This window comes from Lissotriton helveticus, chromosome 6 (assembly GCF_964261635.1).
Source record: "Lissotriton helveticus chromosome 6, aLisHel1.1, whole genome shotgun sequence".
NCBI lineage: Eukaryota > Metazoa > Chordata > Amphibia > Caudata > Salamandridae > Lissotriton > Lissotriton helveticus.
This window is the reverse complement of record NC_136067.1, coordinates 1,948,626,167-1,948,770,345: the sequence shown is the minus strand read 5'-3', so window position 1 is coordinate 1,948,770,345 and position 144,179 is coordinate 1,948,626,167. Positions and strand designations below refer to the sequence as shown.

General features: G+C 44.0%; 1 protein-coding gene across 1 annotated transcript; it reads left to right on the top strand.

Annotated features, from left to right (window-relative positions):
- The first annotated feature begins 26,449 nt into the window (after positions 1 to 26,449).
- LOC144762943 (cysteine-rich secretory protein 3-like) lies at positions 26,450 to 142,540 on the top strand. Its single transcript, XM_078648243.1, has 8 exons — positions 26,450 to 26,555; positions 31,189 to 31,250; positions 33,831 to 33,944; positions 72,951 to 73,041; positions 94,833 to 94,978; positions 123,681 to 123,766; positions 137,122 to 137,210; positions 142,114 to 142,540. Exons 1-8 carry the CDS (start codon positions 26,450 to 26,452, stop codon positions 142,122 to 142,124), a joined length of 705 nt encoding a protein of 234 aa, XP_078504369.1. The 3' UTR covers positions 142,125 to 142,540.
- Positions 142,541 to 144,179: the final 1,639 nt, after the last annotated feature.

The window sequence follows — 144,179 nt, the reverse complement described above, 5'->3', positions numbered from 1 at the left end:
CCTGTAATGCCACTTTACGAATACCTACAAGGCTGTCAACGACTGGCCGTACCTTTCTTCATCAGACTGGTGTGATGCTCTAAGGGTTCCACCTCCAAATAGCCCATTGGTCTGAGTACAAACAACAGACACAAAAGGGTGATCAGGCGAGGGAAGGAGAGGATGGGAACTGCTGGGAGGGAGACCTGAAACAGAGGCAATTAAGCATTAGGACAACATTCTCATGTCACAGACACTTCAAAAACCTCATTAGCTACACTGTACCAGTCACACCTGTGAAGTGTACTGTCTGGTGACAAATAATGATGATTAATCATGCCATCACATCAGATTCGATGCTGTGACACAGACACATAAAAACTGGGACAGTCTGTCATCCATTAGAGTCATGTGTAACGCTCACAAGTGAGCACCCATGCAAAAAGATCTATGTAGTATAAACACATTCCCAGGCACAGATGAGGTAGACCTCAGTAACAAATGGAAACATATGGAAATCAAACTACCGCTAACTCTAAAGTCTGTATGTGATATTGGTTAGCCATAAGGGCCCTGTAAGCTAACTTGAGCAAATCCACTACAGCTGTTAGTATCACATATGACGAGGAAGTTAATGATCGACATGCAATGAAGGCACTCTGTAGCCAGTCTTTTGGTGTGGCAAGTATGCATCACAATGCTAAACATGATATGCATGTACAACAAATATTAAGTGCAAGTGATGTCCATCCAAGCTACATAATCAGACCCTACCATAGCACAGTCATGGTGCCGGCGACCAGAGATTCATGTGAATGACCGCACTCCACTGGTGCTACACAGAAATTCACATATGCATCTTTCACACTTTTTACTTTGTCATGCTAAACATACATGGCATCATGTGCATCTAAACATCACGGCTACTCACTGTGAAGGCTGGCGTAGCAGTATTCTCAACCTGCACTGAGGTAACGACATGACAGTGACATGATATACTGCTGCAAGGGGCAATGCATCCATGTTAACTGATTCACGGGACAGTTGTCTTAAGATGTGGAACATACACTGGGCAACACCAACACCACATGGTTTCATGGTAATCACACTGGACTGGCCCACAAGCTGGAGGTGAGGATCCAGTCACATTCTAATGCACACAGTGAGGCTGCAATCCCCCACAGAGTCCGTGGTTGTGACCTCTGACACAATGTCATGCCATGGTATGTGCAATGTTGCTGTGGCAATGTCTACACACATTGATGCATTCACCAGAGTATCAAAGTACAACAGATGACAGAAGGGGTGACTATCCTGTCATGGGAGTGGCCATACATGTCATGAGGTACATAATGGAGTAGCATGTATGCAAGATGACACCACATGCACATGAACATGTACCACACATTTCTACACATACCAATGCTAAACAGCCTCATATGAGTCCTTACCCAAATTGACTCCTCCACATGTTCAAGCATGCTCCGTTGATGTGGCTGACGTTGCAATCATAATGAGCAGTAGCAGGATGACCACGATGTACCCCAACGGACAACAGGCAGGGCGAGCTGTGGATGAGAGTGGCACACAAGGGGTCACGGTCGGTATAATGTCATTTTGTCAATGTCTGTTGAATAGCCAGATGTAGTATGACACCTGTACATTCCGAGTGCACTCATAGCACGTATGTGTGTAGCATTCCAACTGAACATGTGACACAGCACAACACACATCCAATTGATCTTGCTTACAGTCTGTTGCATACATAGCATGCTACCCATGCTACTCTATAGTCCATCTTTTACTGAAAAGATGAAAGGACTCACCATCATGAAAAGAAGTTGCGGATGAGGTGACCGCGGATATCATCTTCACCCTCCTCATCACTGGCATCCTGGCCAAGGCCTTCATCCTCAACGGGCGGATGTTCCAGCTCATCAGGATCCAGGTAGAGTGGCACAGCCTTCTCCACTGCCATGTTGTGTAGCATGCAGCACACGGTGAAGATGTCACACACCTTGCGTGGGCTGTATTGGAGGGCTCCGCCTGTCTTGTCCAGGCACCTGAAGCGGCTCTTCAGGAGTCCAAAGGTCCGTTCGATCACCTGCCTGGTCTTCACATGTGCATTGTTGTAACGCTGGTCTGCAGCTGTCCTGGGGTTGCGTAGCGGAGTCATTAGCCACGGCATGTTTGGATATCCAGCGTCTCCTGCAATTTGACAACATGTACAAGAGTCAATCATATGATGCAGATCATGAAGTTGTGACATACTGACATACAGAGCTCACAGTGTATACTCACCAACTAGACATGCCCGGTGGTTGTGCAGCTGCAGCATCATCTGTGGTACCCTGCTACGCCTCATGATGAAAGCATCGTGGCACGATCCTGGATAACGTGCACATGTCGTGTTTTGGCAGCTCCTGAGTTAGCGTTTAGCACAGCTACACGGTCTTTTCTGTTAACTTGACCAAAACGAACGGGGGCCATTTTGAATCCCTCTGACTTCCGTTTCCTATGAACACGCTGCCTCGTGGTCAGTGTGCCCTTTCGTCCTTTCTCGATACCCATGGTCACTATTCTGCTCGGCAACAGGCTATTTTTAGTACTGGTCAAGCGCACATGCGCACTATGCATCAACTGGTCACTCTTTAGGAATGTTCACACTAACTGACCAGTGCCGTTGAACTCCTCCCACGTGCTGGCTGTGTTCCAAAAATGACCTTATATGTACCTAAAATGTGTAACTTGTAACCGCCTATCTTTTTATTGCTATTAAACTATATAAAAGAGGTCGCGCACCGATGTTCGGTGTGCTACTTCTTACATTGCCGAAGGGTGCTGTAGGAATGTATCACCACCCCATGGGGTCTTAATAAACTTGTCTTTTACCTTTTCCAGTGTCCGTGCCAACTTCTATACTAAGGCGTTCGAGAGTTTAGCAGAGTATGTAGGCCTGATTTGAACCCAACACCACAAATTGGCGACCACGAAGGGACTCATCGGCGACTCGGATGCCCGAAGGAGAGGTCGTGACGAAGGTCAGGAAACTCGCCATGGACGCGTACGCTGCCACTGAGTGACCCGAGTCTTGGCACCCACGGTGTGTTTTCCCTTCCTTCCGATCTGACCTTCCAGGTGGCGCCGGTCCTCGACTGAGATTCTGATCTTGGATTGTCGTGATGGGCCGTTTTGGCTGATTTGACCACAGAACTTGGCAGTTGGACTTTGGACGTTTGAAAATATTTGGTAAGCTTTTGAGCGGTGAGGTAGTCTACTGACACTTACTGTGGCTTTTTGAAACTTTGAATTTGAATTTGAAATTTGTTAGCTGACGTTTTGAATCTTTGAATTTGAATTTGAATATGTGAAGTGCACCTCACATAGGCAGGCATGTAGGGATATTTCTCTGATTTATTTGATTTGAACGGTACACCGCGTTAGGTGACATTTTTGTAGTATCACATTTTCGTGGTACTTTTTGGAACATGCCTGTTTTTAGCACACTCCGTAGGATGTGCTGTTCTGAAAATGGTACCAATTATCGATTAAGTGAAAAGCAGCCGGCTCCCCCAGAGGGGACTCCAAATCGTGAAATGTATGTCAAATTCGGTATTCCACCTATAATGTATAGTACATTATGGCATAAGTATACTAAGACTGATCGTGAATTACAGTGGCCGCTATATGGGTCGTTTGACCTTCGAAAGGTACAGTATGTAGAGCAGTGTTTGTTTCAGCGAAGGTCTAGACAAGATATGTTTGATTGTGTGCGTATGTGGGAGAAAGAGGTGTGTGAACGAGCGAAGCGTGAGGAAGCCTTAGCGGAGAAAGTGCAGCGGAAGGCTGCACATGACAAAGCTTTACAGCTACAGGAGAAGGAATTACAGGAAAAGAAAGTGAGGGAGAGACGAGAACGCAATTTACAGGTTAATGGTCAATTCCCTATCAGGCGTCCTCTTTATCCAGTCCTTACTAATGAAACAGATGATTTTTCATTACTAGATCGTTGTCCGCCTCCGTACGTCGTACCTACGGCTCCGAACGAGGACTCGGACGAGGATAGTGATCGAACACAGCGTACCAGGTTACATGCGGAACGAGCTGCGGAATTACGTTCATTTGCACGAAAACTAAATATTAATACTGTTACTGTTTCTGACGTTACTGAACAAATGGAACAGTGGCCTGATAAGGAACGACTGTATTTTTTAGATCATTTTGGAGATGAAGTTGTTGAGCGGTATAGAAAATATTCTCTCGAGTTAGAACCAAAGGAGATATCCAAGGGTCGTGAGAATTTTCGTAAAGGTCTTTTTGTTCTTTCAGATGCGGACGACTTCTTCAAGCGTTTGATTGAACTGCGTAATGAGGCGACACGACTACGGGAGTTGGAAAAGTCGAAGAATTCGTCTACGTCCGGAGCGACGGGGATATCCAAAGAATGCCCTATCTTTGGAACAGATAAGATCGCTGCGATTAATGTTAGACCTATGCGAGAAGCTGCGCCTTTATATGTCCCTCATAAAGGGGATGGCACAGATGATGATAAAAGATCCAAAGACGCGAAAGGGTATTTTGTATATAATTGGGTTTATACGCCTTGGAATAGAGCAGATGTCATGGCGCTTAAGAATGCTTTACCTGATCCCCGTAAAAACCCTGCGGCTTTTTATGAAAATGTTGAAAGTGCAATTTCTTCATGTATCATGACGTTAGTTGATATTGATCTATTTTTCGGGTTGATATTGCCCCCTGATATGTGGAGAGCGATTCGTAGGTTTGATGACCTCACGACTCTCGGGGCCACTTGGACAGATCTTGTTCAGGCTGATTTAGATAGAGAACCAGCATGTAAGCCGTGTCAATTAATATTAGACCTTCCAGGGGCCATACTAACAAAACTAAAGACTCTTGCTCCCGCTAAAAAGATTGATTGGACTATATTAGCCTCTTGTAAGCAGAAAGCGGATGAATCAGTTTCCGATTTTTTCTCTCGCTTCGAGGAAGCGTTCCATGATTACAGTGGTCAATTATTGACAGAAGATACTGGCAGGCATTTATTCGTTGATAAGTATGTGGCTAATCTCCTACCGGAGATTGCGAAACGATTGAAAGCGAGTGAAAGTTCATGGACCACAGCAACCCCTGCTTCTTTATTGACTATGGCTCAATATTATGAAAGACAGGAATTAGAGGCAAAAGAAAGTAGTGAAAAGAAAGCAAAGGATTTGAAGACGAAGGTAATGTTAGCCCAGGTTCAGGCTACGAGAGGAAATAACAGAGGAGGGCGAGGATCATACAGTAATGCTCCTCCCCCTCGTTCTGACATTTCTGTGAATCAATGTGCATACTGCAAACAGTTTGGGCATTGGATTGCAGACTGTCCGGTGTTTCGAGAGCAGCGTAATTTGAGGGGACGAGGAAGTGGAAGGTCTAGGAATTATTATGGAGGGTCAAGAGGAGGTTATGGCACGAATGATCGTGGAGGATATGGAGCCAGGGGTCGTGGTCAGTCTGATTATAATACGTTTGATAACCGCAATCAATATCAGATAAATGAGGGTGGTCCTGCTGAACCACGGGATGAGCATTATGCATAGGATTGCGTAGGATGGGGTGTGGAATCGGTTGAGGTACCAGTTGATCAAAGGGGTCCATACATAGAAGCACATGTTCTGGGTTCCACTGATCAATTTCTGGTCGATACAGGAGCTACTCGTAGCGCTTTGTCCAAATACTTGGTTCCAAGGGCTCCCCTGTCTGGCGAGGTAATTACAGCAATAGGGTTCAATGGAACACCTACTTCTAGCCCATTGTCTCAACCAGTTGCATTTCATGTTAATAAATTTGCTGCCCCATGTCCCTTTTTGTTGTCTCCAAATACACCAGATAATATTATTGGACTCGATATGTTAAAACACTTTCGAGCTACTATTCGCTGTGCCCCAGAAGGAGTGCGAGTTGTGTTGAATGAGAATTACCCAGACTTTGAGCGAGTGTGTTTTCTCCATGAATCTGAAGTATTGGCCTCCTTACCAAACACGTTGTGGGCCACTTCTGACACGGATGTGGGGCAGATGTTAATCCCTCCAGTACGTATTACTGTAAAGGAGGGAGTATCTCTACCACGTGTCCCACAATATAAGATTTCCAGAGAAGGAGAACTTGCTTTGATGCACATTGTGAACGATTTGATTTTGGCAGGAGTAGTTGAGGAAGTCCCCTACAATGTTTGCAATAGCCCAATTTTACCGATTCTTAAAAGAGATACAGATGCTAAGGTTTACCGTTTCATTATTGATTTGAGGGAAATAAACAAGATAGTAGTGCCTCAGTACCCGGTGGTGTCTGACATCACCACGTTGCTTACGTTGGTTCCATCGACGGCAACTACTTTTACAGTCATCGATTTGAAGAATGCCTTCTTTTCGATCCCTGTACATCCTGACAGTCGATATCTATTCGGCTTTACATTAAATAATAAATCGTACAGATTCTGTCGAATTCCTCAAGGCTATACTGAAAGTCCTAGCATTTATAGTCAGGCATTAAAAAGACAGCTTGATTCCTTTGACTTACAAGAGGGAGTGGTTCTCATTCAATATGTAGACGATATCTTACTTGCTGCAGACACGCCAGAACAATGTGAGAAGAGTACCTTTTCTTTGCTTTCCTTCCTGGCCAAACATAATCATAAAGTTTCGAAGAAAAAGCTACAATATTGTAGACCAAAGGTGACCTACCTCGGTCATCTTTTGTCTAAGGAGGGCCGTGCATTGACACCAGATCGAATTCAAGCAATCCTAGATACTCCAGTCCCTCGCACTCAGAAGGATGTTCGCGCCTTTATAGGTTTGACGTCTTTTTGTAGGCAATGGATATTGGGTTTTTCACATATCGTTAAACCATTGTTGGCATTGTTGTCTAAAGATACACCGATTCCCATTGAATGGACGGATGAATGTCAGAATGCTTTTGAGCAATTGAGACAAGCTCTTTGCTCTGCACCAGTGTTGGGTACACCTGATTACACGAAGATCTTTACATTATATGTACACGAGAAGGATGGGTGCGCATTGTCAATGTTAGTGCAGACACACGGAGACAAACAGAGGCCTTGTGCATACTTCTCGGCGGTACTCGACCCTGTGGCTCGAGGATTGCCTGGATGTTTTCGAGCAGTTGCAGCAACAGCAGTTGCGATACGACAAAGTGAGGGAATAGTTTTGTCACACAAAGTGTTGGTGCTAGTTCCCCATGCGGTAGATGCGTTACTGAATCAAACAAAAACGCAGCATCTAACCAGTGCCCGTTTGACAGGATATGAGCTAACATTGTTGGCGCCGCACATCACACTAAAGCGATGTGCGACACTAAATCCTGCTACTTTACTGCCGGATCCTGTTGCTGAGACCCAGAAGGAAGAACAACATGATTGTGTTTTTCTGACTGAGGAACAGACAAAGGGTCGTATCGATTTACAGGATACGCCATTTCCAGATGTAGATGGGGAACTGTGGGTTGATGGATCGTGTGTGAGGTTACCAGATGGTACGACTTCCGCAGCTTATGCGATCACGACACTTAAGACCGTGGTAGAAGCAGCACGAATACCCCAGAAATCGGCCCAAGCAGCTGAATTGATAGCCTTAACGAAAGCATGTGAGTTAAGTGCTGAGCTATGTGTGAACATTTACACGGATAGTCGTTACGCTTTTGGAGTAGTGCATGATTTTGGCCTACTTTGGAAGGAACGAGGATTCCTGACTTCACACGGAGTACACATCATGCATGGAGAGTTGGTACGCGATCTCCTGAATGCACTGTTATGCCCAAAGAAAGTTGCAATAGTCAAGTGTAGTGCACACAAAAAGGTGACGGACAAAATAGGGCAAGGCAATGCTTTCGCAGACCGCATTGCGAGAGAGACCGCTATGCTGCAAAATAATTTCCCCATGTATGTGGTGAAGTCACAAGCTGAGCGGTGGCATGATGCTAGAGAAGAAATACTAGATATACAGAAGTCAGCATCTGAGGCAGAACGTATGAAATGGGCCACTGAGGAAGTATTGGATGATGAGGGTTGCTGGCGTAGTAAAGATATGGAGAGATGGAAACTACCCATGGCCTATTTACAAACAATGGTGCAAATGACACACGGGCTGGCACACATTGGAGCTCTCGCAATTACTAAATTGCTTACACGAGTTTGGGAAAATGCTGACATTGCTAGCACGGCTAAGAGAGTAGTGCAGACCTGTCTGATATGTTTGCAGCACAATCCTGGACAAGGGACTCATACTCCTAAAGGAGGGTTTGTTCCACCTACTGCACCATTGGAAGTACTACAAATGGATTACATCCAGCTGGAACGCTGTAATAATCTCAAGTATGTTCTAGTGGTGGTGTGTGCCTTCAGCAAATGGATTGAGGCTTACCCTACGAAAGACAATACAGCATTGACAACAGCTAAGGTGTTACTCAAGGAGTACTTCCCGCGCTACGGTGTTTGTAAACTTATGTGGAGTGATAATGGCCCTCATTTCATTGGAAAAGTAGTGGAATACGTCCTGAAAGGATTGGGAATCAAGCAACGATTCCATGCTGTCTTTCATCCGCAATCAGCAGGTTTAGTAGAACGATACAATGCAACTCTGAAGCTGAAGCTAGCAAAGATAGTGGCATCTACATCTCTGAAATGGCCGGACGCTTTGCCTCTGGCATTGCTGTCCATTCGGTCAGTGCCACATTCTCGATCTGGCCTCACACCCTACGAAGTGGTGTTTGGAAGGCCTATGAATATTTGGGGAGTTCCAAAACCTCGTTTGATACATGATATGCCTTGTATAATGATGAACGATTATCTGGCACGATTAACAAATGATTTGCTTTCTATCCATCAACAGGTTCGAGAGGCGCTCCCTGATAACTCCACTGGTGAGGCTCACGATCTCCGCCCTGGGGACCACGTGATGGTCAAAGTATTTGAACGATCCAGCAGTTTGGAACCGAGATGGCATGGCCCTGAGCAAGTGCTGCTGGCTACGCGAACTGCTGTAAGAGTCACTTACAAGAAGCGGTGGATACATTCAACGCACTGCCGACGTGTCTCTCCGGATCTGGTGAGCCCTGTGGTGCTATCCGACTACAGAAAGATTTTGGATACAGAAAAGAGCCCAGCTGTCACGCCTGATGAATTGGAGGGAGCCTTCCCGGACCACGTTGTTTCTGATAAAGTGAAGTACAATCTACGCCCCAGGAAATAAGATTCCTTTTGTGTTTTTGAAACTGGTTGGTAACCGCTCTGAGGTTTGTGAAACGGAAGCCGGGAATATCAAGGGGGGGGGATCAGTTCTGCCCAGTGTAGCGACACCCGTCTTGAATCCCGGAGAACAAATCAACGGCAGCCTCGGTTCAGAACCATCGTTTTTATTTTTCCCGCTTAGTGTTGTTTTCTTGAAGAGTATTGTTTTGTGAACTATGGCATCTCCTTCGACACGAAGAGGGAGAATTCTTGGTGTTGTTTTGTTTGTCTTGACCGTAGTGGTGATCGCAGTATTAGCTTGGACTATAGAACTGTTGTTTCCTGTACGAGAACATTTGCTGCCCACCACTCCAAGTCCATCTGAACATTTTCATTTCACTCTGCCTTTTCACGAAGAAAGACATAGGCAGACTTATTTGAATAACAGCTTTATTAAGATTTTGCATCATACTCATAACATGACCAACACGTCCAATTGTTGGGTATGTGGAATGTTGCCCGGACATCAGAAGAAGGGAGGAACACCACTCATTCCTCTCCCGTTTTCTCATAATGGTTCTTGTCATGCTTGGTACACTCTTCTTTTTACTCTGCGATGGCCAACGAAAGGTGGACTACTTTTTCGGTTGAATAAAATATGTTATAACGACAAAGACGGCTATCCACACGCTGAAGGAACTAAGTTTGAATGGGAAGAGTACCGTCCGGACAATGTTTCTACACCTCGTGTATATACGAATCAAAGACTTATAAATGTGACGAGCTCGCATATGATAACAGTCATTGATACAAAAGCAGATTTGTGTATTAGAAATAAAGGTACAATCCCTGTAGGCCGCAGTGAATGTAATATTACACTTACCTTTGATACACCAAGTGGAATTGCATTTGTAGCTTCACATAACACATATTTCATTTGTGGAAATAAGGGATACCATCGTCTACCATTGGGATGGTTGGGAACGTGTTATATAGCTTTTGTATTACCACCTGTATTTATTGCTCCTCCCATGTACCACAATGATTACGTTCTGTACCATGATTTCATACTAAACAGGGTCAAACGAACAGTAGATCTTGATGAAATAGACCAGACTGATACCACTTTACAACAATATGTAGATTTCAATTTGGGGTTATTCTCATTCGTAGGAGCTGCACTGAATAGCAGGAAGATAAGGCGGCTTACGCGTGTGGTGGAAGCAGTCGCTAACGAAACTGCCTCCGCTTTAGGGAATATTACTGAGGAATTGCAAATTACCAGAATTGTGGCGCTCCAGAATCGAATGGTTCTAGATGTGATACTAGCTGATAGAGGTGGAGCATGCCGCGTCATCGGAAGTAGTTGTTGCGTGTACGTACCAGATAACTCACCTTCTGTATATGATTCGATTACAAAATTACATAAGATAGCTGCTGAGATCCACCCAGAAAATGGAACATGGACCTTTTCTGGTTGGTTCTGGACCCTGCTTAGTACTTGGGGTTGGAAATTATTAACGATTCTCTGTGTTTTTATTGGAGTACTATTTTTCCTTTGTCTATGTATTCAATGTAGCCCTACATTATGTTCTGTATGTATCACAGCCTGTATTCCGTCCAAACGAGCTATTGATAAGCAAGAGAAACTGATCAATGATGAAGTATTGAAAATAATGGCTATTAACATTGAGGATGAACATTCTGACTACGTCCACTATGAGGTAGCTTTTGCTAAACGCTAAAAGGGCCGTCTGTCGTGTTTTGGCAGCTCCTGAGTTAGCGTTTAGCACAGCTACACGGTCTTTTCTGTTAACTTGACCAAAACGAACGGGGGCCATTTTGAATCCCTCTGACTTCCGTTTCCTATGAACACGCTGCCTCGTGGTCAGTGTGCCCTTTCGTCCTTTCTCGATACCCATGGTCACTATTCTGCTCGGCAACAGGCTATTTTTAGTACTGGTCAAGCGCACATGCGCACTATGCATCAACTGGTCACTCTTTAGGAATGTTCACACTAACTGACCAGTGCCGTTGAACTCCTCCCACGTGCTGGCTGTGTTCCAAAAATGACCTTATATGTACCTAAAATGTGTAACTTGTAACCGCCTATCTTTTTATTGCTATTAAACTATATAAAAGAGGTCGCGCACCGATGTTCGGTGTGCTACTTCTTACATTGCCGAAGGGTGCTGTAGGAATGTATCACCACCCCATGGGGTCTTAATAAACTTGTCTTTTACCTTTTCCAGTGTCCGTGCCAACTTCTATACTAAGGCGTTCGAGAGTTTAGCAGAGTATGTAGGCCTGATTTGAACCCAACACCACACACAAACATGTGAGATAATCATGTTGGCAAGACACACCACCAGGGCATTTATCGAGTGGTAGTGTTTCCTGTTGCGATACGCTTGCTCCTGAGCCTGTGGTGGGACAAGAGTAACATGTGTACCACCAATTGCACCAATTACATGTGGCATACGGCCCAGGCCATAGAATTGCCCCTTGACATCTGTCAACTCTTCTGGAGTAGGGAATGTAATGAAATCATCAAGGTGGAGCAACATTGCTCCCAAAACATCACTCAATACCCAGCTAAACATGGTCTGAGACATCCCTCCCACATCAGCTATGGTAAATTGGAAGGTACCTGTGGCAAAGAAATGGAGGGCTGCCATCACCTTCACCTTGGGTGTCAGTGCACTTGGATACCTGTGGCGTGGTTGTAGGTGAGCCTCAAGCCTGCCCGTCAGGTCCTTGATCAACTGTCGGCCGAAGCGATATCGACGGATGCAGTTGCGCTCCCTCATGGCTTCCAAGTCAGGCAACGGCCTTTCCAGAGGGGGTGCCCTGCAAGACACAATTTTAAGGAAATGTCTACAACTGTCTGACTAAGACTATAACAATGTACATGGCACAAGCAACACCTCTTCAAATAATGTAGACAATTTGGAGTGTGGTGTGGGATACACACAGATGCCAGCTCCCACACACTCCTCCGTGGCGAAGGTAAATACCTGTAGTGTGTGGAATGGATGTGACATGCATACAAGCCTTCAGATGTACAGGTCTAAGTGACCATGACAATGTATCATGTCAGTGAGACACGTCATGTCAATGTCAGTAGGAGGTTGTCTGCACACCCAGAGGGCAGACTGCAATACACACACACACCACATGTGCAATCATTTGCACTGTTCAGCCTTAGTCATGTCGCGGTGTGTACTTTCAGTGACAATTACATGACCATCATCATACAGCATGATAATTACATTTGTCACTGACGGTCTGTAATGCCATCATACATGTGAACGGGTCATTTACACACGTGGCATGGTGTGTGTACATTAGTCACCCTGCCATCACAGCAAGGACACAACATAGATGCTCCTACAGCAGATGCACAGTACTTTCAAGGACTAGTTACTTACCTTTTGTAAACCAATATCTGTAAGGAACAGTAGGCAGTAGCAAAGTGTCACATTTCAATACATACATAGCTTAGGACTAATTAGCCTCCCTGGGTGTCATTGATCTGACCAGTGAGTGGTGGCTATCCAGGCCACACCGGAACAAAAGTAGTGTTGTTGATTGGCATCCGACAAGGGCGTGGCCACGTTTTGGCTGTACCTACAACGCATACACTGGCAGCTGTTACACAAACATATCCCACAGAGAGTGTGGGTAGCAGGCAAAGATGCATGTCAAGTAGCTAAACATCACTCCCAGAGTCAGGGAGGATGATGACATCTTTGCGTAGTGCCTGTACCTCTTGGATACCCTCTACAGCGTAGGTAACGTGAATGTGTTCTGTGGTTTTGAGGGCTGCATGCAGATGCTTCCTGGGATGGGGTGGTAGGACAGGGAACATGGTCAGTCCGGGTAGGGCAGTGGGGGTCTGACAACGTGCCTATGTACAGACAAACATGCTGCGTGGCTGTACATGCTTGCAAATATACATACAGTACTCTCATCAAGATAGGCCTGCAGAGGCTCAGCGTAGCGTTAGTGTAGTTGAAGGACCTGAGTGACAAGTTGGTCCTCACCGCAACAACAGGGAGATGAAGGGCCATGGTTACAACCGCCCACATAAACACTACACTGAACGTTGCCAAATCATCCAAATACATCTTTTGAGTTGAGACATCACCTGTGTCTGGCTAGGTGTCCACAACACTCGCATCCCCCAGTCCACCTGTCCTGTGGTGTTGGGACTGACACTCACGTGCCAGTGGGTCTTCTTGACCCTCCCAATACTCATTTGCGCCAATTGTAATGAGGTGTGGCCAGCTCATTGATGTTTACATTCCCATGCAGCATTAAGAGCGGTGTTCTGCCACACAGTTACCACGGCGGAGCCGTACAGTGTGTGTTATCGGGGCCAGCACCACCCCAGAATGGCGCCACGGCTGACACCTGGGGGAGATCTGGCAGTGAGGTTGTGAGTTGCACCAGCGGGGACCTGGATGAACATTCCGATCATGTCTGTCACAGCGGTTCTGGGACGTATGCACCGCCTGCGTCCGTCACTCAGCGAATGATGGCGTCAGGGGCATATCAACTGAGGCGCAACTGCCCCCTGACGGGTACGGTGGGCCAGAAGCTGATGCAGAGTCACTGGCCGGGGTGAGGGACATCATGGACATGAGGAAGTGCACTTACTCCTCCTGTGTCACATGCAGGGCTGGGACCGTAGGTCGTGGTGCTGGCTACGATGGCTGCTGTTCTGATGGAGCCGTGTGGTCGCCGTCACCCTAATCCCATGCAGCATTGCACTTGCATCATGGTTATTTGTCAATGCAATTACACATCTCTGACTTTTGTTGTTTACCTGACGAGTTTCGCCTGGGGAATGATGTACTAATGAGGGGCTCACATGTCTCCACACCCACACACATGCACTGGTCCTACATCCCAACCATGAGCTATTGTGCTGCTGTGCCAACTGCTGGAGTCTAAGTGGCTTGTGGGACATATCACACCTGGATTCATATGTCAGCTCCCCGCAATTGGAGCAGCTCTTGTTGTTGTGCCTGACGTGAAAACCGTGGAGACACAGACGGTGAGGGTCACTCACCAACATGAGGCCTTTTCATTCCTCACAGGCTTTGTAAGTGACATCCCTATTGGCACGGTCTTGAGTATGACAATAAAAGGTAAATGTTCTGAAGTGTTAGTACAATGATTTAGGGTACAAAATGTGTAAGCTTTAACTTAGACCGGACCTGCGTTGGTGTTGAGAAACAAACAGAGGACCTGACGTGTGGACGCAGAGGTGACATATGACTACTCAGATAACGTCATCAGGGCAGACACAACGCCAAGGATACTTGCAGAGCCAGAGGAATTACACACCAACACACAAGTGTACGGTATTACGGAAATTGCCATGTCCAGGATGACATGTGTGGATATTCTGAGGTGAGTAATACTTTACTGACCTCTTCATGGCATATGCTAACAGCATGCACAATGTAGCACAAGGCACACACATGACGTGGTCACACAGGGTCATGCTGTGCGGCTATGACACCTCTGTGACAGTGGGCATGTTCCTGTCATCATGTGGCAGTTGCCTGTACTGAATTGTGGCCCATTCGAGTGTTCATGTGCCACGCTACATGTTGCAGACGTTAATCGTGTTGAAATTGTTGAATGCATGTGATGCACATGTGCATCATGAATGATGACATGTTGTGCAAGCTATTTACACATCAACTGAGGCACAGGGTCACAATCCCTGTGCTTCTTCAATGTCTGCCAAACCTGGCACATACTGATGTATGTGTGCCATGCTGATGTATGCATCCACATGGTTGACATGAGTGTAGACTACATCCCTGCTGTGTGATTTCCTAGTGTGACTCTGCCAATGGTGACATGAAGGTGGACAGGGACGCAGCCTACACAATCCTTCACTTGACCATGTCTGACTCAATGTACCCCAATGGTACGTGCCTGTGTATGCATCGTTTCCCTATCGCCTTTAGGCTCTACGCGAGCTGAGCGTACCCCAATGGTACGGGCCTGTGTACGCATCGTTTCCCTATCGCCTTTAGGCTCTACGCGAGCTGAGCGTACCCCAATGGTACGGGCCTGTGTACGCATCGTTTCCCTATCGCCTTTAGGCTCTACGCGAGCTGAGCGTACCCCAATGGTACGGGCGTGTGTACGCATCGTTTCCCTATCGCCTTTAGGCTCTACGCGAGCTGAGCGTACCCCAATGGTACGGGCCTGTGTACGCATCGTTTCCCTATCGCCTTTAGGCTCTACGCGAGCTGAGCGTACCCCAATGGTACGGGCCTGTGTACGCATCGTTTCCCTATCGCCTTTAAGCTCTACGCGAGCTGAGCGTACCCCAATGGTACGGGCCTGTGTACGCATCGTTTCCCTATCGCCTTTAGGCTCTACGCGAGCTCAGCGTACCCCAATGGTACGGGCCTGTGTACGCATCGTTTCCCTATCGCCTTTAGGCTCTACGCGAGCTGAGCGTACCCCAATGGTACGGGCGTGTGTACGCATCGTTTCCCTATCGCCTTTAGGCTCTACGCGAGCTCAGCGTACCCCAATGGTACGGGCCTGTGTACGCATCGTTTCCCTATCGCCTTTAGGCTCTACGCGAGCTGAGCGTACCCCAATGGTACGGGCCTGTGTACGCATCATTTCCCTATCGCCTTTAGGCTCTACGCGAGCTGAGCGTACCCCAATGGTACGGGCCTGTGTACGCATCGTTTCCCTATCGCCTTTAGGCTCTACGCGAGCTGAGCGTACCCCAATGGTACGGGCCTGTGTACGCATCGTTTCCCTATCGCCTTTAGGCTCTACGCGAGCTCAGCGTACCCCAATGGTACGGGCCTGTGTACGCATCGTTTCCCTATCGCCTTTAGGCTCTACGCGAGCTGAGCGTACCCCAATGGTACGGGCCTGTGTACGCATCGTTACACCATTCAATGTGTAGCATTGGCAATGGCAATGTCACCGTACTTGTGTGTGGATTTTAAAAAATGCATAGGGAACAACTAGGGGAACAGTGTACTGTTCCAAATGCAACCAGGTTGTCATGGATACGGAGTTTTTTACACTCCTACAGGTGTCCTGGAAGATTCAGTTAGGAAAAAGTATACAATGTTGCGAAAGTTGTTGTTCAGCTCTGGCTCTATTTTCAAACCATGCATATGTGTGTCATGGGCTTAGGTGTGATGTGATTGGATGGAACATAGGATGCAAAATATGGTGGCCTATCACACACTACTCCTTGGACTCACAGACCCTCTGCAGCACAGATATAAGGCAGCATGTGGCTGTGGGAGGGCACTTGCCTGCACAACATTGGTGTGCTAACCACAGCTGCTGTCTCTGAATCCTCTGGCCCTGATTAGCTGAACATGGAGAGGGCACCTGCATTCACTGATGGTGAGAACAAGGCCCTTCTGGATGCCCTCCTGCCAAACTTCAGCAAGCTGTATGGGAGACCAGAGGATCAGGTGAGTGATGTGTGCAATACCTTGGAGTGTGCACCTGTTGTGTGTGTGACATCATAGCCACTGTGTAGTAATACTGGATAGATGCAATGTTGTTGTGAGTGAGTGCCAGGGTGCACAGTGTTGTTAGAAGAGAGTTATTTGTTGTAGTGTGGTGTGTGACAGCATGTCACGTGCTGCATTGCACCCAGATATAGCATATCTTGTTCAGTGAGTGTCATGCTCAAAGAGTGTTTTACAGCCCTCATGTAATCTGTAGATTTACTATGTCATGCTAAGCAGTTTTGTTAGCACACAGGCCACATACTCCTGGACAATGATGCTAATGTGTGTGCCATACGTTGCCCTATTGTCATCATGTATTTTGTGGACATATGGGTGTCTTGGGAACATGCACCAGGTATACTGATGTTCTGTAACTTTACATTTGTGACAGGTATCTGCCTATGAGAAGGGTGAAATCTGGGTGGACATCGCCAGGGCTGTCCGGAGAGAGGGGGGGCCTCGCAGGAGGCTTCGAAACATAAAGAAGAGGTGGCAGGACATCCGGTGCTGGAGCCGCCGCATCGCCCGAGTCCAGCTGAAGCTGGAAGCTCCACGCCGGCATGGCGGCAGCCGGCAACTCACCCCCAACATGCTCCGGGTCCTGGAAGTGGTGTTCCCAGACCTCCATAGGCAGTTGCAGGAGGGACAGCAGCACGAAGGGGGTAGGTACATGTCTGTTTGTAGTCATGTGTGTGAGAAATGGTACCTGAAGAGCTCTACGGCATGGTCACACTCCCATAGTTTGAGTGGTGTAGTCAGACAGGCAGTTCATGCATTGGAATTCGATTGTCCCTCTGTCAGCAGCTGCTTCTTTACATGCCTTGCCCTACTCCACAGTAGAGGTTTGCTTTGGCTAATGCTTGTTTTTGACATGTACTCCTATGGTGCAGTGTCTCAAGTTGCATCTTCCTTTGCACATCTTCATGTTGTAGCGGGGTATGTGACACCTGTTCGTACCTTAAATGTAGCACCACATGTGCACTATGTCTGCCCTTCTTCATATTGTGGCACTGTTCTTGAGTCTCAACAAGTGTTTTGTGCACAAGTCAGCCTCAGTGGCCTTTGTCCATGGTACACTTTCTAATTATCTTGTGTTAGCTGCAGGTGCACAATGTACATGTGCTATATTTTGGACTTCTGCATACTCACACTGGGCAGTGCGTGTGTGCATATTCTCTCCATCTGTGGCATGTTCTTTGTACATAGTATTGATGGTTTGCCACACAATGTGACTTTGGATGTACAAAGCGGTGATGGCAGTGTGAGGTGATGGAAGACTTGTTTCAGGTCCCAGGATTGCATCACATGGCAGTTTGCCCAGGACTTTTCTAATGTGGCACAGAGTCAAAGCGAATCAAACATGACCAGGTCTTGATTTGGGTGGCAGGGTTGGGTAATGAACTGTTATGCATCATCAGCTATCCTGTTGTCAGGCAGTGGATCATGATTGTGTCTCTCATACAAGTATTTTCCTTGCCTATACCTTGTCTCCTACCTTACATTGAGCTGTGTGTCTCTGACATTTCTCCACAAGTAGAATTGTCATTATGAAGAGTTATGTGTCATGTGACTCATGATGCATGCCATGTTGACGAAAGAGGCCATATGATTTGCAGCTGATATGTCTGATGTGTACAGGTGACTGATATGTTTTAATTCTTCTCCTTGCTCACAGCATCATCATCTGAATCTGGAGGAGACAGAGGCGCGGACCAGGCGGAGGGACACACCGACAGTGCCACCTGCTGGGAGGTGTCAGAGGGAGGCAGTGGCATAGAGTGGGAGGAGAGTCTACAGGCCGCACGACATGTGACTGACACATCGTACCATGCCGACGAATCCGAGACAGACTCTCAGGAGGGGGGGGAATATGCAGCAAAGGTCACTCATACATCTTTGGCTGCCCTCCCCTCCTCCAGTCCCATCTCCAACCTCCCACTCCTTGGTGTGCCTAGGGTCCGTGCTAGCCCCCGTGTCTCCTTTGTTCCCGGCACCGCAGCCCCTGCCCCTGTGTCCCCTGCTGCCCTCAGTGCTGAGACAGTGGACCTACTCCGGCAGATTGCAGTAGGTCAGGCATCCATGCTGTCTGTCCTCCATGGACATACACAACTGATGACACAGGTGGTGTCGTTCATAGAGGGCATGTCATCAGCCATGTCTGATCTGCGTCGGAGTGTGGCTGCCATTGAATCAACGCTGACGGCAGCTATGTACACCCAGCAGCATCTGTCCCCCCCCCATCCTTCGGAGCCATCCACCTCTGCCTCTCACATACCTACACAGCATACACGCACACGCCACAGGTCAGACACACCCAGCGCACACACACAGCATAAGAAGCTCAAAGCTCCACGCACACAGTCTCAAGGGCAAGTAGGCACACCCACAGGGAGAGGGGAGACACCTCACACACACATCCACACACCCAGTAGGACTGACTCACAGCCCTGTACCTCCACCCCCAATGTGTCCCCGGGTTCAGGTGGTAGTTTTTCCGCCCTGGCTGAGGTGTGCAGCCAGGTTTTTGAATCTACTTTCGGCGATGCCCCAACCAGTGTGGATGAATCCACTACACCTGCACCCACTCCACCTGTCCTTCCCTCTCCTGTCCATGCGGTGCCGGAGGATTCCACAGATGGTGCCCCCGTAGTCAGCACAGCTGATTAAACGCCATGTGCAGGCATGTTTGGGTGAGATGACACCCATGGAGGCACAAGCTATTGCTGAGACTCTATTGGACTGGCCATTGGCCTTTAATGAGCGAGGACTCTCATTTGCTTTTCTTTTGTGATTCCGCTGAATAAAGCTAATTTTTTCTTTTCAGATTTGTAGTTTGTGTGATGATGTCTGTGACTGCTGGGTGCCTGGGAGCTGGTGTGATGTTCACATTTAGGTCTACTAAAATGTGTCTATCTCCTGAGGGTAATGAGGTTGACAATGGTATGTTTATGATGTACGAGCTGGGCAGTGGTGGGCACTCTGATGCTGGGCACTCTGATGCTGGGCACTCTGATGCTGGGCAGTGGTGGGCACTCTGATGCTGGGCACTCTGATGCGGGGCAGTGGTGGGCACTCTGATGCTGGGCAGTGGTGGGCACTCTGATGCTGGGCACTCTGATGCTGGGCAGTGGTGGGCACTCTGATGCTGGGCACTCTGATGCGGGGCAGTGGTGGGCACTCTGATGCTGGGCACTCTGATGCTGGGCAGTGGTGGGCACTCTGATGCTGGGCAGTGGTGGGCACTCTGATGCTGGGCACTCTGATGCTGGGCACTCTGATGCTGGGCAGTGGTGGGCACTCTGATGCTGGGCAGTGGTGGGCACTCTGATGCTGGGCACTCTGATGCTGGGCAGTGGTGGGCACTCTGATGCTGGGCACTCTGATGCTGGGCAGTGGTGGGCACTCTGATGCTGGGCACTCTGATGCTGGGCACTCTGATGCTGGGCAGTGGTGGGCACTCTGATGCTGGGCAGTGGTGGGCACTCTGATGCTGGGCACTCTGATGCTGGGCACTCTGATGCTGGGCAGTGGTGGGCACTCTGATGCTGGGCAGTGGTGGGCACTCTGATGCTGGGCAGTGGTGGGCACTCTGATGCTGGGCACTCTGATGCTGGGCAGTGGTGGGCACTCTGATGCTGGGCAGTGGTGGGCACTCTGATGCTGGGCACTCTGATGCTGGGCACTCTGATGCTGGGCAGTGGTGGGCACTCTGATGCTGGGCACTCTTATGCTGGGCAGTGGTGGGCACTCTGATGCTGGGCACTCTGATGCTGGGCAGTGGTGGGCACTCTGATGCTGGGCACTCTGATGCTGGGCACTCTGATGCTGGGCAGTGGTGGGCACTCTGATGCTGGGCACTCTGATGCTGGGCAGTGGTGGGCACTCTGATGCTGGGCACTCTGATGCTGGGCACTCTGATGCTGGGCAGTGGTGGGCACTCTGATGCTGGGCACTCTGATGCGGGGCAGTGGTGGGCACTCTGATGCTGGGCAGTGGTGGGCACTCTGATGCTGGGCACTCTGATGCTGGGCAGTGGTGGGCACTCTGATGCTGGGCACTCTGATGCTGGGCAGTGGTGGGCACTCTGATGCTGGGCACTCTGATGCTGGGCACTCTGATGCTGGGCAGTGGTGGGCACTCTGATGCTGGGCACTCTGATGCTGGGCAGTGGTGGGCACTCTGATGCTGGGCACTCTGATGCTGGGCACTCTGATGCTGGGCAGTGGTGGGCACTCTGATGCTGGGCACTCTGATGCTGGGCAGTGGTGGGCACTCTGATGCTGGGCACTCTGATGCTGGGCAGTGGTGGGCACTCTGATGCTGGGCACTCTGATGCGGGGCAGTGGTGGGCACTCTGATGCTGGGCAGTGGTGGGCACTCTGATGCTGGGCACTCTGATGCGGGGCAGTGGTGGGCACTCTGATGCTGGGCACTCTGATGCTGGGCAGTGGTGGGCACTCTGATGCTGGGCACTCTGATGCTGGGCACTCTGATGCTGGGCACAGGTGGCCAGGGGGGGGGTCGTCTCAGACACACACTCTCATACTTACACATACAATAACTTGGCAGACGTATGTCCCACACGTCTATTGCACTGGTGTTGTGCGGTGAGCTGGATGAGTACATCGAGCTGGATGACGTACATGCGGCACGTATAACACTGGTGGGGTGCGGTGACGTACCGTACCCCGAGCTGGATGACGTACATGCGGCACGTATAACACTGGTGGGGTGCGGTGACGTACCGTACCCCGAAGTCGATGACGTAGGTGCGGTACGTCTCCGTATGACACTGGTGTTGTGCGGTGACGTACCGTACCCCGAGCTGGATGACGTACATGCGGCACGTATAACACTGGTGGGGTGCGGTGACGTACCGTACCCCGAAGTCGATGACGTAGGTGCGGTACGTCTCCGTATGACACTGGTGTTGTGCGGTGACGTACCGTACCCCGAGCTGGATGACGTACATGCGGCACGTATAACACTGGTGGGGTGCGGTGACGTACCGTACCCCAAAGTCAATGACGTAGGTGCGGTACATCTCCGTATGACACTGGTGTTGTGCGGTGACGTACCGTACCCCGAGCTGGATGACGTACATGCGGCACGTATGACACTGGTGGGGTGCGGTGACGTACCGTACCCCGAAGTCGATGACGTAGGTGCGGTACGTCTCCGTATGACACTGGTGTTGTGCGGTGACGTACCGTACACCGAGCTGGATGACGTACATGCGGCACGTATAACCCTGGTGGGGTGCGGTGACGTACCGTACCCCGTAGTCGATGACGTAGGTGCGGTACGTCTCCGTATGACACTGGTGTTGTGCGGGAGTGTGTGGTGCAACGTACCCAGACATGACAGTCGTGCAATGGAGATGTGCCCGTATGGCAACACGTACAGGTATGTTGGAGTTCGTTGTACTCACCTTCTGCGCCGTCGTCGGTTTCTATATACGAGGTGGTGGGCGTACAGGATAGGGATGACACGGACGATGGCGTTCATGTCTTGCTTGTCGTGTACCGGGTGCCGGGTTTGCCGGAGTGTGGGTTTACGGTAGTTTAGAGCTCTCGTAGCAAAAGAGCCGTACGGAGTGTGTTCGACACGGATCGTACTTCCTGGGTCGGAAGGCGCGGTCTATTTACGTACGGACGCTGCGTGGTGCGTCAGCCGACTGCAATTCGTATGGATTTTCGATTTGTATGGTGTTTTTTACGAGTCGTACGGAGCCACGCATTTATTTGTGATCGTACTTGCTGAATCGTACGGGGACGCCTACGGGTGCGATTCGTACGGGGGAAAACGCTCCGAACTGCAAATCGGAGCGCTTTTTACCGGATCGGAATCGACCCCCAGGTTGGCAAACCTAGACTGCGTTCCTTGATTCATATGCTTTCTGCAGAACCCCAGAAAGCAGTATTCAATTGTGTCTCCTTCTGCAACAGGCACCACTTTACTAAGGATTTATAGCACGGTTGCCCAAAAGGAGGTCACTTGTGACATGCCCATATCATGTTTAGTAAGTCAGCTGGTTGTGTGTGGCATCTTGGACAAATATCTGCTTTGCCTGAGAACATCTTGCTCAATCTGTGCAGGGTCAAATACACTCTGTGTATGAACATGTATTGAATGAGTTTAAACTTGACGCTACGGGATACTTTCTTAGAGTGTATTCGCTCCTATTCTTTGTCTGACAGTACACGTCCAATATCTCTGGTCCATTTGTCTCTAAGCTCCTGGAGTGGGATTGCCGCATGAGAACAGATAACTCTATACCACCACCTATTTTAGTGCCCCCATTACCCATGGGATGTAGCATGTGTACAAGATCATGTGTCTGGGGCTCTGTACCATCTGGTAGCCAGGTACTTCTCACATAACTGCTGATGCTAGCATGGAGGATATACAGAAAATTGGGAACCCCTTGCTCCCTAATAAATGTTCCATGGTCCATTAGCATGTTGTCTGCGTACAGCATCCCAATCGTGGTGACTCCCTCTTCTGACCATTTGGTCAGACATCTGGTGGTGACTATTCTGGACAGTGTAGGGATCCCCAACGTTGGGATGTTAGGAGCATAGGGAGGCAGACCATTAGCATAATAGACAGCTTTCTTCCAGTAGGGGATAATCAACTTTAACAGTGGTGGTGCTGTCAACAGGGGCCTTCCTCTTGGCAACAGCAATGGCAACAGCAAGTTGTGGAGCACACCTCGCTCGCATGCTCTTTGTGACATTCCTTTTTCCTGCAATTGGCGTCCTGTATGAGAGCCACTGGAGTTGGCTTGCATAGTAATATGCCTTGAAGTCTGGAACACCCAGGACCCCCGGGTCTGTGCCGAGCTGATGTTTCAAAAGTCCTGATGTTTCAAAAGTCCCACCCTCCTATACCCCTACCCCATATGAACTCCAATAGGAGCGTGTTTAGTGGTGTAAAGATGTGCGCTGGTATTAGTATCAGTAAATTAGTAAAGAAGTGAACCAGTCTAGGGAGCATAACCATTTTAGAAATAGCCACTCTCCCGCCACCGAAAGTGTGAGTGAGGTCCAGAAAGCTTTTTGGGTTTTTAGCACCTTGATAGCACGGCCCCGAATGCCGTCCAACAGGTCCTGTGGCTCTCTGTATATTTGTATGCCAAGATACTTAAATGTGGCGTGTGCAATGGGAAAGGTCCAGTGGCCAAAGTGAATGGGTTCCAACAGTGCGTGTCCTTAAAATAATAAGCATACAATTTTGACTCGTTTATGGGTAGGCCTCAGAGTGTTTGAAATTGCTGAAACACTGTGGGTAGGGTCTCATTGGCACCCTGAAGATTTTTAAGGTAAAGTATTATGTCATCCGTGTAAGTGGAGAGAATATGAGTGGTGACCCCCTTTTTAATATCACTGTCTACCGCAAACGCAATTATATTAATGGCCAGTGGTTCAAGCGCCAACACAAACAACAGGGGCGGTAGAGGGCGTCCCTGCCTCGGCCTCTAGCTACCGGATAGGGCTGTGAGTTTTGGGTCCCCGTACGGGCCCATGTCGTGGGATTCGTGTACAGCAATCTGACCCAATTCATATACTCACCTGGTATCCCGAACTGCGGAAGAGGCTCGCAGAATGTAGCGCCATCGCAGAGTATCAAATGCCTGTCTCAAGTCTAGTGAGAAACAGCCCACTGCGGCACCGTCTGCCAGCACACAGGTTAGTACCTGGTGTAAGTGTCTGGTATTAAGAGAGGTACTCCTGCCTACGAGCCAAAATGTTGCTTAGGTTCTTATAGTCAGTATTTAATAATGAAATGGGACGATATCCTGACATGTCTGTGGGGTCCCTCCCGGGCTTCGGGAGGGATGCAATCAATGCCTGCCATGTAGTGGGGGTAGGAAACCTGTCTCTAGTGCTGTGTGCTATAGTTTTTCTCGATGGGGGACCAATTGCATCGAAAATGCTTCATAAAACTCTACAGGTAGGCCATCAAGCCCTGGGGTTTTGTTACGTGGGAGGTCTTTGATTGTCGATCGAATTTTGGTTTTTGTTATGGGCGCTGACAGTATTTTTTTCTGTGATGTCCAGAAGCTTGGGGAACTCTAGGCCGTTGAGAAAGTTTACAAACTCCTCCTCCTGGAGCTCTGCTGGAGCCACATACAGTGCTTCATAATATTTCCTTAAGGCCGTATTAAGGTCTAATTGCATTTTAATGCTAGTTCCCTCTAACTTGTGGACTTCGTGTATGGGGGCAGTGGCTGTTGTATCCCGTATAATCCTCGCTAGTAGGTCACCCGCCCTATCCACATCTGCCTGTTGGTTTTTAGTGTAAGTGCTGTAATCAATGGTTCGCAACTGTTCTAAGAGTTCTGCATGTCTTATATGAGCTTCTTGCAGGGCAGCATTGTTTGTATCGTCCAATACTGCGGCCTGTTCGAGCCTACCCAATGGATCTTCTAGCTCCTGCAGCTCTCTATCTAATGTAACGTGGGCTCCCACTTTGGTACTAATGGCCACCCCACGGATGACCGTTTTGAAGGTCTCTTCTTCCACCTGTCTCGAGCTTGCTGTCTGTATTTTCTGTAAAGCAATTAGATATGGTGGTTGAGAGGGTGGTGCAAAATACTGGGTCTTTTAAAGTTAGCACCTCCAGCTTCCATGTCAGCGTCTTGTCGATCAGCACGTTCCTCAGCTCTGGCAGCCATGGGAACTCACTCCAGACTGAGGGTTTCTCTCCAAATTCGTCATCTGAATTAACTTGACAGACATCTGTTGATATGTTGATAACTTGGAGATGTATAGCTTCTTTATCATTGAATTCATTGAAATTACAGTGTTTGATGAGTGTATCAAGTCTCTAAACAAATTGTTGCACCAACTTTCTGTCATTCCTGGGTGAAAATATATCTTTGACGATCGACATTCACTATTGGATTGAATTTGAGATTTAGCGCTTCTTTGATTTGACAGTATGTGACTTCATCAGTTTGCAGCAGTTTCTTTATTACCTTTTTTACTCCTTCACCGGCAGGATTTGTGAGGTATTTAATTTTTTTGTTATTTGTTTCTTCCAGTGCATCAATGAAATCATTGAATACTTCTATCCAGGCAGTCCATCTGGCACCAATCTTGGCTGTATAGAATGGAAGTGGTGGGTTCATGACAGCAGCAGTGTTATAACCAGTTGTGTTACTTATTGACGAGAGTGGAGCCCACTCCAGCATTGTCAGCTGCCCACTTGGATCTGCACCTTCGTTGAGCTCTAACTGCGTGCTAACATTTGGGTCATTTCACCTGTTTTCTGTTTGTGTGGCTCCATCTTTCGCTTTGGCAGTGAGTAGCAGCTTTGTTTCTTGCACACGGTCTTCACCACTCCCACATCTTTGCACTGTATTTATTTTTGTGCGTTATTCTGCTTTTAACCACAGCGTTCTCCTGCGCCTGGCTGTTGCCACTCATTGCAAGTCAGCACTTGGTTGTCGCTGCCTTTAGTGTTTCCCTGTACCTTGTTGTTTTCACCTTTAGGGTTACTATTTAGTATGACTTATAGCTCAGTGTTGCATTGAGGCACAGTACTTTCTTCATGGCCTTACTAGCAGGTTTCTGGCCAGCCTTGAGTAAACCTCTCAGTGAGGCTTTCATTATCTTCTAAAGCATCACACTGAATGGAGTGACACTTTGATGCCACATACGGCAAACGTCAATCTTACTACGACGGAGACATGTGTGGCACGCATGATCAGTTTGCTGAACTACGGCAAACCGTCTGGAAGAGCCCTGTTGATCTTCGGGTTACAGTCACAAGTTGTAGCATCCTCCCCAGCCTGGGTACACAAAATGAATATGACACAAACGGAGCTTAGTTGTGCATGTCTTCATTGCTCTGTGTGTAACTGTGAACCCAGCATTCTAAACATTAACTATATCCACCAAACCCAAACCTTTATTTCACAGTTCCACTGAGTTCATCAGGAGCCAAAAGGGTCCCGTCATCACTAATTCACAAGACACTACCCCCAGCTGATTAAACAATTAAATAATATTAAGAGATTGTTAAATTGCATAGAAATAAAGAAGCAAAATGTACAAAATACATACGTAAACATTATGAATCTTCTGATTGATTTATAGGAGCAGTGAAAGTACATCAAACAGAATATAGTAGGGACAATCAGTGGCTTAAATTGTATTTAGAAACACTCCAACCATTGCATTATAATTAAAATGTTGTGTGACAAATGCTTATTTCTCTATTTTTTTGGGGTTGTTTTGTTTTGCAGTTCCAATCATCAAAACTGCTTTGACTGGAGTCCATGGCTGCCAGTGATAATTTAGGGAGGGGTCCCAGATTCCTAATGATACAGTGTGGGTGCCAGAGTATCAGTAATGATTAAGCGGCGGTCCTACTACCATAGGACTGTATGGCATAAGATGAGCATCTCCAATTATTAATTTATAAAGAAGGACAGTATCCTACAAAGTGAGCACTTGAAGTGCTAATGTACGACACAGTCTCCCCAAAAGTTTGAGGTTGTCTGATGTCTTAATAGTTGAAGAGCTGGTACAGAGCTATTTTACCAATTGGGACAGTGGTAAGTTGCAAAAACCTACATTACACATAACCACTGCAACAATATACCATAAAACAAATATGCACACACATTCTCATCACACACGATGACCTTTAGAAACCTGCTTTCATAATAAAGTGGTAAAAGGTGCTTACATCAAGAAGTAGAAGTGAGGGTGTAAGAATGTGTTCCTCCCTTCAGTCGGTCTATTATTTCATTTGGTTAATTCCTTTTTTAGTAATAGAACACAGTAGTCCAGGTGGAGTAGAGTGAAGTTAGATATTTTATTTCCATTTGATACTTTTTTTAAAAACCATTCCACTCTTTTTTCATCATGAAGTTATGACAATTTGTTAGGCAAAAGGAGAGAGTCGACACGTGATTCGCCCTATATGGCAGAATGAGCCAGGGCTTTCTCAAGGCTAGTTGTAATGTTCAGAAGTCATACAGTCTAATCATTCCAGATTTCTTCATAATGGTATGTGGCATTACTCATCATTCAAGATCCCAAAGTTAAGTCTCAGGGTAAATCCAAGTGACGGAGTGTTTCCGTGGATCTCTGGACCATTTCTTTTTTTCCTTGAAAACCAAGAAGTGCCTTGCCTTACCACAAAGAATGTCAAATACTGAAAGTGAAGCATGTTGTGCAAAACAGGCACAAAAGTATTATTTAAGAAATTTTTCTGCCACAGTTTTGGGATGACTGGTATCTTTAATAGCTAGAGACCTGGAACAGTGGTGTTTTAGCAGCTCAGACTGTGGCTGCATGTCACTGGAACTTTAAAAATGTCCTACTTGTGGCTGGAAGTGATGCAGTATTTGCTGAGATCTCTACAGTGATTACAGACCACATATAGCCAAGTTATATATTAAATATAAATAATAACAATACCAATGATAGTAATAACAATGCCTAAAATGCTAATACTAGTAATCCTACTACTACTACTAATACTTCTACTAATAATAATAATAACAACATTAATGAGAACTTTGAAAAACTACATGTTATAATAGGAGCAGAACTTAGGGTAATCCATGAAAGGCACTGAAGTCCCTGACCTTTTATAGATGTTTCAGTGATACTAAAAAGGAATGCGAATTATGCAGCAAGGAACAAAAATAACTTATGGGAAATATTTTTGAGAACTTGTTTATGAAATATAGTGATTTATACTCTAGAGTGATTGAGAGGTATCTTTGAATTAGTATTGATACATTTCATTTCAGACACTTGCATAGTTAGTCCAAGAGCACACATAGGGCCCTATTCACATGCAAAGACACAAAAGTAAGGACAGAGAGTCAGGTCTCTGCTTGAGTGTATTTTTCAAAGCGTTATCAATTTATAAATATTCACAGAAGTAGTACTCGAAAGTTGAGCTATGTGCATGTTTCTGGGTTTATACCGGAAAGGTCAATTGAATGCTACCTCCATGTAGAATTCTCAATTGAAGTGAAGTATGCACAGAAGGAATACAACCCTGTGGGCAAACTCACACTTTTTGTCATGCAGGGTAAACGCAAAATGGAGAATGCTTTTCCCTTTCACTTCCACTAAATGCCGTGGTAATTTCCGCTCCTTACCATCCTGGAAGGGGAATCATATCAGCCCTATGCTGGAGTAAATCTTTGACCATTTCCAAGGTGGAAAGTAGTCTGATTGAAGTTTGAGAATAAACACACATGTAAATATTTATGTGCATCCTACACTTTCAAGGTAAACTGAATTCTCCCAGATGAAATGGAGATAAAATGTGCTGCTTAGTGGCAAATTTGTCCTTTGTAAAGTGCCCATAATGCGAGACCTGGTATTGCATGGCTCGGTGACAGCAAACAATTCTTTAAATACTTTGCTCATGGAGTAAAAGAAATGCAAGCCAGAAATAAGTTGTAAAAGTTCCTGAAAGCCTCTTACAACAAATTACATTGTGGTCCCTATTACATACTGGCCAGTGCCTAGAACTTGGCATCGAAACAGAAGTATTGCAGGACTGTCACATGAACTTTGCACTTTGGTGTTACAAAAGCATCTTTGCAGCTGCTGTAACACTGCTTGCCGCTGGGGATACTGTGGGGATTCACTCACTGAATGGAGTTTCCTGTTTTACATGATGGCAAGCTTCATGCAAAACATGCATTTTCTGAGGCCCAAACCTCACCATGTGACATGTATCCAGAAAAGAGAAAATGACTTTGGGTTGGGCATAATGTGTCTCCGTACCAGTGGCTTTAGAATGGTGCTGTGAGGTGACATTTAGGATTCCACCTCCTGCCACTGTGCCCTAAGGATACTGTTGCTCTGATTTTTGAAGCTCTGTTCACAAACCAGAAGGTTCACATTGCAAGCAGGGCTGTGTTTTGCAATGCTGCTGATATAGTAATCAGGAGCACTAACGTGCATATGGGTAGAAGTTTGCAAAACCTTATGATTTGTGAAAATGAAATAGACAAGATGCATTTTGTGTCCTCTGAATGGCTGCAAATGCAGAACTGGAGTCTTGCGAGGGACAGCATACCTCTGTCCCTGACTTCACATTCTCTGTCTGTAAACCCATTGTTTTGTTGAAAAATAGCCTTTGCTCCTTCAAGGAACAGGAGCTGCTTTCAATAAAACAATTACTTCAGACAGGAAAGACATCTGGGGCCTATGTGGCTCCCAAATAGGAGGGAGATGCCTCCTTGACATTATTTGCAATTCAGAAAGAGTTGCAAAATCGTTTTAGCAGCTGGAAACACTGCCCCAGGAATAAGCAGGTGTTGTACAGTGCTTTGCTCTTCCTTGAGCCTGCACTCTAGATTCCTTCTTGTGTTCTGTATTCCCCTGTGCTGCAATAAAGCTTCTTCTTTTGATGACCTGCCTCCTGCCAATGTAGATGGTTGTAATGGCTACTTATTGTCCTCTGGTTCTCCTGCTGCTCCCATTCCACTGTCAGCTAGTCGGAGGGAGGTGGGTGGTGGTGATGCTTCCACTTCCTCGGGTACCTACCTCAATAGGTCTGTTCTTGATTTCAGTTCTACTACTCCTGATGCTCCTTCCTTACCTTGTACTCCTGCTCCTCCTTCCTCTTCCTTATCTGATGTCTGCTTGAGGAGCCCTCGCTCCCGACGCCCTCCTTTGTATTTGAATGACTATGTACATTAGCATTTCCTTTTCTGTTGCTCTTTGTCTCTTATTTTTATTGCAAGGAGAGGAGATATGTTGTACAGTGCTTTGCTCTTCCTTGAGCCTGCACTCTAGATTCCTTCTTGTGTTCTGTATTCTGGAGCGCTCTCCCTGCCTTCTTGGCAGTTGGAGCCCTGGTCGGACTTGGAGCTGACCTACTGTCTCTGTGCTGCAATAAAGCTCAATTTAAGCTTACCTGTGCCTGTGGACCTTACTTGCATATTACATCAGCAGGCTTAGAGCCTCCATCACAGATTCAGATTGTAATGCCCATAGGCGTGTCACCTTGATCTGCCCTGCAATATACCAGTCACCCAAGGGGGAAGTAAGACCTCGCCAGTTTGAATGCAGTCAAAGAATAAACCCACTCTTGCTTGGTTCTTCCAGACACAATACAGAGCCGGAATGCATGGAAGAGCTCCATCACACAGTCAGAGTGGGGCATTGGGAACACAACTTCCAATCAGCATTCTCAGGAGCATGCATGCTCACTTACGTAGTGTGCTCATATCGACACAACTAGGATGGGTTTTATGTCTTAAGGTGCGCAGGGAGGAGTTTGCACCTGGGGGGGGGAGGGGGGAGGGTGTTCTATGGGATTGCTAGGTATTCCAGTTCTAAGAATGGTGAAACTATGCACATTAATAGCCCAACAGAACAAACACTAAGCAAATGTAACTTGATGATTTCTAAATAGTAAACAATCTGTTGCTCTCCTTTTCAGAAATGAATACACTACTGCTAGCAGTGATCCTGGCTTTGGGACTGCATTGCTCTTCTGCACAGGTAAGAAAAATAAATATTGTATAAGGTGTGATCAAAGAAAAGGAAACACTTCAGGTACATAAACTCACTGAACTAATCACAAAGCTACAACTATGCATACCACTTCGTTGTTTGGGGATATATCTGGCATTTCAGACCTGGTATGTCAGATAAAACAACCCCAAATGATTGTTTTTGTTTTTCAGGAACAACTGGAAGCACTGATTTCACTGTATTTGTAATCTTTGGTACTATCTGTTTTCAAAACAGTTGTAGGCCTTTCTCTAAGCATCTTTCTGTGATCGATGCTGCTTCGATGATCTACTTTACCATTGAAAATCACTTAGAATGCCATTGTGGCCATCCACAAGGTCCCTGGACCTCCATGCCCTACTTCCACTCTCAAATTAAACAGTCAGAACCTAAATAAAGAATCCTCCAACTGATCATGGCAATGTACAACAAACATCTCTACACCGAAGGATTCCTTGGAACACAGTTTTAAATATTACGATACCAGGGCTTCTTTTTAAGGATCCTAGTCAATAGCCATTAAGGTATGGTCCCTACGATGTATCAGCTATTCAATTCCTTGAACCCTAACAGCTAGCCTTGTGCTAGATTTCAGTAGCAGCATGAAGTTTAACCCTGGAGTATCCTGCAGGCAGTACTTAATTTCATTTCAGCGGCAGTATTTCCCTGCCCCTCTTTATATTAAACCTGTTAAAGATATAGCCCGCCCCTTCCTGACTATTGTGCGTCCATCTCACTTTTTAGGCCAGTTGATGATGGAGCAGATGAGAGACCTCTTCCTCACAGGCACAATCAAGACTCAGCGGCTTGCGTCTATTTAAAAACAACCTGCAATAAATGAACAAGAACATATAATAACCTTAAAGTTGTTGCAGTCTCTACCTGCCATTGAAGGAGCACTCCAGCGTTATCAAGGGAGCGGGTCTTTAATGGCTGATAGAGCCTATTACGGAGAACTCTAAAATTATTAGAACATTCTGCCACTCGAGTGCAGAATCTTTTAATAAAGCCTTATAGCCCGCCGTAGCGGACTTTACCGGCTAATAAAGGCCATGTCCAGCGTTAAACAAGGGTGAGGGACTTTAATAGCCGGTATAGCCTAGCTACGAAGGGCTATCCGACTTTTAGAACATTCTGCCACTAGAGGACAGAATGTTATAACAAATACAACAAAGCCTTGAGGGAGTGCGAGGGGATAGAAATCCTCTCAGGCTCCCTGAAGCCTTTGTTCACAGCCCGGAGTACTCCATTGTTTTCAATGGAGATACCTACATTCCAATGTTTTAATTTGGCCTTAGAGCCTGCCGTAGTAATGGTATAGCCCTACGAAGGACTATAAGGCAATTAGAACATTCTGCCACTAGAGGGCAGAATGTTGTAACACAAAAAAACAAAAGCTTATGGGAGCGTGAGGGGATTGGAATCCCCTCTGGCTCCCTGAAGCCTTTGTTCACAGCTGGAGCTGTGAACAAATAAACATTGGAATGTTGGAGCTCCAGGCTTATACCAGCAATTATAAGCCCGGAGTACTCCATTGTTTTCATTCCAATGTTCTAATTTGTAAAACAAAGGCCTCACGGAGACTTAGGGATTTGAAATACCATCAGGCTCCATGAGGCCTTTGTTCACAGCAACATTGGAATGTTGATGCTCTGGGCTTCTACCAGCCATTAGAAGCCCGAGGCACTCCATTGTCTTCAAAGAAGCAATCAGCATTCCAATGTTCTAATGTAGGCAGGAACAAACAGGACGAATAGAGCAAAGGAAATAGATGGGGCAGGCAAGCATTCCCTGGAGACCCTGGGAGTAACTTAGGCAAACCAATACCTACTCACTCTCTGCTAAACACTCTAAAATGAAACCAGTACACACCTCTCTGTCCTTGGCATAAACACAATGTTTACAGTATCAGTACAATAAATTGCTAATGCAAACACTGCCTTATAAAACTCCTATTACCATTAACTGCATAGTCAAGAACAGCTTGACAGTTGCACTCATGCTTCTCAATGCAGCTAGTCATTTTCATTTGGAAACCTACAGAACATTGCCATATAGAGAAATAAACATACAAATAGCAAATAGCAAAATATATACATCGATAGACATCTTTCTCATGAGGGAGTATGGCCCATTATAAACTGGCTTGCAAACCACTGTTCATATTCTGTGGTACGTAAGGCCTTGCAAAAAATACTGCACATGATAAGGGATTTGTAGCACTGAGAGAGTGAATGCCCACAAAGCCACCATTGCCTTGTTTTGATTGGACCAGATTTTGAGCCTTGTGTCTTCCACTACCTGTGAGTGTACTTTAAAGGGGCCAACCCGTGAAAGATGTCATCATAGACATCATCAAACAAAGGAACATTCTGCAATGCCTATTGTTGATTTCCAGGGATGCAGGATTGTATAAGGGGAACGGTATTTCTTCTGTACACTTTATGTGGTTGACATAACCTCATCTCAGTACACTAAACTGTATGCATGCTGTTCTCACAGCATGTTTCAACAGTGCATGCTATTTGGAAGCATAAGGTCAATTATTTACATTGATTATATTTTCAGAGCTTTGTTCCTGGACTGGAAACTGATAATGCTGACATTCAAAATGCGATTTGCAACAAACACAATGAATTAAGGCGAATCGTCGACCCACCTGCCAGCGACATGCAAAAAATGGTGAGATACATTTTACATTCATATTTAAATTAACAAATAGGGATGGAATGTTAATTTCATGGATGTAAAGGAAAATATATTCACCTTCTCATCCAATTAAAGTGGTTCCCAGGAGTTAAACATATGTCGGGAGATAAGCCAAAATTCATCTTACCCTTGTGTCGGCAGACCCCACCCCAGTCACTGAATGCCCCAACATGCTCCTCTTATCTTTATTTGACCTAAAAAAGTCATAAAAGTACAGATTCAAAATGAAATAAAATCATCATTCAAATATATATCATTTGCCAGAAGGTATACAAAAAAGTTAAAAATTCATAAACCTTTTGAAGTAGAAACCTTCTCACCATATATTACAACTGAAACGAAAACTTAAGGCTTCAATATAGTTCATCCTGTTGTTAGTGGTCTGCTTCGCCATGAAACTTCCTGGTCTCCAAAGCACTTTGAATAACACTAATTGCAGCTAGACAGCACTTTTCTGTTAGAAGTTGCTGTAGTCTCTTGAGCTCTACCCTGCATTGTTTATTGTTCAATGATCTTTAAAGTCAGAAATAGATCCAAGCAGCAGAAAATAATGTGCAAAATAAAAAACGTGCAATGTCCTTTGCTTTGAAGGGTCATTGAATTGCCATAGAAGGCGGTTTCTAGAGGTGTAGACACTACAAGGAAACAAAACAAGATTGTGTATGGTGTTCAGTCTGAGAGTGTCCTATACAACATATGCTGAGGATTTTTTTACAAAATGAGAAAGGATTCTCGCCCCTTAAGTGTTAGTAATTTACTGTGAGAGAGCACAGATGTTTTGCACAGCCCCATGATAACATTTTCCCAATGTTTGAGATACAGCTGTTTAACCTTCTCTTTGGTTTAGGCCCCGTAGATTCCGGGTCTGAAAAGAGCCCTGGAAGTCCCAAGATATAAAAAGTTTCTTTATGCAACCCAACAAGGAGTTAAATACTGCCTTATTCAGGGACAAACATTCCATTAGCATAGCTTGTGAAAAGTGTGTTGCCTGAAAAGCTTATATGGAGATCCCAAATAAAAGCGATTGGATGTTAATGTAATCCCTCGGCTGAGGAAGCCCCTGCTCACTGTGGCAGACAAAAGTGGACCACCCACCAGGAACCGAGAGCAACTATTTCCAAAAATTGTTTTCCGCTCTCTCCTGGAGCTCCATCCCTGAGTACCCCAGAGCCCTGCTCCTTACAATACCACAGATACACATTTACTATTAGGAATCGGAAGCTTTCCTTTTATAGGCTTGTTCCTCACTTTGGAAGCAAATCTAAAAAAAAGCTGCTACCGATCTACAAAACTGTGTACCCAAGTGTTTTGAGCAACAAGATTTAAATCCATTCAAAGGACTAGTAGAAAAATGGTCCTTGTAATGTATTGTACCACCATAATTGTTTCTCTCTGAGTTCTAAAAGATTTATGGCGTGTTATGTACCTGAAGTTGTGTTATGACTCATTGAGGTACTGTAGCAATGATCCCATGAATTCAATGTGGCTGGACAGGAAAGAGACATCTGAGAACCCATGCTTCGATCTTCCCAATCTTTTATCAGAAATGTTGGTAGGCCTAGGTAAACATTGGACTCCCTTTACCAAAAAAGGAGAGTTCAGAACTACGCCATTGAATCTGCAACAGTCAATGATAGTGGAGGAGTGTGGCTCAATGGTTAGAGCGGCAGACCCTAATGCAGAGTTCTGGCCAGGGGAGCAGGGTTCAATTCCTGCCTCGGCGGGGTCTCGGGCTCAATTTCCTCGGACCTGTTAATTCTCGCCTCGGTGCCTATTCTAATCACGGGCCCCACGCTGCAACTCTGGGCAATAGCTTGCTTAGCCTCCACACCGGCGCTAAGGATGCCTGGCTTCACCCTGGGGGTGCCCAGCAGTGGACTCTTCACAGGGAAAGCCAGAAGGGGTTCCACAGCGGTATGAGTATCAGCGCCAGGAAGCTGAATAGGCGACACCGCAAGGTGACCGTCTGGTGACAGTGTGCTCTATAAATACCATGACATTTATATTTTACATTTACTGATTCACAGTAGCTGTTCTGAAATAATGTTGTGTATTCTATGTGGGCCAATGTAAAAGCAAATAGTTTACTGATACGTAATGCGACACTGTAGTTCAATTAAACTTTACAACTTTGTCTTTTTTCTTCATGTTGAAAATATATTTCCATGTGGAGTAACCTCTTTCCGTACTCCCATCCCATTTTTGGGTGTGTTCTGTTACATTTGTAAACAAGGAATTTGTGCCCCCTTAGTTAAATGTAGGTGTGCAGATGTGTTTGTGACATAGCCCCACAATTTGAATAGTCCATGTGTGACAACAGGAAATGTAGCCAGCAAGACAAGGACTCGATAGACAACAAGTAGCTGTTTGAAAGCAGAGGCTTCCCATGCATCATAGATGTATTTGAGTCGACTGTCTATCATTGGCCATGATTGGCAACACAAACAATAAAATAGCACTCTGTGGCTTTTGCAAAGTCTTTTTCTTGCAAGCCTTGTTAAGTTTTGTTAAGTTCTTCTGGAAACTTTTCAACTTTGAGAAGTTACAATATTTTATGATTTAGCAAGAATTGTATGAAAAACACACTTTTTCTACAACTGATGTTGCAGAAGGAGAAGCAGCACAGACAATTTCTGTATTCATTTGTCATTGTGTATAAGAAACTTTGCAAAAGTAAACCTACAGATAAAAATTATGCATACATTCTCCATAGCGACTATCATGAAAATTACCTAGCAAGGCACAGAAAATAATGGCACAGGCAAGCTTAAAATAGGAATGCTTCCAACACTTTTAAATTGGGAAAATGGAAGGTCTCAATGCTTTGGAAAAAAATAAAATTAGCAAAGCCAGTAATAAACCATATATTTTGGCTCTGCCAATCCAATGCTTGTTGGAAATGCATCTGTCAATTTAGCAAAGGATAAATGTGCTATAATTCTATTGCAATTTTTTGCCAAGATGACATCAGCATGATAAAGAACAGCGTTGCCACTAATATTTGTAAGGATTTGGTGCATCCTTAGTGTTTGTGCTGCCAGTATTATTAACCCATTACCACACACTCATTGACTCACTGTCACACTAACTACCTTCTCATTATTGCTCACTCAGGCCCTGCACTCAAGCTAACTCATACATTCACTCAGCGTTTCACCCAATATGCTCACTTGCAGTAAGACACGTGTGCACTCACTCACTCTCAATAACCTCCCACTCACAGAGGCTCACCCTAAAACCTTACTCATGCACTCACTCACATCAACACACATGCATGATTCAAATTTGAAATATATTTATTCATGCACAAATAGTTGAAATCTTTGCATGCTAATTCTAAACAAATTTTGGGTAAGACATTTTCACTCAATCTATAAAACTAACTCACAAGATTTAAAAATTGTGGAGTGAGATGCTGATGCCCATCTCCTATATTTAAAGAAATAATAATGCAAGAACTTTCTATGGGAGGCAACAAAAGCATGCCTCACCAAACCCAACATACCGTTTACGAAGCCGGAGACAAGGCCGGAAAACTCCTGGCCAGGCTTGACAAAAAACAAAAGGCGGACAGATGGGTGGCGGAACTCGGGTTCCCCACAGGTGGTTTGACTCAAGATCACGACTGTGTAGAAGAACTTATAACGGACCACTGCGAACAGGTTTATGCCTCCACAATCACACATACGTACGCTGATGCGGAGGAGTTCCTCCGCGATATCAAATTTCCTATATTGGAAGACGTGGAGGCCCAGACCCTGGAAGGTGACCTCTCCATTGAAGAAATTACGCTGGCAATCAACAAATTACAGTCCAGTAAAGCATTGGGCTCGAACGATATCCCCGTTGAGGGGTATAAGCATAATGCGACAACACTCACACCATACATGGCAGCAATGTACAAAGACTGTTTAGAAAAAGGGGAGCTGCGCCGTGATCAGAGGACTGCGACCATAGTGGCCATCCATAAACCCGAAAAACTGTTGCTCCTGTAGGCCTATATCGCTGATCAACACCGAGGCCAAGATATTGGCTAAAGCCTTGGCTAATAGACTCACGCCACACCTAGCAAAACTGGTATATCCAGATCAAACCAGGTTTATGCCCCGCAGAAATACAGCACTAAACCTTCCGCACCTACATAATGTGCTTGGACGTAGTCATACTATCCAGGAAGAGGCTGAGGTGCTATCTCCAGATGCTAGCATGGCCTTCGATACAGTCGAGTGTCCGTTCCTCTATGCTGTTCTCCGGAAAATGGGCTTCAGGCCAAAAGTTTGCTCCTCGGTCTGCTTACTGTACACTGACCTAGTGGCCCAAATAGTAGCCAATGGGCATAGATCAAGAGAGATTTCGTTGCGCCATGGCACGCGACAGGGATGCCCGCTATCACCCCTTCTCTTTGCTTTGGTTTTGGAGCCGTTGGTGGCCTGGGTTAATCAAGACTTAGTTATCCAGGGACTTAAATGGACTGAAGATCTGGAAGACCGCATTTCATTATATGCAAATTATATCCTCTTGTATATGGCCTCCCTGCGACGCTCACTTTCTTGTCTTCTAGATATTTGTAGCTCTTACGGCCGCTATTCAGGGTATACGATAAACTGGGCAAAATTGGTCCTGTACGTCCTAAAGGACCCCCCCACTGGCTGCGCAGCAAAAGTAGTGAACAATACTTTCAAGTATCTAGGGAGCCACATCAGTCGAGACCCAGAACTATTTATGACTTTGAATCACCAAGCCCCTCTAAAACGCCTTAAAAAAAACTAAACATTGGCACTCACTACCACTATCGCTGCTAGGGAAGGCTGCCCTTTTTAAAATGATGGCTCTCCCCCGGTTCCTTCACGCCCTTTCCAGTCCCGAAAACATACTTCTGAGCCATCGAGGCTGAAGTAACCAAACTCTTATTGGATCACAAGCCAGCCCGCATAGCTATTGTCAAACTGTATCGTTCCTGGTACGATGGTGGAATCGCACTCCCTAATATACAATGCTATTATTGGGCCTCCCAGTTAACAGTTGTGAATCAATGGAGTCATGTCCCTTACACAGACCCTGCCTATGCCATCGACAGACTACAGCTAGGACCGACTGGACTACACCGAGTACTCCATAATAGGACCCGCCCGCTGCTGGGTCCGACGCACCACACAATCCAAACGTGGAAATCAGTACATAGAAAACTAGGATGGCAAGACACGATCACACAAGCTACGCCCATTCAGGTTATGGACAAGCTGGGGAGACTAGAAAAAAGCAAGGCTTCCACAACTGGGACCTCATCGGGATCTCGAAGGTTGGAGATCTCTGGGCGAAGGGAAAAATTAAAAGAGCTCCAAACAAGATACAAGCTGGCACCAATCGAACATTTTTGTTATCAACAGATTAAACATGCCCTTGAGGCAGTACTCCCCCCGCTCACCATCCTGCCAGAAGCGTCCCCACTAGAGGACAGTTTACTGGCAGAATACTTAGATAAACGAGCAATTTCCCTAACATACAAAAAAATTATCAATAATATGTGAGACCTGATGGAAAAGCTCAGAAACAAATGGCAGGCTGAAGTGGGCGAAATGGATGACACAGAATGGCAGGAGGTGCTCTCTTCCCCCAGAGAGGTAGCGATGACATCTAAACTATGACTAATGCAACTTAAAATACTTCATAGAATTTATTACACCAGAGCTACCCTCTGCAAAATTGGTATAAACGACAGCCCACAATGTATGAGAGGTTGTGGGGGGCTTGGTACATTTTTTTTATATGATCTGGGATTGCCCCATGATGATGGGATACTGGGAAGCGGTCATGTCACTGATCATAAGGGTGAGTGGTTGCTCAGTACCAAGAGAGATCAAATGTTGTTTTCTTAATATATGGGATGCAACAGACCTAAACCTAGTACAGCAATCTTGGGCTACTCTGGGTATCACAATAGCAAAAAGAAACAATGCCCGCAATTGAGGCGGGGTAGCTACTCCTGCTCCAACAATATGGTGTAAAGACATGGACACTGGATGGTGACTGAAAAAACGGTGTACATACACAGGGGATGCCTCTAAAAATGGATAAAAAAATGGGGGAAATGGTATATCTCTTGAGGAGGTAATCGCAAATTGCTAACGATTATTTGGGAAGTGGACGCAATGGGGGGAGGCGATAATGTTGACAGTAATGATGTTTAAATTACACATTGAACGATTTGATTGTATGCACAATGTATATAAGATTGCAAATGTTACATGTACGTAAATGGATTGGTCATGTGGCTGTAACAAGTACAGTGAGTGTACCTTTATTTCTTCAAATAAAAACAATTTTAAAAAAAATTGTGGAGTGGTAAGTATGATGTATTTTAGTCTGTGATTTTAATATCTGAATAAACAGGGCCTTCGGTGAGTCCGTTCAGTATTTTTTCAGCATGTGTCAAAAATTGTGCAAGTATTCAAAATAGGATCATTGGGAAAACGAATAATGGCTTGCCTGCATTAAGCATGGGCGTAAAATCCGTTCCGCTCACAGATTTTGCGGATTTTCGGCAAATTCGCAATCCGCGAACTGTCGCGAATTTGCCGAAAATCCGCAAATCCGCACGCGGTGGATTTTTTGCTTGGTGATACAATATTGCGGCGCGCGGCGTGGCGCGCGGCGTTCGCTTTCCGTCATTCAGCGTTAGCCGAGTTGTTTTTCTCGATATTTTGCGAGTGCTGCGCCATTTTGGATCTTGCTGCGGAATCCCGCGGGAGTTTGGCGCCCGCGAATACGTAATCGCGGCTTGCCACCACCTTGCACAGCACGTATCGCGAGAGTTCGCAATTGCGAACATGTAGGTGCGGCGGGCAGGAACAATCTCGCACTCGCGAAATAGAGATTTTGCAATTCTGCACAAGAAATCCACCAGCAAACAGCATAAACCTTCAGAAAATGATGATTTTTATCAGAATCACTCCTCAGGTTGACATTTGCCTGCACTTTTTTTTGCAAGGAGTCCATTATTTGGGGGGGGGAGGAAGGAAGTGCCCCACAGTCTCCAGCTTCCTGTTCCTGTCCAGCAGGCTCCTCCCAGTGCTTTCTTCATGTGCTGGTCACTTTCATTTGGACCTTGACCTGGAAGGATTACTTTTTGTGGGTGCTGCTGGATATTTGGATTTGAGGCCTTTTAGACTTTCTTTGGATCACATTTGGATTAGAAATCAACTTCACAAGTAAGTTTGTTTGGGGCATTACAGTTGCTGCAACTACAATTTTGGAACTTTTTCAGAACATTAAATAAAATATATTGTGGGTAGCCACAGTATCCAGTAGGACCAGGGTTGGTTATGGGTGCATGATACAACTGTTTTGTTGAATTTAAACATCATTGAGGCCATGGATGGGCTGGGATTGTGCTGATTTTTGTGTTTTTTGTTGTTTTTTTGGGGCTTCTGGTGGGGCCTTTTGCCTAGGGGTAGTGAGTGGTGCATGGGCCTAGTCTTTCTGTGGGGTGTCTTCTTGAATTTAAACACCATTGAGGCCATGGATGGGCTGGGATTGTGCAGAATTTTGTGTGTTTTTTGTCGTTTCTTTGGGGCTGCTGGTGGGGCCTTTTGCCCAGGGGTAGTGAGTGGTGCATGGGCCTAGTCTTTCTGTGGGGTGTCTTCTTGAATTTAAACACCATTGAGGCCATGGATGGGCTGGGATTGTGCAGAATTTTGTGTGTTTTTTCGACTTTTTGGGGTGTATAACTGATGTTCCTCTGTCTTCCATTGCTTGTAGGTGCACAAGAGAACCACTAGTGCCAGGAAGAAGTCCTGCTGCGGTGTGTGCAGCACAACGTCACGTGTGGCCACAGACAACTCTGCAACTTGTGCAACTGCGGCCTGCTGTTCAGAGTGACATCTGAGGAAGATGGCCCCAAAAAAAGTTCCGCGTAGCTCCTCTAGCAAGAAAGATGCCAGAAAGGAGCAGAAGAAGCAAGTTATCAAGCAGACTGGTGTGCCGCCCGCCACATTTTTTGGGAATAAAAAAAAAGTACGCCTGCAGCAGCAGCAGGATCTGCTGGGGACCAAGCTGGGAGCAGCACCCCCGCTCCATTGGGCTCAGTGCCACCACCACCACGCCAACTTAGGTCCAAGCCCTTGAGTGCTGCAGAGGCCGCCAGTATAGTTGTTCAATCACCATCGACCAGTGATGTTGGCTCATCGCAAGAAAGTAGCAGCAATGTCCCTCAATCAACACAGGTTGTTGTAACTCATCTGACAAGTGTTGAACAACCACAGCCGCAACAACAATCACATGTGCAAGTACAAGCCCAAGTACATGTGGAAGGAGAGGCGGCGCAAGGAGAGGAGCAAGCAGAGGTGCATGGAGGGGCACAACAATTGGCCACAATAGTTGTTCCTCCAGAAGTAGGGGCACATCTGGAAATCGACAATCAAGCCGAGGTATCATTCGAGGAAGCCACTCCTCCTGATGATCATTCATTGTCTTCCACATCCCGAGCAAGGAAAAGATCAAGGGTGTTGGTGTCTACATCTTCTTCAAGCCCACCTCCTTCTGATGATATGGATCTTACTTGGGAACCAGCACCACTGCCGTCTGAGAGTTAGGTTGAGGAGGCACACCATGATCTGACAAAGGTAGCTAAGCGTAAAAGGAAGGTCGTCGAAACTCTCATAGTTATGGAGTGTGATGACGCTCAACAAGAAGTGGCGTATATTCCTGCTGCTGAAGACTCTCACAACGACGACGCAGTCATCATCACTAACGTCACTGAAGCCCCAGCGGGCATGCAGCAAACAGACATTTTGACCCTAGCCCGACAAGCTGCTGAGCGTGATGATGAAGTCGACGAGGAGGCAATGGGAACACCACAATCATTGATGTTAACTAGTACACCACAACCTACCGCTTCCATATTTCTTACTCGCCAGAAGGGACCTCCATCCACCTCGACCTCAATTAGTGGTGGTGAAAGTGCACAACGTAGTAAAGTTCAGCAATACACATCCTCCACTTCATCTGGCATTAGCAGCACGGCCACCACCAGTATCACCTCCTCCGGCCCCCACAGACATTTGAAGTCTGCAGTTTGGGACTTCTTTAGTGTTTGCCCAAAAAGGGAAAACATAGCCATTTGTAGCATTTGTAAGCTTGCAGTTAGTCGTGGTAAGCTTGGTACCAACTATGGGACTGGAGGCCAGAGAGGTCATCTTAAGAGACAGCACACTGTCTAATGGTTGGCGCACCTAAAGGAGATCAAGGAAGCCCGAATTGAAAGTCGAGAAAACATTGATGTTCCATCTGATGATGACGAGGAGGAAGAAGTGTCACAAACTTCACTTACACCCAGTACCCCTGTCAGCACACCCCCTGTGAGCCACACTAAGAGTGTGGGACACAGTGTAACTGGGTCGAAGAAGTCATCATCATCATCCCGTAAAATGGTCCAGGGCAACATTAAAACAATGTGGTTTTCAGACGCGCCATATGACCGCAACCACCCAATGGTGAGTCTGTATAACACTAAGCTGGCTAAAATGCTAGCGCTGGATCTTCTCCCTTTTTTTTTGTAGAAGGGGTTGGTTTTCTAAAATTAGTGGCAGCGCTCTGCCCTAAATGGAAGGTTCCTAGCCGGTACTATTTTGCCCGAGTTGCGGTTTCAGCACTACATGAAGATGTGCTGGAGGTGATTGGGGCAGCTTTGCAGATGAGTGCTGTTCACACTATACATCTGACAACAGACATGTGGACCAGTGGCGCAGGCACTGATTACATGTGCATCACTGCACACTGGGTCTCTTTTTCAGGGGTTAAAGCAAAGCTAAACGCAGGTGCTGACCTGGACCAAGTTTTTAAAGCTGCTCGGAAACATGCAACACTAGCCATGTTTGGCTTGGAGAAACGTCATACAGCACAAAACATTTTGAATGAGTTCAACACAAAGGTCTTTCACTGGCTGTCTCCAAAAAAACGCGGCATTGGTTATGTTTCCACGGATAATGGCGCCAATGTAGTTAAGGCCATGGAACTGGGTGACTATTTCAGAGTGCCGTGTTTGGCGCACTGTATAAACCTGGTTGTTAAAAAATTCTTGGATAAAGACAGTCCAGCATGCCAGTTAGTGGTCACCTGCCGAAAAATGTGCAACCATTTCAGCCATTCTTTTAAGGCCCGGAAGCATCTGAGGCGCCTGCTACATGAACGTGGAATGCCAGTGAAAGCACTCATCCAGGAGGTGCCAACACGTTGGAACTCCACCTTCTACATGCTTGAGCGTATGTATGAGCAGTTTACGGTAGTCGATCACTATTTCTTAACAATGGGTACAGCTGTGAAGGAGGACCTGAGGTTAAATGCGGCGGAATGGGAGCTAGTTAAAAGCCTGACAGACATGCTTCGTCCTTTTGAGGTCTTCACGCGTGCAGTCAGCAGGGAGGACTGTAATTTGGGAAAAGCTATCCCATTGTTGCGCATGCTGGAGCACAAACTGAAGGCGGTGTCTTCAAAGTTTCAAAAAGATGAAGAAAAGCAAGAAGCTTTTGTTTTGGCGGAGAAATTATTAGAGCGCCTACTTGGCGATGAACGTCTTCAAAAGATCCACTCAGAACAGCATTACATTTGTGCTACTATTCTGCATCCACGCTACAAAAAGGCGCTGGCAGGCTGTGCATTATTTCCTTTTAGTGATGAAGATGTTAGAAAGTACAAACGTTGGCTAGCCTTGTCATCCATCAGGTTTGAAAGAGAACGGAAGCAAATTGAAGGAAAAGGCAGTACATCAGCATCAGCAGGCCATCCCCAGTCAAAAGACTCCACTTCTGCACCTGTGCCTGTGGCAGAAGTGACCTCTCAGCCGTTAAAGACACCGGCAACCGCATCATCTGCACCAGACACAACAGAAATATCGGGTGATGAAGAGGATTGGCTAGCTGAGATTGGTTATGGTTCTCAAAAGGTCCGAGCAAAAATTCAGCAAAGTGGAGGAACCGTGGAGAACTTTGAGTCGATGGTGCAGGACTATCTGAATGACTCAACAGAGGTCTATGTTAATGCTGACCCATTGGCGTATTGGCATGGGAAAAAAGAATTGTGGCCAGAGAGCACCCGCCTGGCTATACATTACTTGTCTTGCCCACTCGCAAGCGTGTCTTCTGAATGTGTTTTCAGTGCTGCTGGTGGCATTGTAACTTGCAAACGGACCCGCCTCTCGCCCAAAAATGTAGAGATATTGACAATGATTAAGATGAATGAGCACCTCATACCACCAGATTTCAAAGTACCAGATCGCACGACGGAAGAAGACGAGGAGGACAGCAACTTAGATGAGGGAATTTCTTCTGTGTTAGGTGACACTGACCTACTCTTGTCTGAATTTGCAGAGTATGAGGACGAACTCTTCTTCCCTGACACGAGCCCTGAAAATGAGCCAATGAATTCAGAAATTTTCTTTTTCGTACTTATTCACTTTTATTCCTGTGTTTCTGTCTTTCTTTGTTTTGCACAAGTTAATATAATTAAAACTTCAATCACCTGTACTTTTGCTTTTTGGCTGTTTGGGGGTCTTCTACTTGTTTTCGCCAGGGTTGACGCTCTGGGGCCATTGCTGGGAAGGTCTAATACCGGATAAAACTGGTTTAAACAACATCCATGAGGAAAAAGGTTTTGCATTTTCGGTCTTTTCGCTCAATGTAGCGTTTTCGGGGCCTGTTTGGGGGGTTTCCTGGTGTTTGTGGGTGTTTTTCGGGGTCTGGGAGCACTACTGGGTATGGATAGTTTAGATAGCAAGAGGTTTGAAGGAAATCCATGGAGGCAGAGGGGGGGTTAGGGCCTAGCTGCAGAGCGCGCGCTGAGTGATTTTGCAAATTTTCAGAAAAGTGACTAAGTCCACATTTTTGTACTTTTGCTTTTTGGCTGTTTGGGGGTCTTCTACTTGTTTTCGCCTGGGTTGACGGCTCTGGGGCCATTGCTGGGAAGGTCTAATACCGGATAAAACTGGTTTAAACAACATCCATGAGGAAAAAGGTTTTGGCATTTTTTGTAACTTAGGGTTCGTTAGGGTTAGCCCTAGCAGCAGGATTGCATGTGTTTCGGGGTGTTCTTGATTTTTGCAACTGAGTTCTGGGGTTTTAGAGCACTCGTGGGAATGTGTAATTTTTGTTGCAAGTGATTATGAAGAAAATCCATGGTGGGAAAGGGGGGATCACTTACTCTGTGAGAGGCACTTAGTGTTGAAAACATTTAGCCATTTACACTTAAAGGAAGAAAATGACACAGACTTAAGTTTCAGGAAAACAAACTTACTGTTAAACCACCACCCACCAGACTCAAAAGCAGTAAAAAACTGGTATGCTCAGATAAAGTTTCAAAAAGTATATTTGTATAGCCCTAACAAAATAATCTCCCTCAAGACCCTCCCTAACCCCAACGATTGTCTTTCAAAAGTCCCAAAAAGAACCCAACTCCCAAATCCCACCCCCCAAAAGTCTCTAAAAAAGGGGCAAGGGACACTACGGCAGGATGCTGTTCACTGTAGCGGCCAGGGCATCATACTCCTTGCAGAGGGTGGCATGGTCAAAGCGAAGGCCCTCCACCAAGTTCTTATAGGTTAAGACCTCCTGCTCCAGGTAGGACATTCTGAGGGATAAGCGGCGCTGGCGTGCCTTGCAACTCCTGTGGGGGGCAGCTGATGTCTTTGCTGCTCGGCGGTGGCGGTTGGCTTTGGTAGCCCGGCTCCGTACCGCTGGAGCACTGCGCTGGCTGGCAGCCCGTGTGGGCCCGGAGGAGGATGCAGCTGTCGCAGTAGATGTACTAGTAGACTGCGTGTACTCCTCCTCCAGGGCCAGCAGCCGCCGATATTCTGCAACAGTGGCATCCAGCCTCCGTTGCCGGGCCATTCGAGCCTGCTCCTTCCTTGATGGTTTGTTGGATTGCCACGAACTGCCACGTCATGTCCTCCTTGGACCGGAATTAAGCATCTTAGGACCGGTTTCTGGCTATCAGCCGTCTTCAGCCAGGATAGCTTGACTCCAGTGGCTTAGTGAGCACGGGACCCACGTCTGGGCATACCCTTCCCACATAGGGTGAACAGCAAAACACACAAGATGATGAACGAAATGTTGCACAACGGCAACACATTCACCCCCAGTCACAGATCTGGGTGGATATACCGATGGATCTGTGACTGGGGGTGAACGTTTTGCCATTGTGCAACATTCCATCCATCATCTTGTGTGTTTTGCTGTTCACCCTATGTGGGAAGGGTATGCCCAGACGTGGGTCCCTTGCTCACTAAGCCACTGGAGTCAAGCTATCCTGGCTGAAGACGGCTGATAGCCAGAAACCGGTCCTAGGATGCTTGAATCTGGTCCAGGAAAGACATGGCTTGGCAGTTTGGGCTGGACTGTTCCCATGAGGCACAGGGTCAAGACTGATTTGCATATGGCCATGTCTGAACAGGGGTAGCTTGGTGAGCAAAATAACGATGGATTAAACCCAGATCTGTGACTGGGGGTGAATGTTTTGCCATTGTGCAACATTCCGTCCATCGGCTTGTGTGTTTTGCTGTTCATCCTATGTGGGAAGGGTATGCCCAGATGTGGGTCCCGTGCTCACTAAGCCACTGGAGTCAAGCTATCCTGGCTGAAGACGGCTGATAGCCAGAAACCGGTCCTAGGATGCTTAATTCCGGTCCAGGAAAGACATGGCTTGGCAGTTTGGGCTGGACTGTTCCCATGAGGCACAGGGTCAAGACTGATTTGCATATGGCCATGTCTGAACAGGGGTGGCTTGGTGAGCAAAATAACGATGGATTAAACCCAGATCTGTGACTGGGGGTGAATGTTTTGCCATTGTGCAACATTCTGTCCATCATCTTGTGTGTTTTGCTGTTCACCCTATGTAGGAAGGGTATGCCCAGACGTTGGTCCCTTGCTCACTAAGCCACTGGAGTCAAGCTATCCTGACTGAAGACGGCTGATAGTCAGAAACCGGTCCTAGGATGCTTGATTCCGGTCGGTTGGGTGTCTTCTTGAATTTAAACACCATTGAGGCCATGGATGGGCTGGGATTGTGCATAATTTTGTGTGTTTTTTGTCGTTTCTTTGGGGCTGCTGGTGGGGCCTTTTGCCCAGGGGTAGTGAGTGGTGCATGGGCCTAGTCTTTCTGTGGGGTGTCTTCTTGAATTTAAACACCATTGAGGCCATGGATGGGCTGGGATTGTGCAGAATTTTGTGTGTTTTTTCGACTTTTTGGGGTGTATAACTGATGTTCCTCTGTCTTCCATTGCTTGTAGGTGCACAAGAGAACCACTAGTGCCAGGAAGAAGTCCTGCTGCGGTGTGTGCAGCACAACGTCACGTGTGGCCACAGACAACTCTGCAACTTGTGCAACTGCGGCCTGCTGTTCAGAGTGACATCTGAGGAAGATGGCCCCAAAAAAAGTTCCGCGTAGCTCCTCTAGCAAGAAAGATGCCAGAAAGGAGCAGAAGAAGCAAGTTATCAAGCAGACTGGTGTGCCGCCCGCCACATTTTTTGGGAATAAAAAAAAAGTACGCCTGCAGCAGCAGCAGGATCTGCTGGGGACCAAGCTGGGAGCAGCACCCCCGCTCCATTGGGCTCAGTGCCACCACCACCACGCCAACTTAGGTCCAAGCCCTTGAGTGCTGCAGAGGCCGCCAGTATAGTTGTTCAATCACCATCGACCAGTGATGTTGGCTCATCGCAAGAAAGTAGCAGCAATGTCCCTCAATCAACACAGGTTGTTGTAACTCATCTGACGAGTGTTGAACAACCACAGCCGCAACAACAATCACATGTGCAAGTACAAGCCCAAGTACATGTGGAAGGAGAGGCGGCGCAAGGAGAGGAGCAAGCAGAGGTGCATGGAGGGGCACAACAATTGGCCACAATAGTTGTTCCTCCAGAAGTAGGGGCACATCTGGAAATCGACAATCAAGCCGAGGTATCATTCGAGGAAGCCACTCCTCCTGATGATCATTCATTGTCTTCCACATCCCGAGCAAGGAAAAGATCAAGGGTGTTGGTGTCTACATCTTCTTCAAGCCCACCTCCTTCTGATGATATGGATCTTACTTGGGAACCAGCACCACTGCCGTCTGAGAGTTAGGTTGAGGAGGCACACCATGATCTGACAAAGGTAACTAAGCGTAAAAGGAAGGTCGGCGAAACTCTCATAGTTATGGAGTGTGATGACGCTCAACAAGAAGTGGCGTATATTCCTGCTGCTGAAGACTCTCACAACGACGACGCAGTCATCATCACTAACGTCACTGAAGCCCCAGCGGGCATGCAGCAAACAGACATTTTGACCCTAGCCCGACAAGCTGCTGAGCGTGATGATGAAGTCGACGAGGAGGCAATGGGAACACCACAATCATTGATGTTAACTAGTACACCACAACCTACCGCTTCCATATTTCTTACTCGCCAGAAGGGACCTCCATCCACCTCAACCTCAATTAGTGGTGGTGAAAGTGCACAACGTAGTAAAGTTCAGCAATACACATCCTCCACTTCATCTGGCATTAGCAGCACGGCCACCACCAGTATCGCCTCCTCCGGCCCCCACAGACATTTGAAGTCCGCAGTTTGGGACTTCTTTAGTGTTTGCCCAAAAAGGGAAAACATAGCCATTTGTAGCATTTGTAAGCTTGCAGTTAGTCGTGGTAAGCTTGGTACCAACTATGGGACTGGAGGCCAGAGAGGTCATCTTAAGAGACAGCACACTGTCTAATGGTTGGCGCACCTAAAGGAGATCAAGGAAGCCCGAATTGAAAGTCGAGAAAACGTTGATGTTCCATCTGATGATGACGAGGAGGAAGAAGTGTCACACACTTCATTTACACCCAGTACCCCTGTCAGCACACCCCCTGTGAGCCACACTAAGAGTGTGGGACACAGTGTAACTGGGTCGAAGAAGTCATCATCATCATCCCGTAAAATGGTCCAGGGCAACATTAAAACAATGTGGTTTTCAGACGCGCCATATGACCGCAACCACCCAATGGTGAGTCTGTATAACACTAAGCTGGCTAAAATGCTAGCGCTGGATCTTCTCCCTTTTTTTTTGTAGAAGGGGTTGGTTTTCTAAAATTAGTGGCAGCGCTCTGCCCTAAATGGAAGGTTCCTAGCCGGTACTATTTTGCCCGAGTTGCGGTTCCAGCACTACATGAAGATGTGCTGGAGGTGATTGGGGCAGCTTTGCAGATGAGTGCTGTTCACACTATACATCTGACAACAGACATGTGGACCAGTGGCGCAGGCACTGATTACATGTGCATCACTGCACACTGGGTCTCTTTTTCAGGGGTTAAAGCAAAGCTAAACGCAGGTGCTGACCTGGACCAAGTTTTTAAAGCTGCTCGGAAACATGCAACACTAGCCATGTTTGGCTTGGAGAAACGTCATACAGCACAAAACATTTTGAATGAGTTCAACACAAAGGTCTTTCACTGGCTGTCTCCAAAAAAACGCGGCATTGGTTATGTTTCCACGGATAATGGCGCCAATGTAGTTAAGGCCATGGAACTGGGTGACTATTTCAGAGTGCCGTGTTTGGCGCACTGTATAAACCTGGTTGTTTCTTTGGATAAAGACAGTCCAGCATGCCAGTTAGTGGTCACCTGCCGAAAAATGTGCAACCATTTCAGCCATTCTTTTAAGGCCCGGAAGCATCTGAGGCGCCTGCTACATGAACGTGGAATGCCAGTGAATGCACTCATCCAGGAGGTGCCAACACGTTGGAACTCAACCTTCTACATGCTTGAGCGTATGTATGAGCAGTTTACGGTAGTCGATCACTATTTCTTAACAATGGGTACAGCTGTGAAGGAGGACCTGAGGTTAAATGCGGCGGAATGGGAGCTAGTTAAAAGCCTGACAGACATGCTTCGTCCTTTTGAGGTCTTCACGCGTGCAGTCAGCAGGGAGGACTGTAATTTGGGAAAAGCTATCCCATTGTTGCGCATGCTGGAGCACAAACTGAAGGCGGTGTCTTCAAAGTTTCAAAAAGATGAAGAAAAGCAAGAAGCTTTTGTTTTGGCTGAGAAATTATTAGAGCGCCTACTTGGCGATGAACGTCTTCAAAAGATCCACTCATAACAGCATTACATTTGTGCTACTATTCTGCATCCACGCTACAAAAAGGCGCTGGCAGGCTGTGCATTATTTCCTTTTAGTGATGAAGATGTTAGAAAGTACAAACGTTGGCTAGCCTTGTCATCCATCAGGTTTGAAAGAGAACGGAAGCAAATTGAAGGAAAAGGCAGTACATCAGCATCAGCAGGCCATCCCCAGTCAAAAGGCTCCACTTCTGCACCTGTGCCTGTGGCAGAAGTGACCTCTCAGCCGTTAAAGACACCGGCAACCGCATCATCTGCACCAGACACAACAGAAATATCGGGTGATGAAGAGGATTGGCTAGCTGAGATTGGTTATGGTTCTCAAAAGGTCCGAGCAAAAATTCAGCAAAGTGGAGGAACCGTGGAGAACTTTGAGTCGATGGTGCAGGACTATCTGAATGACTCAACAGAGGTCTATGTTAATGCTGACCCATTGGCGTATTGGCATGGGAAAAAAGAATTGTGGCCAGTGATCACCCGCCTGGCTATACATTACTTGTCTTGCCCACTCGCAAGCGTGTCTTCTGAACGTGTTTTCAGTGCTGCTGGTGGCATTGTAACTTGCAAACGGACCCGCCTCTCGCCCAAAAATGTAGAGATATTGACAATGATTAAGATGAATGAGCACCTCATACCACCAGATTTCAAAGTACCAGATCGCACGACGGAAGAAGACGAGGAGGACAGCAACTTAGATGAGGGAATTTCTTCTGTGTTAGGTGACACTGACCTACTCCTGTCTGAATTTGCAGAGTATGAGGACGAACTCTTCTTCCCTGACACGAGCCCTGAAAATGAGCCAATGAATTCAGAAATTTTCTTTTTCGTACTTATTCACTTTTATTCCTGTGTTTCTGTCTTTCTTTGTTTTGCACAAGTTAATATAAATAAAACTTCAATCACCTGTTCTTTTGCTTTTTGGCTGTTTGAGGGTCTTCTACTTGTTTTCGCCTGGGTTGACGGCTCTGGGGCCATTGCTGGGAAGGTCTAATACCGGATAAAACTGGTTTAAACAACATCCATGAGGAAAAAGGTTTTGCATTTTCGGTCTTTTCGCTCAATGTAGCGTTTTCGGGGCCTGTTTGGGGGGTTTCCTGGTGTTTGTGGGTGTTTTTCGGGGTCTGGGAGCACTACTGGGTATGGATAGTTTAGATAGCAAGAGGTTTGAAGGAAATCCATGGAGGCAGAGGGGAGTTAGGGCCTAGCTGCAGAGCGCGCGCTGAGTGATTTTGCAAATTTTCAGAAAAGTGACTAAGTCCACATTTTTGTACTTTTGCTTTTTGGCTGTTTGGGGGTCTTCTACTTGTTTTCGCCTGGGTTGACGGCTCTGGGGCCATTGCTGGGAAGGTCTAATACCGGATAAAACTGGTTTAAACAACATCCATGAGGAAAAAGGTTTTGCATTTTCTGACTTTTCGCTCAATGTAGCGTTTTCGGGGGCCTGTTTGGGGGGCTTCCTGGTGTTTGTGGGTGGGTTTCGGGGTCTGGGAGCACTACTGGGTATGGATAGTTTAGATAGAAAAAGGTTTGAAGGAAATCCATGGAGGCAGAGGGGAGTTAGGGCCTAGCTGCAGAGCGCGCGCTGAGTGATTTTGCAAATTTTCAGAAAAGTGACTAAGTCCACATTTTTGTACTTTTGCTTTTTGGCTGTTTGGGGGTCATCTACTTGTTTTTGCCTGGGTTGAAGGCTCTGGGGCCATTGCTGGGAAGGTCTAATACCGGATAAAACTGGTTTAAACAACATCAATGAGGAAAAAGGTTTTGGCACTTTTTGTAACTTAGGGTTCGTTAGGGTTAGCCCTAGCAGCAGGATTGCATGTGTTTCGGGGTGTTCTTGATTTTTGCAACTGAGTTCTGGGGTTTTAGAGCACTCGTGGGAATGTGTAATTTTTGTTGCAAGTGATTTGAAGAAAATCCATGGTGGGAAAGGGGGGATTACTCTGTGAGAGGCACTTAGTGTTGAAAACATTTAGCCATTTACACTTAAAGGAAGAAAATGACACAGACTTAAGTTTCAGGAAAACAAACTTACTGTTAAACCACCACCCACCAGACTCAAAAGCAGTAAAAAACAGGTATGCTCAGATAAAGTTTCAAAAAGTATATTTGTATAGCCCTAACAAAATAATCTCCCTCAAGACCCTCCCTAACCCCAACGATTGTCTTTCAAAAGTCCCAAAAAGAACCCAACTCCCAAATCCCACCCCCCAAAAGTCTCTAAAAAAGGGGCAAGGGACACTACGGCAGGATGCTGTTCACTGTAGCGGCCAGGGCATCATACTCCTTGCAGAGGGTGGCATGGTCAAAGCGAAGGCCCTCCACCAAGTTCTTATAAGTTAAGACCTCCTGCTCCAGGTAGGACATTCTGAGGGATAAGCGGCACTGGCGTGCCTTGCAACTCCTGTGGGGGGCAGCTGATGTCTTTGCTGCTCGGCGGTGGTGGTTGGCTTTGGTAGCCCGGCTCCGTACCGCTGGAGCACTGCGCTGGCTGGCAGCCCGTGTGGGCCCGGAGGAGGATGCAGCTGTCGCAGTAGATGTACTAGTAGACTGCGTGTACTCCTCCTCCAGGGCCAGCAGCCGCCGATATTCTGCAACAGTGGCATCCAGCCTCCGTTGCCGGGCCATTCGAGCCTGCTCCTTCCTTGATGGTTTTGGAAGGAGCAACTATATAAAGAAAGAAAGACATAGTCTGTAACCAATGCTCTTAAGATTAACACAAAATGATTGAGCAGAAAGTTGTGTCACAGTACAAGTAGCAACTTGAAAGCACAGTACATAACTATTTAGGCCAGTATCTATCTAACCTCCCACTTCTTCATCCATGGCTTGCTCTAACATTAGTGTGAGTTTAAGGAACAAATTCTACGAGCACTATGGACTTCCATTACAGTCGACTATGACAGTAGTACACCAGTCTTATTCTTCTTCTTCTCTCTTGTTTATGAAAATTGGTACGTTATCTTCTGCAAGCCGGCATAATGCCAGCACAGTGAACTTGCACCCGAGAAAAACAGACGCACACCATGATGAGTGAGACAGACTTGCGTTACTGTACCGGTAGAGTACATGCAGGTGGTGAAGCTCATATTTTTCCATTACAGGTGGCACTGAGAATACTCTGTTAAAAGGGCTACTGCTTAATTAATTTAACTTTCACCCTACAGTGCAAATGAGTACTAGAGAAGGAAAAAGAAGAAACTAAATAATCTGATTATCTATCACTTCACATGGGATGTATTTGATTACGTATGGGATGACTTTAGGTGCTTTGCTTTTTTGAGTGAACAGTGATACACCCACACATGAATGACTTACTACTACTAAACTAAAATTATTAAGAGAGGTAGGGAGGGTCCACCATAATAACCGGATATATGCTGTGCTTGCAGTTGCATACAAACTACTGCTACTATTCATGGTAGTATTTGGACAAAATTACAACTTCTTTTCCTTGCCTTTCCTACACTGGAACGGACGTGCGGGTGCTGTGTTACATGCTCTTCAAAGTAACACTTAGTTCAGGGGTCTCCAAACCGGTCCTGGAGGGCCGGATCCATGCCAGATTTTTTGGATATCCCCATTGAGATACCTGTAGTTATTTTAAAAATCTGGCATGTATCCGGCCCTCCAGGACCGGTTTGGAGACCCCTGACTTAGTTCATCCAGTGACCGTCTACTCTCTCTAGATACACATATGCTATCTAAGAGTCAGATAGTACCATGATCAGGGCATCCATCCATTCAAAGTATATGCACACCTACAGTTTCTGTTTCACCCACCAAGGCGGTTCTCCTTCCACCCATTCTTGCTTCATCATTCACCCAGCCATGCACCATACCATATTCTTCTCAGCCACCTTGGGGACCAAGCAAACACATATCATTCTTCTTTGCCAGTCATCATTAAATTTCTCGTCCTTCCAGACTTCCTTACACCCTTCTTTCGCTTTTCGTTTTTTTATATGCACACTAACAAAAGAATCTCTGTGACAAAAGCAGTAACCACACACATATGCACATAAAATACTGCTTTTCGTTCATCCCATCCATCAAGTTCAACTCAGATCTGATTGGGATTCTTCTCGCCAAAAACTTCACAGCTAAGTCGAAGTACATTTAGAGGAGGCTACTACCTGGTTGATACACCCGTGCAGAAAGCAGACTCTGCAGTCTTCAATCTCAATAAGTAAGGAATATATAGCTTATCTCTGCCCGCCACCACCGTGTGAACCCTCACAGGCACATTGGTGTCGTCCGGCACTTGCACCGCCTCCTCCCCAGAAATGTCCTCCGAGTCCTCATCCACCACCACCACCTCCGCGCTGGCCCCGCCACCAGATGTTCCACCTACAAAGTCCATTTAAGAATGTTAGACTACACCACTCACTACTATATATTATTTGGTCTAGGAATAAAGAAATGTGAAAAAAAAAACAGAAAACAATGTAATAATTTGTGACTGTCTAATCTAAAGTAAAAAGTTTCCTTTTTCCAGGGAAGGCTCAGTGCATAGAACTATTGCTGACTAGAATGGGAGTCCAATGGAATTGCCAAATGTGCAATCTTAGTTAGCTACACAGACAGACTAATGAGAATAATCTAGTAATACCACAGGGAGTCATAGTCGAGGCAGGATAAGAATTTAGATACAGTCTAGAAGAAGATCAAAGACGATTTATAAAAAATCGAATGAGGAACGCTAGGAAAAAATAGGTACTCTATATTAAAATGAAAACTTACTGGGGCCACTGCCCTCGCCTGGCCGATCCTGGCCTTCTACAGCAGCAGCAGCATCCTCCTCCTCCTCTGTCCTCTTGCCCCTGGGGGGAGCTGATGTACAACATGAAAGAAAGAAAGACACGAAAACATGGATGATATTTGTCAACCAAATCAAACATTTCAAAAGAACAATAACAAAATATTTTGGCGAAATAGCAAATAGACAACTATTCCACGGGATATATTGACCGATCTCATGTGGTCTACTACGTTATTAGTATTGCTTGATTTGCGGACCGTCGACTTGGAAAGTTCTTATGTAACTCACTAAACAAACTACTAAAAAGGTTCGCCTAGGCCTGGCAGGCAGCAGTCCGCAGCACGCGAAGTGACAGACAAAGTCCATCGTAATTGCAGATCAGTGAATACTCAAACTATCAATCCACCACCACTATTTCTTCTTATCGCCATGTGTACAAAGGAAGGACTGGACTTGAGTCTGTAGGGGCTGATTTAGAAGCCCCTTGCGGCTCTTTTGCTCCATTGTTGCGTGACTTTTGTGACGCAGCGGCAGAACAAAAGAGGCGCCATGGTGCGGCGTATATTAACAACATGACGCATATGGGAGATGCATCACGTTGTAAAGCCCTGCGCCATCAGGGGGCGTTCCGGCGCAAGGGAGGGCGTTCCTGCGCAGGAACACATCCTAAAAGTGGCTGAGGGAAATATACAAGATGTCAATCAGTCACTTTTAGGACAATGATGCGTGACTCAAACCCTGCGCCTGCTTGAAACAGACGTACGGCTTGATGCAGCATTGGGGAGATAGGGCACCTCAGAGCATTGCTGGAGCTGCGCCATCGTTGTCACACAACTCCAGCAATGCGCCATCTTTACGGCACAGATGCGTAAGGCTTCTGTGATGTTTTGGGCCCATGGTGCGCCACATTGTAAATACAGCGCACCATGGGTGGTGGTGGAATGGCGCACAATTACTGGCGCATCCCTGCTACTTTGCAGGGATGCGCCGGTAATTGAAAATCTGACCCTTAGTGTCTAGCATTACGCAGTTCTTTACACTACACTCATACATAATTTCTCAGGCCAATGAAATGAACAGAAAATAGAAAACAAATAAGCATAGTAGCAAGGCTACTGAGAAGGAGAGCAATGCACCTGAAATGCACAGAAGATTTTGAAATATAATTTACCTACAATGTAATCGGCAGCATTATTGCTCTTGGTAAAAAACAAAAATTTGCAATATAATAACACACAGAGCGGGAGAAAACAGAGTAGTGATGAAATAGCTAGAAATAGCTACTACTACTCACCAAGCCCGGGGATCTCTACGCCGAGCACGTCCAGCAAGTCGCGTTCCCGGTCCATGAGATCCGTCCAGCGGTGGGTGGCCTGGTTATAGGTGCGCCGGACCCCAGAGTGTTCAAACATGGCCCGGCACACCTTCTCCCACCGCTTCCGGCGCTCCCGGATCTCGTAGCCGGTAGCGATCTTGCCGCCTCCCATGATGGTCTTGGGGAGGCGGCGCTGGACGTGAAAGACTAGTGCGGCCACCTCCTCCGCACTAAAAATCTCCCGAGCTATAACTGTCTCCCCCCTCAAACGCCCGCACGGGAGCCGGGCACGGGGTGCGGGACCCTTCCCCTTCGCGGGCTTCTTCCCGGCTCCCTTTGCCATGGTCTGGCAGAAAGGAAGCAAAATAATAAAGAAGAAATAGAACAGGGAAGAAGAAAAGAAAATCGTTAAAAAAAGTAGTTTAAAATTAACAAAAAGTAGCAGAAAACACAAAAATATAGAGCTAGAAAAATAGAGGGATAGATAATAAGTAAAATAGATAAAAAAAAACTTCAAACAAGCAAAGGATGGCAGAGATTCAGAGAGGATACAGAGAGCATGCCCAGAACCATAGCAATGAATGAGAAACAAGATGGCCGCGCCCGTTCACGACCGCGTGGGTAAGTTCGCGCGAGATTTTCCTCGCGATCACACGTGAAATTGTACTAGCGAGCCGCACACTTTGCGAGATTACACATAGCGCCCGGAAACGGAATTACATCACGCAAACAAGATGGCCGCGCCCATGTACGACCGCTAGGGTAACTTCGCAAACGTTGCGCTACAAGCGGCTTGCGAACACGCAAAAAATCACGCAAACAAACACACCGCAAAAAAAAAAAAATCATGTATTCGCACGAATTCGCGGCTTCCGAAATCGATCTCGTACGGATTGGCGCCCCGCAAATCGCGCAAAATTGCAGAAAAACGATTTTTGCAAACCTGAAAGCACTCAGCAGGTGCAAAAGTTCAATCTTAACATTAGTAACCATTCACTCTAGTGCTTCCTGAGGGGCCCCTCCAGAGTTCAGTTGCCTATTTGCAACTATTCGATGACCCTGCTCTGACCCTCACAGCAGGCTCATAGAATAGCTACAAGTAGGCCATAAAGGTCCTGTGAAAAAAAATTGCACTGCAACAGAAAGCAAATTACAGATAAGGAAGGAAGCAGGTGCCAGCCAGACTGGAAGTTTAAAAATCAGTGACACATTAATCAACCCAAATTAATTCATGGCAGTTGAAGCAGGGCAGGTGTGCTTGCTTTTTTTCACCCCCATATTCTACAGTGATAAACCAACCAGAGGGTGGCAGTGATGTACCAGAGGGTGGCATGGGTGTACCAGAGGGTGGCAGTGGTGAAACAGAGGGTGCTGTGAACCTGTGATGATGAACCAGACGTAGAAACAACATAGTCGAGGCCGTTGCGAGCCGACAAGTAAGTTCGCAATTGCGAACTGGTACACAAACCTCGCGAACTGGCAGAAACCCTTGCGAACACAAAAAAACCACAAAAATCCGCAAATTCGCAAGAGTTCGCGGATTTTGCGGATTGCGAATCCATAAATATGCAATTTCGCGTACGCCAGATTCGCAAAATCCGCCCATACTTAGCCTGCATGTCCTGATATTCCATTGTATAAAGGGCTATTACAGCAGTGTTATTTCATTAGAGAGGACAGGACAAATGCATGACCAAATGAGCATACTCGTTGTAGCTGAGCTTAAACCATCTCACATATGACCTGCCCTGAAATTACACCCAGCTGGCAAGTTTTCAGAGTGCTCCTTGTTTGCAGTGTGCTTAGGTTTGACTTGTCCTTGCTTTTTATATGATGTCTTGAGTGGCACAAAAATGCCCCAGCAATGGAATTGCCTTCCGTATTAAAATCAAATGCCACATCAGTATAATCAATAAATCCACAAAAAACAAGAAACAAGCTTATGCTAAACAAATGTAAAGAAGAACTGACCACAAAAACAGAGGGAGTTGCCTCAGCTGATAGCCTGCCTGGGAGGCACTGTGCCAGTAGCAATCACCCACAGTCAGTGATGTTACAAAGCATGATGGAGCCTCCCTGCAGAAAGTGGTAAGGGCACCCTGAGACTCCCATATCTCACAGTTATACATGACATTTGGTTAAAACGAGTTCCTCTGAAGGGTTGTGGTCCCCTTCACCGCACAGGGTGCAGGAACCAGCATTACACCCCTGGCCACAGTGCAGCCTTTCTCATTGCCAAGAACGTGCTGAAAACCCAGTTCTTTTGGTGGAGGAGGTGTTATTTTGCTTCAGGCTCATGTAACACTTTTCTCCTTTTTACTCCCCCCAGCCATCTACTGAAACCACCCACCCTAGGCTTATTAAGTTCTACTTACTTGATTCAGGTGCTTGCAGTATTCAGTGTCATTAGGATCACCCCTCACTCCTGGTCCTAGCTCACATATGGACCTATCCCATCTGATTCATGGTTCTGAAGGGACTCCAATTTGTAATAAAACTCATGAACTCTCAATCGATCCCCTTTCGGGATCAAATCTTCATTGGAGCAAGATTTCTGACAGATCGTGGAATAGTGACTCTGCCAGACAGGAGAAAAGTGAAGATTACGGATGAGATCTCACCGCTGTTGACAATGGACTACCCAAAGGTGGCAGCTTGGGTACAAATTCATGGGGACATAGCTACAAGAGAGTTATTAGTCTGGTGGGCAAGATTCCATCTAAACAAATGAATCAGACACAACCTTTAGCATCAGTCTGAATGGCTCCTCTTCATTGATTTTGTTGAAAAGCAAAAGAGACCAAGTCTTTGACCATTGATGCCCCATTAAAACCATGGCCAGACTCCTCTATGCCTTCCCCCTGTTTCCTTTGTTTCTCCGATACCTTGTCAGAATGAGGGGAGAGGGTGCTCAGGTGATATTGATTGCTTCAATTTGGCTTGCTCTTCTTGGTTTCATCTACAAATAGCAATGAAGATACAACAAGAATGGCTTTTACTGATTGTACTGTCCCCTTTAGTTTTCCCTCTTCTCCAGACTGAAGTATTAAAAAGGCTCCGGCTGATGGTCTAAGCGAATAAAATGGCAAGGCCCAACATAAAGAGGATGTCTGATTCAGTAGCTTGTTTTGTTCAGGCTTCAAGGAGACCTTCAACTTTGTGCTTCGATTCTAAGCACAAGTCAACTTTTAGGAAGCGGTGCTCTGCTACACAGCTACTTCCACAGTCTATGGGTGTAGCGCAGATTCTGAACATTCTTCAGGGTGGTGTCTCATTGGGGCAAAGAGTTTCAATCTTAAAAATACAGTTGGAAGCAGTAATAGCCTTCACATCTTCCCAGGGTAATCTGGAGGAAGACCAGGGGCTGATGTAGAGGCTGTTGAAGGTTTTTTTTAACATCTGTCTCTGAGTATTAATTCTCTTTCTAACTTGCAAGCTCTCAAATATTCCACAGCCCGAGAGGGCCTCCTTTTGTGCCCCTTCAGTCTATCAACATCAGAATCCCAACTCTAAAGGTGCTCTTTTGAGTTAGGCTAACTCTCTTATAAACCTTCTCCTTTAGGATATTTGGGAACAATATTTTGCTTTGTACCGGATAGTCAGTGATCCCTAAAATTAACTCTCCTTTCCATCTTTAACAGAAGTTTATTCTCCTGGTTTTTTATCCCAATCCAGAAACACTGAAGGATATTAGCCTTCACTGCCTGGACATAAAAAGAGCAGTTCTTGCCTATCTAAAAATTGTAGGAGCGTTTAGACTATCTTCATCATTTGTTTATCAATTTTGGCCCAGCCAAAAGGCAGTTGCCACCTTCTGTTCAAACTTTGAGCTGGTATATTCGTCCTTTAAGTTCCTTAGCTTACAAGCAATCAGGTGTTCCATTACCACTAGGAGTCCAGAATAGATCAACCTGGGTATGTAAGCATATCTGGCCAGTGAGGAGGGGACATCCTTGACTGACATTTTCAGAGCAGCCACTTGGGCTCTTTCTGCAACTTTTATTGAGCATTAGAGGATAATGAAATCTCCAGAGACGGAGGGGGAATATGATTGAAAGTTCTTTTTTCTGTGACATGAACATGAAAATTATTATCTGAATGAAGGTTAGTTTCTTTAAGCAGAGGTGTACGTTTGTCCTGGTATGAATTACCTTAGGTATGCCTCACAAAGTCATTAATCTAAGCAAGGGGGATAAGGAGTAATGCCTCGATTACTTACTGGCAATTGCAATACAAGTCAAGTCAAAATCTTTATTCAATTGTAAACATTACAATCATAAAAGAACAGTTCATCAACAAACAATTAAAAACAGTCCGGATAATTCATTTATAAAGTACAAGTTTCTTCAGACAATGTAAAAGACAGAAGCAACAGGCAGCATAAACAATTTAAAAGTATATAAATAATTTCTATACAATAAAAAATTTAAAAATGCCGAAGGCATTAGCAGCATATTTGTCCCTCCATACTTTTCCTGAAGGTGATTGCTAGTTTCAGGAAACTACAGACAAATAAAGTGCAATCGCATTTCAATAATTGAAGGTAATAAAGTGCTGGTTTTATCTGTGCAAAATTCAGTTTTTTAGGGCAAGGCTTTAAGTATAGCTGCCGGGGTGTTATATAATAAGGACAGAAAAATAAAAAGTGTGCCAGGTCTTGCGGAGACTTTCCGTCGCAGCCGCAAGCTGGCAACACCTCACCCCGATGAGCCCCACTTGGTACTGCCAGTAGGAGATGAAACAGGTCAAAACGGAACCTTGTTAACAGATAACGTTCATAGCCGGTCATAGGCCATGATAGATATGGTTCCGTTTGTAGACAGGTTTTAAGTAAAACATGTTTCCTTACACTGTCCTTCTGCAACTCAACCTCCTCCCTGACAGTATATCTGGTTGTCATCATAGCATTTTTTACAAAAATAACATCAGATTTGGTAATGAGATTTGGGGTTAAAAACAGATCTGGCCGGCCGATTGCAATCAGGCAATCATTTATATACTTCAGCCATGGAACTTTAAACCTTCCATCCAATGTTAAGGCTTCTTTTAGTATTTCGTGAGTGAGGGGTATGTCCTTGTTGAGCCAGCAATTCAGCCAGCACAATACGGGGTTCATTGCTATTCTGTCACTTAAATAGGGTACACCCAACTCCTCATGTATCGAGAAGTTTCCAGTTCCCCTTGGCAGTCTCAGTATTTTCTTCAGGAAGTTATTTTCTGTGACCTCCAGGTCCTTCATCTTGTTATAACCCCAGAGCTCACTTCCGTAACAGGCAACGGCGACACTTTTTGCCTGATATAGTTTAAGCAAAGCTGCCATCGGGCTATTGCCAATTTTTCACAAATCCAAGTATGGCCATATTACCACGTGCTACCTCACCCTTCTTTTTGCAGACAGCAGGGCCCCAAGATAGCTTGTGATCAAGGAGGACCCCAAGGTATGAAAAAGTATTAGTGGTAGGAATTTTTTCCCCATTTATACAAAAAAGATTAGATTTTCGAGAACCCTGGCCTGTTTTCAAAACATAGGACTTAGAGTTATTTATGCTTAGGCCTCTTGACTCCATGAAGTCAAAGAAAGAATTCAAAAGTTTCTGGAGACCATTTGCTGTCCTAGAAATAAGGACAGCATCGTCTGCATAAAGCAGCACAGGGACTCCCTTGCGGCCTACAAGGGGGTAATCGGCTCCTGTTTTTAGCAAATACTCCTCCAACTCGTTAATGTACAAGTTGAAGAGGAATGGAGCCAGTATACACCCCTGTCGAACACCCCTATTTATTCTAAATTCCTCCGTTACTTTCAAATCTTGGGTGTAACGAACATTGGCTCTTGTGTCGGTGTGTAGGTCAACCAGAAGATTAATTAAATTCTTTTCTACGCCCATCTTTAGCAGGGTAGCCCATAATTTTCCTCTATCCACACAATCAAAGGCGGACGATAAGTCCATAAAGGCCATATAGACAGTTCCTTGCTTGGCCAGGGTATATTTACTTAAGATCAAATATAGGTTCAGACATTGTGTAATTGTCGAATGACCAGGTCTGAAGCCATATTGAATAGGGGATAAAATATTTTTATCAGTTGCCCATGTGGTTAACCTATTCAAGATTATACCACCTACCACTTTAGCTACAGAATTAATTAAAGAAATTGGCCTGTAGCATAACGGGCTGCTCCGATCGCCCTTTTTAAATACTGGGACTATGGTCGATAACCCCCACGCCCCTTGGCACCCCAAGATCACAGCTGCATTTACTACAGCAGTGAGAACTGGGGCCCAAAAGGAGATACTGGATTTAAAAAGGTCCGGTGGCAAGCCATCCGGGCCAGGAGCCTTATTACTAGTTAGTCCTTGGATGCCCCTTTCTACCTCACTTACTGAAAAGCACAGAGAATTCTTAGTTGGAATTAAAAAAGCATTTTCTGCCCGTTGCTCGTTACTCTTAAAAATTGTACTAAAGTGGGTGACCCAGTCCTCCGCTGAGATGTTAGTGCCAAGAGCTATATCACTAGAATTATCAAACAAAGGTTTGTTGATAATTTGCCAGAATTTATTACTGTTCCCCAGCCCTGATTGGTCAAGGAGAGACTCCATGGTACTAGCCTTAATTTCTTTTTTCCGGATAGCTAGTGATTTCTTATAAATCAAGCGCATATTTTTAATTTGACCATAATCTCTAGGTTTGGTTTTTAACGCCTTTTTCAGGTCTCTACTTGCCTTAGAACAGTTATGGTCAAACCATTTAGGAGTATTTCTGAATTCACCCTTCACTGGTGCTGTCAACATAGATCCTACTATTGACGCTATGGCTTCAAAATCTGCCAAGATTTTCTCAGGAGGTGTAGATGATGAAATGCATACTGCTAATTCCACTCCACATAGCTTATTTATTTCAGTGTACAAATCTACTTGATTTACCATTGACCACTTCAATCTGCGTTTACCATTTATGCAGCGTAACGTTCCCCGATCTTCGCGGGTCATTCGCTGCTCAAATAGGACCCCACCCAAACTAATAGTTATCGGGTTATGATCACTGTAAATGCTCGTATGAATAACAAATCTCGAGGCCCAATTTACAAGGTCTGCAGATAATAATATGTGGTCTATAAAGGACCCCTGACCTGAGCCTTTAAATGTAGGGACGTCGAACACCTTGGACTCTGGAACCATAGACATGGCTACAGTTAGATTATTTTCATTCACCATGTCATTTAAATTGACTCCACGCCTAGTGTGGACAAAATGGAATCCTTCCACACTATTACACCCCAAGGATCCCATAGAAGAGACACCTGGGTTACCACATGGGTGTACATTAAAATCACCTACGATCATTACCTTCCGTGACAATGTACTTGCCCCCTTTCTCATTATCTCATTTCAGGTCAAGATGTTACATTCACCATTGCTGTTAATAGCGTTATAAAAGTTGATCAGGGTTAAAACATGTTTGCCTCTCTTCAATTCAAGCATTTGAATGTTCCGATTAGCATTATAACAAGTACTTATTTTGCAACAGAGTCCAAGATTAATGAAAATAGCCAGGCCCCCCTTTGCTCTTCCCCTAGTGGAAGGAGCTGCAGGTATAACAAAGCTTTGATAGCCCTCAATGAAGGCGTTTTTATCTTCCAACCATTTCTCTTGGAGGCATATAATTGTGTGTTTCTTAACAAGAGCTAGCCAGGCAGAATCACCTATTTTGTCAGCCAAACCTGCTATGTTCCAGGAGAGTAAACTCACGTTACAGTCACCTGGCGCTGTCTCTGGAACTGCATCTCTGATGGTTAGGTCTGGTATCAGGTTGAGTTGTTCCGTATATATGACCCCCATAGTTTCGTCGCTAGAGGTGTTTAATTCTGTACAAGTTGGAAGAGGGTTGTGGGCCTCAGACAAATCAGATAATATACTGTTGTTCTTTGAGTTATCTCTGGTTGTCCCTATCTGACTAATGTTGCCTGGTTTGAACATCAAGGAGGGAACTGTTGTGACTTGTTTATGTGTAGCCCTATTGTTCCTTTGAACATGATGACTTTGTGTGAGATCAACATTCGTTGGTATGACTGAGCCAGCATGGAGTCAATCGACCCCCTCCAAGCCGCTCTGATCATAAAAGGCGTCAAACCTATTTGTAATGGGTACATTATAGTAGGTACTAAGGTGTGTTGGATGTGGGTGATCTTGTTGGTAGTACGACCCATGAGGTACATCCCAGTTCTCTTGGTAAATTCCTTGATTGCTAACCTGTCTGGACTCCCAGGATATGTTCCTCCTAGACTGTCTTTGTTCTCCAGTAATATAGTGACCATGATTTCTTGGGGTTACTCCATTATGATGTACATTGAAATTATCTGCAGTTCTTTCCTGTTCTGCGGTAAAACGTGTATGCACTGTATTTAAGGAATGGTCGTTTGGTGGGTAAAAATAACTTAGATCCATAGTGCGGATCAGGCTGCTGATCGAACTATCCTTCCAGCCAGTTATATACCTTGCCACTGGACCATCCTTAAATTTAACTACAACACAGTCACCCTCTGTAGATTTAAATCTATGGCCCACCCAGTCGACCCTTCGGACATTTGTTATTGTACCTCTAATATGAGGAGGGATCGGTCTATGAGTCGTTAACCAGTGACTTACTTTATTTTTCAAGTCCCCGTAGCTCTCTGACTTACCCATTTCAAGACGCGGTACCCCAATCATTACTATGGTGTACCGATGGGATTCAGGGGGGAGATGAATATGAGTGACTTTTTCCGGGTGTAGCATTTTAGATGTTTGTACTGTACATGTATTCAATGTTACGCTTTTTGTGGTAGTTGGCCTTTGAGGCTCAGCCTGGCCATCCGGAAGATCAGGGGATGAACCTTCTGCGGCCCATTCACTCTCGTCGTTGCCAGATATAAAATTCTCAGAGGAGGTGGGCAGGGTCAGTGCTACAGTTATATCAGTATTTGTTTGTGTACATAATATTGGGATATTTTGAGCTGCAGCAATTACCGGAAGAGAAGACGTCAAATTGGAACTGTCACTTTGGGTGTTATCCTTAACTTGTGTAGTCATGGTCTTCGGTTGCATAGAATTACTTTTAGGTGGTATAGAACTATCCCTAGATGCTAGTGCAGTAAGAATGTTTAATATACTTGTGATATCCTTTCTTTGCAATTTTTCAAGCTTCTCTAGGGTGTGCTCTATACTGGTGATTTTATCACTCAAAGGTTGCAAGAGAGATATAATTAAGTGTTCCAGTTCAGTTGGGTATGTTTTATCTGATGGACTAACTCTTTCAGACTTGGTCTGACCCATCTGCTCTATGTGAGTTTTAGTGTATTCTGGCTGTGGGTCATTTTGTGTTGTAACACTCTGGACGATGGATTTAGTAGAGGAATTAGAATGTCCAGCAAGTGGTTTAGCCAACCTAAAGTTTAGCCAGACATCCTTTGCCGAAGGCTTGTGAAGGCCTAATGGTCTATATGTTTTCCTCACTATAGATTTAGTTTTTATGTGTTTCCTATGCCGACGCTTTGTTTTGATGGGGGATAGTGTTTTATCTACTGCTGTTACATTTACAATAGGCGAACTTTCGATATGAACGCCCCTTGGTAGGTTTGGTGAAATGGTTCCAGGTTGGGGCGAACATATATTCCCCCCCGAATTAATAATAAGCAAAGGGCTTCCTTCAAGGCTGTTTGCTAGTATAGGTGAATTCAGTTGTACAGTTTTCCTGTTGCTTTTTTGGGCACTGGGCAGCCCTGTAAATGATTGCATCAAAAGAGATTCCTCTGGATTAATAGAGGAATCCGCAGTATTATTGTTCGCAGTAGTATGCAGTGAAAGGTTAGGAAAACACAAATTCGGAGTCAATGAGAGACGCCTCTCCGTATTTTGAATAGCGTCAGCAACTACACCAATGGTCTTTTGTAACATTAAGTCCATAGCTGTCATTGTTGGTAAAGGTGTGGTTGGCAGGGTCTTATTCCATAGTCTGGATGTTTTATTCCTGACGGAAACGTGGCTGACTGCAGGTTCCGACCCTGACATTGTCAACGCTCTCCCCTCGGGATACCTCATGTTCCATCTTGATAGGCCGGATGGGAGAGGGGGTGGAGTGGCTATTGTTTACAGAGACATATTTGTATGCAAAGCAGTAGACTGTGGCATCAACAACGCTGAAAGTTGTCAGTTCACCCTTTGCATCTCCTCCACTGTCTCTGTCTCTGGCCTCCTTGTGTATCGGCCTCCTGCTACTCTAGGGAATTTCGTGGACTCCTTCATGGAGGCTGTAATCCCACTGGCTGCTGCCTCGTCCAATTTTTTCACCCTTGGGGACTTCAATTTTCATTTTGACGACCCCAATGACGTAGTGGCAAGGGAGCTTTTAAGCTCGCTTGGTGCATTGGACCTACATCTTGTTAATATGGGAGCTACCCATAACAGAGGTCATCAGCTTGATGCAGTTTTTGCTAACTCAGTGAACCTGCAGGCTCTCCAGATGTTGGCTCTCCCCTGGACTGATCACCACCTTGTTCCGTTTAGCTGGCTGCGGGGGAACCACAGAGACCCCGCTCCTAGACAACATACTGTGGAACGACTCTGGTCGAAGCTCCCGGTGGACAGTTGGGCGGAACAGCTATCTAGAACCTGTCCTCACCTCACAGATGACCCTAACACTGCTGACCAGCTCTTGGGCGAATGGCTCACCAACTCTCTGGACTCACTGATCCCAAATAAAAGGAGGCTTGTCAGGGAGAGAAGAACTGGCTCTGCCCCCTGGTATACCCCCGAACTTGGGTGTATCAGAAACTCTTGTAAAAGGCTTGAACGTGCCTGGAGGAGAGAGCGGACGGAAGAAAGCCGGGCCAATTATAAAAGGGAGCTAAGGAAATATAAAAGCGCACTGAAGGACGCTAAAAAGATTTTCTATAGCGATCGGATCGAGAGAGCTAGCAATTCTTCAGGAGAATCTTTTAAAATCTTCAAGGAACTTCTGAAAGCCCCGGTCCCTCCAGTGTTGCATGATAATCCCAAAGAAAAATGTGAGGAACTGGCCAGCTTCTTCCACTCTAAAATAGAGAAAATATTATCCTCCTTACCTACTATCCCTCAAATCGATGAACCGGTTACTAGCCCTACAAGTCGACTGATTGAGCTAGCATCCTTTGGCCCTTTCTCGGAAGAGGAGGTCATAAAAGTCCTGTTAGAGATGAAGAGTGGCTCCCCGAGTGACCCAGTCCCCATAAAACATCTCAAACTCGTGGCTAACACCTTGTCAACTCCTCTGACTGACCTCTTGAACCTTTCACTCACGCAGGGTATAGTGCCCCAGAGATGGAAAAAGGCTGTGGTGAAGGCCTTATTAAAAAAGCCAGGAATGGACTCATCAAACTTGTCCAACTTTAGGCCAATTTCACTTCTGCCTGGATTTTCGAAAATTGCAGAGAAGCTGGTTAACCGTCAGCTCTCCCACCATCTTGAGTCTAACCACCTGCTAGGAGACTCCCAGACCGGCTTCCGTCCCGGCCATGGAACAGACACTGCCTTGCTGGCAGTAGTGGAGGAGGCAAGGAGCACTCTGGATACAGGAGGGTCAGTGGCAGTGATCCTCCTGGACTTGAGTGCTGCCTTTGACACTGTGAGTCATCAAGTGCTCCTCCAACGTCTGTCAGAGGTAGGTGTCTCAGGGACGGCCCTGAAATGGTTGGGATCCTTTCTCTCTGACCGTTTCTACCAAGTCTGGGAAGGGTCAGAGCAATCTGCCCTAATCCCTCTGCAATGTGGAGTCCCGCAGGGCTCATCGCTGAGCCCTACTCTATTTAATATATACATGACTCCACTTGAAAGAGTGGTCGCCCCCTCGGGGGTGAAGATCATCAGTTACGCTGATGATACTCAGCTGGTGGTTGGCCTCACTCAGCTGGCGGAACAACCCGACGTTTTACACGATTGCCTCGCCAATGTTTATCGTTGGATGTCTATCTCTGCCTTAAAGCTCAATGGAGGTAAAACCGAGCTGATGCTCCTGGGCAATCCCAGTCCCTCCATCATTGCAACCTGTTGGCCTCGGTCTCTTGGCGACCCACCATCCCCCAAGAAGGAGATCAAGTCCTTGGGAGTATGGTTGGAAGAAGATCTGTCCTTTAGGACTCATGCCAGGAAGACCGCAGGAGTTTGCTTTGGCTTACTGAAATCAGCCCGAAAGGTGCTACCTTTGCTTCCTGATCCAGCAAGGAAGCTGTTGATACGTGGCCTAATTCTATCGAGGCTCGATTATGGGAATGCGCTGTTTCTTGGTGCCCCCGAAGCGACCTTCAAATCCCTCCAACAGGTGCAAAACGCAGCTGCGAGAATCCTTATGGATGTTCCCAGACGGCAGTCTGCTGCTCCTGCCCTCAGAGCGCTTCACTGGCTCCCCGTGAAGGAGCGGGTGAAATTTAAGGCGCTATGTACAGCCCATAAGATTTTACATGGCAAAGGCCCCCCTATCCTTGCTAATATGGCCCGTCCCTATAAACCTCCACGTCTGCTGCGCTCGGACCAAAAACACCTTTTGCAGTCAGCGAGAGTAAGAAAAGCTCGTTCTGGGGGCAGGCGTTTCTCGGTACAGGTGGCGTCTCTTTGGAACTCTCTGCCCCTCAGGATTCGCTCAGAGCCCAAGATCCTACCATTTAGGAAACTCCTTAAGACCCACTTGTTTCCACAGTAGTGATTAGCTGAGTTTCCCCTTCTGGTCTGTTGCGCCGGGACGCCCCTGGGTAAGCTGAGCGCATTATAAATTTCATATTATTATTATTATTATTATTATTATTCCTGGTGGATGATCTTGTGGCCACAGGAGTCTTTCTTACTTTTGTCATTGTGTAAGGGATATCCGGAATGTCAGAGAAAAATAAATGTTTACAAATAGTCACTTGTGCTGCAATTATATCTTCATATAAGAAATCAAATAAAACGGATTCACCTTAGTCTTTATCACAAGATGCTGGCGATGTTAGGGGGTGGCCCGTCCCGTCTCCTTCTGTCCCCTGAGGGCCACAGAGGGCCCGCCCTTTGCCCGGGCACTCCCGCGACGCGGGGGTGACGCGGTCTTTAAGCGCCGCCTGGCGTGATGTCAGCGTCGTTCTACCGCCGCAAGGCAGGGCGGGAAATGTAGTCTCGTGTCCCCCTCCACTCGGCTGCCGCTTCTGGATGTCGGTTGCGGCGGCGGGAGGAAGACTGAGACCTGCAGGCACCAGGGTCCGCGGGGGACTGCGGGGAACAGCGTTGGCGAGATGGACTCTCGCAGGGTCAGGGATCCTTAAAGCATTGATGCCAGAGTTTCCTTCAGGGTTTGTGCAGTGTCACCCGCTCCACCGGGGTGACGCGGTCTTTAAGCGCCGCCTGGCGCGATGTTAGCGTCGTTCTACCGCCGCAAAGCAGGGCGGGAAATGTAGTCTCGTGTCCCCCTCCACTCGGCTGCCGCTTCTGGATGTCGGTTGCGGCGGCGGGAGGGAGACTGAGACCTGCAGGCACCAGGGTCCGCGGGGGACTGCGGGGAAGAGCGTTGGCGAGATGGTCTCTCGCAGGGTCAGGGATCCTTAGAGCATTGATGCCAGAGTTTCCTTCAGGGTTTGTGCAATAATCTGAGTCCATCTTTAGGTTTGATTCATTATTTCCTCCCTCCTACCCTGCTGAACCAGTTCAGTCAATTGTACTTTCTTGGGCTTGATACAGTGACATTTTAACTCTGCATGCTGAATGCTTTTATTCTATATATCTGCTTGTTAAGGTTTTTATTAACCATACAATAAATATTATTCTTCTATTATCCAATGTGTATATGCTCTCTCGGAAGGAAGCAGCCATACTGGCCTGTAGCAGCCTTCCATTCGTGCATCAACATAGTGATGGCCAATATATGCTTCACTATCCTACTTTTGATCTCACAACTTCCCTAGGTGACTCATGCCCTAATCAGAGAATCACAATGGGATTCTCCTGGCTGTAGAAGCATAAGAATCAGTATTTTGTAGTCAACTGCTGCGTTGATGAATCTTTTGTGAGAATGCCCTGTCTTCCCTTATAACGTTTTAGAATAAGACACATTTAATAGGCTGCTGTGACTTCTTCTCTGTAACTATTACCACTATGGCTCTGCCTGGAAAAAGGGTCTAATGATGCATCTATGAATGCAAAAAAAGGTAGGGGACTGTCCAGGGTACCACACACACTCATAGCATTGGCATTTCTGCCTGATGACCCAGAGGTCTTGCCCTCCTACAGTCCCATTCTAGCATAGGATCTAAATCAATCTATAGGAGCATCCTCTTATCAGGTCACATCAGGTAACCATCTTCCAGCAGCTCATGATGGACCTTGTGTTCTACTAGGTTTATCCCAGCCCTTCGAGGCAGGGAGCATTCCCAGAATAAAGTTTCCCTTGGTGGCTAAATCAGCAGGCTGCCTGGAAACATTGTATCTCTCAGTCACACTGCACCAGACTAACTAGTCTAATTCTCAATCCACCTGCCCAATCCCATGCTTTTCTGTTCACTTAAGGTATGTCGGAAGTCGATCAATATATTTATCTGTGATTGTATGTTTTGGTGGGAAAAAGAACGATTGATTGGAATATTACCCTAGCAATTGCCAGTGGTTAGATAGTTTTCCACCATTCCTCCCTTTCCCTTTTGTATGTTTGATGTCTTTTGAAGAGGGACATTTTAAGGATTTTTGGGGGCTCTGGGCCAAACGTATTTTGGGGGGCCCCTGTTTGGACCAACTTTCAATTTATGATCCAGTTTCAGCTCTTTCATACCCTTTTTGGCCAGGTCACTGACAGTGCACAGGCTCACTCGCCCAAATTTTAAATGTGTCTACACCTAATATTCAGGAATAGTGACATGTGTTTTCAATATTATAACACAGCAGCAGCTCACTAATATTACTGCAAATAATCTTTGTGACACCCTCCCATTTCCAATATGTGAAGCCCTATTTTGATCAAAAAGATGTTTTTATGGATGCTGCCTGAAACATGAACACAACATTTCCATACAAAATGTCTGTAATAGACTCCAATACATCACCCACATTAACAAAGAAATAAAAGAAAATGTATTTAAAACAGTCTGTTTAAGAATTATTCAAGGTCATCAGGGCAAGACTCTCTACAGAACAGAGCTGGGTCTATCAGGGGCCCCCCCGAAAAGCTGGGGGACTCAGCCAGAGCCCACTTTGACCATGCCTTAAAACGTCTCTGCTTTTGAATAGAACATGAATAATTTACCATAGAAGTAAAGCTTTTGAAAACACATTCATGTGATAAGTTATGATTAGAGCATAGGCTGCACAATTGTAGCATACTCCCCAATTTTATTTCTTCTTTCATGACAATTTTAATTTGGCAACCAAAGTATATTCCCTTTTCCGTGTCTGTCTGTCCCGGATGGACCTCGGCTTTGAAATCTCATCACCCTTATTCTGTGCTGCTTTGTGTGGTGACATGAGGTCAGCCGGATAGCTAAGCTGTCTTTAGTCAGAGCTAAAAATATGCACTGCTGTTGATTAACAATTGTACCAAAATAAAGATTCCTGCCATATCTGGACTTGCCCTTTCTTTCTTCAGCTTCTTGTGATCTGTACAGAAGTTGTTACATATAACCAACTTTCAAAATCCATTAGTACCATTGTAATCTATATTTGAGATCCAAGTATTTGTTTACTAATGGTCTGTAAACTGTGGTGCATTTAGTTACAATACCCCAACTGCATAAAATACAATGTGTATTATCTTTCACTGCAGGTGTGGAGCAAAGAAGCTGCAGCGAATGCTAAAAAGGTTGCTGAGAAATGCATTTTCAATCACAGTTCTGCTGAGGAACGTATGATTGGCAGTAAGTCCCACATATTTGCTCCATACAGCATATTCTTATTTTAATTGCACTTAAAATTTTAACAGGACTCCTCACGCCATAGTAGCTTCTTCTAAGTGATTGCAAAAATAATCGCCATAAGTTGTTCTAACGGGTCCAGAGAGAAGAGAAAACGAAGGGAATCATTTGTGTTAAATATTTTCCTGTGGGATGATGTTTCTGTTTTGAGGTTTTTCCTAAATGTTGACCTTCCCAGCAGGTTTCTTAGGTTATGATTGGGGTTGATTCTTTCCTTCTCATGCTCTGTTTCTTAGTGTGTGGGGTGACTACAGCCATAGGCTTGATTGGACTTTTGTGCCTAATTAAACCTTGCTAGCATTTGGTGCTTGTTTCCCAGATTACTTTCTGCTGACGATTTAAAAACAGCAAAAAATATTTTTCATAGAGACACGCAATATAATACCAACATTAAGCAGTAGATCAATAAGAACCATAGCATCTCAGTATTTAGCAAACCAACCCTTCGGACCACTGCCTCTTTCTGGTCTTTCAAAACCGATCTTAAAACACTTCTCTTCCAAAGACACTTCCAGGAATAATTCAACATAGGTCATGACCCTCATGGCTGCACGGCATTCACATGAGCTCAATTTTGTAAATATGTATTCTATACTTGTTTCACCCTAATTATGCCACCCTCCATTTGTATAATCGTGGTTGTGTATGTAACTTGTTAATATGTAAACATCATCACAAACACCTTATGTATCTTGCTTCGCTCTATTGTAAAGCTTGTAAACCTCTCTGACACCTTTGGGTAATGGTCGCACTATATAAAATTGCATTCAATAAATAGGTTCGCATTAAATAAATCACCAGTGCCAGGTTATGGTTCTCCTCCCAAAGGTGTACCACATTCTTCACTATTTCCCTGTATAAATGGATAAAGCAGGGTTCCCCTTGCCAGAGCCACTTTGCTCCACCAGACGACTCTTCAATCCCCACCCAGTTCACCTGGTCACTCAACCCATCATCTACTTCCTCCTTGCAGTGTATCTCAAGTGTGCTACCAGGGAATCCAAGTGATTGTGTGTGTGGACTTTGCGGGGACCCCTCCCCATTTGTATCTTGAGACACCATCAGTAGCGTTGTTCATGCTTCAAGATTGTCTTGCAGCTTGTCTTCCCGCCTGCTGTCTTTAGTGTGTATCGCCTCTGCAAACATCCACTCTGTCATGTCCTTATACCACAGTGTAACCAAGGGGGTCCTGTTGCCCAACCACCCTATTGCCACTGGCCTTTTAGCCAGTAGCAGGGCCAATTGCAAAGATTTCCAATGCATTTTCCTCTCTCTAGGCTGTTTTATGACCCACAGGAGGCATTGTAACAGCCCCCGTCTATGGTAATACCGGTTACTGCGGTCAGAGGTTGGAGCACCTCTGTACAATAGGCGTGCACCCTGGAACATATCCAGGCCAGATGCAAGAAGGAGGCACATCTGCCCGCACCAAGGACAAACTGCACTCCTGCCCCTGAACATCCTGTAGATGTGAGTTACATCTGAATATCAAGCCCCGATTCACGTATCTTATCATATGAAATGAAAGGACATTTGTAAAGCGCGTGGCTACCCGGGGGCCTCCCAGCGCTAGGCATTACCAGTAATCGGGGCGGAGAGATTTAGGGGAACAGAAGGGTTTTCAGTTGTTTACAGAAAGCAAGATGGCTGGGATCTTTACGGAGGTGGAGTGGCAGTGTGTTCCAAAGTTTTCCGGCATTAAGTGAAAAACGTCTGCCACCGCTTCTGGACATCTTGATTCTAGGGGTGTCAATTAAGTGAAGTTCGTCAGAGCGAAGCTTCCACCTCACTTTGTAGGTGCGAATCATGGCTGTGATTAAGGGTGGGCCCATCTGCTGCAAGGACCTGTGGACGATGCTGAGGGTTTCAAAACTGAAAACTGATTCTTTCTTTCACTGGCAGCCAATGCAAGGAGCGGAGAGCCGGTTTTGCAGAGAGCAACCCAGGTGTTCCCGACAGTAGTCTTGCAGCACGGTTTTGGACCGTTTGCAGTTTGTTCATTACTGAGATCGGGGCCCACAGATAAAGCGCATTTCCGTAGTCCAGCCTCGAGAGTACGAAGGACTGGACCATGATTTTCTTGGCTTGGGGTGGGAGTAGTGGAAGCACCTTTCTGGCCATTCTGAGCAGGCCAAAGCAGGTTGCGATCGTCTTCCTCGCTTGCCCCTTAAATGTCAAATTCTGGTCTAGCCAGATGCCAAGACTCTTTATTTCCGTCTTTGGTGCCAGAACTGGGCCCATGCAGGCTCTCCATATGGTTGTGAGTGCCGTATTAAGCGGGTTACCCAGGATCATAATCTCTGTCTTTTCCCCATTGAGTTTCAAGTGGACGCCCCCATCCACTTTACGACTTCAGTTAAGCACGCATTCAGAGCCACAGGGTATTGTGTAGTTTGGTTCAGTGCTACGACCAGTTGGTTGTCATCAGTGTAGGTGACCATATGTATCCCGAAAGGGGCCACAATTGTAGCCAAAGGGGCCATATAAACATTAAAGGCGTGGGGCTCAATGATGAACCCTGCGGCACACCACACAGTAAAGGCCGGGATTTGGAGCTCACGCCTTCTTCAAAAACCTGGAAGGAGCGTCCTTCCCGGAAGGAGCGCAGCCAACTCAGTGCGGTAGCGGCTACTTGAATATTGCTGAGACGATGGATCAGGACAAGATGGTTCACCATATCAAATGCCACACTCAGGTCCAGAAGTATAATGGTTGCAGAACCTCCTGTATCCTGAATCTTCCTGCTTTCTTCCACCACCGCTAGCAGGGCAGTTTCCGTACTTTGCCATGGGTGGAAGCCATTCTGGGAGGGGTGGAGCAGATTAAAGGATTCCAGAAAATTTGAGAGGATGTGGTTAACATATTTTTCGGTGATTTTGGCAATCCCTGGGAGAAGGGAGATGGGACGATAATTGCCATAATCTGCAGGATCCAGGTGGGGTTTCTTTAGGAGTGTTTTAACCATTGCCCCTTTGCCGTGAGGAGGGACTGCTCCTGCGTTAAGAGAGGTAATTATGGATGCTACCTTTTTTAAGATGTTCATAGGTGCGGGGTCCCTGGGCGAGCCACTTTTTACTGGGGAGATCAATGTCAGGAGCGTTTCCTGGGGGAGAGGAGGGAAGAACTCCAACCGGCGGCCGGTGGGGGGAGGATCTCGACCAGCGTGCGTGCTTGCAGGGTCGATTTGGGGCAGCAACTTAAGAATGTTTTGAATTTTTGAGTCTCAGCCTGGTTTACGCAGTGTGAGCCTGAAGTATCGGGGCAGCTTGTGGAACTGGGCTTTTGAGGAGTTTTTGTATGATGAGGAAAGTATATCTGGGGAAGTCGGCCGCTTGCAGGATTTCTTCCTCATAGAAGGAGGCCTGGGCTTTTTTCATTTCTGCTCTGTATTTGCTGATGGCTCTTCTGTATTCAAGCTTGCTGCTAGGTGAGAAGTCTTTCCTCCAGCGTCTTTCTTGTACTTTACAGCACTATTTACGGAGCATAGTTCCAAGGAGTACCAGGAGGATCTATAGGGACCTGGTTCAGCGAGTCTTCTATCCAATTGCAGAAGTCATTGTACGCTATGGCTGGGCTGGGATCAGGCTGGGGTCTGGTCTTTTCCAGCTCTTGGATCCACTTGTTCTGAGGGAGTTTGGACCATGTCCAGTTAAGGGTCAGAGAGGGTTGGGCAGGGGAATGGAGACCTATGGCGCCATGAGAGGGGGACAAGAAAGTGGTCGGACCAGGTAATGGGGATAGGGTCATTTCCCAGGAGGTTCTCTAAATTGGAAAAAACAGAATTGTAATATTTTTTCAGACAGCTGGAGAGTTGCGAGGTCGTTTGCTAATTCAAGTGCTGAGCTAGCTCCAGGATCGTCAAAGTGTAAGTTAAAATCACTGAGGAGGGTGAAATTAGCAGCCGTACTCTCTAAGTTGATGGCTGCTACTAGTAAAGTTTCGCAGAATGCCCGGGGGGGCGGTAGATCAGGATGCCTGAGAGCGAGAGAAGAGGGGTGAATTCTATAGATAAGTGCACATTCTCGCAGTCAAGTAGTGGATTCCCAAGTAGGCGACAGGTGAGATGGTCTTTGTAGAGAATCGTGATCCCCCCGTCTTTGCCTGTTGTTCTATCCACCCTTTGTAATAAATACCCCGGGGGAAGAGTTTACACGATGTCAGGCTCAGAACTCGAGTTGAGCCAGGTTTCTATGAAAAATAAGGCCTCAGGGTCCAGATCTTGTAGCAGCATTGAGATTTCTGTGGGACCTGCAATTTAAGAGAAAGATTTTATATGAGACCATGGAAGGAAAGGAGGGAACATTTTGGAGGGAGAATGTACATTTTAATATGGTTGTTTCACCCCCCATATGGTGGAAACAGTTAGCCCTAGGTGCGCTATTTATCTGGTGTAGTTGAGCGCTTGGGTAGCAGTAGCGTACTGGGTGAAACGGTGCAGGGGTTCTGGCCGCTGGCCCCGTTCGTGCACGGACGGGCGCAGACGGGCTTAACTTAGGCGCGCACTCCTGCTGCGCGGGTCCGCTGCACGGTCAGGTCATAGGGTGAATTTAAGCTACTTCCTCCTAAGTCTGGAGCACAACTAGTCCGCTGCCCCGTGCGTCTAAAGTGCTAAAAAAAAGCAGAAGTGGTGCCCGGGACCCTCCTACCCCTAGAGCATTACACACAGCTCTTACCGGGTTGAGGATCCCCACGTGAGGGTACTAAGCAAACTGTGATACTTTAGATAAGCGCATGTGCAAATAGCAATATTAAGATCAGGATTTTTTTTAAAGTAAGTCAAGAGAGCAAACTCTGACCGCTCTGCCTCACACGAGGACACCGAGTCACATGTCAGCCTGAGCACGGTTGAGTCACCGGGTGAATTTGAGTAGTTTACTGAAGGAAGGCCTGATGTTTCATGGAATTCATAAGTAAGAAAATCGCACTGATTAAAATTCATGAGAAATTCGCATCTAAGGCCCTCATTACAAGTTGGATAAAGTAGTATAGTGTATTACCGCTATTGGTAAATATCATTACTCAGGGAAAGTATTTACAAAATGTGGAAAATACCTTCTACTCCAAGTCTCGAATTGAAAATTATGCATAACATACAGAAAATGTGTTTAACACACCGAATTCTGCATGTTTTGTCTTTTTTACAGAACTGATACATTTCAAAAGGTTTCACTTCCTAGACTCGTAACAGGGGAAAACTGATGGATCTCATAATTATGTCTCATAATTCTGTACATGGGTCAGAATGTAGCTATAAGCTCAAGAACTAGTGCAGGTCCTGAAAATGTTCTTATTAATTCCATGGATTTGTTTTATATATTTACATACTTTTTAGCCTGTGAAAATCAATTTAAATTGTGCCGTTATCCCAGTTTCATTTGTCTTGGAATATTTGCCTCATTCCTTAAAAAGGTTATTGGTAAGAAGTGAACCCCAGTGTTGTCTGGAACCTTGAGGAAGCTTATGCATAAAGAACAGTTGTGCAAAATAGTAGATATCACAATCAGTGTACAAATACATCAAATGATCAATTTATTCAACTGTATATAAAAAAAAAACATTAAAAACCATGTGAAGGCATAGTAGGTGTGTGGTGCGAAATGTCCTTGATGTTCTCATACAAGTGATAAACATGTGTGACAATACGTGATCAAGAGTGTGTATCATGTAAAAAACAACACAGCCCATTTTATTCTTATAAACAATCATATTGGGTTCATGGACCTGGTCGGCGATGTTTCAATTCTTTAGAAAGATATAAGGATCTTCATCAGGACTCTAGGAATATATGAGCCAGAGAAAAATAGAGGACTAAAGAGAGCACAGAAAATATAGTAGAGAGAAGAGAAGGCCATGATATGGGATTCCAATGTATACAATGAGCGGATACGCAATGGGCCTAATCAAACATTGATGTAGGGACCATTGGGCTCAATTCATCTACACCTATACATTAAAAATACACAAGACATCAGCCAAAATGGTAGTACAAAATGGGGTTGGGACATAGTAAATGGTACCAGAGTAATTCAAGAAAGTCTCAAAGTTACCTGTGCAAGGATTGAATAGGCTCTCAAAGTCCTCAAAAATTGCCAGTGTAGTTCGGATAGTACATGAAAGAAGAGTTTCCAGTTATAAACTTTTAAGAAAAGTAATTGATAAAGAAGCTCTTTTTTGATGGAGTACCTGGAGGTCGAGACTCAAAATATCCCTCAATGAGACGAATGAAATGGTTATTCTGAACCCACTTTCTGCTCTATAACTGATATTTTTCATCCACCACTCCTAGAACAAGTAAAGAATGTAAAAGGAGACTCCCAAAGCTTACCAAAAAAAAGAAACAATATAACATCTGTGAAATTGAAAACTGGTAACAGCAAACTCAAGAGGATGAATTTAAGTTCCAATCGATGTGCTTCTTCCAGGAAATGTTTCTCTTTCCCTAATGTTATATTTTAAGTGCCACACAAGGGGAACAGTTCGATAATTGCTGTTTGGGTGACCTCAAAAGGGGTTCTCACACTCTATTTCATTTTCATCTACACAAAAAGATAGCAGAGTCAAATATTCCCTTAGTAGACGTTATCTATTGTAGATTATTCACAAAATTCATTGTCTAATTGATAGATATAGGTTTGTTTTCTATAAAGGCATCAGCTAACACCCCAACTACAAAGGTACATTTTAACTTAGAACTGACAGAGACTGTTATCATAAACTTATGCTCCTATAATAAATTTAGGCTTGGTGATGTATCTGTCTTCTGCGACTGAGTTGATGATAATTAATCTCATATTATAGAAAGGCATTGTTCAGTCCCTTGACTGTAATAGCCTTTAGGAACAATCTAGTCACTACTTTGTTTACTCCAAATTAGGTGAAAACTGGTCTGGGGTTCCTTGTGTCATATTCAGAGGGTACCTGGTCAGGGACTTCAGCTGGACTGCTCCTATTTTAGCAGGACAAGGCTGATTTGCATTGACTGGGTCCTCTCTCAGGTAACATTGTTGGAAAAAAATGGTCTGAATAGCAGGCCACTGTAAATACTAGTGGTAGAGATTAATTCAAGCAATCCATTAATCACTTTATTTTTCTCCTTACTGGGAGATGATCCTTCTTAGATGAAAGCGAGTGCATTTGAACACAACATTTTAGTACTTGTCATAGACTGCAGGAGAATAAATGAGCACACAGTGACATTAGAATTAGATGCACACACCAGCAACTTTATAACTAGTGCTTATTATCTGCATCCAATAGAAATATTTGGCATTAAGTATGACATTATTTAATCAATCATAATAATAATAAACAGTAAAAGAAAAGAGGCAAGCATTAGAGCAGTAAATTAAAACGCAGAAAAGAGGACATTATTCTGATTATCAATAGTTTAAAATTCTTTCAATTATGGGATTTCTCCCCAGACACTAAACCCTAATCCAACTAGACCCTACTCTAGTTATCATAATCACTGTTTCATAAATCTGCTAAACCAAGGCAGGACACATATAGACACACACACACATAAATATCAGTAACAGATGGAGCAGAATAAAAATGCCCTTTAGTGGCTTTCACTCCAATTTTCCATATTTCACAAGAGAGCCAGTATACACACAGCCTTGTGGTCTTAAATTGGACCACCAGATTGTGTGTAAGTTGCAGGCATCATTCTCTCAACATTTGTTGCTTCAATAAGGAAGCATTCCATTGACCTCCAGACTTTTGCACCCTAATTCTCTAAAGACAGAGGCTCATGTAAAGCACTTATCTACTCTCTCCAGTTATGGACGGACACCGCTCAGGAACTCTAACTGGTTCAGATCCAATTACAATAGTAAAATCTGAAGATCAGAACAATCATGTGTACTGATATGAAGGCCTAAAAAGTACCAAGTGCCTTATATGACAGATGAAGACCTCAGCATGACATATTGCAGTTCAAATTACAGAAAAGGGACAGACATGTCACTTTAGTCCTGGTGTTTACACTCAACCCGTAGTCACACCTATGTTGTATAAACAGTTACAACATATCTGAGGCGGCTGGGATGTTCTCATATTGATGATGCCTCAGGTACAAGTCCTTGTTCATGCAGACTGGCTGGTAGCCACGCTTCTTGAGTAGGAGCCAAAGCAACTTAAACAGCAGCCAAGGTACCAGTTTAAAAACTCAGAAAGAAACACATGCATGCTGAATATTAATCTGACTTCTGCAAGTGTGAGGAACAATGAAGTGTGGTTATAACTTCAGAACCACTTCCTGTTCTAAGTATTTTCTTCCAATAATATTTTAACCGCCTCCTTCGTAGGTTAGTAGAACACATTTCCCACACACACATTATCACAAGATTAAAACTTAGATTGTATCCGTGCCGTGATAGGGCAAGGTTTGACATAACATGAAAAATATCATTAGTGGTGCAAATACATTTTTGCCACATAATGAACTAGAATAGGAACAGTGTTGGGTTCATGAGACAAACAGGGTTAAATTCATAGAGTGACATTAGCTCTCCAAACAGGTGAGGTTAACCACATGCTGAAGGCCCATGAAGCCATGTTTGCTTACTTAAGATAAACATTTACCAGCGAGAGAAAGGTACTATCAAAAAAGGGACCAACACATCCATGGTATAGCAAGTAATGTAAAATAGCTAAGGTGACCATAATAAATTCCATAAAAGCTAAAGATAGGGAGCAATTAAAACTTGGCAGGAGAAATTATACACATTCACAAATTAAAGCAAAGTCCAAATGAGAGACTGCATTTTGTGATGATTTGGCAGCTGCAGCCAGAGTAGGGGGCAGTAAATATTTTAAAACCTAGAAGCCCCTGGAAGTCGCCATTTAATGACCAAAGTTGACGTTGAGGTCCATCTGTAGGCTTAGGTAGAGCACTTTGAAGCCTTATATCTGGAAGACAAGGTGTTTAGTTGGACTTCAGGTATGGACCTATTTGTGCCAAATGATATGCTAAGTCCATCAGTTATTACACTCAATGAGTCTTATGACACTCTCAAAGGGATGGTCTTTGGGAAGGCCCTGTGGCCTCATTGTATACTGGGAGATCTATATGACTCTGAACTCCTTGTTTGGGGCATGTACCTCAATAAGCTTATGAACTGTATTCTGGGTGTAGGGAATCGCCAAAATCTTGGCATGAAGTTAAGAGTGTAACCATTTACAAGAAGGGCAGCTGCCAAGACCCCCATAATTACAGGCCTATTTGTTTGATTGATGGCCTACGGAAGTTTTTCTGCCATCAAATACTGTGGAAACTCACAGAGTGGACTAATTATAACAGGATATTATCAGATTTTCAAGCAGGATTTTACCTGAAAATGAGCACAATGAGATATTTCGATTGTGTGCAATACACTGGAAAACTGTGACATTGGGGAACAGCCACCTGTAATTGGTATTCATTGATCTTAATTCAGATTTTGCTATAATTCCATGCCACAAGCCATAGAATTTTCTGGCAATGTTCTTTTTTAATAAAATTAAATCAGACGTATTAAACCCAAGTTAGATGGGGTAGCAAAGGTGAGCTGCCCATCTGCATTAGAATAGAGAAGAGAGTTTGGCAGGGCTGGGTCCTAACCCAAACTCTCTTCTCTTTCTATATAAACATTTGTTGTGAAATGTTTGATTTTCCCAGGTAATGCTGCCCAAAAATAGGAGCTTTAAGAGTACCATTGCTGTCATTTGCAGACGTCAGACAACTTTTAAAACTCCTTTTTGGCTGCAGGCTCTTATTGATTGTTTCTTAATATTTTGTACAAAACTGTGGTTGGAGATAATAGTATAAAGAACAAAGACATCTCTTTTAACCACTTTAAATCAATGAAGGTTCATGTAAAAGTGCATACTAAAATACTCCAGTAATTCTCAAATTTCGATAACCTAGAGTTCAATTGACAAGCAACATTTCTGGGGTCAGGCAGACTAATAAGAGCGTATTAAGACCACAGCAGGAATTCATGGCCATTTAAAAATTATGTAGGAAAACAAAAACAAGAATTCTTTCACCAGCCTTAGAAATATATAATGTTAGGGCTAAGTGAATAACCTTATATGGACCTGTGTTATGGATACACGTTAAGGCGGTGAGGCAGGCAGTAGTCGAAAATATATCAATGGGATCTTTAATAAATATTCCATAAAAAGCTCCATATTTACCTGAATGATTTGACTTAGGTGTGTACTCGATCACCAACACAGTTAAGACTTCCTTTGTATTGGCGTGGACTTTGAGGAAATATTGTGCTCAAACCTCCCATGAGAATTCTATGGCTAGTGTACGTCAAAGACATGCTTCACAGTTTAGAGCTGGCGGCTCTTTGGGAGACTCCTGCTGACAACCATTGGGTGTCTAAGTCTGTAATCAAAGAAAAACTGTGGGGTATATGCTCAAGAATGTGCGATAACCATCGCCAAACCAAGTTAACACAATTTCACATATCGCAGTCTATCGCGAGAAAATAACTCTGTGTCAACGTCACATTCTCAACACAGTGGTAACATGCGATAGTTTCCCGATAACACGTCAAATGTACGCGATAACATTGCCGGGACGGAAATAAAAATCCAAACCTGAAAGTTGCATTGACCCAACTGCGATAAAAAAAAAGTCAGCGATAAGCAGCGCCAGGCCTGCAAGTCCCACAATTAAGGCTGCAAAAATCAGTATTAAAGCAGAAACAAAAAACACAAACAGAACACAGACAACTGTGAAGCACCATGGAGGTATAAGGAGCAAGTACGGAAGACAAGCAGAACCCCCAAAGCCTCACGGAGGACCAGCCTGGGAACCCGCGGTCAGTAAAGGGCAAGGAGAAGAAGAAGAGGAAGATGCTGTTTAGTCCGCAGGAAAACAGGATCCCGATAACGGAGGTGACACTCCCACCATCTAATTGCTAGTGATAAAATTGTCGGGACTAAATGTTGCACTTACACTTGTCAGAGTGATGTGCTGATGCAGAGGAGTGACATGCACACAGGGAATGTGTCTTGGAATGAATTTATTTGCACATGCTGTATCTGTGGTCATTTTGTCCTGTCCCATGATTGCGAAGGACAGTCACCATTTGATGTGCTCATGTGAAGAAATTGATAATGCTAATGTCCCTTCAGGCTATTCCTGCTGCTGCTGCACTGGGGTGTGGTCCACCTGCCTCATCCTCATCATCGTCCAGTGCATCTGGCACATGGGTCCATGGGGCATTTGCATGTACACATATGTTGTGCAACACACAACATGCAATGATCATCTTGCACACTATTTGTGGGCTGTACATGAGTCTTCCACCTGTGATGTCCAAGCACCTGAAACGTGACTTCAACACGCCAAATCAGTGCTCCACAATGCCCCTGGTGCGTTTGTGGGCCGCATTGTACTGCCTCTGGGCCTGGGTGTTCGGGGCTCGTAGGGGTGTCATCATCCACGGGCAGAGTGCATATCCTTGATCACCTGTGACAAGGGAGAGAGATGTGTCAATCAGTGGTTCTGCATTCTGTGTTAGCAGGCTTATTAGTATATTGGTGTGGGATGTGCGCGAGTTTGGGATTCATGTTTGACATTTCTTGCATCTGGCTAATGAGCGGCATCCATGTGCCTCACAGCTGCCCCTCAACCCCCCGAGCCTTTTTACTTGTGTGCGCTGCACGGTTGCATCACATGCACTCCTAAGACACACCATTGTCATGACTGTCTGCGCGTGTCCACAAGCCTGACAACGACTGATATTGGCCGTTGAAGGTGGTCAGCCATGTGTGTGTAAGCCTATGGTTGGGACATAGCAATACAAAAGGGGATGATGGACGGAGCGTTTGAGCAAATCAAACACTCACCCCCAGTCAACTGATCTGGGTTTAATCCATCACCATTCTTTAGCCCACTCAGCCACCCCATTTCAGACATGGCTATATGCAAATCAGTCTGACCCTGTGCCTCATGGGAACAGTCCAGCCCGAACTGCCAAGTCATGTCTTCCATGAACCGGAAACAAGCATCCTGGGACCGGTTTCGGATTCATAATCCTCATCAGCCAGGCTTTCTTGAAACCAGTGGCCAAGTGAGCAAGGGACTCACGTCTGAGCATACCCTGCCACACATAGGGCGAACAAAGCGATATAAAAGGGGATGATGGACAGAGGGTTTGAGCAAATCAAACACTCACCCCCAGTCAACTGATCTGGGTTTAATCCATCACCATTCTTTAGCCCACTCAGCCACCCCATTTCAGACATGGCTATATGCAAATCAGTCTGACCCTGTGCCTCATGGGAACAGTCCAGCCCGAACTGCCAAGCCATGTCTTCCATGGACCGGAAACAAGCATCCTGGGACCGGTTTCGGATTCATAATCCTCATCAGCCAGGCTTTCTTGAAACCAGTGGCCAAGTGAGCAAGGGACTCACGTCTGAGCATACCCTGCCACACTTAGGGCGAACAAAGCAATACAAAAGGGGATGATGGACAGCACTGGCGACAAGCTATCCAGGCTGATGAAGGCTGATAGCCAGAAACCGGTCCTTGGATGCTTGATTCCGGTCTGGGAAAGACATGGCTTGGTAGTTTGGACTGGACTGTTCCCATGAGGCACAGGGTCAGAGCTGATTTGCATATAGCCAGTGTCTAACCCAGGGTGGTGTGGAGTGCAAAAAAACGATGGATTCAGGCCCAGATCCTTGTACTGGGATGAATGTATGACATTGTTCTACATTCTGTCCATCAACTGTGTTTTTTGCAATTTTCACCCCGAGTGGGCTGGGTATGCTCAGACGTGAGTCCCAGGCTCTCCACACCACTGGAGTCAAGCTATCCAGGCTGATGAAGGCTGATAGCCAGAAACCGGTCCTTGGATGCTTGATTCCGGTCTGGGAAAGACATGGCTTGGTAGTTCGGACTGGAATGTTCCCATGAGGCACAGGGTCAGAGCTGATTTGCTTATAGCCAGTGTCTAACCCAGAGTGGTGTGGAGTGCAAAAAAACTATGGATTTAGGCCCAGATCCTTGTACTGGGATGAATGTATGATATTGTTCTACATTCTGTCCATCAACTGTGTTTTTTGCAATTTTCACCCCGAGTGGGCTGGGTATGCTCAGACGTGAGTCCCAGGCTCCCCACACCACTGGAGTCAAGCTATCCAATCTGATGAAGGCTGATAGCCAGAAACCGGTCCTTGGATGCTTGATTCCGGTCTGGGAAAGACATGGCTTGGTAGTCCGGACTGGACTGTTCCCATGAGGCACAGGGTCAGAGCTGATTTGCATATAGCCAGTGTCTAACCCAGGGTGGTGTGGAGTGCAAAAAAACGATGGATTTAGGCCCAGATCCTTGTACTGGGATGAATGTATGACATTGTTCTACATTCTGTCCATCAACTGTGTTTTTTGCTATGGTGAGGACATGACAGACACAGAGACACACGCAATAGTTGCTTTGGAGGCCATCTTGGAATTGAACCACACCCTGAGCCCCGGACTATTAATTTCCACTCCTACGCTGGCTCAGCCAACTTTGCTTAAGCTTACAGGGGGAACGACATAGCCACATGTCCAAGGTCTACCCCACTGCTTGAGATAAAATGGTTGCGTCCACTGTCTACGACACTATAAACACCAGCAGTGTATGTCCACATGGATATGTTTGTGCTCTGCATACTTAAGTCTGTCCAGCACATCACCGCCACACTTGGCATTGTGTACATTCCGATTCATGGGTCACTTGCCTCTTTGGCACATACTTGGTTCCCACCTCTCACCACATTCTGCAATTGTGTGGCAGAGGTGCCATGACGTGGATGATTTGTCTACATGGCTGGCCCATGTTATCACAGTTCCTTGTGTTGTCATGTCTGGTAGGTGGGCATGTTATTTGGCATATTGTATGTGATGTTGTAACATGTGCATGCCCACAGTTGTGAGTTGCATGATTGTGGAATTGAGGTGTGTGGTGTATTTATTTGGTACTTACCAATGAGCAGTGCATTTCCGTAGGTGCCATCCTCGAAGTGCTGGTTGATGATCGACTGTCCGAAGATGTAGGAATCATGCACACTGCCTGGGTAGTTGGCGACGACATTGGTGAGGAGTCCCCGGTGTTCCACTATTGCCTGCACATTGATGGAATGCATGTGCTTTCTGTTGCGGTAATCGTGTGCAGTGTCGACAGGGGGCACAAGTAGGACATATGTGCAGTCAATTACCCCTAACACGTGTGGGAAGCCAGCTATGGGGTAGAAGCCATGCTTGGTCTCCAGCTGTTCCTGCGCAGTGTGGGAAAGTGAAGGTGCTGGGATACCAAGCTGATGATGGCATCCAATACAGTTGTTATGAACTTTTATAGGGCTGGCTGTGAGACTCCTCCGACTCTGGCGGTTGTTGGTTGGAAGGTACCAGAGGCCAACCGGTGCAGTACAGCCAGCAGCTTTGTCTGCAGAGGGATGTTGGTTGTCCGGTGTGTTGGTACCTTCATCTGTGGGCAATGTGGGTCAAGATGCGGAGGATGGTTGTCCTTTTGAGTCTGTATCGGGCAATGACTTCCTTTGGTGTTAAGTCTGTGAGGCTGGTGCATTTTCGGAAGGATCGCCGTCTTATTCTGCACTGCCTCAGTGGTAGTCCGGGGAGGGGGGTGGTCTAGGGGGCGTCCGGGGTTGAGGGTCCGGGGGGGGGGGCTGCGGGTGGGTGTTGTGGTCCTCTTGGGTCTCCGAGCTGCATGATCAGTAGTTTCATGACATGTGTTGGTCTGCCGATGTTGCTCTGGGCTGGGCTTCCTATTATGCTGCAGGTTGTCGTCCTGCTTAACACCAGTAAAAAGCAGGTGCTAACGTGCCTTATCAACTGTTTTTGGATTGCTTCGCCGATCGGGCTGATCGTTGAGAATGTAGCAAAGTGGTGCTTTAGTGTGTTTTTGCACGGTAACGCCTAATCTGCATATTATTAGCGTTAGTTACCCCTCTCATGCGTGTCGATGTTTTTTGCAGAAGCTATCGCTGGAAAACTGGCGATTTTGGCAGTTTACACCAGCTTGAGAATGGGACAATGAATCTTTCACCATTTTTGCGGTGCTAAAGTGCGGATAACTCGGAGATAAGTCCTTGAGAATATGCCCCTTAAAGTTTTCTATGGGAAGAGGAGCAGAATAAATGTAAATCAGGCAGTCTGACAGATAGATTTCCGTATCATAAATCAATTCCATTATTTGAACCATTTCTCAATAATTATACAGGCCCTATGGCAAAGCAGTTATTTTTTAAATTCAGACATGAGATTTTGCCCACCAATATCTTTTGCATACGGTGGGGCGATAACTACTGCTTTAGCTATAGGTGCCTGGCATGTAGAATCGAGACTGAAACAGTACATCACCTGGTTTTCTTTTATAATGCTTATGAATCTCCACACAAGGAATGAATTATGCCAGTTCGCTGTCTTTTAGGGGTCAGACAATGTGAAAAAGCACTGAGAATTTAAAGAACTTGTATGGATGAAGTAATCACCTCTAGCTTTGGAAATTGTTTAACTTCTGCTTGGGCAATGAGGAATACATTGTTGCCCCACAACATAGTGCAAACTTGATGATGCTTAATTCATTGATTGTATGTATTTTAGAACATCTTTTATGAGCAATATTTTAGATGGAAATCAGTACTTGGAGGGAATAATAAAGAAGTTATGGTTTTAACATTTTTCCTATTCTGTTTTCAGTGGGTTTTCAATTTCATGATGATTGTATGTAAATATTTCAAATGTTTTGTTTAAATACGTGCTTTCAAGGAAATTTGGTCCAAACAAAACATTATATATATATATATATATATATATATATATTCACATATATATTTATATATGTAAAAGAAGTTTTAGGTACGCAAGGAGATGCTGACACTGCCTCCTCGCGTCTTTTCAAAGGTAGCAGGATTTACAGTAGACCACTTCTACTTTTGTCTCTGACAAATATTGTGTGTTCAGAAACATAGACATTAAGGGGTCGATTCCAATCCGGTAAAAAGCGCTCCGAATCGTCGTACGGAGCGTTTTTCCCCCGTACGAATCGTACCTGTAAACGTCCCGTACGTACGACGAAGTACGATTCGTACCAGGAGCCGTACTCCGTACGAGTCGTACAAGACACCGTACGACTCTAATCTCCGTACAATTCTCCCTCGGAACGCGACATCTGTACGGTTCGCGGCTGGTTTTTACAACCCAGCAAGTACGATACGTGTCGGGTACGCACCGTACGACCCTTTTTCTATGGGAGCTGAAAACAGCCGTAAAAGCAGAGTTCGCGCCAAAACAGGTACGGAACGGCCCCCCCGGGTATGGTGCGTACCCCCCATGATCGCAGGGGTACGCACCGTACCCCTGCGATCATGGAGTGTACGAGCCGTACCCCCATTGTACGATCGGTCGAGCCGTACCCCCACTGTACGATCGATGTACGAGCCGTACCCCCATTGTACGATCGGTATACGAGCCGTACCCCATGTACGATCGGTGTACGAGCCGTACCCCATGTACGATCGGTGTACAAGCCATGTACATGGGGTACGGCTCGTACACCGATCGTACATGCGGTACGGCTCGTACACCGATCATACAATGGGGGTACGGCTCGTACACCGATCGTACAATGGGGGTACGGCTCGTACACCGATCGTACATGGGGTACGGCTCGTACACCCCATGATCGCAGGGGTACGGTGCGTACCCCTGCGATTATGGGGGGTACGGACCGTACGGTGTGTATGTGTTTGTGTGCTTTTCCGTACGACTCGCCCTTACCTGACGTGGACCGTACGAATCGCGTCCTCATACCCCGGTCCGGATCGTACTCGTCGGGTCGTACGGCATGTGTACGAGTCGTACGGTATGTGTACGAGTCGTACGGTTCACGGTTCCAGCCTTGCAATACGTACGGATCACGACGGTTCGGTCGGCTGCACGGAATACGGATCGTACTTCGCGACTCGGACGGACGGGTACGATTCGTACGGAGAGGGCTCCGGACACAAATTGTACGGACGTTTTTTTCCCGAATCGGAATCGACCCCTAAGATGGAAAATGTCTCCTTCATCTCAATTTCCATTATAACTCCAGTTAAGTGTACTTTATCATTGCAAACAAGGGGTACAACCACAAAGTGGTGATTGTCAAGTTTACTAGCAGAAAACTAGATGGCTAACTGATTCCATTTCAAACCTCTTTCACCAATCCATGTTAGTTCAACTCCTTTCAAACTGTAATCATTTTCAACACTTACTATCTTAGCATGATTTCCGGCCCAAAAAATGAACCTGTGCTCAACAAACGAAACCCTAACCATCTTGCCCATACATTGACATACACGAATAAGAAACACAGAGGCAGGCAAACAAATATATAAACAGTTAGAGGATTGGCCATTAGGAAACTTCATCATACCAACAACTAAACTTGGAAAGGAAGACAATTAATGGCTTAAAAACAATATGGGCTACGAATAAAAAAAACTTTTGTGGTAACATGATAATGAAATAGAATACATACCTAAAAAGAAATAACATTAAGAAGTATTGTCATCATCACGTCGATGACTTCTTAAACCTCTATTTTAGAAGAAGAAAACAATATTAATGCATTCATTTAACACAATACTCCTTCTACTAAAAATACATATACTTCCAGGACTGCTTACCCAATTACTCGATTAATTAGGGAACAAATTGTAATTTTTTAAATGCATAATATATATTTATGTATATTTGCACGCCGGTAGCAGTCATCCTCCACGACTGATAAAGAGTATCCCCATGGGGAATTATTGCGTATAAAGAGTAACAGCACTAAACAGAGTGACTTTGAAAGGGCATTAGGAGAAAGTCAGCCAAGGTTCCAAAAAAGAGGCTATGACGTAAGTCTGCTGGATAGACTCAGCAACATTTCTAGAAAATAACTGTTAAAACCCAATGAAAAGAAAGTGATACAAGATGAAAAAACGAAATTCTAATCACACCGTTTTCTAATAATGCCAATTGTCTCAGGAGGATTCTTAGAAAGGATTGCCATATTTTTTTAAAAACAGACAGCGTGATAGGTCAGGATATACCCGCACAACCACTGATTACCTTTAAAAAGGCCAGATCTTTGAAAGATAATCTGGTGCATAGCCACTTGGAATCCGTCTTGAAAACAGGGGGAACACTCAAAGAAATGAGTGGATTTTACCCCTGCGGTAAATGTAAGGCGTGTGTGGGCAGCTGGAGAACACTCACATATGAAGTACCAGGATGTAAAACATCGAGGTTAATAAACAACTTTCTACCATGCAATTCCTCCCATGTAGTATACTGTCTAGTATGCCCATGGGGGCAGAAGTACATTGGGAGCACCATCCATCCATTGAAAATTCGAATTTTAGAGCATATGAGAGCGATTGCCAAGAATGATGCCAGTTATCCTGTGGCCAGGCATTTCGCAGAACATCACCAAGACAATAGGGATCTATTGCGATTCTTTGGATTGGATCAGGTGCCCCCAAGTGTCTGTGGGGAGGACAGAATAAAAAAACTGAGGAGGCTAGAGTCACGATTCATCATCGTTCTGGAAACAAAAAACCCCAAAAGGATGAACAGTGGGGAAGAATTGGCAATACATATAGGAAAATAGGGTGAGTAATGTAAACTCCAGTTACTGATGTAAGAACAGATAAGAAATCTGAAAAATTTTGGTTTTATGTAAAAAGAGTAAAAAACAACCATGTAACGAAAACAGTTGTGGTAGATGGTTCTCCAAGAGATAAATATGCCGATCCACGGATGGTCATGTTGATTGTTATGATTCTGAGATTATCTGTTTCTAAAGATTATGAAGTACATGCTAATTTGTGCAATAGAAGTTTTTTTCACTGCATGGCCCATTCAGGGCTGGATTAATACATAGACTATGAGGGCTTAATTGTGGATCATGCTCATTCAGGACAGGAATTTTGATAATCGTTCACCTATATAAGGTGGGACTGTATAAATATGAAATGTTGGCATACTGCCTCTGCATATCTATTGCAATATTTGAATGCTACAATATGGCGGCACCCTTAGCGGAATGCTTTGAGTCCTTCGTCTATGTTGATGAAATGTTTACAGGCAGTGATTATAAAATGTAAAATGGACGCCACGCGCCTTTGTATGACAAATTGACGAAGGCCGATGCCGAAACGCGTCTTTGCTATGCTGTGAGGTTTACGAATAATAAACCTGAGTAAACCACCCCCACGAGTGCTGCAATTCTTATACAGAGTGTGAACCTGTGGATGTTGTGAGCTGAATAAGTAGACGGGTACACCCCCGTTATGCGAGCACCCGCTCGAGAGTGCGGCAGGCTGGTGTTGTGGGAGCTGTGAGATATATATATATATATATATACATTTTTTTTTCCACACCCGTATAAATTTATATATAAATATATTATATATGTGTATACGTGTATGTATATACATATATATATACGTGTGTGTGTGATACACACACGTCTCATCGTTGTTAATGCCCACCAAACTGTTTACCTTTATTATGAACCCTAAAACTGATATGTGTTACTATGCAGCAGTATTCAGTTTATATATGCAGTTGCTATTCATTTGTTCAAAATCTTTTGACTGTCCAATAAAATCAGTAAAAGAAAGTGATAGTAAAAGTAAACATCTACAAAATAATCGTCAGTAGCTCGTTATTGAGCAAACAGTGACTCTAAATGTATATTCCCTACTCCATCGGAGCCAAGGACACTTACACCTGACTGAGTCATTAAACGCGATTAACCAACATGAGAAAACATCCCATTGAAACTCCAATCCACCAGGGTATCAGGTGGCATCCCCATGGCAAATAAGGATCAACTTTTGCATGATGGGCCCGGCCACTAGTATAATATTCTGCATTTTTAGCACAGTGTGGGCATAGGTGGCATGATTGTACTTATACTTGGCCTATTGTGAACATCCTTGATCTTATATGGTCTATGGCTGGTATAATGCCTGCCCTGGCATATTGGTGATCCTTATTGGGCTATGGGCGCACTTGCCACATTGGAAATGCTTGTTATCTTTAGCTTCCTGAGTACTCCCTGTAACATTCATATGTCAAATCTATCCAGGGATTTTAGGAATGGGTACCCTGTCTTGAATACTGGTCTACGATTGGTTGAGCGAGAGATACCTTCCTCCAGAAACCAAACTTCATCCCTTCGTTTTACATCTGATGTTTTCATTAATGCACTGTTTGAAAGAAAATTAAATCAGGGAAATCAAGCAATCGGAAAGAATACATTATCTGATATTGACACCGTCCCTTAGGAAATTTTCCTGGTTTTATGTACCGGACCCTTTATGCTTGCAGTGCACCCAGGATGCTGGGGACAGCGAAAGAAAATAGGTGGAACTCTGTTGAATGAGAGATCCCAAAAAATCAGGGAAACATAAAAGTAGCAAGACAAAGAAGTCCTAGAATGTTTGATATCATAAAGAGGAGTTGTTTATAAAGAATGCATCTTTTTCCCAAAAAAAAAAAAAAGACATTTCCCTGGTTTTATGTACCCGCCCCTTCATGCTTGCAGTAAAGTGCACACAGGATGCTGGGGAGAGCGAATGAAAATAGGTGGAACTTTTACATTTTTATGTCGAATGAGAGATCCCCAAAAAGCAGAGAAAAATAAAACTAGCATGGCAAAGAAGTCCTAGAATGCTTGATATCATAAAGAATAGTTGTTTTATTAAGCAACTTAGGACCCATAAAATCAGTAAAGTCCACTGGTCCATAATTTCTTTACTGGATGAGGAGAGGCTGATTGCGACAGAAAGAGACAGCGCCACGTTTGAGGATGAAAAACAAACATGAGGTATGAGGATATTTCTGTATTATTGAGCCAGATGGTGCAATGGGAGCTTTAAAATAAGATGCAATAAAGTATTGTTTAAGAAGTTAACTTTTGAAACTACTTTGCTCTTTATTCCATCAAATTCTGCTTCTGTGCCTAACTCAATAGTTTCAACAAACAGAGATGGTTGCAGAAGGAACTTTGCACTGCTGATTCACATGGGTTTTCAAGTGTAACAAGTCCCCCAAGAACCACACCCACCAAAGATGTTAATGGGTGATGAAGCAAGTTACATATAGGCCCTGGAGCATTTTAAAACCTAAGATGAGAAAAGGTGTAATTCAATTGACACCATTAATTGCAGGCATGTCGATGTCTCCGTGGAGCATGGGTCAAAAATGTCAAGTCAGTGTTTAGCGCCAACCAATGCTTTAAGCCATGTTTGATGCTAGGAACAGGCAGAATCTATAAATAGACTTTGCAGCAGTAAAGCAGGGCCATGAAAAAGTGAAGTGATGGTGACCACGGTCCCTGTAAACCCCCTTATTAAGTGTAAACTGTTAATAGAGACCCCATTGAGTGCCCTTCGAAACTGATAGACATGGCATAATCCACTCAGAGCCGATCTAGGAATACAACCCAAGCTTTCAGGTGATTACAAGAAGGCACAGGCTGTGACGTATGAATGCCGTTCTTGCTGCTTCCTGTTTCAGCCCTATGTGGCCGCCGTCACCATTTCTATTTTTCTACTTATATTGAACAATGCATTGTTTACATTAAATAGCATCATTTTTTTTACAGTAAAATGTACATTGGTGGTGGTTGTAGAGGTAAAACCTGCGTGTTTTTATTAACACTCTCATGTTTCAGCTATAGAATGTGGGGAGAACCTATATAAGACAACAAAACCAGTGCCTTGGGAAACGCTTATTCAAGGCTGGTTCAACGAGTGCCAGAATTTCACATACGGCATTGGTGCAACAAAGCCAGGCGCGAAGGTTGGACATTATACACAGGTATGCAAACATTGTGCTCTTTATTTATTTACTTATGAACTAACTTTGACTTGTTCTTTCCTCCAAAATAAATGTAAGCCAAATTGACTATGAACACATGCTTAGTATTTAAATGTTTTAGCAGTTAAAAGTTGCACTATATTCTGTATTTCTTCAAGAGCACACAGTAATACATTATAAAAATACATATGACCAGTGCTTAATTTGTAAAAAAAAAATAAGTGCCAGGGGCCCTCATCAGGATGCCTCTGCTGCTTGCTCCACTCACTGTCCCCGCCGGTGCCGCCAGTGCCTGTAACAACAGACAAACAAATATATAAAGTGTTAGACTATGAACCATCACAGTCCTACAGGTGTGCTAATTCAGATTTCCAGGCCTCCAAAGCTAAAATAAGGGCTTGGGCGGCATGTATTAGTAATTTTTAGGTCTCACCTAGGCAGCGCATGCCCGGTCTTGTCGAGAGATGCTGTATACAGTATAGCAGGGGAAGCTTTGCCCACTTCCGCCTATCTTTTTGATTGGCTGAAATCCTAAATGTTGCAATCTGATTGGTTTTCAGCAACTTAATCCCGCCTCCTGACGGCCATGTCGTCATTTTTCTCCTTCCATAGCTATTGGCCCCTTTACTTTAAAATATCTTTTGTTCCCCTGCCTCCCACGTTCCCTCCCGCAGTCCGTGACTTCTCTGCCCACTACCAACCCCCACTCCGGTTCGTATCTCCTGCACAGCTTCACTTTTATTTACAATGCAATAGGTCTTGTGCAAAGACGAGTCGTATTGCATTTATAATGCTTGTTTTGTGCTGGGATTGGCTTAGGAGTTGCCTGACCTATCCAGAACACATGCGCATACAACGTTTACTTTAATATTTGTAATACTGGCCAGTTCAGGGCGGAAGGCAGAGACAACACAAGCAGCGAAACAAAACAGGACATAGATAATTGCGTCAGGTTCCACTCCCTCCTCCTCACCTGCAGATCACCCACCTGACTACTGCCAAGAGAGCACAGAAACTGGCTTACAGATTGTTTGCATCTCCAAGCGACTTGTTCTTCACAAGTGTGACCCTCAGGTAGTTTTCAAACAAATCTATCTCCAGGCAGAGAATGGACTGCAGAGTGGATGGGGGCAGCCGCAGCATCCCGCCATGTGTCACAGGCATTATTTGCATTGAATTACAAAATTAATTTACTACTAAGAGGGTTCAGTCTTCCCTGTGGCTCGACTGACTTTAACCACTTTGCTGTTATTGAGGACATCCCTGCAGAGCTTGGGTGCACCATGTCCCTTGGTAACACCGCCAAAATATAGTCAGCAATTTGGGGAAACAAACTAGTATCACCGATAGTTTGTTGCATTCACATTTCCCCCATGCAGGTTGCCCATCCTCTTTCCCGATATCTAATCGCTGCTCCCGAAGCTCTTTGCTTCCAACGGGTGCAGCAGCTCGGGTCCATCTGGGAAACTCTTCCACACCGCCCTTTTAAAAGTCCTGGGGAAAATTCCACCCGTTCACCCAGCCTTCTATGTTAACATGCTTCCATTTTTAATTTTAAATATGTGTCTACTTCCATATGTCTGCAGAGGAATGTGCCTACCTGAGTTGTTACACGCTGTTAATTGCGGCATGTCTCGTGAGCGAGCAGCGTCAAACCAGCATAGTGAGATTTGTTTTCTTTGCAAAGATGCTTGTCCCCCCTGATATCCAGAGGCGTTAGCCCCTGCATCCTAAGTGAAAACCCACTCAAAGAAATGGGCATTACCAGTGATGTGACCAGCCTCACACAGTACCGGTTTAAAAACTTTTTCAGAATTCCTTCCCCGCTGCCTAGCCTCAGGCAAATTCTAATTGGTTTATTATTCATGTTATTTCCCCTTCATTTTTAGAGATGGGATAAAGTTGGGGGCGGGCAGTCAACAGCTAATCGATGTTTGTCTATTTTTAGATACTGTCTTATTTGTGGAATTTTACCTGGGGTTCGCCCCTGTCCTCAAAATTCTGGGAAAATTCAGATAGGATATGAATAAACCAACCACCTATTTATTATTTCCGTAAGGAAACAACCCATAACTGCACTGGCTTGAAAAGGGGATTACACACACATCAGCAACTGGAGGCCCTTCCTTTGTCAAACAAAAGGTCAGGTTTGCGCCCCTCCCCTGGAGTAGTGTCCCACTCGCTTTCTGCATTCCAAAAGGCAGGCATGGGAAATGGCGGGATTAGGTTCTAGGAGACCCATTAATCGCATGCCTGCAACATCTCCCGTTGGCACCCTTCATTGTGCTTTCACAATGCAATCAGTTGAATCAGAGTAATGCAACTTTGAATGTGTAGGGAAAAATAGTGCAAGGCAGCACAATGCACTAACTGTGGTCATATGGTCATGTCGGAACGGGACAAATTCATGCCGCCCATGATGGAGCGCGGGCCAGATACAGGGACCAAGTTAGTCCAGCTAGGAAATGAACCTTAAATCCTGGTAATGGAGTGTTGCTCTGCGCAGCAGCAATCAAGAGGAGAAATGCGAGGTCTGCGTTGAGGATGCCCCATGGGAGCTACAGTGCAGGCTTCTATCATGGCTGCATCAACCTGCATCGGTACAGATGAGGTGCTCCGGAGAGCTTTGTCAGATTTGCTTTACACTGCATCAATTCTAGTAGAGACCACAGCTGGGCTGGGAAAGCACCTTTAGCCCCACTTCCCAGGGTCCAGGGCTGGAGGGGTTCCACTTGGAGGGGTTAGTACTCGGAGCAGGTAGAGTCCAGGTGCGGGGGTCAGGATGGTGGGAGGCTTTTCTGTACCAGAGGCTCTGATCATGAGGCCATCCAACCAGCTCTTGTAGTCATGCTGGTGGTCCTGGGTTCAAGATGCCGGTCCAGTCCTTCTAACTTAGACAGCAGGGCTGCAGAGTAGCAGGGCAGTTCTTATTGCAGCAGAGCAGCACAGCTATACTTCTCCTGAGTCTTCCACAGGTCCAGAAGTGTACTGAAGAACTGAGTCTGTGGGTCAACTACTTGTACCTGGTGCCCACTTTGAAGTGGGAGATGCTTCTAGAGTCCTCCCCTATAGAGGTATCTGCATTTTCTTTCCTCCCTGCCCTCGACCCAGCTTGTCTGGAGGCACATAAGACTAGCATGAAACCCCTTGTGGATGTGCTGAGGCAGAGTCTTAGTGATGTGCAAGCATGGTATGGTACCGCTCCTCTCCCTCATCCTGACAGAGATAGCCCACCCTGGCAACATCCTTTGTCTTAATATCTGGGAGTAATCCACCTTCTGGTTACCCCGCGTTTTCGTCGGGCCAGAATGGGGGGCAGAGATTTTGCGGTAGGGACCGCTGAACTCTGGAACAGCCTCCCATTAGATCTCAGGCTGACTTCATCGGATTTGCTGTTCTGGATTAAATTCAAAACCTGGCTGTTTTCCAGTCTCTAGCTGCTGTCATCCCCCTTATAGCCTGTTGTCAGCAGCGCCGGGACACCCCCGTTGGGGGTAGCCGCGCGCTTTATAAGCTTCAAAATAAATAAAGACTAACTGCCAGCTACACATAGTCATATGACCCAGTATGCAGGCTGCAGTCATCAAATGGTTGGGACATAAAAATGTCAACTTTTTAAAAGTGGAATTTTTAGTTTTGCAACTTAAAATCCAACTTTACTATTAAAAAGAGTTTTAAATTACAATTCTTATAGATCAAATTCAACTCCCCTACCTGCTCCAAAAAGTTATCACTTACTAAATGTAATATCTTTGACCCATCTGTTTGTTTGCCCACAATGTCTTAGGTAAGGGCACATGCTGCATACACTTAGCAGCCGATTCCGATTCGGGTCAGAAGGGCTCTGAACCATGTTCAGAGCCCTTCCGACTGAATCGGTCAGTGTCGGCCGGATTCCATACCGACCAAGCCTTTCCGATGGGCTTAGTTGGAATGGAATCTGACTCGGATTTCCGGATGGCCTACGACGGGCTCGGAGAGTCTGTCTGTCATCCGGAAATCCTCCAGTGCTCCCCCGGTCGCCTCTTTACGACCAAGGGAGTACAATGGCAGTTTTTCACTGTCTTTTCGTGCCGGTCCAGCAGGGCCCCCATGGGTGCAAGGCTGCCCATTGGCAGCCTGGGGGCGCCCATGGTGCCCCTCTGTGGATGCCTGCACCCGGTGGCAGGCACCTTGGGGTGCCGGCCACAGGGTGCAGGGATGAACTGCAGCCCTGCTTTTCTCAATGCAGGCATGCATTCATCTCGGAATGCATGCCTGCATTGTGAAGTATACGAATGCGACTGAACCCTCTTTGGTCGCATCGTATTAGCAGGGCCGTAACCCATGACAGCAGGTCGGTGGGTTACTGCTCTTGACCGATGTCGGACGGACCTGAGTCTGTCTGACATCGGAATCAGCACCTTAGAGTTAAACTCTTGGTCTGCTCGCTCCAAGTTCTCTTGTAAGGACTGTAAGCTTCTTATAGATAAGGAGGGGAGTAGGAGGAAGAGCTACCTTCAGGACAATTCCTTGCTTGGTACTACTACTTACACCTCTAATAATATTAAAAGGCGCTGGGCCTTATTTGATGCTAGATCCCTGATCAAACATATGCTCAAAGTTGCTGACTTGATTGAGTCCCAAGCACTACACAGCTTGTTCATAACAAAAACCTGGGCCAACCAGTCTCTGGCCCAGATTTCGGCACCGCTACACCCCCAGGCTTTGTGACATATGGGGTGGACGAATCACTGACAGAATATAGTCTTCAAAAATATCGGGGGCGAAATATCGATGTCAAGATTATCGAAGCCCTCTCTACATTATAGTAGGTACAAAAATATCGGAAAAGAAATATTGTTGTCAAAAATAAATGTTTAAAAATGATGTAAAATAAAGTAAATAATACATATATTTAAAAAAAACCAAAGTTAAAAATATGTTTAAAATGATAAGTAATACATATAATATAAAAAAATTAAACACATACATATAAAATATAATATATATATACTTAATATTATTTACAAATAAATATTGTCATAACATAAATTGTTAAAAACATTTAATAAATTATAAATACATACACATACACCAATAATATAAATAAAAATATAAAAATAATATATAAAAAAAAAAAAACAATTAAAAAAAATACATTATACACTAAAACAGTAAATATTGGATAGCGTAGGGGTAAACATTACTATTCCCACTCCAGAGAGTGCAACAGTAGAGAAAGGATTTGATAGTGTAGGGGTAAAAATTACTATTCCCACTCCAGAGAGTGCAACAGTAGGGAAAGTGTTGGATAGCGTAGGGGTAAAAATTACTATTCCAACTCCAGAGAGTGCAACAGTAGGGAAAGTGTTGGATAGTGTAGGGCTAAAAATTACTATTCCAACTCCAGAGAGTGCAACTGTAGGGAAAGTGTTGGATAGCATAGGGGTAAAAATCCTTATTCCAACTCCTGAGAGCGCAACAGTATGGAAAGTGTTGGGTAGCGTAGCGATAAAAATGACCATTTCCACTCCAGAGAGTGCAGCAGTAGGGAAAGTGTTGGATGATGTAGGGGTAAAAATTACTATTCCCACTACAGAGAGTGCAACAGTAGGGAAAGTGTTCGATAGGGTAGGGGTAAAAATAACTTACAAATAATGAAAATATTTTTTTAAATAAATAGTGATTTAATTATTAAATAACAAAACATTAATCAACAATACCAATAAATAATTAATAAAATATAATTATCAATTATTGATTTATTAACAATTAACTTAATGATAAATACAAATAAATAATAAGAATTTGAAAATTAATTACCACATAATAATTAAATAACAAATAATAATGTTCAAAACTAAAAAACGATTATTATTAAAAAATACTTAGCAACTAATAATTAATTACCAATAAATTATTGATAAATGCCAATAAATAATAATTAATACAAAGTAATTACCCAGTATTATTAATTAACAATAAATTACTTTTTCAAAGAAAAAATATTAATTATTAAAAATGTATTGCCAATAAACACTTAATTAACAATAAATTAATTATCAATTCTCAGCAATAAAATACATAATTACTTATTTAAGATTGAATTACTTCCCACCCTATTTCCTTATAAACTCATAACACACTTCAATAATATATTAATACACTTAATGTGAATACCAATTAATAAAAAGTAATGATCAATTAATAGAAATTAATAACCAATTCATAAATATTTAACATAAAATGAATGATCAATACCAATAAATAAATAAAAAAATACCTAATTACAATTAAATTACTTCACACCCTATTCCCCTATAAACCACAACCCGCTACAGAACTAAAATGGAAAATTTACTTAAAAAGAATGACTAATTCATGAATTTTAAAAGTTAATTTACTATATTTAAATTACTTCCCACCCTATTCGCCTATAAACCCACAACCCGCTATGGTACTAAAACACATATTTTCCTTTAAAATAAATTACTAACTTCTAAAAATGTTATACATATATTCTAAAACGAGTACGATTATTAACAAAAACATATAAACACAAACATAAAATACATAATAAAATACATAACACTAATATAAATATCGATATTAGTAACATCGATATTTTTGCTATTGATATTACTAACTTCAATATTAACAAAAATGATATTTCTCACCTTCAGGTAAATATTCTGGTTGTCAATATTCTTGATTTCGATATTCTGTCCCTACGATATTTCCAACTCGATATTATTGTAGGTCGAAATTAAAAACTCGATATTTAGACTGTGCACCGGGGTGGACAGACAATTTAAAAAAGAAGGTGGGTTAGCAATCATTTATTGATCCCACATTAAGGCTGCTTTTCTTCCTGTTCAACTCAGAAATTGTGAGGCTCTCTCCTTCAGTATTGAGCTATGTAATACTAATTACTGCAACACGTCACTTATCTGTTGCCCACCCGGCCCTAGGCACATCTTCTTGCAGGAACTCAGTACTATCTTGGAATTTTCTGCTCGTACATTAGACCTTACCTTACTGGGAGACTTTGATTTCTATCTGGAGAATCCTACTGATAATGATGCCAAGATTCTTCTTGAAATGAAAGCCAGTCTTCGTCTTTCCCAGGCAGTTCTAAGCTCCACACATTCTGCTGGGTACTTTCTTAATGCTATATTTATCAACAATTCTTCTATATTAGATATCTCGACTTTACCATTATTCTGGACAGACCACGTAGCAGTGAGATTCGATCTGTCTGTAGAAATGCAGAAAGCAAGAACATATGCGGTGGAAAGAGTATATTGATTTAGAAAAGATCAGATATAAGCACGATCTCGCCCCCTCGCAAAGCATTGATAGTGAGAGAGAAGTCTTCCTACCTTACCCAAAATATCGAGGCCGCCAAAAATTCAGTTAAAGATATTTTGCTTATGGTAAATAAACTTGCAACTATAGAAGCAGAGACATCCAATCTTAGTAAAACTTCTGTAACAACTTGGCAGGCTTCTTTCAAAATATAGTTAAAGAAATATACAACAGGTTTTCTTCTATCAAAGTCCTTGCTCGGACAGTACTACCAGTTCACCCTAAGCATGCTGACACCACCTTCCTCTGTAAATTCAATGATCCAACTGTAGAGCATGTTACCTCTTTTTTAAAATCCACTAATTCCGGCTCTCCCCAGGATCCCTGTCCCCCTTCGGTGGCAAGCAGGCATCAGAAATAATTGCCTCATCTCTGACAACTATCTTCCACCACATGTATGCTAGTGGTATATTTCCTTCTCAATGGAAGGTGGCGTCTATATTGTCTCTTCAAAAGAAACCTTTGCTTAGTCCTACAGGTGCAAACAACTATCTGCATCTCTCAAGAATACACCTACCCACTAAAATTGTGGGGAAAAAAAAGAACTTTCATCTTGCCACATGCATACAAGGGAATATTCGGTTGGACACCACTTAATATGTATTTAGTAGTGGCCATAGCATGGAGATGACCTTAATCAAAGCGAGAGAAGAAATCAGAGAGACTCGGGATCAAGGCGGTAAAGCCGCCCTCATTCTACTCGACCTGTCAGCCACTGTTGATATAGTGAATCATGTGATGCTGGGAGGTCACCTATTTGACATCGGCATCAGAGGAGAAGCTCTGACCCTGTTAAAATCCTACTTGGTCATGCATAAACAATATGTGTCACTAAAGGGATTCAACTCAGATTCCTTCTCACTGCCTTGTAGGATGCTGCAGGGCTCTTCATTAAGCCCAATTTTATTTAATGTTTATGTGTCTAATCTGGCTGATCTGATCGGACAGTTCGAATTTTCACTCACTTCATATGCTGATGACACTCAAATAGTTGTTTCCTTGTCCGAAAATGTGTTGACACTGACTCTAGGTTTAGGAATGGTATGCTGGCAATTAATACCAGGGTGGCTAGCAATTGCCTACATTAAAACATAGGGAAAACTTAGTTAATTGTCTTCATTCTTGACCAATTCCTGGTGGCCACCTGAGTTTGGAACCCTTCCCATCCCAGTCAAGAAGACATTCAATATTGGAGTGATCATGGACTTGAAACTTACCGAATGTGATCATGTAAATGTGGTCTCCTCATCCATCTTCTTTACTATTGAAATGCAAAAAAAGGTACTTCCTTTCCATCCATCGTCCCTGCAGAAATCTGTTGTCACGTCCATGATACTCTCATCCAGCCTTGCCATCAGAAGGAAAGGGGACTGCCCAACCTCTCCTACCCAAGCCTCCAGCGTAAACAGGTAGCACTTCTAGTCAGCCGGGTCATGCAGCGCTATGCAGTATGCATTACTTTCTTTTTGCAGTTTTATATGGCACAAACTTGACCCTAAGGTCATAGGAGCACTACACATGAGCACCAGTTACATTAAATGAGGTCACAGTGCACAGGGAGATTAGGTGATTTGCCCAGAATCACAGGTTGCTGATCCGACTTCAAGACTTTAACCTGGTTCCTCAGTTCCAGAATCTGCAATTATGGCCAAACCGCCACATCCTTTCCCCTGTGTGTGCCATGGGTTGTTCATAATGACTACTACGAATGTTTACCATTAGGATTACTTTTTTTTAATGCAAGTCAATTGGTCTCACCTATGTGAGATCTATTGCCTCTGTCAATGTTTTCTGAGCCACGTTGTACAGCAGATTGGCTGTTGTGCAGCATGGTTGAAAGTAAAATGAAAATTTGATGCGGCCAGCGTTGACTGGGTCATATCCCTTTTTTAAGTCGAGCTAGACAGCGCATGCGCTGTCTCATCGAGACCTGTTGTAGTCAGTCTGTGGGCTTGCAGTTTTCCTTCTTCCACCCCCTTTCTTGCTATGTGCTGGCCGCATTGTCATCTGTTTTTTCATTGGTTTAAGGCATGACTATCTCTTGCCTCTTTTACTAATTTCCCAACGCGAGAGCACAGACCAGGTACAGTCTTCTTCCTCAATGTAGTGTTACAGCATTGGATTGTCGAACTTCTTTTTCGTGTGCTAATTTAGACCACAAGAACAGATTAAAAACAAAACGCTGTTCAGGAGGTGAAGTGAGATCTACATAACGGTTCTCTTGTGTTCCAACCATGTGATTTATAGAGCCCAGAGGCAGCCCTCTGTGCTTTACGTGCAGATCTTGCTGGGCCCGGAGGCAAGGATAATGGTTGAGGCAGTGAGCCCATTCCCCAGAGAGGTGCTCCAGCATATCCGAGATGGAGGGGTGTTTACCACCAGCCATTCGTGTACATACACGAGGGCTCTGCACGCCTGCTAGTGTGACGACCACTCCCCCACTACGGTAGCCCACGGTTGGCCCCTTAACAACAATCCTGCTCTCCTATTCAAAAGACCACTTTGTGGTGTGTGCTGCTTAAAGGGTCTTACGGCTTTGAAACCAGGCTGGCTGGTTTTAATTCCAGCTTCACCACAACAAAAGTGTGTGCTCACAGGCAAATAAGCCTATCCAGCTCTGACCCAGTTCCTGTGCTCAGAAGCATTTACAAATGATGTGCACACCAACACGAAGCGCTTGTATGCAAAAACTCAATTGTTACATTAAGTCTAGATGGCCTACAAACGAATGGCTTCATGGAGCTGCTATTTACAAGTCTCCGGGTGTGGGGTTACGTTACATAAAATGCATCCAATAGACAACACGTGTTTAAAGGGGTTTTTTCCTCTAAAAAACTAAGACCTGGAACAATTCGATATAATCAGTGAACAGCTATGAAAAAAAATCCTGACCTCTACACTGTGCAGTGTGTGAAATGCCCTTCAATACTGTTTTATTGATATATTAACGTTTCCGTTCCGATGTTTCTGTGATGGCGCCAGCTGGCGGTTGTTTGATTTATTCTTTTTGACTATCCAATAGCTCTGAAGCTGCCTTCAGTGAAACGCCACATGTTATAGGCATCCCAATACAGACAAATATTTAACAAGTATTTGCAATGCAATGGGTCTTACACTCTCTTAGAGTTAGAACTATTGGCGTTATTATGGGAATGTATTTTACCAATGTGAGAAACAACGCAAGTGTGAAAATGACAGGAAGGTAGAGCAAGATGATATATAGAGTAATTAGAGTTACGTGTGTATATAAGTGTGAGGTAGAGTGAAGAGAGAGAATGAGATAGAGAGTGAAAGAGAGTTAGAGAAAGGTAGAGTTACATGCTGATGGCATGGGATACTTGTCAGGGTGAAGCTGCTCCCAAAAGCCTCTGATTATAACTTGTGAGAACAAAACTGGGTCGGACTCTTAACCAGCAAGGCCAAGCCAAATCAACTAAACTAACGACACAACTGCCAGTACTGGGCTAACTTGATTTCAATTGACCAAAGATCTGTTATGAACAAAACATATCAGTCTATTGCAACATTCGTTACTGGTTTATTTTAATCATCCGGCTGTAAATATGGGTATACTGCCTCTAAAGAAAAATTATTTTTGTCAAGTTCAAACTTATTTCCTTTCTGGGTTACAGTATAGTCCTTAAATTCTTGGATTTCCTTTTCAATGTTCTCCAGGAGACTTTTTGAGTCCGTGATTAGTTGGTTGTTTTGTATTTCCGTTTCTAAAGCTGCAATTTCTTGGAGTTGTTTGAGAGAGATCCTATGTGCCGTTTCAACAGTAAGGACCATCAGGACCCTACTAAACTTAGGGGCCGATTAGGATGGCGGTTTTTCCGCATCCTCCGGGCCGGCGGAAGTGTCCACCGGCCTGGAGGATGCGGAAAAACCGCGGCGGAGACTCCAAAGACCCACCGCCAAATTAGGATGGCTGGTGGGTCTGGAATTCCGTCCGCCGCTTTTCCGCCGCGGTCGGCTTCCGACCGCGGCGGAAAAGCTATAACATGGCAGGCGGTGTCTATGAGACACCGTCCGCCATATTATGATGTTGGTGTAAATGTGCTTTTCCACCGCGGCTTTTCCGCCATGGAAAAGCATACGGACATTCACCTTGGGGGCCCATTGCGGGCCCCCTGGGTGAATGGGGGGTGGGGGGTGCACATGGGGGGTACCTATGGTACCCCCCTGCATTTGCGTACACAAAGCAGCAGGCACCGTGCGGTGCCTGTCGCTTTGTGCATGTAAATGCAACACATGCATTTTTAACATTGCGACGGGTGCAGCTTGAAGCTGCACCCGCCGCAATGTTAAAAATAGAGGATGTGACCGCCACCCTGGCGGTCACATCCTAATTGCCATGGAGGGACCGCCGCTGCCCATGCGGACGGTCCCTCCTACTCAGGGGTGGCGGACGGACGCAAGTCCGTCCGCCATCCTAATCGGCCCCTTAGTCTCTATCCCACTAAATCCTTTTTTGTATTCAGGATCGTCAATGAATACCATCGGGGTGTTCCGGATTTGTAAGCCCGATGGGATTGTTCCTGCTTGCAAGTGTAAAACGAGAAAATGACGGTGTAGATCGGTCATTATCTGTTTTTTGCGCAGCCTAATTAATTTGTCCAATTCGTTTTGGGTTTTTGCTGTGGAACTTAAGGTGGCAGAAGCAAAAACCGGTGGTGCCCTAATAAGATTTTGGATGTGTTCTTTGCTATACGCAAAGGTGTCTTTTTCAGACATGCTATACAGGAAGTACACTAAACAGTGAACTCTAGACAAAGACAATTGACAATGACAAAACTTAAACAATATGCACTTAGACCAAGGACAACACTTAGTGTAAATAAAACGCTGAATGTGAAAGGTGTATTTCTACCTTTAACGACCTCGCGAGCTAGTGCCCGCACTTAATGATGAGAACAAAACTGGGTCTATGCAACAGAAGGCACACTGGGCACAACTTTATTTCGGAAGTCAACAGATAGAAACAAAGCATCACATTAAACCAGTCATCACCCTAGGAGCCTCAAACAAAACTTGCCTTTTGGACAGTTTTTAAGAGTACGGAGAAATTGTTCCAGTAAGGAGTAATATTTCATACATGCAAATTGCCTAATGGAACAGTTACTCGAAAGAGGCTACCCTAAAACACTTTTAAAACACTCTATAAGAAGGGCATCTTGGGTTCCGAGAGAAACATTGCTAGAAAAGGAAACACGACAGGAACTGAAAAGGATTGTCTGTGTCACCACTTTTGGCCCCAACACACACCAACTACGTAGGTTGGTTCTGCAAAATTGGCCTTACAAAAAGGAGAAAAGTTTGGTGAACCATATCGTGCGGGCAGCTTTGCCACGGGAACCAAAGGCGACACTAAGAGTAATGATGGGACTACCTCCAGTGGTTGGATACCACAAATGTGGTAACTGTACCTGTTGTGAATCAACGGAGGAAGGGACAGTTTTCACTTTTGACAGAATACACTGGAAACACTTGACTTTCACTAATTGCCTAACAAAGAATATAATTTATGGGATTTGGTGCACATGCCCAAAATTATATATTGGAAAAACCACGCAGGAGGCAAGGCAGAGAATTACCCAGCACAAGTCAAGAATAAGAAGACAGGTACCGAATGCAACATTGGTCCAACACTGGAGTTCACATGAACACAAAGAAAATGACCTACGCTGGACAATCATCTCGAAAATTGAACATGATCCACGAGGAGGGGATATGGAGTTAAAATTAGCACAATGGGAAGCTTTTCTAATAATGAAATACAACACTGCCACAACAGGGCTAAATGAAATCTCAGAAATCTACAAAGGCACTCCCTGATAAAGTGAGAAAAAAGTTCTTTACTCCGCACCAATGATCTGGTATCCAATCTCAGGGTCCATGGAGTGTATAGTCTTGATTAACTACCATCTTATAAAAAATCACTACAAATACACCTGGACTCTAAATATAACCTGTGGCCACATCCCTAATATTTCGGGATTCATAATCCTAATATCGTTATATCCAGCCAGTAACACGAATTGGGTACTACCACGACCACAATGCTTTGCGCGGGTAGTAGTCCCTCGAAAAAGGACCATTCATTTTCCTTAATTTTAAGAACACGGAGGCTTCACTCATAAAGGAGGGAAATTTTTCCCGCTCAAGATAACCATCATGCAGCCCTGTCCACCGATCGATTGAATTCACACTGTGTCCGTTGAACGGGACCATTAATAAAGTTGGGAAACGTCCCAACGGTGTGTTTTCCTTTAAGAGTAGCGTGGTCACATGACCAAGAGAAGACTCTGGAAGAAGGGTCTTTTGGGAACACCGGCAACCCGCTGTTTGATCCGGGAAGGAAGACGTTATAAGATAAAGTAAGAATGCGCCTTGGATACGAATGGTTCTTTGAATCAGCACGTCGGATAAATGGATGTGTCATGAGTATTCGTTTTTTCTTCTACAGCTCACTCGAGTGCGTGTTTTGGTAATTTGTTTGCTGAAGCAAGGACACGCCCTTCCACACACCAAAAAAGCCCGGGTAAGCGAGAACAACGCTAAGACCGGGTAAGCATTGTCAGCTAGGTTTTTTCAATAAGAAAAGTGCATTGAGTTATGTCCAGACACCAACTAAGTATTTTCCATTCCTTTTTGTGTTTAGGCACCCCAAGTAAACACCCAAAGGTTGGAAGGTGAGTCCCCACACTCTTGTATAGCATATATTAGGTGTTCTATATTTGTAGGAATAGTGTGTCATTTTCTGTTTTCAATGGTTAGACCATTTGAACAACTTCACACTCGTCCTTTGAGACACTTCACACAAGATAATCAAGGTAGGCGATGCTAAGCCAGATGGGGGCTGTTTTAAAACGCAAATACGTTTCCAGATAGACTAGGTATTTAATTTGGTACAATTGTGTTTTTGTCTTGTAATAGGGGTCCGAAACACGTCGACCCTGTGGGTCCAGTGTCAGCAATAAAAATCAAAAGAACTTAGTTAAGACATAAAACGATCCATTCTGACTGAATTTTGTTTTTTCAAACCTATAAACCACAGAAAAAATGTAGGCTATACCAAATGGATGTATGACATTACAACGCATGCTTTTACATCACATGCTTTTACATCGCAGTTTTTACAACGCATACCATTACAACGCATAGCGCTTTGGGGTGCTGGATAGTGAATAATTTAATTTACTATTCCAACTCTAGTCCCCGTGGACACTAGGGAAGGTGTTGGATAGTAAATTAAATCTATTCCCTATCCTAGAGGGCCCCCCAGCGTAATGCGTTGTAATGGTTTGCGTTGTAAAAGTTGCGATGTAAAACCACTGCATGGTAAAAGTTGCGTTGTAAAGGATGTTTCCCATACCAAATCATTTGGTTTAACGAAATGCTTATGTCGACACTGGCCTATACCTCCGAGGTATATGTTGTTTGTTTCTTGAATGTGAGTTGTATGTATGTAGTGAGAAAGGTTGAGTATGGATGTGTTGTATAGTCACATCGAATTTGATTGTCATTGTAACATTTGTATCTATTTGTACATATTTTGTATATATTTTGTATATGCACAAGAAATGTCTTTGAAAAAATCAAAAATATCCTAATTAGTTGTAAAAAAGGATTAAAATAAACCAGTAACGAATGTTACAATAGACTGATATGTTTTGTTCATAGCAGATCTTTGGTCAATAGAAATCAAGTTAGCCCAGTACTGGCAGTTGTGTTGTTAGTTTTGTCTGATTATAACCTGGCATCACCCTGTGTTGTTATACTTTACAAATGTACTATTGGAAGGCAAAACAAAATTCTGTGGAATCATCATGGTGGCCAGTAGCACTCGTTCAGAAGTCAGAAGGTCTTCAATAGCGAAACATATCACCGTTAGGTCTCAAGGCGCTTGCAGACACAGTAGGCTCACCAAGTCGCTGTTAATTGGGGAATAGCCAGGTCTTTAATTCCTTACAGAAGGACATATGATCAGAGATAGACGAGATATGAGGGGGAAGCTTGTTCCAAAGATGGGGAGCGAGATAAGAAAAAGATCGGCCACCCTGTCTCGTGGTGTGCATTCTTAAAGGGCATACAAGAAGTGTAGAATAGAATTAGATCTCAAAGTTCTGGTAGGCTGGTATTTCCGCAGCTTTTTGCCTAGGTACCCTTGGCCTGTGTGATAGAGACTCTTATGTATAAGGCAGAGAGTCTTAAATTTGCCTCTCAACCTGATTGGTAGACAGTGGAGAGATTTCAAATTGGCACAGGAAGATGATCTCATCGGTAGATCCAGAATGAGTCTGGCAGCAGTGTTTTGGAGGATTTGTAGTTTGGCGTAGAGATTGTCGTTAATAGAAGCCAATAAGGCGTTACCATAGTCCACTTGACTCATGATTAGGCCCTGAATCAGTGGCTTGCGAGATTCCATAGGTAGCCACTTAAAGATCTTATGCAATTTGTATAAGATGCCATAGCAGGTGCCCACTACTTGGTTAACACGCGCTTTCATCGACAGTTTATTGTCAATGGTGATACCAAAATTGCATATAGTTGGTTTGGGAGATGGACAGAGGCCCAGTGACTGGGGCCACCAGTCGCTAGACCAATGATCTTCAGCCCTGCCAAACAGAATGATCTCCGTTTTACTGTTGTTCAATTGCAGTTTGTTTTGACCCATCCAGCTGTCGACGTGGGTCATACATTTCTTGAACCTAATGATAGTATCCGAGGGGTTAGGGCCGAAGGTTACCAGCAGTTGGGTATCATTGGCATATGATAACCTTTTGAAAAAACATAAGACCTAAATATCGTGGCCAAAGGAGTAACATGCAAATTAAAAATTACAAATGGGGGTGGGGTCGCACCCTACTCACACACCGGCGGTGTCGCCCCTAAGGACTCTGGTCAATGTAAGTGTTCGCGATGCATCATCTTTCGATCTTCTGCTATCTTCGCTGTCTGCGCCATCCCTGGACACGTGTTTCGGGGTATCACCCCTCGTCAGCAGGGATAGGCCGTGTACTGGGGTTGCCGATGGCTGCCAATATCTGACAGGTATAGTACCACTCAGGCGCGTAGGTGCGGGATCCCAGGCTCGTCAGCCCACTGCTCACGGGAGCTTTAAAGTTACAAATGGGGGTGGGGTCGCACACTACTCACACACCGGCGGTGTCGCCCCTAAGGACTCTGGTCAATGTAGTAAAGTGTTCGCGATGCATCATCTTTCGATCTTCTGCTATCTTCGCTGTCTTCGCCATCCCTGGACACGTGTTTCGGGGTATCACCCCTCGTCAGCAGGGATAGGCCGTGTACTGGGGTTGCCGATGGCTGCCAATATCTGCCAGGTATAGTACCACTCAGGCGCGTAAGTGCGGGATCCCAGGCTCGTCAGCCCACTGCTCACGGGAGCTTTAAAGTTACAAATGCCGGTGGGGTCGCACACTACTCACACACCGGCGGTGTCGCCCCTAAGGACTCTGGTCAATGTAGTAAAGTGTTCGCGATGCATCATCTTTCGATCTTCTGCTATCTTCGCTGTCTTCGCCATCCCTGGACACGTGTTTCGGGGTATCACCCCTCGTCAGCAAGGATAGGCCATGTACTGGGGTTGCCGATGGCTGCCAATATCTGCCAGGTATAGTACCACTCAGGCGCGTAGGTGCGGGATCCCAGGCTCGTCAGCCCACTGCTCACGGGAGCTTTAAAGTTACAAATGCCGGTGGGGTCCACACTACTCACACACCGGCGGTGTCGCCCCTAAGGACTCTGGTCAATGTAGTAAAGTGTTCACGATGCATCATCTTTCGATCTTCTGCTATCTTCGCTGTCTTCGCCATCCCTGGACACGTGTTTCGGGGTATCACCCCTCGTCAGCAGGGATAGGCCGTGTACTGGGGTTGCCGATGGCTGCCAATATCTGCCAGGTATAGTACCACTCAGGCGCGTAGGTGCGGGATCCCAGGCTCGTCAGCCCACTGCTCACGGGAGCTTTAAAGTTACAAATGGGGTGGGGTCGCACACTACTCACACACCAGCGGTGTCGCCCCTAAGGACTCTGGTCAATGTAGTAAAGTGTTCGCGATGCATCATCTTTCGATCTTCTGCTATCTTCGCTGTCTTCGCCATCCCTGGACACGTGTTTCGGGGTATCACTCCTCGTCAGCAGGGATAGGCCGTGTACTGGGGTTGCCGATCCTTAGGGGCGATACCGCCGGTGTGTGAGTAGTGTGCGACCCCACCGCCTTTTTGATACAAATTAAAAAGCATGGGACTCAAAATGGATCCCTGCGGTACTCCAAAGCATACTGATCTACTACATGCTGCCATGGGACCAAGGTGAACCGTGGTAGAATGATCTTTTAAATAGTTATTAAACCATTCCAAAGCCTTCCCCTGGATCCCCATCTCCCAGGGCAGTAACAAAATATCATGGGAGATGGTGTCAAACGCGGCTGATAGATGAAACAGCACCAGAATAGCTGATTCCTTCTTATCTAGAGCAAGCCTAATGTTGTAGATCATTTCGACTACCGCTGTTTCGGTGCTGTGTACCGCACAGAACCCCGATTGGGAGGGATCAAGAAGACTATTCCCTTCTAGATAGCCAGTGAGTTGTCTGTTTACTAAGGCTTCAAGAACTTTCCCAAAATAGGCTAACAACGAAATGGGACGATAGTTGGCTAGTTCACTAGCATCTGATGTAGGCTTCTTCCAAATGGCAAAAGGCTTTTTTCCATCTGACTGGGACGATAGTTTGGTCCAGAGAAAGATTGAAAATCTCAGTAAGCCTTGATATCAGAGAGGGAGCCAATTTCTTAATCATTCGTGGAGGGAAAGGATCTGTAGGAGATCCGGATTTAATTTTGACAATAGCCTCCAAAACCTGCTCCCTGGTTACTAGTTGGAATTCAGTCAACAGGGGGATTTGTGGATCGCTCCTGGTGGTTGTCTGCAGATAAATCCCGTCCTCCTGTGGGAAGGACCGATATATTGCCTTTATTTTATCATCGAAAAAAGAAGATAGTTTGTTGGCCCAATCCTGAGAAGGAGCCACAGGGGATTGTGTGGCTTCAGGGGTGGTGAACTCTTTCATGATTTTATAGAGTTCTTTACTTGAATTGGCTGCATTGTTAATCCTCCCAGCTAAATACATCATTTTAGCCTCTTTGATGTTATTTAGATGTGCTCAGTGACTGTCTCTGTAACTGGCTTGATCTTTGGCTATTTTTGTTTGTCTCCAAAGACGCTCAGCCCTCCTGTTCGCTACTTTCTGAGTTTTGAGTTCTGCAGTAAACCAAGGCGACAGTTTATGCTTCATCTTAACTCTAGAAAAAGGCTCTATTTTATTCAATGTCGTTGTGATTGCCTGTTCAAATTCAGTAATAGCTGCCTCAATATCATTGCTATTCAGTACAGCTTCAGTGTTGAAAATGTTAGTGAAGGAGACAGATGTAACTTTGGGCCAGGTTCTAATCATGACGCTTTCATTACCTGATCTTATTTTCGGCTCCTTGTCAGGAAGACTGAAGTATATTAAATAGTGATCTGTCCACAAGAGCTGTGCGGGTTGATCCACGATGATCCTAGTGGAGTTTGTGAACAGAAGGTCAAGAGTATGACCAGCCTGGTGGGTAGGTCCCACCTCCAATTGCACCAGGCCCAAGGTCTGGAGAGATGTAATCAATTGGTCGGTGTCTTGGTTATAAGCCAATTCGGCATGGTAATTAAAATCGCCGATGAGAATGAAATTATCGGCACCCATAACACAAGGAGCAATAAATTCAACTAGTTGGTTTACAAAATTGGCCTTATGACCGGGCGGTCTATAAACTAAGGCTCCTGTCCATTTCTTAACAGATTGCGACGTTATTTGACAATTAGTATTTCTGCTTTGTCTAGGTGCAGAGAGTCCATTATAATGGTTTCTAATGAACCTGTCGTCGCAATAGCTAAACCCCCTCTTCTCCTGATTGCTCTGTCCAGTTCAACTGGTGCAGACTGTCCCCAGGCAGCTGCGTTGCCATGGAGAGCCAGCCCACATTGCTGCTCCTTGCTGTGCTCCCTCGTCCCGCCCTCTCCATATAGCACCACCCAAACAGCCGACGCTCAAGATGAAAATGGTGTGCCGCACTGTTTAAAAATTAAATATAATATTTTTTTAAAAGGCGTTTGTTGAGCCAGGCATACCAAAATTAAAGCGGGTGGAGGAAATCACCCACTGTTTGTTTGCATCGGAGACATGCAGGATTTGAGGCTCTGTTTATTTGCCACAATTGTTGCATGGTTAAGCAAATGCAGTCTAAGCATTTGAAGTGAATGAAATGGAACCAAACAGTATTCTCAGATTCCGAAAGGGCGATTAGGGCTGCTGGCTAACATACATTTTTAATAGGTAGGAATAAGGGGTCACAAAAACACATCGTACAATAAACAAAACAAAATTATAATTGCTACAGATATTGTCCTACCTATAAGCGTTCTAAAGGTTACTTTTGTATTCATTTTCTAAAATGTGAGGGACACCTCGTACAGATACAGGAATTTGTTTTTAAGTAAATTACTTTCAGAGTTCAATAGAAGTTGTACAAAGATATACATAATAGTTTTGAATGTAGAATGAAACGTTTCTCAAGAAATACTCCAAGAAAAATCATGATTTGTTTTTTTTTACTAAACTACTTCTAATAAGAATGACCGATATCAGAAAATAAATGAGACACCTTAGTCACTGAGCCCTGACGTCTGTTTTAACACTCCCTGTGTGTATGGCTGGAATGCCAGACAGACAAAATGATTAGGAATAAGCTTACATAGTCCATGCAAAACACCACTGCCTGCTAGCGGCACAGCTTTACCAGTCTTAAAAAGTGAACGCATGACCTAATGCTTCTCCCCGAAGGGATAGGAAGGTTTTGAAGGATTGTGACTGTTACTAAACAAATACACACCAAGCACCACAGACCCTGTCCATGTGATAGGTAGGACAGCATTAAACGGGACAGTAAATTAATGTTTCCTCTTATGCCACAGGCGGTAGCCTCCTGCCTTTCTTTTGCTGTACTTTGTGGCCTCAAGATTAAAGGGGTGCACCACTCTCCTATAGAAAATCCTCAACAACTGCAGGGTATGCCTTTCTGTATGGAAGCAAGTTTTTTCTGGGACATGGAGTCTGGGTGCAAAGTGAACTTTCAAAAGACAACACAAAGCCCTTTGCCTTGGAAATGGAGTCACTGGCAATATATTTGCAGAGTCAGCTAACAGAATGGGAAATCCAGATCGAAAATATTATACACTTTGTTTCAATGTATGCCGTGAACACCCACGTCTATTTGAAGCTTCCACATGAATCAGCGCCTCAGCTGCAGCAGGCGCTGGACACATTGTCTGCTGCCTCAGATCTCCATGCCAATTAAAACAAAACAGTGCTTTTCCCACTGGTCAGTTTGGTGGGCAGGGATCTCCTGCCACTTCTTGGTGTAGGCTTATCCTGAGAGACAAGGGTGTTTGGGTACTTGGACATTACAGTAGCTTACACCCCAGGAAAATCAGTATGCATACAATATGTGTAGAGTAATTCAAGGTCTGGGAGAACTCCTAAAATGCTGTAACATTTTACTGTTGTCGGCTGTGAGTAGCATAGCCCTCATCAAAAAGGCACTCCTGCCCCGATGTTCGCATGTCATACAAAACTCCCTCTGTATGTTGCCAAGGTCGACTATTATGGAGCTTAACAACTTCATTATCTCTTTGTTGTGGGCTGGCAGGAGACACAGGGTCTGTGTGGAGACCCTGCAAATGGATAGAGAGCAGAGAGGCTTTGGGCAAACAGACTTGAGACAGCATTATATTGCTGGTTTACTGCAGTATACAGACAATGAAGTGCTGAGGGACACATCCCTAGGTATCCTATGTGTGGATCCTATATAAAGAAAGACTGTCCATTTGTGGTGTGACGGATCTTGTGAGACTTGGAAGTGGTTATTAAGCAGTTCTGTGGCACTCTACTTATGCTAGAGTGTTGAACATCTCATGGCTATGACCAATCACTCACATCAAGAATGTGATGAGTGTAAGACAATGAACTGGGGCGGAATGCCTGACACTTTTATTACTTTTGGTGATGTGAGACACACATTTTTGGGCTGAGGTAGTTTCTCCAGCTTGCTAATCTCTCTAGTATAAATTTGAGAGATGTAGACTGACTTTAGAGCAACCAGAGTCACATCCTTGGAACAGTGTGTACTTTGTTGCAGATGTGGCTAGTAATAACAAACTTAAACTGAGTAGTGTTTACACCACACATACTTTACATCCTGGAGACAACAGAGAGTATCCCCATCTAAGTCTGTAGCTTGTCTAAGGTGTGGTGCAGGTTCAAGCCTTTTCCTCATTTGACCTGTAAATGCAAGGGATATTGAACAACAGTGATATAGCGTATTAGGGGGGTGATAACCGTACATCTGGAGGAGACGATTAAACATTGCCTTTTGTAATTAATACCTAGAGCAACAAAGGGCATTGAATTAGTAAGGAAGGGTTATTGGGGTTAATGTTAGCCAAAACGCTGATAGCCATGCACAGGTTCTCGGCATTACCACATAGACTCCAATACTGGTGTGCAGATACGTACAAATGGCAGGTTACAGAGGAGCATTATTTACGTTTGGTGTGAGCGGGTACGCATGCAGAGCGGAATTTGGGGTTCCTCAGCTGGTTCATGCTTTGCCAGATTATTACAAATACAGACAAAACTCACAGGCTTTATGGACCTCTTGTGTGGTTAGGGCAAACTCTGGGTAATACTAGAGTCTATTGGAGCTGATAAGGGGGCTGGTGGGGTTCTTGGGGACCCTACATTATGACCTATCTGCCTCATGAGATACGCTGGAAATGGAGAGTGTACTGAATTGCTTGGGCTAGGAGGTCCAATAGTGGTGTGTGTTCATGTTTCCATTCTCTTCCTATTTTTCTTCCTATTAAATGTTAGTAGAGTAGATAATGAATTGGCAGCTAACGACTGCGAAGTGACAAATATTAAGAATATACCCATTCCCATGTAACATATGCAGATGATGCCATTTTGCTTTCCAGAACACCTGATGGGCTCAAAAGCCTGAAGAATGGTTATACTGATTACATGACCATGCTCAATTATGAAGTTAACCACACTAAAACCTTTGTTACGGCTCGTGGACCTATGAAGTCCAAAATGCAGACTTTGTCCATTCTGGGTAAACCTAGAGTGAGAACTAACTAATTTTTGTCTCTTGGGACCACTTTTGACATGCGATCTACGTGGGCCCCATTTATAGCGAAGGCCAGGTTACGTTTTTCAATCTGTGTTGGGTTTATGACTAACTTGGCATTGACCATACTTAAGAAGCCTATTGTTTCTTTTTTAGAAGTATACAGGCGAAAATGCCTACCTGTCCTAACCTATGGATTAAGGGGTTGATTATGATTGCGGAAGGACCGTCACCACCAGCTATGAGGTGGCAATCGTTTCATTGCCGACCGCAAGTTTCCACCCACCAAATTAGGATGGCGGGGGGAATCTCACCACAACTGTGGTGGTCGCATAGACCGTCTGCCACGGAACAGCCACAGGCAATCCTTATGATTACCTGGTGCAGCGTTCTTCACCAGCCAAATTACGATGATGGCTGGAGACAGCCTTTCCATGGCAGTGGAACTGCCATGGAAAGGTTGGTGGGGATTGGTAGTGGGGGCCTGATGTGAGCCCCTCATGTATAGGGGGAGATGAGGGTGCTCTGAGGGGTGCCCATTGTACCCTCCTACATTTCACAACACCAAGTGGCAGACACCGTGTGGTGCCTGCCATGTATTGCTGTGGAATGCATAACCCGGCATTTACGCATCACAGCGGGTGACCCGCCGCAATGGTATGCTGCAGAATGCGTTCGCCATGGTGGCAGGTGCATCCTGATTTGTGGTGCGAGACCACCTCATGTATGGCAGACAGTCCCGGTTTACAACAGGATTGCTGACGGACTCCAGTCCATCCACCATCCTAATGAGCCTCTATGTTTTTGGGGCTGTAAAAAAGTTAGCTGATTGCAGGCTGAGGAGAACAGAGTATGTGGGAGGCTTTTAGGCCTTCCTCCAAGTTGTTCTACCTTTGTAATACATCAAGAGCTTGGTCACAATTATGTGGAAGACCAGAATGACCCTATTATTACCGTGGTGTTCAATTTTGAACAACTCCATGCTTCCATTAACAGGGAGGTCAATATAGACTGCCTGTGCTGTGTAATGGGCCATCTTATTGCCTGGGTGGATTACATCAAGCAGATCTGTAAAAACTAGGGCAGACTAAACATCTTCTCCAATGCCATGCAAACTATAAAAAATGGATAGGTCCTGGATTAAAAAAATCTCAGACAGGTCCATGTGCCTGGTGCGCAGGGAGGATTCCTTGTCTGCCTTACCAGTCAGTCAGTCAGTCAGTCAAAAATACTTTATTCAGTTCATACCAAAAACCATAAAAGTATACTACTTTATAAATCAAAGTCAAGACCACATTTTAAAAATACAACAGAAACAATTGTGCAAATTTTGCAGGCCATACAGCACAGTACAATTACATATGTATATAAAAAACATACATTATAAATATCAGTAAAAAGAGTAATACACACACAAAAGACAGTTTAAAAAAGCAATGCGCTCAATCATAATTCATGAGTTTACCGCTATGTACAATGTATCCAGTTGATTTTCCTCCTGAGTCTCATTGCTATTGTCAAAAAATGTGCTATGTTAAAAATCTCCCAGGTATTAGACAAAAGCTGAAGATGCAGAAGTGCAGGTTTAACTTGTCTGAAGCCCTTATCTTTAATAAGGGGGATAATGAATTTTTTACGAATGGGGCACAGATGTTTACAAAAGAATATAAAATGCACAGTGTCTTTAATAGAGAATCCGTCACAAGAACAAATCTCCAATTCCATCTCCTTGGTCCAACCTGGGCGTTCTGTAAGAAGAAGGTGGAATTTGTTCAATCTAAACTTAGTCAGTAAGTATCGATGATTCATATTATTGACGATTCTCAAGTAGGGTTCTATACCACTGGTGGTCATTAACAGCTGGTGAGCCCTTACTGTTGGTTTGCATAGTTCCTTTTCTTCTCGTGCTAGATATGCAAACTGCTTATATGTGTCCTTTACCCATATCAAATCCCCCTTTGATACATTTTTGGGTGGTCGAACAATTCTGGACGACCCAGTTTAGTTGCTAGTTTTTTAACATAGTTCAACCAGGGGATGGTGTTGCTGTACTCAAGGGCTAAACAATCCCTGAGAATCTCATGATTCAGCTTTAATTCAGGGTTCAACCATATTAAAATCCATTTCAATAGCGGAGCTAAAGCAACACGGTCTTCTAAATATTCTACCCCACACTCTTGGTGAACAATGTATCCAGGCGTTGACTGGGGGACGGATAAGATAGATTTCACAAACTTATCCTCTGCCACCTGCAGGGCCTTTACATTTTTGAACCCCCACAGATCAGCTCCGTACATCGCTACTGAGATGCATTTGGCGCTATAGGTTTTCAACACAGCCTGTAGTGGCTTCACCCCCAATTTGCGGGCAAAGTCCAAGACAGCCAAGATAGACCTGGCAAAGGCATTCCGTTTGGCAACTAATTGTGGCAACCAGGCGGACTTATCATCAAAAATGACCCCCAGATAAGGAAATCTTGTGACCCTAAATAAAACATTCCCTTCACAGTGCATTGTCTTAATTAGTTTAGGTTTACTGCCCACAATCATTACATGCGATTTTGAAAAATTCACACTTAAATCCAGCGCTTTCATAAAATTGGCAAATAAATTTAAAAGGCATTGCAAACCCACTGCTGTGCGTGCTATTAAAGCGGCATCATCCGCATAAAGTAATGCCGGAATAGAATGTTTGCCAGCCCTTGGTATGTCTTTGCACGCCTCAGTTAAAACAGCACCCAGGTCATTAATATAAAGGGTAAAAAGTAGGGGGGCTAAAATACACCCTTGCCTGACCCCGTTGGTGATCCCGATCTTGCCTGTACAATTACCAAGGCGATCATATCTAACAGTGGCCGAAAGGTCCCTATGTAAATCTGCGAGAAAATACACAATATTTTTATCAATGCCGAGCTTAAGGAGCAGTCCCCAATCACCAGGGCCAATGCTAGCATGGCCACAGCAGCCTCAAGACTTTCCTTTGGCTTCTCCACACATGATCCAGAATACCGGGATGGAAAGTAAAATAGCTTTTTTCTGTCCTTTTGTAGCTTTTTCTCCTAACTAGGACTCTTTTAAGAAGACACATGGCAGCTCATAGGGTTAAGCATAGGGTGCCACCATAGCTACTGGGAGCAGTTGCCCTTTTCTCTGGAAGTCATGAAGCAAATGAAAGAGACACTCATGGTCTTACTCCTTGATACAGTTGCATAGATATATGCATCAAAACAGCTTGTATTATTCTTTTGCGATGGACACTGCAGTTTTTATTCTCATGCCTTCTCCAAGTGGGTGTGTGATGGAGCCATCCTTCGATCACTAGTCAAAACATGACCTCTTTACTTCTTTTGTTGCTGAATATCTTACTTTAGGAGAAGACACCAAGTGGCACAACTTAATTTGAAACACTATGCAATGCACTCACATACCAGGAGGAAACAACTAGACAAATATAGTCTTACCCATCTCATCAGACCGTTTAGAAGTTCACTGGGCTTTTTGCAGAACTAACTGCTTCATAAATAAATAAAAAAAACATGCCATTGTACATTTAAATTAAGGTGAAAGATACACAGAAAGCCAAAGCACAAATCCAGCTTCATTTCCATACTAACAACCCAGAGAATAGTCAACCACTGGAGAGATATGTGGTCAAGAAGCAAACCCAAATGTGAGAAATTCACAGATCCATACGGAAAAACTGAAGGGATGCAAGGCACACACATCATTGGAAAGGTAACAAATCTACTGAGAGGAGATGTAAAAAAAACACATCCTGTCAACCGAGGAAAGGGAAAACAAACCAAAGGCATGTGCTGTGACACCTACATGTAATGCCATGCCACACCACAACATCAAGAAGGAAGAAAAGGATGATAAGCTGGGTGACAGTGAGGGATGTGTCCAGCATAAAGCCAGTCCTAATTAATCAAACCACTCTGATCAATTGACTTCACTGTCAGAATGGAGCCAAAACTATAATGTCAACAAGCTAAGTTTTGACCAATGAAATGTGCCTCAAGAACAAAAATTTACAAAATGATCAGTAGAAGAATAGCTGAGTTGCAACAGATCCCCGACCAAAGGGGCTTGGACACAAGGCAAACCCTGGTGGTCAGGGGAAGTAAAACACGGATAATGACGCCCTCACAATGGGAGATGGATCCAATGGTGAAAGGGGCATTCCTTTATTTTCAAAAACAAAAACCCCCTTTGGAAGTTTGTTTTTGAAAAAGAAACGCATTGAAACTTTACCATACGCCTTCATGTTTGACTGAGCCATTCAATACAATCACAGGAACCTCCGTCACAGTGGTTCTTAGGATACTTCTGTCACTGCCACTAGGAAGCATGGTTCGGGGTATAAGCAGAGAATTAAATCTGGTTTTCTGGACCTCATTGGCGAACTGCTGTGTTTTGAGATTTTTCAATAGGCTAACTGTGGATAGCAAAGTCCCAAATGTGTCTAAATTGTACTGGGAAGGAATTTGTAGTAGCCAAAGAAGGTGGTCAAGGGATGCAAGTATTAGGATAAAGGATCTCGTAAAAATGCATTCTCCTTGGAGTACAATTGACATTTGACCCCCCTTTCCCAGCAAACTGGCTTTGCGAGACTCTGTGAGAAAGATTGACAACTCTCTGCACCTGCTATCTGAGGAAGAAGCCTTCCATCAGCTTCTCCCTAAATACTCTTGGCCAATACCCAGTTTATCTCTACTGGGCCCAGATACCTAACCCTAGACTATGAAACACATTTTTTTAAAGGTAAGATAAGGATGAAATATAATTTTTTCATCAGAGAAATAGTGCAGTGTGGTTCAGAATGGTAATGGATACGGTATATGCTCACTGAAAGCAAAATTCTCCATGTTTCATATACTTATAGATTGTGTCTTTTATATATCTGCTTGTATTAAGTGTTTAAGACCCTTGTTTTTTTGTGAATATTCATAAATATTTTGCCGATAGTTCTTATTTTTTTAAATGATCATAACTTTAATTCTGATAAGGGAAGGGGTACATATTGGTTTAGAATGGGCATGAAAATAGAGTACCTGGCAAAATGTTGGTGATATAAGTGGAGGAATATGGCTAGGGGGAACTGAATCAAAAAGCTCCTTGGCTTTGTATTTCTACATGTATGAATGTAGTTGTGCATATTTATGTGTACAATTTAGAACAAACCCAAATCCTCCTGAGAATGTGTCACAGTTGTGGATTTCCAAGAGAATTCTTGATAAATTTCCAAGAAGTAAGAAATTTGCCCAAAGGTAGTCAGTACCAAACATTTCAAAGGTTGGAGGCGATGGAGCTGCTGTCTGAAATGCACTATTTTGATGTGGCAGTATGAATTGCACGTTTTATACCCCCTGTCAGCCAGAATTTCGAGGATGTATCTGAATAGGGTGTGCTGTTTTGGGGGTGCATGGGTTTTACTTGATATTACAATGTGCAGTTGTTTTATTGTTTTAGAATATTTTATGGACAATTGTCCCAATAGACTTTATTTTACTAGTAATACTACTTCACAGTGGTTCCTTTAAATGTTACAAATGACCATCAGGCTGCCAGACATTTCTAACTTTGGCAAACTGTCACTAAGTCAGTGTGGTGGAGAAATTTAGACTGTCGCCCTGACAGAGCACTATCCGTTCATGAAATATAAATCAGACCCTCCGCGCCGATTTTACTTCATATATCACACAAGACTGTATTCTGTAGAACAGCCGTAGGTTGATTCAGTGAAATATCATGATAGTCGAAAAAATTAAAATGAATTCTCACAAACAATCTGCCGAAGATTAGCTTAATTTGGGCAATTCGATGACCACATAATAGTGTCACTTTTAATAATTCCAAAGACTAAGTAGTGTTATGATGTGAAACATGAGAGATTAACTGGAATATGGACATAACTCTTCAAAAATAAGAAATTATTAACACAATAATGTGATTAATAGAAATAATGTCCATAAAATAGAAAAAACATAAATGTGCAAATGCATGTATTGTTATGTGTATTTTAAAAACATTTGTAAACGATATCTTAACCTGCATTTGAGGACATGCTGTTGCTCCAATAATAATTATTTATCTTTAACTGTAAAGGTCGTTTGGAATGAAAGTTCCAAAATCGGATGCGCAAGTCAGCAGTGTTCAAATTTTGTTCTGGCTGTTTGCCAATACGCCCCTGCGTAAGTATTGTGTTTTTATTTTGCCTAAATTGATTTATTTCTATAAAATTGCCATTTGAGGATTGGGATAAATGCATCCTAAACATTTTATAAATGTTATTATTCATAGGATCATATGAATAGCCCGTTTTATTAGCCTGAAAGCTAGGGCTGAATCTTTTGTTTTTTGTTTTTATTTACTGATGCATCATTGTATTTTTGTATTATACTGTGCCACCTCCATGTTGAGGTACATACATATCTTCAATACACTTATATATTTTTTAATGACTTTGCTAATACTTAACCAAGGCTTTCTGCAGTTTTCACTTTGTATTGTTTTCATCTACATGCATTTGTGTCCGAACACGTCAAGAAATAAAAGGACATCATGTATTACAAACTGTCTTATGTATGTATTACGACTTATAAAGCGCACGTATCACCCGAAGGCATCAAGGCGCTTGCTTAGGGAACCCGTCCTGGTATTCCCCTGTGAGATACCCCGGCAGGGTATCCACAAGGTGAAAGCCAGGCATCCCACCGCGAGGGGCCGTAGTGGAGATTAAGCAAGCTATTGCCCAGAGTCGCAGAGTGTGACCCCGTGAGTCGAGTAGGCACCAGAGCGAGAATTGTCGAGTCTGTGGAATTTTTTAGCCCGAGACCCGCCGAGGCGGGGAATCGAACCCTGGTCCACGGCCGATCTCAGCTTCCGGGTCTTCCGCCTCTAACCACTGAGCCACGCTTCTCCACATAAGAACAACAAATAGTCCCAAAATGTAATGATACTCATTAAAGAGTTCAATGCATAACTTACAAGAAAGGAATAACAACCCAATCAAGTTACCTAATTGTGAGTCTATGGGTAGCTACTGTTTAAATATTTTTAAATAAATAAGGATTGACGACTAAGACACTATCGTATACAGTATAAAATATAATATATTAAAGTGAGCTATTTAAACATACAGTGACGTTTTCAGCATCAGTAATCGAAGCCATTACATAGGTTGTGCTGGGTACTGGATTTAATTAAACACTTGAGGATTGGTTCACAAACATATATTCCCACCTATGTGAAAATTAGGGCATGTCACCAGTATATCAAAGGTGGTATGTTGCTTTACAATAGTGTCATGTTCAGTACATCAATCTGACCACTACATCTCAAGGTCTGTCTAGTTATGTCGATGTGGCGCTACTATCCTACGATACAGTACTTAGGTTGATGTAATGGATGCAATATTATTGTAGTTGAATAGTATTGATCTTGACGTACTGAGATACAACTAAAACGCGCTGTGCAAATGCATCTTTTTGTGAGGGTATCATCTGATTCAAACATTCAGCCAAGGTGGAGTTTTGGATGTGTAAAAATCGCTTTCTTGCAGGGAAATTACAATAATGTGGAGAACTTTTTACAAGAGCAAACTAGCTTACAGAGGCCTGTGTGAAGTTGATTCATGGTGGTCCACCTAAAAAAGCTGGTGAAGATTTTGTGAATATTCATAAATATTTTGCAGATAGTTCTTATTTTTTTTTAAATTATCATAACTTTAATACTGATAAGGGAAGGGGTACATATTGTTTTAGAATGGGCATGAAAATAAAGCACCTGGCAAAATGTTGGTGATATAAGTGGAGGAATATGGCTAAGGGGAACTGAATCAAAAAACTCCTTGGCTTTGTATTTCTACATGTATGAATGTAGTTGTGCATATTTATGTGTACAATTTAGAACAAACCCAAATCCTCCTGAGAATGTGTCACAGTTGTGGATTGCCAAGAGAATTCTTGATAAATTTCCAAGAAGTACGAAATTTGCCCAAAGGTAGTCAGTAGCCTATATCAGTGAATATTTGACTTTTCCGAAAACAGAGAGGTAATAAGAAATCATTTGTGTGAAAAAAAGACATTGGAAGCTACATTACCAGTTTCTTCTCCAATAATAATTAATATATTGAGATTTGCGCTTTACAATTTCATTATATTCATTATTACTAAGCAGTACCTGAAAAAAATATATGATTGAACTGCTTGGTATCTTGAAGTATAACATTAATATTGATCAGAAAATAATTTACACACATTTCTAATTCTGTAATATTTAACAAATTTAATCCAAAAGGATAAACTTTTGCACTTGAAACAGGTGGCAATAATTACTGCAGTGATGCATCATGATACATAAATAATTCAAAATATCATTAAAAAACATTACAGAATTTTTGAGCCTACCTAAAAAGGACCACATATAAAAGGTGATAACAGATTGTAGTCACAATATATTTCATTTGTTGGTGGGGTAATACTCATTTTAGGAAGTCTGGGGTGTTGTTAGGTGCTCTCGCCCTGTGAAAAACTGTTTTCTCGCATAATTTTCTTATAGACATTATGTGGCCACGATCTGCACCCAATGCTCCACAAGTGGACGTCCCTAACTATGCACATCTTTGGATATACGCAGTGTAGGTTGTCTGCAAGGCGTGGTGTCACACCAGACCCTGCATCCAAAACAGAATGGGGGTTGGGCAGTGGGCTTTCCTTCAGGCCAAACCAAGCCCAACTTTCTGCATGTGTCCAACCCAAACCATTAAAAGGGCACAAAGGGGTTAATGCTGGTAAAAAAGTTAGAGGTATCTGAAGAGTTGATGTGCAGATATGCTCTTATTTCCCCATTTAAAGTGGGCGGGTAGATCCTGATTGGCTGCCTACAAACTGTGGAATATTTTGTGACAACGATTACAGGACTCCTAAAAATATTAAAGGAAATATTAATGAACAGGGTAGGAAAACTCAGAAACCAAAGTCATGTGATGGGGCAGGAGGTGTGAAAAGACCCTATTGTGTGGCCACATGGAACAAAAGGGCACAAAGAGTGCCCACACAAAAAGTACCCAAAACGGTGGTCAAGGTTTGAAAAGACCCAATCTGGTGGCTAGTAGGAGCAAAAGGACACCAAAAGTGTCCAAAATCGTGGTTGGAAACATGTGTAAGAAGCTTAGTCCCCAGGGGAGTGACTGCCTTGAACAGGAGTCCAGAAAACCACTTGAATCCCCAGGAAAGACCTAATAGTGAAGATGGTGAGGGGGCGTCCATGTGGATTCCTCCAAAGTGATGTCCTTTTCCCAAGGAGACATTAGTTCCCAGGTACTGGGGATAATGGTAACAGAGAAAAACATAATAAAAACTATAGGCTTAAACACAATTTATATTACATCGGTGTAATTCTTGTAATTTTGGGGCTATTGCGTTATGCTTCTTATGTAAAGATGTACCATAAATGCACAATTTATTGTAAAAAAGTGCTAAAATCTCAGTGCTTTTGCTATATTTGCATTATTATTTACTGAAGAAGTGACGTGAGAATGAATTTAACACTAAAATATAGAGCAAAATGCGAGATCTGCATTTTGTGTAAATAGCCTTAATTTCATGTCGTTTTGTAGGAATTTCACGTAATTTTGGGAAAGCAAATAACACAATTTTGGCAAACCCCTTAAAAACAGTGCCCGGCAATGAGCTACAATGGGTGCTTCCCCTGCTTCCTGTATCCCTACCTGGTAGGGCTGGGAGCACATGGCCATTGCTGCTGCTCTCATGGAAGGAAGTTGGAACCAAAAACGCTGGCAGCTTCAAGCTTTACACGGAGAGCTGTGCAGCTCAAGTGGGGAATGGGGTTCCTGTGTAGCCCCAGTCACATGCACACCTAGTGCTCCATTAGAGAGACAGGGGCAAGCGTCCACAACAAAAGATGTGATGCAAGGTTGCTTTTCTGAAGGAAATAACATATCATCATTAGTGGCACAAAGCTGCCTATAAAATATGCAAGCTAGATGATAATAGACCAGGAGGTTTGGGCTAAATGGCTCGAGCTGCTGACAGTGAAACACGGTAACCCATATTTGAGTTACAGCTTTGGCTCTTGACTACACATAAGGTAATCCTGGGCAAATCACAGAATTCGACATGCCAAAAAAATGTAAAATGAATTGTATTTGTGTACACCCCATTTAATATACACAGTCTTGTAGATGGTCTCCCATCCCACCCGAGTAATGTAGTCTGGTGCTACCTAGCTAGGTTTACACTACATAAATACCAATGCATACAGACATAAAACAGCCCCCTAGAATTCTCTGAGGTTCCTAACGACTTGCATATTAGTTTTTCGTAGTGCCACAGCTAAGGCAGGGGCATTATCAAGGCTGCGGGAGGACAGCAGCCCCTAGGAGATCCACCCTTGTTTTCAAAGTCACTCTAAGTCTCCTACAGTGTTACACTGGTGATGCAACAACAGTGTACTATACATAACAGCGCCGTACACTAAATGACACTTTAGCCTACTCTACACTATGCCACTCAACTCAACTACACTATACGACAGTTGAGCCCCTGTCCTCCACTGTATAACACTCTAGTGTATGTTTTTCCACTCTACAACGCTCTGCTGCATTCTATGCCACTGTACGACACTGAACTATACTGTGCTACACTGTAATCCCCTACACTGCACTCTACAACACTCTGCTCCACTCTATGCCATTCTATGACACTCTGCTCAAATCTATGATGACACTCCACTCCATGATACTTAACTCCAAAACACTAGAGTCGACGATACTCCACTGTTTGACACTGATATTGAGGTCCGAACACGCTAGCTTACTGTAGTAAGAAATGGTACAACCAGCATGCCACTGGAGTGGCCACGCCCAGATGGGCGGTGTCAAGAACATTTAAAGAGTACTAAAAATAGCGTGCCAGGATCCTCAAGCTCAAGCCTCTGACGAAGTGACCCATCACGAAACTCGTCAGGCTAATTGGACATTTATTCGATGAAGTTTCGTTTTCAGTACCCGCAGCAGCCTCCTATTAAAGTCTTGGCTACAACCTACCTGTGATGCCGCTTTTTCTACAGCAGGCAAACTTTGTTTTGATATATATATATATATATATATATATATATATATATATATATATATATATATATATATATATATACACACATACATATACATACATATATATATATATATACATGCATACATATATACATAATTATTAATTAATTACAGAGTGGTAGTATGGTAGTAGCCACTCTGTAGTTCTAGTTAGGGAGAGAGGGATGTCTTAAATGTTTGTCCCTTAATAACTTTGCAACGGTATACAGTCAAAATATCGACTTCAAAATATTGAATGGACATTATATCGAGATTTAAATATCGAATGGACAAAATATCGACATGACAGAATATAGACATCAAAAATATCATTTTTAAGGTAAGTGATTTAATATCGAATGTTAAAAATATAGACAGTTAAAATATCGAAGTATATAACATAGATTATTAAAATTATCGAATTTTTAATATCAAATTTTTTATAGTAATTTTTATGTTAATATATGTGTGAAAAGTGTGTATTTATGTTATAATTTATTTTAATTAATGAAATTTGTTGTTTTATTTTTTGCGTAATTTAATTCTGTAGCGGGTTGTGGGTTTATAGGGGAATAGGGTGGGAAGTAATTTAAATATAATTAATTAAATATGTAAATGTATTTATTGGTATTCATTTTTAATTAATTGTTAATTAATTTATAATTGATAATTAATTAAAATTTAATTGGCAATTAATTTTAATTAATTGATTAATTGTTAATTATGTTAATTTTACTAATTTATGTAGTGGGTTGTGGGTGTATAGGGGAGTAGGGTGGGAAGTAATTTAATTGTAATTAATAAAATATGTACATTTAATTATTGTTATTCATTTTTATTAATTGTTAATTAATTGATATTTGGTAATTATTTACATTTTAATTGGCAATTAATTTAAATTAATTGATTAATTGCTAAATATGTTAATTTTACTAATTTTATTTATGTAGCGAGTTGTGGGTTTATAGGGGAATTGGGTGGGAAGTAATTTATTTATAATTAATTAAATTAATCTATTTATTTAACTGTAGTTAATTTGAATTAATTGTTAATTATTTTTTAATGTAAAATTATTATTGTTAATTTGTAATCAATTTGTATTAATAGGTAAATAATTGTAAATATTAACTTTTATTTTGTAATTTTAATTGATTAATTATTATATTGTATTAAATTAATAATTACTTTTAATTAATTTTTTCTAGATATTTATTTATATTAATAGAAATATTATATGAAGTATTTCATATCCCTACTTTTGCACTCTTTGGAGTGGGAATAGTAATTTTAACCCCTACGCTATCCAACACTTTCCCTACTGTTGCACCCACTGGAGTGGGAATAGTAATTTTTACCCCTACGCTATCCAACGTTTTCCCTACTGTTGCACTCTTTGGAGTGGGAATAGTAATTTGAACCCCTACGCTATCCAACGCTTTCCCTAATGTAGCACCCACTGGAGTGGGAATAGTAATTTGTACCCCTACGCTATCCAATGCTTTGCCTACTGTTGCACCCACTGGAGTGGGAATAGTAATTTTTACCCCTACGCTATCCAAAGCTTTCTCTACTGTTGCACCCACTGGAGTGGGAATAGTAATTTTTACCCCTACGCTATCCAACGCTTTCCCTACTGTTGCACGCACTGGAGTGGGAATAGTAATTTTTACCCCTACGCTATCCAACGCTTTCCCTACTGTTGCACCCACTGGAGTGGGAATAGTAATTTTTACCCATACGCTATCCAACGCTTTCCCTACTGTTGCACCCACTGGAGTGGGAATAGTAATTTTTATCCCTACGCTATCCAACGCTTTCCCTACTGTTGCACCCACAGGAGTGGGAATAGTAATTTTTACCCATACGCTATCCAACGCTTTCCCTACTGTTGCACTCTTTGGAGTGGGAATAGTAATTTTAACCCCTACGCTATCCAACGCTTTCCCTACTGTAGCACCTACTGGAGTGGGAATAGTAATTTTTACCCCTACGATATCCAACGCTTTCCCTACTGTTGCACCCACTGGAGTGGGAATAGTAATTTTTACCCCTACGCTATCCAACGCTTTCTCTACTGTTGCACCCACTGGAGTGTGAATAGTAATTTTTACCTCTACGCTATCCAACGCTTTCCCTACTGTTGCACCCACTGGAGTGGGAATAGTAATTTTTACCCCTACGCTATCCAACGCTTTCCCTACAGTTGCACCCACTGGAGTGGGAATAGTAATTTTTACCCCTACGCTATCCAACGCTTTCCCTACTGTTGCACTCTCTGGAGTGGGAATAGTATTTTTTACACTTCTGCTATTGTACGGTAATAATATAGGATATTATTTAATTATATTATGTTACTTTCTATATATGTTTTTACAAATATGATTGTAATTTTTTTTTTTACTTTCATTAATTATTTAATTTTTATAAGTTAATTTTAGTATTTTTAAGTATATGTTAGTAATTCCTTTTTACTATTGATTTAATTTAACACTGTTTTTATTAAAGTCGATATTTTTTTAAACTATATTTTTGTAAACGATATTTTGTACTCGATATTTTTGTACTTACCTAGTTGTAGATACAAACTCGATATTCTGTCTGTCGATATTTTGGCATCGATATTTTTGATAGTCGATATTCTGTCCGTTGATATTATGTCAGTGATCCCTTTGCAACCATTTGACGAATGCCCTCAAATCTTTGCAGACTTACTGCCCCGTTTCATTCTCTGAGTACTGAAAGTTTTGTGGCATTTGGCCAATGGGATGCAAAGGAAAAAGGGGTGTCCTAAAACGGTTGTAAAATCCAACGCATTTTACATAGAGTTTGTTTTTCGTGTACAGCAAAAACCGTCAATTTGATTTTTATGAAGTTTGGCAGGATGATATATTGTGGCACGCAGATGATTCTGTGGGAGTATGGCAGGTAAGTAGGGTAAGTATTTTTCTAACTTTTAAGTGTTTTAAACATAGTTATATTTGTGGCTTTTGTAGAACCGTGGTGCTACCGAGGTATATTGCGATGACAAGTCTTTGCAAAAGTTAAAGGCAGGCATGTGGTTTTTAGGTCCACTTTGATGTGTTCTACGCTACACTTTTCGATATGGGTAAGCAATTGGTTTGATATTTCTGCTCTACCTATTAACACTATACTAAGGTTATGTTATGTTATGTTAAGGTTTTGTTTGAGCGCACAGCTGCCCCAGCTAAGGGGCGTCCCGGCGCTGACCGTATCATTGTACCGAAGAAGAGAAATTAAGAGAGAGAAACCTTAGATCAAAGGGAAAAGATAGGTTTTAATGGCTTTCCGAACAGGGAGAAGCTCATCGATACTACGGATAGATACAGGCAAGGAGTTCCACACTTTGGCCGCCAACAGTCGAAAGGAACGACCTCCAGCACGACAAAGTCTGAACTTGGGTGTATTTACCAGATGTTGACCCAAGGAGCGCAGATTGCGCTGAGGGGTATACGAAGTTAACAATGGGCGGAGTAGCTCAGGGCTGGTACCTTTCAAAATTTTGAATGCTAGACAAAGTGTCTTAAACTGAATTCTAGCTTGAATCGGCAGCCAGTGTAAGGCTCTGATCGTGGCTCTAGCAGAACATCTGCGAGGCAGTCTGACAAGAGCTCGGGCTGCCAAGTTCTGAACTCACTGTAGACGCAGAATTTCAGCTTTATTTGCGCCCAAAAGTAACGCGCTAGCATAATCCAAGCACAATAGAATTGTGGCCTGGATGATAAGCTGCCAAACAGGCGCACTAAAGAACTTCAGAATAGGGTGAAGGCCTCTCAACAAGCCCACACATGTCGCTGCCACCTTCTTCGTGTGGCACTGAAAATTGAGATCTGCGTCCAGCCACACTCCCAAGTTCTTAACCAATGGCTTGGCTGCAGGCATAATGCCTAAGGAAGCTGGCCACCAGTGTTCATTCCAAAGGGAGGTGTTATTCCCTACCAGCATCACCTCGGTTTTAGTGGCATTCAGTTGAAGGCAATTTTCAGCCATCCATTGGGCGACTGCAGTCATCCCATATCTGAACCTAGTGGCATCGGCAGAGGGACCTTCAGCCAAGGTGACAATCAGCTGAGTGTCGTCAGCATACGAAACTAACATTAGGCCCCACTCTCTTGCCATAGCCGCGAGAGGTTGAACATACAGATTGAACAACGTCGGGCTCAACGCAGAGCCCTGCGGAACCCCTTGGCAGATGGAATGGGCTTGAGACAGAAAAGGAGGTGCCGAGACCCTGAAGGATCTATCCGTCAAGAATGCACGGAACCATTCCAGGGCCAGATCCATGACCCCAATTGCCTCCAGACGGTACAGCAAGATGTCATGAGACACCGTATCAAAGGCAGCGCTAAGATCTAATAATATAAGCGCTGCACTCTGACCGGCGTCTAGAGTAGTTCTTAGGTACTCCGTGGAGGCCAACAAGGCCGATTCGGTACTATGACCCGATCTGAAGCCGTTTTGAGACGGGTCCAGAATGTTGTTAAGGGTCAAATGTCGAGCCAGTATCTCGTTCACATGAGCCTCACTGGTAATAGGCTTTGCCAAATATTTGTTTCCTTATATTTGTTCATATAAAATAGGGAGTATGACTTATAGTAATGTGAAAGCGGTGTGTAACAAGAAGACTCAAACTTTTGTAAGCTGCACATAAGCAATGTTGACCTCCACCCCACCCTTTATGCCCAGCTAGAGTAGGTTTGAAAATAGTTCTTGCACACATGCCACAATGTTCAAGCCTTTCAACTCTTCTTTTAAATTTCCATTGGGCACATTGCCCCATTCCTGTTCAGCCAATTAAGCTGGAGATCCTTATGAGAGATGGTAGCCCAAGCGAGCTAATCTGCATCTAATTGCTTTCTGGGGTGCGTTTCTGTGGCTTCCAAGTGCTCGTCAAACACGTTAAAATCCTCCCAGACGTCCGCTAGCTTTGTGCACAGTTCATTGTGCAGCACCTAATTATTATCCGTAACTGATTTGTCTATTTCTGCATTTAGCACTTCCAAGCATGTCTTAAGTTCTTCCTTATTCAGAGCTGAAGACTTTATGGCCAATATTGCTTCTGGAATGATGACAGTTATTCAGGGGAGGGCGGGCGGGGGCGGCCAGAAAATCAATAATAATGTGCTTTATCTGTTTAGCTGACATATGCATGTACCTCTCACACACAGGGCTTGCTCAATGGAGATGTGCCTTGGACCTTCAAAGTAATCTTGAATGGCTCTTCGCCTTCCTCGCAGGCAGAGCACCAACTTTCAAAATGCCCCACTAAGCGCTGCAATAAGTTTACCAGTTTTTCCCAGCAGGGAATTGCCACCGTATTCAGACTTCCTTCACACCCAGTGGAGGAATTTCACATCAGGTCAGGGCTACAAGAACATATAGTCCGTTTCACAAGCTGGGCCACCTGATTAGCAGACCAGCCTAGTAACAACTAGAAACCTTAATTTGCACTTATAAATGCCACCTGGCATTCAGGGCTTTGCCTCCAACGTTAGTTCTAATGTTTCTCCACATCTCATTGAGTCAGCAAGCCCATGGGCTTTCTACTGCTACAAACCTGGCTGCCGGTGTGGGGCGCAACTAGGCCCATTACTGCAGTGGCACTGTGGCTGCGGCGGACAGAGGCGCACCAGTGGGCTCAGTTTGCCTGTACATTGGGTCCTCTGGACCCCAGCAGCAATTGCACTCTTCTGGGTCAAGGGAGCTCTGATGTGTTAGACCACTCTGGGAGCCATCTTGGAGCAGAGACCTTGAACTACGAGTATACATTATATTTTAAATATGAGTCTTACGTATATGTTTTCTGAAAACATCAGCTCATCAGTTCTGAAGAAATTTAGATTTAGAAACATCAATTTTAATTTTGGAAACATACCTAATTCAACCAAAAAGCTTTTATTCACTGCACTTAGGTGAGCTACTTACACAGTGACCATCAGCAGCCAAGCTAGGGGGTGCTGTGCTGGCATTCAGCATTTGTTAATGCTTCAGAGCTACATGGTTTCTTTTAGTTTTCCTATGGCAGTAACTGAACATAGATTTGCAGCGCGTAGAAGCCTCGCTTCCCTAGGAACTATTTTGACAGAATGTCCTGAACCATTGCAAGCCACATGGAACCAGCCCCGAGTTCATTGACGTATTGTGGGTGAGAAGAGTTGACGTTCTTCTGAATTGCCCATTAAGGTTACTGATAAAAGGGGCAGAAATATTTGCAGTCTTTAACCCCCCACTACTCAACAACCTGGCACTTTCGTTCTAATTGCTGAATACCACATAATTGAAAAATCCTTTAAACAACAAGAATAAGAGAGCACATTCTTCAGGGTTCAAGTCTCTGGACAATGGAGTACACATCATCTATTACATTTCTAAACTAAGCAAATGGGTCACAAATAAAGAGCATCAGACAGGAGAATGTTTTAATGATCAGACTCTAATGAGCCATATATATATATATACCAAAGGTTTCAATGCCCTAAAGTAATTAAAGAAATAAACTCAGTGTTCTATGAAACTCCAAAATAAATACAAAAATAAACAAACTTAATTTACCTAACTTGGATATTTGTTTACTATTGTGTAATGAGTCAGTTTTTTTTGCTGTTTTGAGTCTTTGCTGTTTTATTTCAGATATTGCATTTGTGTGGTCAATTATTGTTGGCCTTGAGTTCTAAGACTGTGACTAAAATAGCTTGTATCACATATATACTCTCATCAATTGAGAAATTAAGAGCCACATGTATGACTGAAGCATTTTGGTGACTTCATAATTGCGACTTTTTGTGACTCGAAATTAGGAAGTTGCAAAATGCGATGTACTAATGTGTCTCAGACACATTTAGCAATTCCAAATAGGTCACAAATGACATACCTTATTCATATTCATGAGGTAGGTCCCAATTTGAAACCTATTGGCGATTGCACAAAACACAGGGATGGTGGCCTGCTGGGAACAGCAGACTACCATGTCTCTGTTTCCTTTTAAGTAAAGCTTTTCTTTGTGAAATGCAGCCTATTTTATTTAATGGAAATCGGGATGCGTTTCAAAAAGAAAAATCAACATTTTTAAAAATTAGGCAGTGGTCCTTGGGACCACTGCCCGCTCTTAAAAACGTTTTGCTACCATTCACAATTCCCAGGGGACCCTTTCCTATTTGCGACTGGCTTACCACCTATTTGAAGTAGGTGGTAAACAGAGATTGTTTTGCGACCACATTCTCCCAAAATAGGGTTGGTGCATGCCGCTAAAACCGGTCTTACATGTCCCCTAAGTGTTTCATCCGCTCTGTCTTTGGTTTTAAAAGTTATTGCTTTATTGAGTTGGTTTGGGTCACGGATCTATTATGGTATCATTGTTTACTAATGTTGTGGTCCTTTACAGATAGGGTATAAGGGTGTTAATATGGTCCAAATCATTTGAATGTTCTGTGTGTGCATAAGCTCCCTTCTTTGAGAGTCCCACGTGGACTGATGGATTGGAAGATGTCATTGGCCCTTGTAAAACCTCCTAGAAAGGCATGGGTTTGGTTTTCGGCTAAGTCCTCATTATTTGGCCATAAGTGCTAGAGCATCCTTCCCCCTCTTAATGTCTATGTAATTCAAGTAGGGAGGAAAATGACACTCTTTGTTATTGCATGTACTTATTACTCAATATGGAATGCAGCACCGTAATTTTTTAGGTAAAACAGAGAGAGTAATAGGCATAAAACAGACGTTCCTTAAATATCCATGACACAAGATAGACCCTTACAGTCATCTGTTAGCAATATTAGGCAACATGGAAAACTAGCATTAATAACTATCTAGAAGGATTAGTACAAGTGACCTCAAGACACTGGCTCTCATACACCGACCTTTTCCATTATTTCACTTACTTCCCCATCCTCACACATGCGGTGTCCTACTTCCATAAACCCACGCAAGACACCATCACTCCATTGGCACTTTTACCCTTTACTTTTATCACCCGTTTCATTTTTATCCCTTCTCCCACTCAGATGTCCACATTACTGCTCGCGCCAGGCATAGGCTCTTGAAATGTGCCCATTAACTCCACCTCCTCTACCCATCCTCTACATCATCCACTGATGGAGAATACATCCTCTATTCTCACAACTCATATCCAAGTCTCAATCCCTACTTACATAGCATCACCAGCCTTACTTGTAGAACGTAAGTTTCGACCCAGTATGCCATCAATCAGAGCACATCACAGCCAAATTCATACAGACACTGGCAGAAAAATTAGTTTTACAGACAACTACAAAATTTGATAACTATATTTCAAGTAAATTAGACCTGCTCTCTAAAAAACGTTGTGACTTGAGCCAAAAGAGGTCTAGAAATGGGATGGCCAATGCTGATACCTGACCTGGAGATGCCCCTCAATTTTTATATTTCTTTCCAATGCTTTAGGGGAAATTATGCAGATAGAATTACAACACCATACACAAAAGGTATCCCATGCAGTAAATGCCCCGACAACTGTGACAAGGGACTCTGCAGTAAGTATATGAAAAGTATTTTTATTTACATTAAACATTTTAAGTTTCAATGAGCCTGCTTCATATCTCCACAATAAACGCAAAATACGAGCAATGATGTAAGCAGCATGTTGTATTATAAAGTCAAGCTTATATATCTTTTCAACAATTGCATTGTTTTGTATTTGAAAATACATCTGTTTCATTTTCTGTTCATCAGTCTTAGACTTGTATAGAATTTGGCTATTCCCTCTATCTGATATTTGAGGATACTGCTTTTATGCCAATGTTTTTCAACAGAAAGAATCTTTAGGTATGAGTATGTTTATGTCAAATGGTGTAAATGCATGCTTTATACAAAATGCAACTTAAGAATTATTTTAGCACTGAGAAAAAGTCCACAGAAAGCAAGGTATTAACTGAATGATTTTTTATGGACTTTTACGGAGGCAATGCAATAGCTATCCTTCATTTGGGACTATGCTTAATTTCTTAACCGTGTCTGCTGAAATCTATCAGACACTCTGTGATATTGGGTGACTGCAGGACTTGATACTCAAAAGTAACCTTTATTTTAGGTGACAACGAAAGAAAACGAGGCTTAGCCAAAATTGAACAGCCCTGAATTGTACTAAATATGACTGCAAAGTTTAAATCTATGTTGGCGAAATATATCCATAAAAAGTAACAATTGTTAAAAGATCTATGATTACATTTATTAGAGCTAAAGCTGAACCTAAACTAAATAGGCATGCTAATCTGGAGAGAGAGAGAGAGAGAGAACAAACTTGATGAGCTATCATTAGGTCCAAATACTCTGGTGCACATTTAAGCTGATTCTGTAAGGAATATGTTGGCTCATTCTTGGTATCTTGACCTAAGCAGCACAGCGTCCTCAGGGAAAGAGCTTTCAGAATATCTACAACAGCTAGTTACACAACAGTACTGGTAAGTCAAAGTGTAAACAATTTATCAACATATGATAAGTCTAACATTAAGGAAAGATGAACAAAAATTAACAAAAAAGAAACAACAGCAAAATAATAAATAAAAATAAAAATAATCTGAAGTCACTAAATGGTCTTAAAGTATTGCTCTAAACCATGGTGGGCCACCAAAAGAAGCAATGTCAAATCATGGCAAATTGGTATGATGGCTCAAAAAAACACCAACTAGAGCCTTAGAGTTTTGGTGATAACGGCTTAAAGCCAACTTGAGGGTGTCAAGTTTCTCGTTGGGAAATGAAAAACAAAGAGAGTTTGATGATGTTGATTAAACCAACACATAAGTGAGTTGTAGACGCGGTGCTCAGGTGATTCTGCATGGCAATTGTTTACTGAATGCAGTATTTACTAAAGCCTGGGCCCTATGCTATTTCAACAGACACAGTTTGACTCAAAACTAACTGAACGGGCAGAGTCCTATTATGTCCAAGATTCAAATTTAGGAAAACATGTAAAATAAATCCTGAGTACAAGCTGTAGGTTTCTCAGGACTTGTTCACATGAACCCAATGCAGTAACTTGGCTGGGACTCCTTTCTGCAGTTGGCCTTCAACTTCCTGTATCACCATGGGAGCATATTCCACTCTTTTACCTAGGTAATGGGTAAGTGTCCTCTCGTGTCTCCCTTAGTTGGTGAATGATTGGCGGGACCGCAGCATCCTGGGCCAGAGTAAACTTTGCGCTCTCAGGCTGTGGGACACCGCTTAGAATTGGGGCATGCTCTTCCATCCTGCTGATTCTTTTCTTGCTTCAGTGATTGCTTCTCCGCCATCAGGAATTGGAAGAATGGCTGGTTTCAGAGTAATGTGCTTGAGAGACATGTGACCTGAAAGGTTGTAAAGGCAGCAGTCCTTGCTATATAACCATAGGCACGTTCATACAGGTCTGATCAGAGATGGTGCACATTTTTCACCTGTTAAATACTACCCAAAGTAAGATGGGCACTGACCCTCTTCTTGCCAGTATCCTTTCACATGGGACAGCTGTTGCTTTCTAGAACTTGGAAAATGACTGGATTTAAAAGATAAACTGCACCGCAGCACAGTTGAAAGTACTTTTCATTGGCATCAATGTCCTCCTGCTAATATTTTTATACTGTTTCAAGTTGTTTTTCCATGATTCACTTTCTCTTTATAATGAACCTTCTCTGGAGTGTCCTGGTCCTTCCCTATTTTGGTTAAGGTTGATCCCTGCCTGGTCTCTCTTCTGTCTCCCATCTGCTTATCAAGGTGCCTTGCCTTTCTTGGAATATTTTTTGCTTTTGAGCCTTTCCCCCTGAAATTGACCCTTTGAAGAATACTTATGTCACATACTTTATAGTGGTTAGGCAAAAGGGCTACAGAAGTGAGTCACTCCTTCTTCAAGCAGGCTAGTCCAAGTGAGTTGGAACAGCCACTACACCCTGCACTTACAGATTGTCGTACCAGCGTCTTGCCTGGCCCAGCACTATGGATCCTAATTTGTAGCAACAACAGAGATACAGGAACTCTATTGGACTAAGACAGAACATTTGATACCCGAACCTTTGATTTTTTGGTAACAGCAGACATTTTTCAGGCGAACCTTCAAAGCTGAGGGACCTTGTACAATCCTTTACTGGAAATTTTAGATTTCGAGTCACATTTTTTTACATCAGCGAGCAAAGGTGGAATTTTTGATTGGCTCCATTTCGGAAGCTTGTCTATCGTGGGTCTTAATTCAGGTGCTCTCTACAGACTCATGTCCAGATTTTCAAAGATGCTTGAATGACCTGATCATGAGTTTTTGGCTGAAGAAGCTCTCTGACATAGAACAAGGCATTTACACTATATTAAATTATATTTTCTCGTTTAAGTCCGTTAGCAAATGAGATGATCTGAATGGAAACTGCCCAGATGACTTTAGCTCGCAGAGGTTGTAAGGACAAAATAAGGACAAGTTGATGAACTCTGTGTGACCATCTTTCATGAGGGACACCTGTAAAGATGTATGTATTACTGTACCTCTTTTCTTTTGCACTCTAACGCTTAAGAAACCCCAACGTTGATCTGAGCTTATCAGCTCCTTATCAGAGGAACCGAAGAAAAAGCGTCCTGTCAGAGCATCTCTTCAAATGCTGAAAAGGAAAGAGGACAAAGGGCTGGACTTTATGGGCCTCATGCATCACCTACTGAATGGGGACCTATGTGATCAAGAGTGAGAATGTGACAGTCACCTTGCGACCAAACATATTGGTCCTGGTTGTGACGCATACACGTCTTCTCTGTGTGACATCAGCATGCAATGTCACAAATTGTGAAATTACGTGCACATACTTACCATATGTGGCCCACTTACCTCGTGACTTCATTGCATATTGCAATCAAGTCACTACAGTTGGTGGTGTGCCTTGGGCACAATCAATGCATCATCCCTATGCCTGGGTTTGGTAGGTGTAGGGATTGTGATGCAGTGGGAGAGCAGCGGCAGCCAACTTGACAAAAAAAAAGTGGTTAATACACTGCATCAATTTTAAGGTAGTTGTTTCGGACGGAACGCCTACCTTACATATATTAAAATCCCAAGAGGCACAGGCTATTTTCACGCAGGTGCAGACCGACGCAGCCAGTAAAAAAGTGACACATCTATGTAAATATGGAGCAGATGCAGCTCTGCTGTTGCGTCAAAAAAGTGAAGCAATGGCCATGCAAGGCGATGCAAGGGGCTTGTAAATAAGCTCCTATGTGTGTTGTGATAACCCAGCACATATGGGGCCTTATTTATGATTGAGCACTAAGCCAATTTGCGTGGCTTAATGCGGCCTTGTACACATCGTTGCCCAGTTTTTTGCTTTCAAGGGCTTTGCAATGGGTGTTGCTGTGGGAGTTTCCAGCATCACCAATGGCTTTTTGACACTGTCCCAGATTTACAAGGAATTGGAACTCTGGGACACTGCCAAAAATACCTTTATTTCTCCTTGTTTTTCCTTTTTCTATGTGTGCTGCATTATGCAGCATAGAGTGAAGGAGAAAAAAGACTCTTGTGATTGCTTTTGTGAAGGAAGGTGTCCCTTTTTGCACAAAAACAATCATCCCTGCAACGCAGGTACCCTGCACCATGGCAAAAAGGTGCCTGCTTGGCACATAACAGCCCATTGTTCACCAGCCCAGGGGAAAAGGTCAGGAATTTGATAGATACAGCGCATTCCTGTTCTTTTCTTTTGTCATAGGGCAGCACAGCAGGAAGGCCACCGGTAATGCCCTACGGCAAAATGTTGTAAATAAGGCTCATTGTGTGAGAATATCTTGTTAAGCCACAGAGAAAAGGAAAAGGGCAGAGCTGTCCTCTGCAGGACAGAAAGTGATGAGTGTACAGCAACAGAAAAGGCCCAGAGGGACAGAACACAAGTTAGCCCTTCACTCCCATGCTTCCAGTTGCAAGCTCCTCGCCCAGGTACCACCTCACACAAGTCTCCCTCTCCTTCGCTGCACATCGCTTCAATCCTTGGGAGTACAGATGGTCAGCAGGGCTTCAAAGTCTAATGCCAAAAACTCCTAAATGTTTATTTAAATACCAACGGCAGGGTAAAAATAGAGACGGAAACATCAAACATTGTGCACTTTGCTGATGACCTGAGGTGTATCTATCATTGGTGCAGCAGGTGCAGTGAATGGCCATCTGCACCTCAGTTATGACTGTATTTTACTAACAAACGAGGGAGGAGAGGGCCATTTCTGGTGCCTACATAAGAGCCCATGATACACTACTAGGCCACTGCTCTTGACAGCATCTACAGACAGCAATCTCAAATACCGCCATCTATTTAGGTACAGGCTCAGGTGCGCAATAATCATTTGCTTCACATGTTGCTAATACATGGACACATATTTTGCTGTATACAAATATTTGTGCTGTTCATCCCACATTCCTCCTGCTAAATGTGGGATTTGTTCTTTCCCTAGCCAATTCCTGATCACTCAAGAACAAGGCTGCTAGCTGTGGGGGTGTCATGTGCACGGCATGAAGGCAAACAGATTGATGAAGCGAAAACACCAGCTACAGCATTTATTTGTATTTACCACAGGTGTAATGTCCTAAATTCTTCAAACCTGTACTCATTTGAGATGTTCTGTGATATGTAACCGGAATTATCTAGTTCCTCAAAATTTCACATTGTTCCTACATTAGTTTCCCAGTTGCCAGGACTCTGATTTGTAGATTTGATTTTCCTGGTAGTTTTAGTTTTCTCAGGTTGTCTCAGGTGAAAGGCCTTTAAATCGCAATGTCCTCATAGGGCCTGGAAGAATGTACTTTTAAAATGTAAAGTACAAGTAGTGGTATTTTATGTCAAATTCTATTCCTAGTGAATTGTGATCTTCTACACTTATTTAAAATGTTACCTGTGAATGTGTCAAAAATATATACATTTGTTGCAAATACAGACCTTATCTTGAAGAAAAACAATATTAGGTAATCAAATAGTAAAAAAACTAAAGTCTTGGCAAATGCCAAATCAATTTCGATAAAAACTGCTTCCATGGCATATGTGGGGTCAACAGATCTGTAGGATTTCATATTTTAAAACCCTACCCTGTGTGTGTCGCTTTCGAAGAAATCAATGTTGGTAATCTTCTCAAATTGTTCACGCCAGAAAACAATGTTTATTGAATCACTGGATTAAGCATTACACAGATAGAAAATAGGTATTAAAATGTGATATCCATGACAATCCAGCAGCCCACAATGTACATGTCCATCTCCTGAATAATTTTGATTGCAAACAAAATGAATACATTGTTTGACTTGCATTACATTTTAGTAAACCTTTTTGGGAAACAACTGATCATATCATGATATGAAAATATTTTTGTCTTACATTCAGAACTTCTGTATTATCAAACTATGGGGCATATCAACAAGGCGCCACGATAAAATTATCACGCTTTAGCGTCCGTTTTCGGGTGAAAAGCGGCGATAATTTTATCGCATGATCAGCAATCGCGTGAATCCATGCCTCAGCGCCTGTTTCCTCAAGTAAACTCGAGAAAAGTTGCTAATTCCAATCAGCAATCAGGGCGCAAACCCGCAAAGGTAATAATATCACTAACCGCACTTATTGCAGCTTTGTTTACGCCTGCTCCAGAACTGACTTACCCATTACATCTAATGGGAGGTGGATTGTAGTGATGAGCCCGCCCTGCCCTATCAACAAGGTTCTGATCATTCCCGTGCTGAAATCGATGGATTTCCTATCGCATTGGAGATAGGCATTGCTGATAGCGTGTAATCTCTGGAATAGAATCCAGCGATAGCCGGTGTTAAGTTGAAACGTGCTAGGCGCGCTTAGCGATGTTTATCGCTACTTGTTGCTGATATGCCCCTATGTTATTATAATGATACAGAACTTGGTATTGGGGTTTTGCCATTTTATAATGCTGCAAATGACATATTACTACACAATTACCAGCACTCAACATGTTAGCTTTCGAAGAACTCTGGTTGTCTCAGACTTAATCTGTGGTCTTTTGGCCCAGCAGAGCTCATTGCAATACATGCTTAAGTTACTTAGCTCTGTTACAGGAATATGTTTTTCAAACTGCAAAGACATTTTTTATGCTATTAATCTGAATATAAATCAATGGTTGTCATATAAGAAAAAGAAATTATATAGAATGACTCAAGCTACTGAGATTAAGTGTCCAAACTCAGGGCACTTCTTGTTGTTGTGTGGTTCAACCAAAGCTTGATGGAAGCTCACTGTGCTGATTCACTGCTTAACAAATCAAACATTCTTCTACTTGTGCTTGATCTGTCATCAGAATGAGATGACGTCGAAATTTTTAGAATGTTGTGGTTTTTATTAATTGGCATACACGTGTCCCCTACTTTACTTTTCATCTGTGAATTAATAAACTGAAGCTTATTGTTTTCATTGTTCTGTTTAAAAATATTTCTCCACTTATTCAGCCAATAAATTGTTCAGCATTTTCACCTGATTTTGTGTATTCATTAAGAATATCTGCAAACT

Coding starts and splice junctions, on each gene's coding strand:
- LOC144762943 (XM_078648243.1), top strand. CDS start 26,450: ATGTGTGGCACGCATGATCAGTTTGCTGAACTACGGCAAACCGTCTGG. Junction 33,945..72,950: donor CCAGCGACATGCAAAAAATG/GTGAGATACATT, acceptor CTTTCACTGCAG/GTGTGGAGCAAAGAAGCTGC. Junction 123,767..137,121: donor GTTTGCCAATACGCCCCTGC/GTAAGTATTGTG, acceptor CCAATGCTTTAG/GGGAAATTATGCAGATAGAA.